The sequence below is a fragment of the Triturus cristatus genome, chromosome 11, assembly GCF_964204655.1.
Source record: "Triturus cristatus chromosome 11, aTriCri1.1, whole genome shotgun sequence".
Lineage (NCBI taxonomy): Eukaryota > Metazoa > Chordata > Amphibia > Caudata > Salamandridae > Triturus > Triturus cristatus.
The window spans coordinates 231903634-232047812 of record NC_140594.1 but is presented as its reverse complement, the minus strand read 5'-3'; positions in this window follow the sequence as shown (position 1 = coordinate 232047812).

The window sequence follows — 144179 nt, the reverse complement described above, 5'->3', positions numbered from 1 at the left end:
ACATATCAGTGACCTGATGAACATAGAAATTGATTCTGACATAGAGTGAGTTATTGCCTATGTAAGGGCAAAAGGACGGTCTGAGGTTCTGTAGCGATCCGAACCCGTGAAATCGGTATCGTAGTACTGACACGATTTTGGTATCAATGAACCGCAAATGATCCATTATATGCATAACAGTGTTTTCGCTACGCAACTAGCATGAATTCACTGAGAAATAGGGCATTCTGTTGTAAAGTCATGGCATCCATTTTAGTTACGGCATCCATTTTGTTTCTTGCCCTCACATAGTCAATGAACGGCCGATGACCCCGGCAGAGTCACCTTGTTAAGGACACGTAAGCCCGAGCCCCGAGAAAGGCTGACGCTACATGACTAGGCAGAATCAAGCTGCCTCCCCTGCCTGAGGCCAGTCCTGCTATACTGGTTCTCGTGTCCGTTGTCCCGACTGAAAGGCCGAAGACGGTAGCCATGCCCGTTTATGATCCATAAACACCTCTTATCCTACTTTTCAATCCTTTGCACCTGGCTCTGCTCCTCTCCTTCTGGGCTTTTACAATGGGGAGGTTACGATTTTTATGATGGGGAGGTTCGGACAAAGAATGGAAAACTGTCAAGAGAATCAGATCGAATACCGAAATCCTACGACTAATTATTGTTTGATGTCTATTTACTGTTTGTTTGGGATACCGGGTTGGGCATGAGAAATATTCGTGTAATGTAGCCTAAAGACATTTTGCGTGTATTTAAAGAACAACCCACTTAATGCAATTTGAACAGTCTCGTAGATTCTGCCTCTGTGTGGTTCCTATGACTTCTGTGTCCCTGCAGTAAATAAACCTTGGTCTTTGACGCCACCATCGAGAAGCCCGTGTCTCTGTTTATTTGTGCACCGAGACAGGAGGAACTCAGGGGTCTTTGGGTGTTGTTTCCCTGACACCTCTGGACTCTTAAAAGTCCAGAACCTCATCACCCCTGTCCTCGTCAAGTAGTTCGGGATTCAAATACACCGGTAATGATTTTTGATCAAGGTGAGGTCGAGATGGGCATCGCAGGGCTCTCTACTAACAAAGCACCGGGCCCAGATGGCAATGCCCTGGACCTGTACAAGTCCGACCCTTCCTTCTGGGCTCCGGTACTCTTGGCTGTGTTTAACGCAGCCTCAAGGAACGGTTGTCCCCAGTCCTGGGCCACTTCTATGATAGTTCCTGTTTTTAAAAAGGGTGACAGGAATAGCACTCATTGCTACAGACCTATCTCCCTTATTGACTCCGTGGTTAAGGTTATAGGTCATATTCTCCTGGAGAGTTTATCTATTTGGCTTGAGGAGCACAAGGTTTTGTCGGATATCCAGTTTGGATTCCGACCGGGGAGGTCAACGTTTGTCCAGTGCCTCAACCTTTCTATATTATTGAGTAAATACACAGTTGCCCGCCCCGGCACTGTTTACCTTGCCTTCATGGACTTGTCCTCCGCTTTTGATTGTGTCAACAGAGTCAAATTGTGGCAGTCCATGAGGGCAATGGGGGTGGGCAACAGTGTTGTTAACTTTCTAGAGGAACTGCATAAGTCCACCACGGCCAAAGTCAGGTTTTCTAAGGATCTTAGGGTTACCAGGGATCTGGAGATTAAGAGGGGAGTCCGGCAAGGCTGTATTTTGGCCCTTTTTTAATTTAATTTTTATATTAATGATTTGGACAGTGTACTTAGTACCACAGGGGTATACTTTCCATGTGTAGGGAGGCGCGGCATCCCTGTTTTACTTTATGCCGATGCTGCCGTTCTTTTATCCAGGACCGCATTAGGATTGCAATCTTTATTAAATGCACTCTCCAATTTTATGATGGACCGTGATTTGCCAGTAAACAATGCAAAATCTTATATAACGCAAGTGGGGCAGCGACCTACAAAAAGTTATCAATTTAGTTTTGGCCCTGCAAAAATCCCTCGCACGAATGTCTTCTCTTATTTAGGGGTACTATTGGACGACCAGCTAAATTGGTGGCCACTTATTTTGAAGAAAAAGGGGGACCTGTCCCGGGTAAACGCGGCAATTTTTAACTTTGCTTCTAAAGTAGGGAGGAAACCGATTGGAGCCATGTTAAAAGTTTATCAATCTAAAAGCGTGGCTGTAGCTAGCTATGGAAGCGAAATTTGGGGACATATCACTGTGAACCCCCTCCAGGTGATCGAGAACAAAATCCTAAAAATGTTGTTGTGTGTCCCGTGCGGTTTATCTAACCTAGCGGCCCATGAGGAGCTAGGAGTCCCCTTTCTAAGTGATACCCTGGCTCTACGCCCTCTTGTGTTTTGGATGAAGTGTTGGATGAATGAGGAGTTAACTCTAAACCATTTGATTTTACGGGAGTGCATGTCTCGTGACAAGGCAATGCGAATTCCCTGGTTAAATTATATCAAAAGAAGTTTGGAAGGGTTAGGGTGAACTGATTTATTTTTTAGACCTGAAACTATCATTAAGAAAGATGTGGAATCAATTAGTGTAGCTTTTCTAACCCTTAGGAAATTGGAAAGGGATGAACAGGAGCTGCAGAAACCAAGTGTTCGGAAGTTTTTAATGCTTAAAACAACCCCGTTAACGGAGCCCTACCTTATAGGGTCCTTATCCATACATGAGAGGTTTTTACTCACTAGGTTTCTGATGACTCTTTCTTCCCCTCCTGTTATCAAGGCCCAAGGGATGCAGTAGAGGACAAGTGCTTGCACCTTGTGGCTGTGACGGTCATTCTCCACAGAATTTGCTGCACTTTATGTTTATATGTAGGTTTTATGAAACTCCCCGAAGGAATTTTTTGGTTCCTATTTTAAAGAAGTTGAATTTTATTCAGGCTCGCCCTGCCCTTTTGTATTTGCAGTTGCTGAAAGATGACTGTCTATTTTTTATTGTGGGATATTTGAAATCTACTGTAAAAACTAGTGCCTGCTTGGACGCTTAGTTATTGCTTGGATTACTAGGTACTTGACAAATTGTGAAGTTTTAGTCCACATTATAAGGTCAAAGATGTAAAGGAAGAAATGTCCCACATGGCACATTGCACTTTATAATTGCATATTATGTTTCATATGTATTGAATACGGTCTTTTATCCTAACCTGTGTTTTTTATATACTTGGGCTTTATATATTAAATTGTGGGGGTTCTGCAACTGGACTGTTATTTTAACATAATTGTTTTTTATATCTTTGTATGTTTTAACTTTAATGGTTCTCTTATGAAACCGAATAAAGTTTATTTGATTTGATTTGATTTGAGTCCAGTTTGTAAATCCTACTTTCACAGCAGTTGCTGAATGTGGGAGTACTTTGTGTGGATAACATATTTCATCAGAAAACTGTGTAGCAAACAAATTTGCGCACAGCAAGGTTTTGAAGGTGAACATAGAGAACATTCTGATGCCTGATTCTAGGGCACACCTGTGGACTTCCACTTACTTGGGGAGTCGAAAATGTTAGGAGTCTTACATTGTTCATGGGAATATTGTGCAAACCATCAGTATATTTCTACTGGTCCTCTGTCATAGTCTGAACAACACCCAGCTTCCCATCCGTCATGAGCACATATGTTTTTTTGACTTTGCAACATATGCTGTGTTTTAATGATAACTCTGAGCATTGCCACTGGACCATCCTGATCATGGCACAGTGTTCAAAATTTGCCCTGTCATGGAACTTTTTTCTCTAAAGTATTCTGAGGTTTAGAATCCAGGGCAAAATATAGTGGGTAATGGGTCTGTGATTCTTTACAAAAGGAGGCTGCTATTCATGCAGTTATCCCACCTAACAGAGCTTGGTATGGCAGCAAGAATGATATGCTTGTAAGAATTTCATTCGTTACGTGAACAGCCTGAGTATTCACTGGAAAGGACTCCAGTACAAATCCTGCTGGTTGCCCTTCCTAATTTGGAACCAGTCAAACGATTGTGAAAGATGTTGCTCAATCATTGTTTCATTAAGGTTAAAACCATTATGCTGACAATTTCCATACAGGAATACAGCTGTTCAGTGAGATGTAGAATGTTGGCACTGTGATGAATGGGAGAATTTAAGGTCACCACAAGGGAATCCATCAGGAGCTTATTGTGAAGTGCAGTGCCTTGTTTTCCAATGAGCCTCCTAGCATTGATATTCTCTAAAAGACTGTCCTTTTCTAGCCACTTTAACTCTTCACTTGTTTCATCTTCCTCTCTTCCTTCTGAAGAAAACTGTAACACAATAGCCTCTTTTTCTGAGGAAAATGTAGAGAAAATGTATATCCTTTTGTCAGCAGAAGCTAGAAGTCTTCCACAGTTGGAGATCTGGCTTGTCTCTTCAGCCGACGATGTTAAGCTCTGACTATTCAGTCCAATCTCTCTTGAGGAACTGACTCCTCTGTTTTCTAACGTTAAATCTGGCTCTCTGACTGAATTAATTTCTCCCACCATTTCAGAGCAGGGCTGCAAGATTATTCAACCTGCTGTGGGCAAATTGATTAATCTCTCTGTCCTCTGGCTGTTTCCCCCAACAATGAAACCACGCCATGGTGGCGTGATTACAAACAAAAACTCTGGTGGCTTTATCCATATCTGAAAACTATTGGCTCACATCACTGCTGCCTCTTCTTTGTAAATTAGCAGAAACAAGCTCCTCCGTAGTACGCATTCAGGCTACCACCCAACTTATAGCACTGAGTCAGCCTTGCTGCCTAACACTGAGTCTGCGAGGCGGATCATGGACGAGGGTGATACTGTGGCCATTTTTATGCTTGACCTCAATGAAACATTTGACACTGCATCCCACAATATTCTTGTCAAGTGGCTCTGGATTAGTGGTATTGGTGGCAAAGCGCTGCATTGGCTGTCCCCATTTCTGCAGGGATGGACTTTCCAGGTTACGCAAAAGCTATTTCAGTTGACTATCCGCTCTCTGCAGTCAGAAGTACCACATGGCTCATCATTAAGCCCAACTCTTTTTGATGTCTATGTCAGCCCCTTGGCTGAGGTCATTGAACGCTATGGCTTTACTGCTATTTCTTATGCTGATGACACACAACTGGTTGTCTTCTTATCTCAGAACAGTGAGATCATGGCCTCTTCTCTTTGCACATATCTGTCACTTGGATGGACCTCAGTTGCCTGAAGCTGAATGACGCAAAGACGGAGGTCCTGGTATTGGGTGAGCATCTTAACATCTGGCCCAACGCTTGGTGACCCCACAGCCTTAATCTTTTACAACCTCTGAAGCCCAAGGTTAAGAGCCCAGGTGTATGGTTTGATGAGAAACTTTCCTTTGATACCCTGATTAATGCCCCTGCAGGAAAGTGTTACATGATATTAAGCTCTTTGAGGAAAACTATTTGCTCCTTCCGGAGTCTGCACATAAAACAGAAGTCTAAACTCTTTTCATATCCATATTAGACCACTGTAATATTCTATACCTGGTAGTTGCCCAAGCGCAAGTGAATAGTGTTTAATGGGTCCAGAATGTGGCAGCTCGCACACTGCTTGGACTTCCTAGATGAGACCCTAATAGCTCAGCATTAAAAAAATCGCACTGGCTGCCGTTGAAAAAAAGAATTACCTTTAAGGCTCTCTGTTATTGCTAAAAGGCTCTCTCCTGCTATGGTCCTGTTTATTCACAGTCTATTGTTACTTCCAAGGTTCCGGCTAGAAAGCTAACATCAAAAATCTGGAATTAAATACCTTTGGAACTTTGGTTAGGGCCCGGCAAAACGATTTTTCAGAAAAAAACTGAAAACCTGGATTTTTAGATCTGCCTAAGTTACCCCTCGTCAGTAAGCAATTATTTGCAATACAGCATCTTAGCGCTGGGACACATTGTAAGAAGTAGCCATGTGCTCTGCAAGTGGTATTATTATTATTATTAGTATTATTATTATTATACTTAAATTTGATATTTTTGTTAATATTCCAATTGTATGTAGAACAACCTAATATAGGATCTCCAACCCTAAAATGAAGGCATGTATTATGTCAATCTAATTTGTTTACAATGCATGAGATTTCTGTCATCCTAATTTACAGCAAAGATTGCAAGTGCCACTAATGCACACCCATGTTGAGGACACTTGACAGCACAATGTCATATTGCTATAATCATTTTGCATCCTGTCTATGTGGGCATCGGATATCTGTGTGTTGGAAATTGGGCTACTGTTTGAGGGGGGGTGATGCCCTGCTCAAGCAACAACCACAATCTCTGCCAAAGTCAAATTCAAGCAAATCCCAAATGAACCTGTGCTTAACCCCGCTGGAAGCTTGGTACAAAACAGTCAGGTTTAACCTAGATGCAAAGTATAAAGCATTTATGCAGCAGAGGCAACGTGTAAAGTATTTATGCAGCACTTCAAACAGCAATAAAATGAAAGCACAACAGCAGAATAATTCCACACAAATTTAGAAAAATATAGCAAAATTAAATAAATTATTTGACATGAAAATGATAAAAAATATAGTCAGTTGAATGGGATAATTCACATTTTAAAGACTTAAGTGAAAATAGCGCCAAAAATTACAAAGTGCCAACTGTGGTTATTTGGTCACGCTAGACAAGGACAAAGTCACAATTTCAGGCCGACTGCAATGTAGCACTGGCTGGTTACAGGGAACCAGTTAGGCCCGCTGAACAAAATATCTTAAATTCCAGTTGTGAAGCAATGCAGAGTCCTGCGTCAAGGTTGCTGGTGTAGCAGAGCGAGTAATGTCCTGGTGTGGAGATGCGTCTCTCAGTGGAGTTATTGGGGGAGCTACGATAGGCAATTCCATATCCTTGTGTGGAGATGTGTCATGCAGTAGCAGTTACAGGGAGCTATGATGGTTGATACGAGGTCCCTGCTTGTTGATGCATCATGCAGCAGCTGTTCCGATGAGCTGTGGGACTGAGATGTGAAATCCTGTGTCGGGAATGCATCGGGCAGCAGTTCCGATGTATAGTCTTGGGAAGCGATGCGTCGTGCTGAGTTGTTTCTGCCAGGACCACAGCTTTGGTTGGTAGGGCACATTCAAGCCCATGTCAAAGGGTCCAGGACTGGGATGACACCATGTGGGAAGGCATGACTCACAGCTGGCAGAGTCCAGGTGCTGGGTTCAAGAATGCTGGAGCCGGTTCTATACGGGAGGCTTTTATCAGGAGGCCAGCCAACTAGCCTTTGGAGTGACTCTTGTGGTCTTGGATTTAAGATGCACATACACACCTTCTCACTCCGGCAGTATGACACACAGCAGCACAGCAGGGCATCCCAGTGGCAGTCCTTCTTCCAGCAAAGCAGTACAGCAATCCTGCTTCTGAGTCTTCCACAGACCCAGATTTGTACTGACGAGTTGGGTCTGAGGGCCCATTATTTATACCTGGTGCCCACTTTGAAGTCGGAGATGGTCCTAGAGGTTTCCACCCCCTGAGGTCTCAGGCATCTCCTTCCTCCCTGCCCTGGCATCAGCTTGTTTGGGGACAAAAAGGACTACTGGCATACCTTTTGTGAGTGTTTTCAGGCAGGGCCTTTGTAATGTGCAAGTGTGATAGGTGAAAGCTCCTTCCATTCGTTAAGACATGATGGCCCATCCTTCCAACACCTATCTTCCCTTTGTCCCACTATCTGGTAGCAATCCAAAAAGACCAACTGCCAGCTACACTAACCATGTGACCCATGGACTCGCGGCAGGCACCAAATGGCTATGACAAGAAAAAGCCTTTCTAAAAGTGGCATTCTCAGAATTGTGACAAAAAAATCTTGCTTTATCATTAAAGAGCTCGCACTCAGCGCTGGCAGCCGCAGCAGCAGGACACGCTCCGCTCTTCGTTCCTGGACCTTCATTAAGGTAACGGGGTTCGACAGAAAACGAATTACCGGCGCTGAGTCTCATTGCTGACTTACACAGCTGTCCCTCAAGATACTAACTAATTAATTCAGCCTACCCATCTTTCCCATGCATTAACGGGCTGTCAACTACAGCGGACTATAGGCGCTCTTTCCTGTTGGTTAATCATACCGCAACTTTACACGAATTCAGCTTGCTCACCTGCTATATGTCCTGATGATGATCTCGAACAATTGAGATCGAAACTCCGTTGACCCCCTACAACATGAACTCCTCCCAATCTGTAAAAACATTTTGTGGAGTTTCTACTATTGTTGTCAATGCGATGTCTTTATTTTTAATTTCACCATCACTTTTCATACTTATTTTTACGTACTGTGTGAGCACCTGAATACTATTGTTTTGGAAATAAATATCTGTCATAAACTGACCTACATGTCCCTTTGTACATTGTTCATGGTTCCCTAGAGGAATTCACTTCCTATTCTCAAACATAGTGCCCCCCACAGGGTCACTTTTCATATGGACCTTTTGGCCACACCAGAACCATTGTTTTTCTAAAAGATTACCATTGAAGAGGGCTTTTAATTATAATTCTTTAGACACCACACTTGAACTGTCTATCTGATTTCAATTGGAAGTTGTAACTTTTTAAATGTAATAAGGAAACCCGATGTTATCCTATGGGAGAGATAGACATTGCAGTAGTGAAAAACAAATTTAAGAATTTTTCACTACCAGGACATGTAAAACTTAAAAGTACACACTTAACTTTTTTAATACATTGCACGCTACCCTAAGAGCTGCTTAGTGCCTACCCTAGAGGTGACGTATATGTATTAAAAAGGAAGGTTTACATCTTTCAAAGATTTATTTTGCCAGGCCAAAAGGACAGTTTCAACTGCATTCACAGGCTTCAATAGCAGGCCTCAGACATGTTTAAAAGGCTAATTAAGTGGATGGCACAATCAGTGGTGCAGGCCTGCTAGTAGCATTTAATTTACATGCCCTGGGAACATGTAGCTCCACTTTACTAGCGACTTGCAAGTAGATTAAATATGGCAATTGAGTGTAAGCCAATATTATCATGGTTGAAGGAGAGAACACAAGCACTTTAGCACTGGTTAGCATTGGTAGAGTGCAGAGTGCACAGAGTCTTAATTTCAGCTAAAACAGGAGGCTGGAAGGCAAAAGGTTAGGGGAAAACCACGCCATGGATGTCTTGTCTAACTGTGTTTCTAGGTTTGTAGAACTCTGGATTCCATTATTTCTTTTTGCTTGTGGTTTGTTCTAGCCTATGAAAAACTTTACTCAACTGAAAAATCAATGCAAATATAACCCCTCACTATGACGTCCTGATTACATACAGCTGCTCTCATGGGCCAAAGTTTAGGTTAGTGGTTGTTGCTGTACAAGTCCTGCTGCATGTTTGAAAGTCCACAAATACAAACCAAACATGGGAGTGTGAAGATATTTAAAGGAGGGTACATCATCCTAAAAGTTGTATGTCATAATATTCCATATGTACATATCATATGACATAATTATTAAACATTAATTATGATTTAGAAAAATATTATTACTTTGGGCTTTTTCATTATTAAAGTCATTATTTTTGGACAATGTTTAGGACACAATATGTATGCCAATACTGTTCTTGTGCTTTAACCCTCGAACATGTACACAATCATCAAAAAGGTAGCACTCTCTCTATTCAGCCGACTAGGCTCCTTCAGCTGTAACCAAATACAAACCAATAATAACAACATAGTGATATCATTAATTACATCATTATAACTTCACTAATAAGATCACATGTGACATTCAAGGGCATTGTGAACACTAACGAGATCAGGAATTGAATTAATCAAGAAACTCATAACTTTAACTCCACCTTAACTGTGTTTTTTTCAGACTATTTGCGATATTGTTATAAACTAATGTTGTTGTCATAAGCAAAGGTAACAGAACGAAGTTTCCATATTGATATAATGTACTGTAAATAGTATTCAGATTGATATTAACCCCTTCGGCGCTCATGACGGAACGGTTCCGTCATGAGCGTCGGTTGAGCTGTGCTCATGACGGAACCGTTCCGTCATGACCACGCCCGCGCAGGTAACGGTCAGCACAGCGGGGGAATCCGCCCCGCATGGAAGGGGTTAAGGAGGCTCAGTGCAATGTATTGCCTTTGGCCATGTCCTCCGCCAATTAATTATACTGCTAAAAGTGGTTGCGGAAAAGGCTTGGCCTACTGCCAGGCCCTGTAACCATCTTTTGAGCACACAGCTGTTGAGCATTCCATGAGCCCAGCCCAATGCACACAGCTTTTCACTGTGTACAACGTGTTGGGTCATACAGCCTTACTTGCAGCCAAGTCTTGCATCTAACACACACGTGCTTATCAAGTCTGCACACAAACCAGTATACAAAAAAGTGATAAATAGAATACTTAGATTAACCTCAGCTGGTAATCGAGCTACATCCCAGTCCATCGCTATTTTTCACACCACTCCACCTCTTTTTGGGCCCAGCCATATGCAAATTAGTGTTGATCTGGCTCCAGCAGGAACAGTCCAAACCCGAACTGTCAGGCCATGTCCTCCCTAAACCGGACTGCAAGCAACCCAAGACTTGCTTCACCATTATAAGGGCTCATCTGGAGGGTATAGCTTTCTTTCAGAGGCACAGTGTACACAGGACCCACATCTGGACATTCCCATCCTATATATAGGGAGTTGCACTGAAGAATACAAAAAAGTGATGGATGGAATGCTTGAATTATTCTCAGTCACTGGCAGTCAATCAGGCAGCATCCTAGTCCATATGGTATTTTATACACCATCCCACCTCAATTTTGGCCCAGCAATATGCAAATCTGGTTTGACCCTGCTCCAGTAGGAACAGTCCATCCTGAACTGCCAGGCCAGGTCCTCCCCAAAGCAGAGCGCAATTAACTCAAGTCCAGTGTCGCCCTTATTAGGTCTCATCAGTCGAGCATAGCTTGGTTCCAGCGGCAGAGTGTGCAGAGGGCCCACATCTGAGCATACCCCTCCCACCTAGGGTGTTAAAATGAAGTATATAAAAAAGTGATTCATGGAATGCTTGAATTAACCTCAGCCAGTGGTAATCACTTGGAAGGCACACCAGTACATCGTTATTTTACACACCATGCCACCACAGTTTGGACTGAACAGAATACAAAGAACCCAATCGTTATTTCACCCTTATTAGGGCTCATCGGTGAGGTATAGCTTTATTTCAGTGACACAGTGTGCATGGGATGCATGTCTGGACATACCTGCCACTCTTAGGGCTCCGTACTGAAGTATACAAAAAAGTGATGGATAGAATGCTTGAATTAATCTCAGTCACTGGTAAGCACTCAGGGCCGCATCCCAGTGCATTGTTATTTTGCACACCCTGCCACTTCAATTTAGACCCAGCTGTTTGGAAATCAGTCTTGAAGGACTCCAATAAGAACAGTCCAGCCTGAATTGCAGGCCAGGTCCTCTCATAACCGGAAAGCAGGCAACTCGAGACTGTATTCGCCCTTATTATGGCTAATAATTCAAGCATTCCTTTTATCAACGTGTTGTTGTTATCCAAACAGTACTGGCACAGCCATCAACCATGTACAAAGTCATGCTCTGTGCTTCATGTTTTTGTAGGATTAGCAAATCTGTATTAAAAAACGTAAAATAAATCAAAAAGTTGCAGCTCTCCTGCTGTGAATCCAGTCACAAACGAAACCCACATAAGCGGCTAATCACATCTGCAGATATTTAATCCTGCTGAAAATTGTGACTCTCTTATCCTTGGGCAAGAACTTCCTCACTGGGATACCCAACATCCTCAACGGGGCCTTGGGATGCTCTCTCCTGCCTCCTGTACCCTCCTGACACATTTTAAGGTTGAGCATTAGCAATGACCTGTTAGATCTTTCTGTGGGGCATTGGCAAATACACCTATTGTCATTGGCTGTTAGCTGCAGCATTCAGAAATGCTGGCTTCTTATTGGTCCATTTCTGTCAAAGTCCCTGTCTGGTGTGTTTAGTTCTCTTGCTGGCAATTTCACTCTGAGAACATTTTAGTTGGCCCTCACACAGTACAGCGTGTGATGGCCTCTCTTTGTTATTTTTTTGGTAATTTTTAATAGCACAAACTCGACCCAAAGGTACTGAAGCCTTAAAAAGTGCAGCAATTATGTTACAGATGAACACATTGTTTTTGGATAGGCGTGCTCTCTCTAGTGCTTCTTTTTTCGTTCGGTGGCTTTGTTGTTAAAAACCAGGTACCTCCCCCGACAGGCATCGATACATTTTTTATGTTTACCCGTTGCATCAGTACCTAAAGGCTCTAATGATTCACCTTCTAAGTCGTCTTTCCGAGTAAACAGCACGATCATGTACCGCTCCCCTCTTTCCTGAATAAATCTTGAATTATACCCACCGCCCTCTCTTCTACCTCTGTGAACCTACCCGCCTGAATGACCACAACTATGCGGGCTGACCGACACATCTCCGCAGGGGACCCTCATAAGCGGGCGGCCCCTTTAGTGCCACAGGATGGCACACTGGACAGCCTAGTGTCCGGGGACCCCTTCAGGGTCTCGTGCGTCACTTCCGGCCAAGGTGGGGGGAGGGGGGATGTATATATGTCTCCCGCGCCCACCTGGCGGCCTCTTTGTCCCTCACCCTGACGCCGTTTCGGACGTGTTCTCGGGATCCACGCTTAATTGCGGTGAGTGCTGTCCCTCCCTCCCCTGATACTGGGAGGCTGTGCACGGCCCATGCCGTGGTGAGAAACGTCATGGGTGGGGAGACAGCTCCCAGGGAGAAAAGGGTAGCGGTACCCCTCTGCTGGTAGTGGTCGGCGCTGGGACTGGGGAGTGGGAATTTAATTTATAATCCCCACCAGCAGGCCTCCTTCTGGGCCCGGACCCCGAAACCCGCCTTCACCTACGTCTCATGGGGGAGGGGCACGGGGGTTGGCCCAGCGAGTCTTCAACTCTGGCTGCGGGAGGCCCGGGTGTCGAGGATGTATGCCTAGTTGGGTTTCTGCCCGCGGGTGCCCGAGGGGAGGGAGCGTCGAGCGTCGCGAGGCTCCCCCCTCCGCTGCCTCTTATCATGAGCCGTTGCGAGGGCCTTCGCCTGCTGAGGCCGGCTGTCGCGGGGGTCCGTCATTACCGGGGGGGGTAAGAGTGAGGTAAAACGGTTACCTGGTCTGACCGGGCTTCTGTCAGGGTGGGGGACACCGGGTGCTGGCCCCCCACCTTCTGGCTCCTGATTCATGCCCCTTTTGGCCTGGCCATCCCCTCTAGGCGAGGGGTGGCTTCCCACGGCTAGCGCTGCCCGTTCCTGGTGCCCCTGGCCGAACTGGGAGTGCCGGGCTTCCTGGGAGAGGGTAGGGACAGGAGGTTAGTTTTGCGGTGTGCAGCAGGCGAGCTCGCACTGCCGCAGGAGCTTGACCAGGCACTGCGTGCGTTCTAGGAGCTGTGAGGGAGGGGGCAGCGCTCCCGTTATGGTTTCCCCCTGCGTGGGCATGTATCTCGGCCAGTGGGGGGGGCCGCATTAGGCAAAACGGGCTTAGTGGCTGGCCCATCCACCCAGAGCACGCACTGCCTGGCGTGACCTGTGAGCCTGCCGCGTGTCTTGAGTTAGGTACCACTGGGTACAGGCGGGCTGGCCGAGGCGCGGGTGGCTGCGGCCACACAATTAGCATATGCAGGGCGAGCCGGAATGCCCCAGTGAACCAGTGCCGAGGGACAGGGTCAGGCAGGCTGGTGGGCATCCTCGTGTAAACTGGGAGGGGGGGTTGGTCATCTCTCATTTGGACACAGCCTTCTCTGCCGGGCTGTCCCCGGCCCCACGTGGGCCCTGGGGGTTTCAGGATTGGAGGAAGGGGAGCCAGCGGAGTAATGAGCACCCCGCTTTCCCTTTGCCCATCTGGGTTGTGGGTTTAGAGGCGCTCCCCCCTCCATAGAGGAGGGTGGGCCAACCAGAGCCTACGGGGGCCTCTGCCCACATTGGCGTTAAGCCTTGGAACCTGGGATGCCGTATGGCACAGAGATTGTGCAGGCACCGTGAGGCTCCCACCCCGCCAGGCCACGAGCCAAATTTATTTTGTCTCGGGTCAAGCCCCACGTCTGGGTTTCACTATGTCTGTGGCACGCCAAGTATTGTTACTGGGTCCCAGGCTGGTTATCCTGTGGTTGGGGGCAGTGGGTGCCGCGCGGCGCCCCCTCCGGGGGTCGTAGCTGTCAGGAGCAGCCAAGGGTGCCAGTGCCCCGCATGGGGCACCAAGGTTCCCGGTGTTGGTGGTTGTGCCAGGGGGAGGGCAGAGTGCAGCACAGGCTCCCCTCCCTAGGGTGCATCTCACGGGGGCAGCGTGTTCCACCCAGGCGGCAAGCCCCGGCCGGCATAAGCCGCTAGACCAGGGCGGGCAGCCTGCTGACGGACCTGGAAATGGCGCCTCAGCCCATGGGGGGCTAGTTGTTGAGTCCTCCGTTATAAGCCGGGGGGGGTGCAGGAACCTCAAGGAGGACCCCCCAAAACAAGGTGCAATAGGTTTCAGGGTCCTGGCCCATGGCAGTAAGATGACCGTGTTAATAGTGTGTGCTGCATTGCCCGCTGCTCAATATTTGGCGGTGCTGGAGCCTGGTGGCACGGGTCGTGATGGGCGGGGGCTTGGGATCCTGAGCCCTTTGGCCTGGTGGTGCGTGTTTTGCGGGGATGCAGATCCGGCCAAGGGCCCGCGGCATGGGTCGCGGAGCGAGCATGGCATTGGGCGTCGTGCGGGTGCTCCCTCCACCCTACAATGTTATGGGGTTGCTCTCTCGGGCAATAGCAGCTCACGAGTTACAATATCGTGCTAATGTGACAAGTTGAGACAACAAATGGAAGAATGAGCCGATCTCACCGTACTCGGTGGCATTTAGGATAGATGGTTTAAATGGGTAACAGTTATCTCCCCAGGTAATCCCTCGCAGAGGCCAAGTCGCGGGTCGAGTGTGCACGCGTTGGCTGGCTTTTGTTCTGTTGTGTGTGGTATGGGCTTTGTCCCCTGGCGAGGCCTCGCAAGGGGTGGGATGTGGCGTTCCAAGCATTTTAGGGCAGCATCGGTGTTCAGAGCTATATGGGACCGGGGTTCAATCCTTACTCGGTCTTCAGGACAAGAACTTTGTTTAGCGCAAATTTTTTACCTATGCAGCCTGTTTAGCAGGCAGGGGTCGGCCTCTTTGCGGCTTCCACACTGTCCGCACATTGTGGAGGCAAAGGGGCCATTAGAGCTCCCCGTGTTACACGTCACTGTTCGGGAATGGTTGGATGCATGTTTTGCCCCTTGGGGAGGCCTCGTGCGTTTCGATTCACAGTGCATGCATGGTTGTACCAGTGCAACATACTCTATGGGGAACATAGAGCGGTAGAATTAGTTGTTCGGTTCCGTAGAGCAAGCGCCTTGTCAAATCTGCTGGGAATGGATTTATTAATGAGGTTGAGCCTCGAGGCATTTGTCCCTCCTGTTATCAGCACAGAGGGGAAGGTGCTGCATGCCAGACGTAAATTGGCTTCTCTTGTGATGGTGCCTGGGTGTGTTTTGTGACCAGGAATTGGTGGCGCCAGCCCGGTGCGTGCGGAACAGACCGGATTTGTGGAGTTGCACTTGGCAAGGGTGAGCTTTTCCGTGGGAGTTTTCTCCTTGAAACCATTATAATTAATTTGATGGAGGAATTTAAAGGTTTCTAGAAATGTGAGACAGCAAGGTATTTTAACTAATGCAGAGGTCTTTGATTAAGGCTACCAGTAATTGAGGTGACAGTTCTACAAGTTGCTGCTCACTGAAGGTTGCATTGCAATGAGGATGGATGCAGTTGGGTGGACAAAGAATAAATTCAATACACAGCATGCACGTTCTAGTTGTTCCACGGTTTGGCAGAGCACGAGAACCCCCCCTCCCCCAATAGTGGCTAGTTGTCCAAGGGATCCAGCGCAGTTTCGGTGGTGGCCTAGGTTTGTCCTGGTTTTGCGCCCTGGAAGGTACCCCTATGCCTGGAAGCGGCGGAGGCGCTCCCCCCCCATTTCATATTTTTTATCCTGCACATCGCTAAGGGGAGGGGTCCCGTGGGGGTCGCCTTGCGGGCCAGGCCTCAGTGTCGTGTTTCGATCCTCTCCCTAGCCCTAGCTTACCCTTGTTGGAGGGCAGGACAGCAGATACCTTCTTGCCCTTTGTTTTCCTGTGTGTTCAAATCCACGCTGCTGGTTGCAGGATACATCATTACAGTCACGTAGCTTGATCAAAGAATGGTCTCTTCTCGGCGAAGGTGACGCTGGTTTTACCATCAGTGGAAATATCTTGCCCTTTGGAGTCTGCCTGATGGCGTGGGGAGGAATCATCTGTCTGGTCGATGGCGAATGGAGCGTTTCAGTTAACGCTCAGTTCATCGTAATTTTAAGCCTAATGGGGCAGTTCATTAGTGGAACACACGCTTTTCGGGCCCGGCACTTTAATGCGGGCACCGGCACTTTATAATCCAACACATTTCAAAACAACTAATACCTGCCAGCCAAACAATTCTTAAAGCTTGGGGGGCTCAACCAGTCTGAATTGTCACACTTATCAGTGTGATGGTTAGTAGTTGGGAAAGGTCAGGCACTGGCAGAGGCAAAAGTGTGGCGTAATTTGCTGTGGCCTCATCACAAGGACAATGCCCCAGTCCTGTCTTCCATCGCCAGTACTGCATATTTTACATTATGCAACTAGCGACCATTAACAAAGCTAATAGTCATGACTTGCTGTAGGCATGTTACTTGTTATTTCATATATCCGAATGCAAGGAAGGAGACAGACACTGGCATGTCAGGCGGCTCGCTAGTCTAGGCACAAATGCTTAGAGTACGTGTGTTATGCCACGCCCTTATTTGCATTGGCCATGCCCCCAGTCCTAAAACACGGGCTTGTACATAAGACATACTTGACATCGCATGCTTGCAGAGCGGATACTGTTGACTGTGGGACTGTGGCCTCGAGCAGGCCTCCTCCGAAGTTGCACGTTTCCTCGAGCTGCAAGTGCTGGTTCGATCCTGGCGAGGATGCCATTCGCGATGCAGTGTAGGTGCCTTAACTATGCGGATGCATCTCGATTGCCTATCGTTTGTGGGGCTGAATGGGGGTGATGGCCACTCCCCTCCATCGTTCTACAGGTGGACTTAAATTAAATGTAACTATGGTTGCAACATGTTCAGTTACATGAACTCACTAAAAATGATTGGCTGAGTCAGCTGCCTATGGCCGGGCAGATTTAAACTGTTGGTATGGACAAATGGATCACAAACCCTATCACATTCCCTCTGTCAGGTTAGCAAGCTTCTGGGTGAAAGGATGAGTAACCACATGTAACAAGAGAGTGAGCTCCCAACGACATCCCGAGATCTCGCACAGCACAACAGCAATTTACGGGCAATACTCTACTGTACGGGCTCGGGCCTGTCCTTGATCACAGTCACAGGTTCAGAGCTCAGCAGGCACAGGCAGCCATTATCCTCCTGTGGACGATAAATGAGTACCAGTAAGTTGGGTTTCGATATACACCGGTAAGCTGGTTTTGGCTGAAAGTTTACGGCAAATGCTTTGTGGGTATGGGTCCATATTGGCCAGGCAAGATGCCAGTTAAAGGTTCCAATCCAAGGCAATAGAAGCCCATTGTGTGGGCCCGAAGCATTAGGACAAGGGGGGCTTTATTACGTAGTTCAGCGTGCATTTGGCACATTTGATAATAGAGCAGGACACCTATTGTTTACTTTAGGAAACAGGGATCTTATGACCACGTTTTGTCTTGTCCTTGCCGTCGTTTAGCAGCCCAAGGGGTGGGGGGAGTACAATTTTACACTTACCCCTGTATGTTTGCCAGGTGGCCCTTCAGGGTGAAGGTCGTTATTCCGTTTAGATGACGGTAGATTGTTGGAGGGGACCCCAGGCCCGGGGGTATCATACCACACCCCTATCACAAACTGATGGAAGGCAACCATTCCTTTAGGATCCCTCACTTAATTTGTACTCTGTCAAAATAGTGGACAAAGTTACACCCGAGATGCCAGGCAACAAAGCCATATGGGGGCCTTTGTGGTCTTAGTCAAGTAACCAGAAGCATCAAAGCCAGTAGTACTAGCTTATAGGTATATGTATTTTGTGGATACATCTGTACTATGGCCACCAGCTCAACTGTGCATCATTCGCCCTCAAGAGAGCAGGCATTCTTTGAAGCCCTCATCCATCGAAGGCATATATTTAATTTTATGACAATTCTTGAGTTGATAAAGTAGCACGGATAGGGGGCAGAGTAGTCTGACAGCGGTTGTGGCTTGACACACAAATCATAACAGGGCACACAGGAGAAGATGCACGATAGACACACAGTCACACAAACGAGAGGGACACCATGCATTTATGTGACACAATTCAACAACAGAATTGCCTGTGCAAATGCCTGGTTGATGCAGCAGAGTAGGTGCACTCTGTATACAAGGGCATGCTACCAGTTGCTCATGTGAGACAAAAACACCCGCCCTATAGCCGGGGAGCCAGGCATTTGTGGAAGTTGCCATCTAACTAGTGGATTGCTGTGTAATAAGCTGGGGGGAACAGGGTGTTTTTTGGCTACAATGATTCAAGAATGATTGTTTTGGTGTTCCCACTGCTCAAGAAGGGGCAGGTATTCGATCATGCTGTTCCCTCTCTTACACGTCAGGTACACGAGGACACCCGTGCATAATGTCACATATCCCATGGCAGGCTAGTCACCAAGGGGGGGAATGGCCATTGGCATGCACTGCCAGGACAGGGATAGCTACTCACACTAACTGGAGCCTCTAGGGAGGATAAATGTTGGAAACACAGACTGGGGTGTCCTGGGTCCAAAACCCCTCACCAAACCTACGGGGGGCATCAGGCGGCTTGAGGGACGGGCAACGGCATTAAAGGGCTGTAGTTCGTGACACGGCATTTGCAGGGATGCAGAAGGGTCCCAGAGGATCCACCACAGGGACTGCAGCGAAACATGTGACACAGAATCTTGTAGTCCGACACCATTACTGGTGAAGTATCAAGGGTCACAGGTGGATAGCAGGGACCGGGCATCTGTGACCGGTTGAAGGTTCAGCAAGCAGGGTGGGCTGCATAAGTTGTCACTCCACGAAAGGGTGCCGTGTCAAATAACTGGCAACATACACACATTCCCTCATACTTGTTTCAACACTATTACTATGTTCGCCAGGGATCAATCGAAAAGAACGGTGAAATTGTCTGGTCAATGTGGAGCAGTAATGCACCCTAGAAGAAGACCACGAAGAGCACAAGGTGCTAATTAGCAACCAGTTGGGGACAGGTGATCTTTAGTGGTCTGAAATCACCCCCGGCTCCGGTGGCATGGACCTTGGTCGTGGGAGGTGATGGAGTCTGCGCGCAGGAGGGTCATCTGCGCTATGCGTAAATTCACTGAGCAGAGGTTTGTTTTGGCTTTATTAGACATGGGGGCTACATGCCAAATGCACAGGGTGTTTCGAGGACGATGGGGTACATCTGTCCAGAATAGGCATGGACCTGTTCTTGCTGGATCTGGGAGAGGTAACGACCTGCTGGCCCTCGGCAAAAGGACATTGCTTCAAAACATGAAAGCCACAATTTGCAAATTAAGCAGCCAGTTAGGGACATGTGAACTGTGGTGGTCAGAACCGATCAGGGGAAGCAATGGAGGCTGCGCGCAGGAGAGTCAATTGCGCGATGCGTAAATTCACTGAACAAATGGGGTTTGGATTCATAAGACATGGGTTGCTTCATGCTAAATCCACAGGGTGCTTCGAGGATGATGAGATACTTCTCTCCAGAATGGGCATGGACTTGTTCCTCCTGGATCTAGGGGATGCCCTGGAAATAGTGGGATGTAAGTAGGAGCGCCGGCCTTGGTGGGGGGCCCTGGCTACGACGGTCGCCACACCCAGGGAGTTATATGGTGGACCAATGGTTCACCAGAAGTGGGAGGGGCTATCCCCTCACCACAACCGCTAAGCACCGATTGGCTAAGGCAACGATGCAAGTTGGCCCATCAGGTGGTAGGTCGCGAGGGGCGGCTTGCCTTTGGATCGCCTGTAAGATAACCCACCATGTTGGCATAGTTGTAATGCTGCTAAACCTGCAGCAATTTTTCCCACCAGAAAGTGTCTTTTCTACTTATTTCGCTACATGTATGTTGCTGCGGGAGGGTTGGTGAGTGTGGCCGATATTGGCACTATGGCGTGCAGCCCCGGGATGCAGAGCACTGCGCACTGGAGAATCTCTTCGATAATAGATTTATTACAGCTGGTGTGTGGAAGAAGCTGGCGTGTCCAGAACCGAGATGCATCTCCCGTGCAAGTCAGACGTTGTTTTTGTTTTGTCATTTTAAATAGAGCGAACTCGAACCAAAAGTATTGGAGCACTTTAAAAGAGCATCAATTACGTTACAGAAGGACACACTGATTTTGGATAGGTTCACAATCAGCTCCCTCCACTGTTCCTCTTTTTCTCCTCCGGTGGCTTGGTTGTTAAAAGCCAGGTACCTCCCCCGAGAGGCATCAATTAACTTTATACGTTTACCCGTTGCCTCACTATCTAAAGGCCCTAGTGATTCACCTTCTAATTTGTCTTTCGGGTAAACAGCACGATCATGTACAGCTCCGCACCTTTCCAGAATAAATCTTGAATTGTTCCCACCGCCCTCTCTCCTACCTCCGTAAACCCCCCCCCCCGCCTAAATGACCACAACTACGGCGCGCGGCCCCGGTATGCAGCGCACTGCGCACCGGAGAATCTCTTCAATAATAACTTTTCTCCACTTAACTCTAACCTACACAACTACACTCTACTCTACTCCACTACACAACACTAAACTCCACAATACTAAACTCTATAATACTATACCCCATTAAAATATGCTCCACTGACACTCTAATCCGTCATAGACACTACACTGTACAGCACTATACTCCACTATCTGCCATTCTACGACAGTAGTTTACTCTACTCCACTATACAACCCTGTACGCAACTCCCTCTATACACTACATAGCACTCTAATCCACTAGATTATATAACACTATACTCCACTACACTATATAACAACCTATTCCACTCTGTGCCACTCTACTCTACAACACGATACACAACACCCTCTGCACGACTCCACTGTATTCTACACCAATACACAACACTCTGTACCACTCCACTCTATGACACTATACTCAAATCTCAAACTATACTCCATTGTATGATACTCTGCTCCATCCCTAACATTTCACAACACTTTAAGACACTTCATAACACTACTTTTCACTCTGATCCACGCCAATAAACTCCACTATATGGCGAGACCTATTGGCATTGCCAATGCTTGTTTTTCAATGCGTTATTGCCTGAAATCTTATACCGGCTGCTGCAATTCAATCAGATGATCTGATTAGGCAGATTGGTGGATCCTCTTAGGAGCCATGAATCCCACAATGGATGGAGGGTAAAAATGGCCCCTTATCCAATCAGATCTGTTTTTATTTTTATTTGGGTCTGGACTCTTGAATATCCTATTAACCAACAGTCAATATATCACTGTAATTTAGTTCTTCCAAGTCCACCTAACACGTTTCTCAAAAGCCACTGAAAGGATTCATACTAAACCAAAACTTCTCCATTCTAAGTTAAAGTCTAGTTTTGTTGTTGTTGTGGAGAGCAAAAAATTCATATTTGTCCTAAGATAGAAAACCCTTCACTTTTGACTCCACTTACCCTCACCCCTACACAAATCTTCACGAAAGTGGCTTTAACCTTAGTCAAATGCGCCAATTGTTAGCCAAGTTATTAGCAAACCAATTAAGGCCTATTTAGTGGACGCTGCAATGTAACCCTTTGTACTCCAGAGTCGATGTTGGTATCTTTTATGTATTAAACCATGACACACCCGGCATGTCCTGATCATGACATCACACATGACATTTCGTATGACATCTCCCTGGTCCAGAAACATCCTGGATCAGGGAGGATCAGTGGCAGTGATCCTCCTTGATTTAAGCGCGGCTTTCGACACGGTCAGCCATGACATATTGCTGGACCGCATGGCAAACATCGGCATAAAGGACAATGCTTTATCTTGGTTTGAATCCTTTTTACAGGACAGATCCTTTCGGGTATTTGATGGAACATCTTCCTCTACCAGTAGACCATTAAAATGTGGAGTCCCGCAGGGCTCCTCACTGAGCCCGGCACTCTTCAACATATATATGAGGCCACTGGCTGAAGTTGTTCGTCAGTATGGAATTAAGATCATTTCATATGCTGACGACACTCAGCTAGTGGTCTCACTGGCACAGGAAGCTAACCAGACCTCGAAAGGAGGGCTGAGGAAATGCCTAGAGGAAGTCAAGGACTGGATGTCCTCCTCCTCATTAAAAATGAATGGAGACAAGACAGAGCTTATGCTCCTGGGCCCTGCCAACCCTAACTCCCTCAGCACTCTATGGCCACCCTGCCTGGGTACCCCTCCGGCCCCAAAGGACAGCATCAAGAGCCTTGGGGTGTGGCTAGACAGATCTCTGTCCTTCGGCACCCAATCCACCAAACTGGCAGCCACCTGCTTCGGCCTCCTCAGAGTGTTAAGAAAGGTACTCCATCTTCTACCAATGGAGGCAAAACAAGTAGCCATTCAGGGCCTTATCCAGTCACGACTGGATTATAACAACGCCCTTTACCTCGCCGCCCCAGAGTACACGATACGGAGACTACAGACGGTGCAGAACTGTGCCGCGCGCACTTTGCTTCAGATCCCTCGACGTCAATCAGTCAAAAATGGACTGAAAAAACTGCATTGGCTACCCATTTCCCAAAGAACACAATTCAAAGCCTTATGCATTGCGCACCAGGCGTTCTGGAAAACGGGCCCTCTCATCACTCGCAACCTAGTGTCACACTACCTTCCCACTAGGAATCTGCGATCCAACCAGACCTTCACGGCCACAATCCCCAAAATAAAAAAATCCAGAACTGGCGGTAGGACTTTCACCTACAACGCCTCTAAGCTATGGAACACCCTACCCCTCCACCTAAGGAAAAATCCCAATCTTACCTCATTCAGGAAACAGCTAAAAACATTCCTCTTCAATGCTGCTCAATAACGCCCTGGCTACCTCCTCTTGTTCTGTTGGCTTCTTAGCGCTTGGACGCCCCCGGGCAGCAATCGCGCTCTATAAATCAACATACAAATACAAATACAAATACAAATCTCATCCATACTCTAAGCCTGCTGAACAATGCCAAAGACTGCCAGCAGCTACGAGTGTAGGGCATATGGTGCCAGCAGTAGGAATACTGTGTACACAAGTCACACACTAATAGGCACATGCATCAAGCTAAGAAATAGCGAGTCCTTAATTGCGATTTTTAAGGAATCGCAAATAAGGATTTGGTATCTCCTATGCATGACGCCGATTCCGAAAAATTACCGACTCGCTAAAAATCCCAAAAATCGCTAATCACTGAAAACTCACAAATTGCGATCTCGCAAATAGCAAGATCGCTATTAGCGAAATCGCTAATTGCGAGTTCGCATTTTTACTGAGTCGCATTGGGAGCAGCCTGCTGACCTCACAACCAGGAAGTAACTCTTCCCATGTTGCAGTCTGTGCCCATAGGAAGCCAAAGCAGGAAGCAGAGTGCCTGTGGAGAGCTGTGGAGAGCTGTGGAAAGGAAGACTTGGCATCCAGACTACTGCAAACACAGGAAATGGCCAGCACACATCAGCAGAGGAGGGGGCAGGTGCCAGAAAAAGAAAGATAAAATTCAGTGAGAGGGAACTCAAGTACCTCATTGAAGAGGTTGTAAAGAGCCATGAGAAGCTCTTTGGGAAGCTCTCCCTAAAAGTCCCAGAGGCTGAGAAAAGACGCATCTGGAACAGGCTCAAATCAAAAGTCAATGCTGTGGGTGTGACACACCGCAGCATTGAAAAGTTAAAGAAACGCTGGTATGATCTGCGGAGCCGTGCCAAGGAGCGAATTGCCCAGAGGCTGAGGGAGGCAAAGAGCACTGGAGGAGGACCCTCGACAGTCCCAGACAACACAGCCCTGGAGGACCTGGTGGAGGGCACAATCCTGCCAGAAGCTGCAGTGGGAGTGACGCAGATGGATGCATCCGGCACAACCTGCAGTACACAAGGTAAGAGGCACTATAATATACCCCTCAATGTAAATTAAAATAGCGCCCATACAGTAATAAGAAGGCAAGCAGCTGTAATCAACCCCAGGCCACAGTCCATATACAGCTACTAATGCATCATGGGATTCGTAGTCCCCTGAACCAATAAGTGAGTCACATTACAGTTTGTGTGACCATTGTGCCAAATATGCTTTACAGACAGTGATTACAGAGAGTGAGAACGTAAGAGCAGACTAAATCACCATGTTGCTAAACATTAGCCCAAACAAATATTAATCCTGCACTGTTGTACACCACAGGTGCTGAGTAAGGAGACAGTGATGAGAGCGAATGCAGGGAGAGCACACAGTCCACTGCAGAGACTGCCGTTGCCAGACCAGTCACACCTCCCAGCACATCCCAGGCACCCACACGACGCAGGGCTACAGTCCCTCCCCTTCAGCCAATGGAGTGCATTCCGGAACCTGAAAGGGCAACTGCACAAAGCCAGCCTAGTGTCAGGTCCACCACCACGCAGACACCGGTCCAGATGACGCGAAGACGCAGGGCAAGGTGCCACACATCAGCACAGGAGGCATCGACTCCAAATGTCTGGGGAGGTGTCGAGATGCAGATGACGAGGGTGCAGCGCCATCAGGCACCACACATGGGAGCCATCAGCCTGCAAATGGCCAAATTAAACAAGAACTTCTCCACCATGGCAGATCGCATGAGTGAACTCACTCAAGCAGTTGTGGAGGGCAACAGGCACACCAACACCACATTGCACGAGCTTGTGCGTGTGATGCAGGAGGGACAGATCACCCAGCGAAGGAGGCATCGACAATTCATGGTGCGCCTGGCTGGATATACACGATCCAACAATAAGTTGTGCAACGCCACTGCACTGCTGTCACGGAGGTCGGTGGCAATGCAGATTGACATGGGGCATTGTTGTGGGGATGTGGCCAGGGCCCTTGGCCAAGTTACCACAGCTGTCGAACAGCTCCAGGCTGGTGCAGGTGGCCTCAGCAATGCCACTGGAGATGAGGGGAGTGAGGGGGCATCCAGCGTGAGCTGCATGTCTGCGCCAGTCAGCACCGGCAGGAAGTGTAGTACACGCCGTTCTACACCTACAATTGCACCAATGGGTGGGGATGCCGATGCAGGAGAAAGACGCCTCAGTGTGCGTGGGAGGAAGCGCTGAGCACACACATCCCTCAGGACAATTAGCCATGGTGGCGTACCCATAGTCAGGACATACAGAGGGACTGCTAATGAAGTCCCAATCCTTATTTACAATGGTGCCTTGGTACGTGCCGTGAATGTAACCTTAGGCTACGTGTATGTTTAGACACACAACAGTCCATGTTCACGTGCAAATAAAAACTTTGCATGTAAAGATTGATAGTTTCTGTCTCATGATTACGTACCTTTGAAGTGATGTTGGGTGATGTGGGCATGTATCAACTGCCCCTCCGCTGAGCTTGCAGGATGCGGGTGTGGTGGGTGTACAGGGGGCTGGTTGTCGGCAGTGCCGTAGGCATCTATGGGTATGCGTCTCGTGGGAGCTACGTTGGGCTACATTGCACATGCTGCCACTATCCTACAGCAGGTAACCGGCTGGTCCGGCATCGCACCACCAGGTCTGTGCAGGACGTGGAGGCGACTCTTGAGCTATCCAAATGTCCGTTCAATCACATAACCTGTCCTGGTGTGTGCTGCGTTGTACCGCTGCTCCTGTTGGGAGCCTGGGTTCAACTATGGAGTCATGATATAGTTCCTCACGGCGTATGCACTGTCACCTACAGGGTAGTGTGGAATGTGTATGTGTCAGGTATGCATTGCCATTACAGAATGATTTAGTGTGCATTAGCATATTGTCTGACCTAGCAGGTGCCCCTCGCCATATCCACCCCTGAGCAGGCGTGTGTGTATGCCAATGTATCGGAAGATGTATGAATCATGGATGCTCCCAGGATATTGCGCGACGATGTCGGTCATGATGTCATTCACATTGCACATTGGTTGGACGTTGATGGAGTGATGACATTTCCGGTTACGGAAGATCTACTCATTGACTGATGGTGGACATATGGCTCGTGGGTGCAATCTATGCATTCATATCACATTAGGGAACAGTGCCGTTCAATATGAATGGAGTTTGGGTGGGTTCAATTCCATTTGGGTTTTGGGGAGGCTGATGTGGTTGTGGGTCTGAGTCATCATGGCAGCCAGGAAGGTTCTCTAGACACGTGAGTGGGAGCCTTGTGATACCCCTCCTGCTAATGCCACTACCCCCTGGACACCTCCTGATGCAAGTAGGTGCAGGCAACATTACACCTGGACATGGGGAGGGATGGCATGGGTCCTACGTGTCTTGCGCTGCATTGGTGTTTCGAATTCAGCTATGAGGTTTAGTTACATGGCAGCGTTGATCCTGTACTAATCATATATGTCCTCATCAGTTTGTCACAACTGAGTGATGCGCAGGCAGAATGCCCTTTCCTGGAATCTCCTTCTGCCCTGGCCTGCTGCATGGATCCTTATCCTCCTCACAAACAAGTAGTGTGCCGCCTTTGTGTGCGTCCTCTATGGACTCACTGGTCAGTTGCAATACCCCTCACCAGGTTATCAGTTGTACTTAAATAAAAATGTCAAAAATATTTTTTACCACCTGCTTAGGATTCTCCTTAATCTGCACTTGCTAAAATGCGATTTTTGGGAAAATCGCTATTAGCGATTTTTGATGCATCCATTAGTGATTTATTACTGCGATTCGTTATTTGCTCCCGCATTTCAACTTTTCGCTAATAAGGATTGCAATTTCTGGATTCCCGGGATTTGCGAGTCGGTATTTTGGCGATTATTGGTTATTTGGTTGATGCATAGGGAAACGCAAAAATGCGCTCGCAAATTGCTAATCGCTAATTTTGCAAGCACATTTTGGCTTGATGCATGTGCCTATTTATATATACACAGATTTTGCACAGTGTTTTCAGTGAGCGCCAAAGCCTCAGTATTATCTGTGGACAGAAGGAGACAAAAGTCAAACCCTTCATTCTGGGCCCGCTGCTCATGCCCAAAGGCCATGGTCACCTACTTTGGCAGTTACACACAGTATAGATAAAGTCTACATTTTGTGCCTAGACCTGAGTGCACGGCCAAAGACTCTCTCTACACAGTGGATTGTTTAGATCAGTTATCTCCAATCAGTCGACTGCGAGCTACCAGTAGCTCCCACACACCTTCAAAGTAGCTGGCAACCTTGAGTTCCCTATTAAATAAGCACAGGGACACATTTACCTTTTAAAATTAAGGGAAGGTTATGTTTACATTATGTTATTATCATCAAGCTGCAGATAGCAGAGTCTGATAACAAGCAGTGCTCAGTCAGATTTATGGACGAGGCTAGGTCACAGAGGTGAAGAACTAAAGTATTTAACTCTTAAGTAAAATTCAGAAGAAAATGATGGGGCATATTTATAAGGAAATCACAGAGTGCAGAACTGCGTCAAATTTTGCAGTGCCATGCTCCCCCATTTCCAAAATGAAGGGATACGCCGTATTTACCACAATACCGTGTACCCCTGTATTTTGCCTAGCAGTGATGCTACAAACAGCTGCCTAGCTCCAACACAGACACCCTTGCACCATGGTGCATGGCTGCCTGCCTTGCAGGGAATCATTGTTTATGTGCAGGAAGGGGTGCAGAATGCAGTACACATAGAAAAAGAAAAAACAAGTAGAAATAAAATTACCCTGTAACGCCATTCTAACGCCTGCTAGTGCATATAGTTTTTTGTGCTGCCTCCTCAGATTTATACTGCCTTGTAAATCTTCGTCAGCGTCAAAAAGCAATGGATGTTGCGGTGGAATACCATAGCAACACCCATTGCATGCCCCTTGCACACAGATACCTGCGTGAAAAGGTACTGTATTTACAAAGCAGCATTAAGCCACAAAAAAGGGTGCTTAATGTCATGTTATAGACATGGTGCAGGACATTGCACCCTCAGAGCATAAAAAAAAGTGACGTTCCAGTGGCGCAATCCCCTTTTAAAAGTGCCCCGATGTTTCTGAACTGAACTGCTACATATCTGCAAACGGATGCATTGAGTCCAATGTGTCAGTTTGTAGAGCCCTGCATTACATTATACCTGCACCAGGTATAAGTTATGCAGGGTAGGTGTTCCCACGCAAAAAGGCGATGTAGAAGTTGCATAGTCAAATTTTCAACATTTAACTGCATCCCTCTACAACTTGACTGCGTCAAAATCCTTACGCCTGCTCAGACCAGGAGTAAGGATTGATGCAAGGCTTTTGCAATGGGACTTGTCTATGTGTTCTGATGCATTGCTGGAGTTGCGTCAGTTTTACAACAAATTCCAGCAAAGCGTCACTTTTGTGCCAACAGATGCATTTGAATTTCTGACACATCTGTGAAATCCTTGCGCCATGGAGCTCAGTATTGTAAATACAGCGCATCCATGGGTTGCAAGGACATTTGATGCAGACACAAGGAAATTGATGAATCAATGCCTATGCATCAGTTTCTTGTAAATAAGGCCCTTTATGTTTTACGAAGCATGTTTATTCCATTAAAATTCCTCCCATTTAAACAAATGTACTTTTCTATCATAACTATGGCACCATGTCTACAGGTTACTGGGAGCAAGATGATTTGTGTTTGTAAATGTGACACTTGGAAATGGGAGCCACTTTAAATGTGGTGCTTTATGGAATTCATATAACGAAAGTTAACTCTTCAGTTTAATTTTCTTGATAAAGTGCCATATTTATAAGTGAAAAATACAGTCATTATTATAAGTTGGCGAAATTTAAATTGCAAAAAAGTGTTCCATACACTGAACATTATTGCAGATTTTTCTTCTGCAGTTGCAATTTCTTCCATTTGTGTTATTCCTGTAACAGTGTCATATATGATGAAAGGTATGTCCTGTGCCACAAGTACATGCGACACAGTCTCTCAGTCAGCTGTACACATATATCCTATTCATAGCCTTCAGTAGCTCACGATGATCTTTACTGATCAGCAGTAGCTCTCACTACAGAAAAGGTAGGAGACCCCTGGTGTCAATGCAACAGTGTGTGCAAGCCCTGCATATCGAACCGGTTGTAAAAGATAGAATGTCATGTACAGCTGGCTTGGGCAGCACAGTGTCTCATTGCAGGGTGCAGGGTGCAAAGCATGCCCGGTGGCCTCTGTTGACACAGGAGCTATTGCACAAACACCCAGTGCTCAGACCCCACAGCCATGGGTCAAATATGCTGTGGGTTGTGTACAATCTTGATCTTGATTGGATGCAGGGTTGGTGAAAGTCCAGGCTCTGCATTTATAGTCGCCTTCCCATGTCCAAAGACCATGTACAGCTGGTTTGGGTAGCATGGGGGCTGAGTACATGCTGAAGGAAATGAACACACCCAGCACTCATTCCCCACTGTTATTGACCATGGGCGATGTACAGTGCATTCTGTAGACACACGAGTTGGAGGCTCCGCAGCCAGCTTTGCAAGGGTGAAGGGGATTTACAGTGATATCAGTGTGTATGGTGGGTGAGCCATGACTCAGCCTCATGTAGTGCCACCATTGCTGTCATGTGTGGGCATATGGTAAGTGCATAGTAGGAACCTGAGACAATACATGTCTCACAATAGCAAGCACATGTTAATGTGGGTATGTGGGTGTGTGAGTGTAAAGAAAATGCTTATTTACCTCATTATCTGTATTTTAGTCCAGATGTCACCAACGATATTTCTGCCTCAGTCATCTTCAATTAGGGCAATGCCTTTCCAGGAAATAATTTAGTCCCATAAATAACCCATTTACTAAGAATTGCATTATTGCTTCTAAGATATGCAATAAACATTGATAGAATAGGCTGTTGATAGTTTATTAAGATTCAGAGACTAGACACATATTAAATACTCTTTCTGTTAGGTATCATGTAATTTTTCAGGCTTGGTGTATGTTAATAGACACTGATTGAACATGCTGCCGCTCTCAATATGTTATTTAAGTCACAATGATGAACCCCAGAGTAGAATGCACCTGGGATTGATGAATATCTTTGAAAATGGTTGTCTTTGGGTGAGTAAGTCATGTTTATAATGAGAGCTGCTTTACCATTCAATTTTACTGTGTGCCTTTAATTAGAAAGATAGTCACCTCTAAACATGTATACCTCCATCAGAATTTCGACACTATGGCCCTGATTATGAGTAGGAGTGTTAATTATCACACCAGATAAATAACAATACCATCGGGTACGTTAATTAACGGGTCCAATAAATAGCACCTATTATGAGTTAATGGGGAACAACATGCAGATTTTGGTGTCTAACCCACAAAAATCTACATGATACGGTAAATGCATGGGGCATGTTTATATAGGAGTTTCGAAGCAAAAAAAACGGAATACCGGAGTAAGAACCTAACTATGGGAAAGAAGTAGGGCTTCCACTCATATGATGTAGGAAAGCCTCCTATCTGGAAAGAGTTTTTCTTTCTAGAGTCCCCTCACCCACCAGGGTTTCCCCTTGGTGGCATGCTTCATCATAGGGATTCTCTCAATCCGCTGCGGATTGAGGCATGCTGCAACTTGCGAAATTACGTAGCAGCACTTTTATGGAAAAATGTGTAGTGCAGTGATGTGGAGTGGAAAAGAAAAATGGTTAAAAATACCTGACTAGTGAGCCAATACTTTATCCCTGCTCCTAGTTGGTATGTTTAAAAACAGGGGTGAATACTGAGGAAAACAACATAACAGTGATGAGTCAGGTGTCCCTAGCATTGGTCGACATGTTTCGAGCCTCTCCTAAAGCTCTTCCTCAGGACCACACTGGGGCCAGCCCTGTGCGTACCACTCCTAAGTGACCTATAAATCAGGTAACTAGAGAAAATAAAGTGAAAAATGCCACACCTATTGTGTGTGCACTATTAGTTAAATGCATATGATTACACAATGGTAAGTAGTATCTGTGGGAAATAAAACAGAACAAAGTTAGAGCAACACTGGCCTACCAGGTGATCTGGCAGGCAATATAAATACAGGCAGCGTTCTATCCATAAAAATGCTCCTCTTTGGTGTGTGTAGCTTATCAACTACCTTGTGTTTCTGTCGGGCTTTGCAGGAGAAAAACATCCAACATGTGTCTCCAGTGGAGAAGGTGAGTAAGTGTTATATTACAATGAACAGAAGTGACATAAACACCACGTGACACACAACACCTATTACGAACATATATGTACATATAAGGTCACATACTTTTTATAAGGCTAAATTGAGCCTTATGGTCTAGAGAGGTTGAGGGGCTCGTAGTCACACTCTGCAATAGTAAAAAAGGCTTTTTGTTAGTGACCCTGCAAAAAAACGGGGGAAACCAGGGTTTGCCCAATGTCTCCAGACGGCTCAAAATCCATCAATCAGAGTCCGGAGGACAAACAGCTGTAAGTATGCAGGTCAATTGACTTACTTCATCAGAGCACACCTCACCGGTTATCACCTATTGGCTCCCCTGAAGACCGCATACTAACGTGTCTCTCTCCGGAAGCTTTCTGATATACTTCCATATCTGCCTAGTCATTGGTGTATTGACTAGACCGTCTACCCTCCAAAATGGCCGACGGAAAAAGGCCCTGTCCTCGGCCATATGTAGAGTATGCCTCCGCGCCTTGTCATAGCTAATGAGGCTCATTGTAGTCCGGCATAGATACTTTAAAGTTAAATTACGGAACCAAAAAAACAAATTTCGTTGCGCGCGCTACATCGCAAATTGCGATGCAGCGCAAGCAACGAAATTAGTTTTATTTATTTAATTGTTTACTTACCTCCGTTCATCCATATTCTGGTGTTTACTACCCCCCACCCTGCCCCACCCCATCGCCCCACAGAACTCCCTCCACGGGCTGCTACTGCAGTTCTGCACCATGCCTGTGTGTGTGTCCAATAATGCCAGTATAAATTGCTATATAGAGTCTGCATAGGTACTCTATTTATTTTATGTGCATTAACGAACTGTAAGCTAGATCAAATATGTATAGCCTCATATCATGTCTGTAACCAACATGCTGAGAAGGGAAATACGTTCTGCAGAGTAAGCTTTATAAATAAATAAGCCTACACAACTCCAACTGAAAATGTTTTATAATATTCTATATATGTATAAAATGTATAGCGGACAAAAGGAAATGCTGAAAGAGATAAAACATGTCCTGGATCACTAGCACCAATTAGTGTGTTGACTAAATGAGCAGTAAGGAATGTCAACGTGTGGAGCAAGGCAAAGTAAATGATTTGGTATATTATGCAATTAAAGGGAATTGTCTAACACACTGTCACGTTATTATGCTAATATTATATACATTTAACACACATTGATTTTAAAAGTTTATTTAGTGTTGTACACAAAGTGAATATTCGTCTCAAGATTGAACTATACAGTCAGTAGATCATTTTCCAAATTTGATTTCCCACAATGAATAATTTTATCTTGCATGAAAGCAGGAGCCTCTTAAATCGAATTAGTTTATGTAAAACATATACAGTGTAGCACTCAACAAAAAGCAAATAGGAGAGCCTCCAAGGTACACTTATTGTGATTCAAAAAGTATGTTTCTTTTATGCGCTCTGGCCCAGCTTTGTAGTCAATTTGTTTCAGTTTTAGGATTACTCTGTGTTCACTCTTCAGGGTTTATGGAAACATGTTTTTTAGTAAAGAAGAGCACCGCAGAACAGTAATATAAATTGCATTTTTACTAGGTAAATATCTTGCTTGATGGCAATTTAAGATGCAGGACATCAGACTTTAAAAAAGAGATGACAAATATTTGATAGCCTTTAAAACACACAATTACGGCAAACATTAAATCAGCCTCCTACCTTTTTGAATTACATTTAAACCTGCCGGGCTTTGGGTCATGCAAAGTTTCTTTTGACTGTCCTTCAGTAGGTATAATTTAGTTAGATTTTAGAGATAAAGTCCATACTGTGTTAATGCCTAAACACAGCAAGAAAAATGGCCACTTATCTTTTGCAAAAGAGTGGAAGATGTCCACTGTGCTTTGTGAATTACTTAGTACGAAGCTTTGGCTTGTTTGAGCTAGAAACAACTTTTGTTACTGAAATCTTCAAATTATACATGAGATACTGAATAAAGTAGCAAACTTGATAAATCCATAATGATGGGTGTATCACTGCCAGCACAGAACAGCAGAATTCAAGCTCCTTGTTATTCATGTTTTTATGAAATGAAATAAACAAAGCTCTTAACTATTTGCCACCTGGTCTCTGCCATTCTAGTCTTTCTTGTTTGTGTGTGGGTTAGTATTTTGGTCTGTTTTCTATTTCTGTATACTATCTAACATTCAATAATTCTAACATGCCAAAATAGCCCTAAATAATGTTTGTCCTCAAGGCAACACAAATTCTCAAGGTGCCAATAAGAACTCTATTTGTTATAGACATTATTCTTACTGGCTGTGTGAATTTGTGTGACAGTGCTATTTAATAGCTTAGTGTGTAATGTGTTCTGGTGAGGCTGCTGTTTGGAAATAAAGCTCCTGCTGTGACACCTGACAATGTAAGGCGCTTTTTGTAGTAATCTGCTTTCATTAAGTAATGCTCCTGCCCTGCCTTTGTTCCCTGCCTGATGCTCTTACAGTATGATGTCATTTGGAATGTGAGGATGTTTGTACTGATGGGAGCAGTTGGAGAAGATGGTCTGAGTAGCCAGGAGGCTGCCCCTGGGGGGACTTATATTAAGACTTACATTGGAACTTACTAAAATGTAACTTGGAGAATAATCTACAACTACAAGAGCTGTCTACGAGACTTCATTGATTGTTCCATGCAGGAAAACATATTTGATATGATAACTAGGTCATACCTAAGTCTGCCTTGTGTAAGCACACAGTGCTGGGTGCTTAACATAGAGCAGTGGGACATTCAAAATTTAAAAAAAGTTTTGTCTCTACATTAACAGCAGCAAATAGCTCGTTGTCATTATTTGTAAAGCTAAATTGTCCATTGCACGAAAAACCAATTTCTTGTAACTACACCTGGAAAAAAAAACCTATAAATTTAGTTCAAAGTTTTTTTATGCTTGTTAATATCAGGGTGATATTATATTTTTGATAAATTGAGGGGAAAATCTATTTTTTAAAACGGTACTTTATGCTCCCATGAGCAAACTGTTTCAGTACCCTTTGACAGTAGATCTGCTCCCGAAACTGGAGTACAAATCCCATACTGGCGTCGAAAGACCAGCCTCCTAGAGGACAATGGCGAAGGAAGATTGATGTTGTGGCAAAAGTGACCACTTAGAAGAAATTAGCCATCTGGGAGGGGGAAAAAAACTGATGGCAATACAAAGAACACCCTAAATTCTTATTGACAATGGTATTTAACGTGACCGGTAAGTCTCGCAAGATCAGAGTGATTAGACAATTTTTTTTATGCATTGCAGACATTGGATGTTTGCAATAAAGTGCAGAATACATGAAATGTATGAAATAATTGGAGAAATAAGTGCATTTCTTCAACTTTGCCAAGCATAATTTTTTGGTGCAAAGCCCAGTTTGGCAAGTTTAGTAGACAGAGCTTTGCATCAAAAACCTTGGGTGCTTGCAGTGGAACGCCCAAGTGCCATCCATGTAATGCTCCTTGACGCAAACAGGTGCAAAGCATTATTTGCACTAAAAGGGAGGCACTCTTCTAGCCCCAAAATGTTTTGCACTGGAAAGTAAATACCATGTCTCACTTAGCATCTCTTTGCTTGATTTTGCAGTGCTTCAAAGTCTGGATAAACCTGACCTTTAGTGTGTGGACTTCCAAACTCTCATCATTCTTTGGCAAAATCTTGTTACCACCAATTAGCATGGGGAGATGGCTCCCGTCTGTGCAGAACACTTTGGACAGTCAGTGTTTAATGTGACACATACAATTGTGCTTTAATTACTTTATCCTTCTCACATATTCACTATCCATTCTCTATCCTTCACCTTCCACATTTTCACAGCCTTCACTGTGAATTGTTTTCTTAACAGTACTTTTGATCACATTTTATCATACTTCCACTACATTTTGCAGCACTGTAAATAACAGAGGTTACTATAACCTCATGTTTAGGCCTAAAAAGAAGGAAACAATGATTCAGCCTTCTTGGAATTTGAGCTTCGGATCTGCAAGTGATTGCAGCAAATGCTCAACTCAATGATTCATTATGCCAGCTTGTTATTAGTTCTTTAAGCCCAGTCGCCACTGGCACAGGTTAGGGCATTGGGGCGGGGTGGGGGAGAAGTGGACAGACGACAGGATAGGTAAAATTAAATTAAAAAATGAATAAAACCACTTACCTTGCACTCCCCGCATTGCCGTACCGGCAATGCGGCGAGCACAAGGTAAGTAGTTTTATTTCTTTTTTTATTTAATTTTACTTATCCTGTCGTCTGTCCACTTCCACCCCCCTGCCCCACTGCCCCATCGCTCTTACCTGTGCCAGCCACACCTGCTTAAGCCACTGGTCTTTTTGATAGTTACCCAAGCATGTTAGCACTCAGCTATACTAGGATCATACACAATCGTACACGCAAACTGAGCTGCTGAGAATAATTACTATGATAATTAGGTTTCCAACAATATCATACATCAGAAATATATGTATAATGAATTCTACCTGATACCAATCTAAGGACTGAGTCCTTAAATACAGTAATTTGCCCTTATGTGCATGTCATTATGCTGCCACAAATCGAGGTGCTGTGGGTGGATACTCATTTGTCTTAGTTGACGTGATTGACATTAAGTGTGAATCTACCCAGCCCCATTGCTGAAAAATTACCTTGAAAAATGACTCACCTTTTTTCCTCCTAATGAGTGAAATTAAAAGCAAAATTGTAAGGCATTGATATTATCTGGAAAATCTGTGAAAGAAAACACGAATGTCTGAAATAACTTAAAAAGATTAAACATGTTTAAAACTACGATGCATGGGGGATTAAATAAAAACTGATGGGCTCCCAGATTTGAGTACTGTACTATTAGACAAAAATGTCAGTTTGTGCTTATCATTTTTAATGTTCCATTTAAGATAATTAATTTTGCATTAATAGTCATGGATGTAATAACAGTGTTTTTTAAATGTCTGGCTTTTTCTTCAGGGCCTAAAGTTGCAGTGTCCTTCAAGCACTGTAAGAGTGAGAATGCTAGGACTAGGACACCAGGTACTTTGGCTGTGACAGAAGCATCCCCATACCTAGCACATAGGACTCTTCTTGTAGACTTGGATAAGCAATCAAGTGCTAGCTCAAAGGAGATGGTGTGGGGAGTCTAGGGACATTTTCACAGCTGTGATAAAGATGTAAATGTCCATGCAGTATAGCGTGTACATAGCACTATAATGATAACTGAAGAAAATATGAATATACTTCCAGTACAAATGGTGATTCAAACTATTGAAAGTACACAACACAATACTCAATACTAATGAGCAGTGACTACTACTCAATATAGTCTGCAATCAAGAAGCAGATTGCAAAAGGGAAAAGAGAGGGGGCTCCAGGTCTGAATGGAATACCACCGGCACTATTCAAACACAAACCGGCCGAAAATTGATGTGGCCTTCGCTATGTCCTATCCTGAAGGTAGCACAGGCTAAGCTACTCCCCACGATAACCTGTGGTAGCGAAGCATTGCGGGGGAGAGACGCTAAACAACTGGACAGCACCCTGCTTATGGCATATAGAACTGCTGGAAGACAAGGCTCTGTTTTCGGCTAGATCCTATGCCTGGATGACCCTGAATTTTTATAAAACACCTGCACCTCAAAAATATTTCAATCTGGGTTACCCTATATCTCTCAAAATAAAGATTTTAAAGCCTCGTCTGGGCTTTCTTCCGTGCGCCAAGAACCTTCCACCATGGCAGAGGGTATTATCACAAAGCACTTGTAGTCTGTGTGATACAGGCCCAGGAGACATTTTCCATCTAATTTGTACATGCACAGTGCTGCAGCAGAGAGGATACAGCTGCTAAAGACCCCCCTCAAGCAGATAGGAACCCGCACTAGGAGGCAAGCGGTGCTCGCATGCTTTGAACCGGGGGCCATACAACTGAATTGCAGAGTGGTCAAATTCCTCACACTGGCTGGACAAAAAATGAATAATACCACAAGAGTGCACCAGCAACTTTAGCACTAGGCGGCTAAAGAAGAACTCGACTCACCAACTAGATGCTGTCTTTTTAAATTTAATTGCTATAACTCAAAAAAGAGCCCCCTATGATGGGATATATGTGTACTTTTTGCAGTTCGCTATGTAGCTTCCTGGCTCTATTGGCATATACAATGGTGTACACTGTAGGCTACATTAACTATTATCATTGCAGCCACGTAGCACTGTATTGCACATGTTTAGGACTCTTGATTTTACTGTTATATATCAATGGCACATATTGAATGTTTGTACTAGTCATTTTTTTTACTAGCTATGTAATCACTGCACAGCATTTTTATCATGTGTACCATTGGTCTTACTGGTGAATAACAATGACTTTTATAACAATGACAATGACAATATAAAAATGACTTTTATGAGTTTTATAGCATTGCAATGGTTTTTAGTAACTATGCAAAATAAAAAAAAACTTGAACTTGAAACTACTCAAAGTAGTAAGGGTCGTGGAGAACGAGTGAAGTAACGGAACTTAAGGGGGGCCCCTGCAAAGTGCATGGAGAGGCCCCTTCAGGACTTATTCAGGAGCACTCAGGCCAGTGTACTCACTGATGGGGCACCCTGGAGCTCAGCGCCCCCCGCCCCACTGCAGGGGCTGCGGGGGCCTTTGTTACACCACTGTGGAGAACAGAACATCCATGTTACAAATGCACCCCACCGTAAAATGCAGTTATGGAACTTTTAGTAAGTTAAATAATGTTTACGAACAACTTCGATCTTTGTCTGACCACAATCTCTAATACTGTAAAATCTAGTGTCACAATTCTCTGACCAACTTTTCTTTGTATTGAGCCTATCACATTTGCTCCTCGTGCCCATTATGTTTGGGAATGTGGGCAATGCTGAAAAAGTACAGAAGGCAAATAACCAAACTGTGTCTCATAACCTTCAAAAGAAGAGACACCATTTTTGAGTTCAGAAAGTATGTCTACTGGCCCAACAAAGGAAAGACTGACTCCAGAGATTAGGGATTAGTGATATCTTGCTGCATAGCTTTGCTTCAGGCTTCCTGTCATTGCCTCCAAACTGAAGGGGCAGCAACGATGATAACTGGAGGTAATTGTTTCACTCTTGGAATAATTTATGCCAACAAGCACATAGGACTTTTCCTGGGTCATAGAAGCCTCTTTTGATACCGCTAGTTAGCAGGAAAACTGATTACTGACCACTGCAACAACAGCAGGGTCAGGAATGAATGAAAACAACAAAAAGCAACAAAAGGTGGCGAAGGGAAGAAATGTGCTAGTCAGGTAGAGTCACCACTCGGTTTACCTACACTTATAACAGTAGATTTATTTGGCAATTTTCCTCTGGTTTCTGACGAGGAGCAGAGAGGCCTTCAAGGTTGTGAGTCTGTGTCTCTATATTCCTTGACTTCCACGTGGGCCAGTAGCTAGCACCAGTGGTCCAGCAGAACTCAAGCAGGGACCGGTACTAGGAAGATTGTTTCCAGTCCAGGGAGGACCTGGCTTGGCAGTTCGGCCTGGACTGTTCCCACGAGGCACAGGGTCAAGACTGATTTGCATATGGCTGGTTTCAAACTGGAACGGCATGGTGAGCAAAAAAAACCGATGGATTTAGGCCCAGATCTCTGTACTGGGGTGAATGTATGACATTGTTCTGCATTCTGCCCATCAACTGTTGTTTTTGCATTTGTCACCCCAAGTGGGGAGGGTATGCCCACACGTGGGTCCCGTGCTCTCCATGCCACTGGAATCAAGCTATCCTGGCTGAAGAGGGGTGAAACCCAGAAACTGGTCCTAGGATGCTTGTTTCCAGCCCAGGGAGGACCTGTCTTGGCAGTTCGGGCTGGACTGTTCCCATGAGGCACAGTGTCAAGACTGATTTGCATATGGCTGGGTTCAAACTGGAATGGCATGGTGAGCAAAAAAAGGATGGATTTAGGCCCAGATCTCTGTACTGGGGTAAATGTATGACATTGTTCTGCATTCTGTCCATCAACTGTTGTTTTTGCATTTGCCACCCCGAGTAGGAAGGGTATGCCCCGACGTGGGTCCGTGCTCTCCATGCCACTGGAATCAAGCTATCCTGGCTGAAGAGGGGTGAAACCCCGAAACCGGTCCTAGGATTCTTGTTTCCAGTCCAGGGAGGACCTGGCTTGGCAGTTCGGGCTGGACTGTTCCCATGAGGCACAGGGTCAAGACTGATTTGCATATGGCTGGGTTCAAGCTGGAACGGTATGGTGAGCAAAAAAAGCGATGGATTTAGGCCCAGATCTCTGTACTGGGGAGAATGTATGACATTGTTTTGCATTCTGTCCATCAACTGTTGTTTTTATATTTTAAAAACAGACAAATGCTAACACAGAGAGTGGAGGAAATTTAGCTCTTTCAAATAAGCCAGAGCATCGCCACATCTTCTAATACCATTCTTCCTATTATAGGAATTTAAAACCTCTCAGTGTAAACTACAGAAAAGGGTAAAATGGAAGAATTCTGGGGGGACGATTTGGCACATGGGCAAATCAACACTTTGCCTGGGTCAATTGACCAACGGTGAAACCCAATTGCCATCTCATGAAGCTGAGTCTGACTCTGTCCTATGTACTGTCAACGCATGCTAAGAATGGCTTATTTAAAAGGGGGTTTGAAGCTTCACATAATCCCTAACAGTGATATTTGAGATCTTGGATTCCTCTCTATGCCGGTGTTTCAAGGCTTTAGACATGGCAGAGGGGTTAAAGAGAAGTTCTGACCTCTCCAAATTATTCATGTCTCTCTTGATGTACTGAAACCAGGGAATTTTCAAGCGTTTATTGCATGAAAGATAGCAGAGAATAACCTCACTGCACACCACAGGGCTAGAGGGGCCAATTTAATATTTTCCTTCACATACTCAACCCCAAGCTCTTGATGTGCTATAAAGGTTGAGCAAGCCAAGGGAACTCCCAGGGGATGACTATACTCCCTGTTCTCTTCCGGCTGGAGAGAAATAGTGTTCAGGTAGCCCCAAAGGCCAGCCCCAAATGTAAGGATGGGGAGGTATTTACTCCTAAAAACCTCCAATAGAGGGTCTCTTGGTTTTCTTCCAATGCGTGAAGCTAACTTATCGATATACCCAGCTGCAATGGCAAATCTGTGGCAAACATTGAGCTTGCAGGGTCCCCAGTTCCCCCGGCATCAAAAACTATGCCTAGATATGAAAAATCCTGAGTGGAATCCAGGATGGCCCTAGATATATATCCTCATCTTGTGATTCTTAGGGCCACAAACCATAGTTAAAGTTTTAGGGCGGTTGGTGACAAGACCCAATGACCCCATAAAGCTGACAAGGATAGGTAGGCTAAAGGTTTTTCCAAGTGACAGAGCATCTTCTGCTTAGAGTAATGCAGGGATCTTCCCCTTGCCAATTAGAGGGATATCTGCAGTACTTGCAAAGAGGGCTGAGCCCAGGCCATTTATATACAAAAGCAATAAAATTGGAGCCAGCACGCAGCCCTGGCACATCCCTATCCTTAGTTTAAAGCTATCACTGCGCTCGTTCAAAGGACCAAACCTTACAGATGTTGAGAGGTTATAGTGAGGGCCCACAAGAAATCAAATAAACCAGCATTCACTCCTAGGTCAGAAAGGGTTCTACACAATCTAGCTCTTACCATGCTGTCAAAGGTGCAAGAGAGGTCCATAAAGTCAAGACAGACGGAGCCATGCTTAGCGATGATGTACTTACCTATAAGCTAAATGCAAGGGAAGGCATTACTACACCATACACAACCCCTCACGAAATCCATATGGCACGGCCGACAGCGTGCCCGACTCCCTGTCCCATAACAAAAGCTACTCCAGTATAACATTCACAGCAATCTTTACTACAGAGTCCAATAGGAAAAATAAACGCTAGCAGCATGGAGATTGAGGATCACTTTTCTTGAAAACAAGAACGATGATGGCAGTGTGAAATTATTCTGGGAAGCCTGTTTTAGTGAAGGTGTTAAAACGATTACATAGTAGAGGGGCCCAAAGCTCCGGTAAAGATTTGAACAAATCCATAGGGACGCTGTCCGGTCCTGCGGCCTTGTTGGATGGGGACTTCATGATGTCCTCCCAGGTCTCTTCTAAGGTCAAATTCATAGGTAAAGGAAACACTGCTTCTACTTCAGTACACTCCAAGGACATGCCAGGGCCAAAGAAAGTGGATGACCCAGACCCCAGGGCTAATAGCTGTGATTGCAGAACTGTTGTTAACCCCCTTAGTACCAATATCATTTACCACCTTCCAAAATGCCCTAGGGACTTTCTGACTGCAGGCCAAAATCATCCTCCAGGAAACCAATTGAATCTTTTATGTCTGTCATTTGGGGCATCCTTATACTCAGCTCTCCACTGTTGGACTTTACAGCCATCCCTTGGAGTATCCTTCAGTGCCTTATGTAGGTCTATCAAGGCCTACAGGATGGATCAAACCATTTTGCCTCATGGTTGACAGGTCTAATTGGTTTCATAAGTAGCTTCCTAACTGTACACCCCAATAGGAGAAATTGATTACCAAATGAAGAAAGACAATTACACAACATGTTCGGATGGTTAACACACAGGTTTATAAACTGCAAACAATGTTGCCAGTGTCCACTCGTACTTGTAGGGTTAAACCAAGTTCATACCGGTAAAAACACTCCAAAGTGCATCCACATCTGGTGCCTAGTCCGAAGGCGACCAATGCTTCATAGTATACAAGTCTGTAGCAGGAACACCTTCCCACTGGTGGGAGCACGGTTTGTTCAGTCGGTTCACTAATTTGCACACATATCTGGACATCTTCACCCTGCTGTTGAAATGTTTGATGATACATGATGACCCGTAGGACTGTTTAGAGTTTAGACTCTTGTTTCTTTTGCTTTTTAGAAACTTCAATGATGACCCCTGATGAAGGGTTGTGTTATTGACCCGAAATGCATTGGGTTGCTGATCGTATTATAGAACACATGATCATGGATTGGATATGATTTAATCGTTTATGAATGAATAATCGATAATAAACCTCTTTGAAATTTGAATAAGAGTCTAATCAAAGTTGATCAATTGGATTGCAACTTTAGTGAATTTGTTGATAACAATTGATTTTGTTATTGGTTTACTGCTCCCACCAGTGGGAAGGTGTTCCTCCTACAGACTTGTATACTAAAACACAGGTTTGACATGAGGGCCTTCATATCAGCATTCCTCCAAACCAGTGGAAGCTATTGGACTTCACAGCTAAGGATGACGAAGACAGAACTTTAACGCCACTTTCACCCTTATGAATACCTAATCCCACCCATAGGGGGGTGTGATCACTAAATTACATTTCCTCTGTTCTACCCCTTGTTGTCCAACCCATTAGCACTCTAGATATGAAAATATAATCAATAATTGATACATATTACCCCTAACAAAGGTGGCATTGTGGAATAGAGAGGATTCAACACTTCACAAGCATTAATGAGGTCAAGCGTATTGATAAATTAGCTCATTTAACATCAAGTTCGAAAACAAAATATAGCAACATATAGATATTAGGGCTAGAGTCAGACTCGAAACACCGATTATAAAAATGAATAAAAACAATGTTCATGCCATTAGGACAAGTAGATAAAAAAGCTTAGGCTGAGGGACTATCGGTACATATCAATCTGGTTTTGCACCCTAGGGTTACTCTAAAGTACACCGTAGTCCTTGCCTTGCCCTTCCAGAGGAGGAAGGGATCGCCAGGACCATATAGATGACAAACCCATTCAGGCTAATAGCTTTCGTAGCCCAGGTCTCCTAAAGAAAGATAATATCATAGTTTGGAATAAAAGTGACCCAATTTTCATTGCTGGCTTTACATAGTAAGGCGGCAATATTTGAGAAGAGTAATTTCACCTGATGAGTAGTGTCAATGATACTCACTGACTTCCCCATTATGAAATATCTACCACAATCTTCAGAAAGGGATAGGGCAGGCATAATTTACAGAGGCCACACTAGAACTGGACCAACCAACATGCTGGCCTGTACCTCAACAGGTTTCCTGGGAAGCACATACATTGTTTGCCTGTCCGGCACTGAGTCAATCAATGTTGACAGATCCCCCAGGGGTGCAAAACTTTTCTGAGCATAAATATTATAAAGTTGTTGCCGAGCTAAATGAATGTAAGAGGAGCCCTCCCGGTTTAGTAGGTGATTGGCAAACTACGCGAGCGTAGCATAGTCCTACGCCCAGGGTTACCAGTAACCCAGTTTCTTACAGAAGGGGAATGCAACACTTTGTTCTACCAAAAAATACTCCCCACCACTAACTCAGAGATGAGATTATGAGTTAAATTAGAACAGACCTAGAGTCTTCAGATGTTAAGACCCCTAAATGAAGATTGGAATTGGACACCACTATTCAGTGGGGAAGGAAGCAACTCCTTTTGTTTTATATTCCCTCACACACCCTAGTGGTGTCATGCTTCATCATCGGGACACCTCGACCCCTATAAGTCGAGGTGGGCTCAACCATATCTCAGGGAGCTCTTATGAAGATGTTTTTTGGCCAGGGGGATAAAGATTAAAAGCCACAGCAGTTCCCAGTATCCCTTTTATTCTTGGAACTGTCAGTGGTGAAAATAAAATACAATGTTAGGGTCAAGATGGGATATTATGGTCCTAAGACCCTAAAGCCAACATGATTCAGTCCTGCTAGGCCCCATAAAGGGTGCTGGACTTTCTTCAGGGCGGAAAAAATGCCCCCTGGATTAGGTACAGGCAGAAGAATTCCCTGCATTAATCGGGATGAGGGCGACTAACACTCCTCATCTATTCTCATAGACTAATTGGTCTTGTATTTCACTCCCTCTAGGTAGAGAAACAAGGAGACAAAAAAAGAGAAAAGGGGAGGGAAAAAGAAAGAGACACCACATATAGTTACATATGGAGTTCCAGGTAAGTTCATGTCTGCAGGCGTGCTTTTCAACTCAATTAAGGTGAAAACACCAGGCAGTTCCGGGTGGTGGGTGAAAAAACACTCTGATTTCGTACTTATTTGTGTGTTACCCGGTTTCTTGTGGCGGCTGTATGTCGCATCCTAACTCCTTTTATTCCTAGGTGTAGGTCTATAGATAACGTACTAACACCCGTGTAATCCTCTTGTGAACAAACACTATAAAATGTGCAAAAATCGCCGTGGTTGTTTAAAAACATCTATATATATCTCTGTACATGTAACATAATCGCGTAATGACATGCTCACCATTCGCGCTCTTACATACGTATATGCTGTCTCTCTCTCTCATACATGCATTCTTACCCCATTTTTTCAGGGGTATCGACTCCAAGTGGAGGACTACCGTTATTGGGGTAGCCCTGTAGTCAAACACTTCGTGATTGTAAGCGTAAGTATCAAAGCCCCAATGAGATGTAAGTATCCCCGTTAGTCATGAGGGGATGGTCATCAAGTGAGCGTACATATAGAAAGACACACAAAAACATAAACAAAAGACAGAGTCTATTTAGAGTCATGTTTGGCGCTGGATCCCGCGAGGGGACCAGCTCTCTTCTCATACCTTAGCGTTGTGGTCATTCAGCAGCATTTACTCACGCCATCAAGGGTCCTGCCCCTCGTAACAACCTATTCGGTGGTGGTTCCACTGCTTGGAGTGCTGTTCAAGTTCTTTTGGACGCTTTTAATAACCACTTCGCTACTAACTGTTGCCCCGCATACTTCTGTATCCTGTCTCCGAATCCGTCGATTCTCCTGGAGACTCATGGGAATTGTAGTAATGGGCTCGGTGCGTGTCTGTTGATATTTTCTTAAAGAGTTTTTTTCAAACGAAACTTTATCACTATACTGATGTGTGTTTTCGATTCTTAATATCAATACATACTACACCTAAGTGTATCAGAGGCGGTATGGGTGGCAAAATAGCCGGTGCAATTACCGGTTATAACTACAGATGATCAGTATAAATCCATATGCCTGGGCTGTCTGACGAGAGTGTGTAATCTCGATATGTCTCGAGCTACTCGCATTTGAGAGTTTGGTTGAAAGTTCGGAAATATGTCTCATGGGATACCCGTAGGGGGCCGCCACCTGGTTTTGCAATGGTCCAATCAAGAGGCTAGTTGTTAGATCAATATTATAACATTTTAATATATCTCTAATACATAACCACCCACGGCATTCAACCTTTTTTGCGTCGGTCGAGGCGTAAAAGATACTGGTCTTAAAATAAAGATAGATAAACAGGTGATCTAGCTAATGGTTGCTACAGGACAGACTCCTACTCAGTCACTAGTATCCGTTACTTTTAGGTTACAAGTCAGGGTATGACTATGTCTATGAGGTTTGAATGTGGGGTTCTGTTTCGGTTGTACTATTTATTCTGAGTATTACCTCTGAGTAAGTTGGTTCCACGGTATTGAGTCGTTTAATCCAATAATGTGGGTTTTGAGTCTGTACACCCATCGTTGTTCACGTTCTAATAGGGTTTTAGACATATCGCCGTCCCCATTTACTTTCTCAATGATTGTCCACCACAAATCTGAATCTGTGTGTTTCTGTTCTATGTAATGTGTAGTCAATTTGGTAGATGTGATAGCCCTTCTGATCGTGCTCCTATGCTCACATATACGCACTTTAATTTTTCTTCCTGTCATTCCCACATACATGAGTTGGCAGGGACATTTTATCAGATAGATGACATTATCTGTATTACAATTCGTGTGTGATCGCTGTTCCCACGGGTATGACATTCCCAGATCTATTTCTCTAGTCTGTTCTGTAAATGGGCAAACCACGCAAGTCCCGCATGGGTAATGTCCAGTGACCATTGGTAGATTCCATAGTGTTGTCTGTATCCTGGATTGTGTCTTTGGTTTCTTCAAATCTGTGTGAACGAGAGAATCCCTCAGACTTTTGTTCCGTTTAAAAGAGAACATTGGCTTCTCATATTTCAGTTGAGTGGACGTGAGAACTGTCCACTTCTTGTTGATAATTTTTTTGATCTCGTTGGATGATCTGTTATAAGTGGTAACACATATGAGAGCATCTGGTTCTTCCTTCGGGTATGTCTCAAGTAGGGCCGCTCTAGGTGTATTACGAGACCGTTTCTTCGCATTTTCAACAATCTTTCTGGGGTACGATCTTTCATATAGTTTCTTTGCCAGATTATCTGCTTCTGCTTTGTATTCATCCAAATCGGCACAATTTCTGCGTATACGCAAAAATTGGCCTATTGGGAGATTTTCTCTGAGCGATCGGGGATGTGCGCTATTGAAGAGGAGTAAACTGTTTTTGTCAGTGGGTTTGGAGAATAAAGAACTGGTGATTCCCCCATTTTTTGCACTTAACTTCACATCAAGGAAAGATATCTGATTTTGGTTCAATGTCATAGTAAATTTCAAATGTGGGTTGAGTTGGTTGATCCACGTGTGGAAATTGGTCAGTGTATCTGTATTTCCTTCCCAGATTACCAAGATATCATCTATATTTCACCACCACCCTTTGATATTCTTGGTGTATGGGTTGGTGGTCCATATATGTTCCTCCTCCTGATGCCCTACATAGAGACATGCTATGCTGGGAGCAAATGTGCTCCCCATAGATGTACCGTGTGTTTGCAGGTATAGTTGATCCTCGAATCTGAAAAAGTTTTCTTTCAATGCCAGACTCATGAGTGTGATAACCCAGCTTATTGGTGCATCCCAGGTCCATTCTCCTTGCTGTAGATATGTTTCAATCACTCTGATGCTCTCATCTTGTGGAATGCTGGTGTATAATGCTTCAACAGCCACACTTACCAACATGTTGTGTGTTGGATCGTATGTGACATCCCGAAGGACGTTTAATAGATGTTTTGTGTCTTGGATGTAGGATTTTATTTGGGTCACCAGAGGACGGAGAAACCAATCCGTGTATTTTGATAGTGGTTCCAAAATGGAACCTATCCCTGACACAATGGGCCTCCCTGGTGGTGGTATTCTTCCTTTATGGATTTTGGGTATTGTGTAGAATATGGGTGTTCTAGGGTCATCACAGTTCAGGAAATCCTGCTCCTTCTTGTTTATCCACTTTTGTTTCAGTGCCTCTGTTGTAAGAGTGTTTATGGTTTTCTTGAGTCGAGCTGTAGGATCTCTGTGGATAGGTTTGTAAAATTTGGTATCTGCTAACAGGTTGGTACAGGCTGATCTATATGCTGAAATGCTCTGTATCACTGTTGCTCCACCCTTGTCAGCTGGTTTAATAACCACATCGGGTCTTGTACTCAGTTGTTTTAGAGCTATTCGTTCCCTCTTGCTCATGTTGTCGAAACCTCCACCCTGCGTGGGTAGATTTTCAATCTCATTTGATACTGCATCTTCAAAAGCTAATACTTCCGGGGGCATCATTGAGGATGGAGGGAAGAAACTGGACTTCGTCCGTAACGATGTATACCTATGGTCTTCAATAGGTCGATCAGATGCCGCAAAAAATGTTTTTAATCTTATCTTCCGAAAGAATTCACTTAATTCGCATCTTATCTTGAATTTATCAAGATTCGTGGTGGGTACAAAACCCAGGCCTTTATTCAAGACTTCGGTTTCCTCTGTCGTTAAAGTGATATCGGTAAGATTCACTATTAATCCCGTGATGTGCTTGTCCCTGCCACTGGTCCCTTCGTCATGCTCCGTGTGTTCATGGACGAGCTGTTGTCTTCCCATTGTTTCTTCTTTGCTCCATTGTTTCGTCTGCCACGTTTCCCTCTCCTCCTGCCCTGTCCTAAAAAACGGCTCTGGTTGAAGTTGGGCTGGAAGTAAGGTCCCATCTGAAAGTGCTGTGGTCCCTGGAATGGCGGTGGTCCTTGAAAAGGCATTGGACCGTAGGTACCTGGCCATGGGTACATCGGTGGGGGTTGGAAACCTTGTTTGTATCTTCCCCTTCTTGGTCTTCTCGCTCTGCCTCTCCAACTTCTATTAGAATCGTCACTGGACCAACCTTCTTGATCATTATCTGGATTGCTAGAATCCCCCTGATATGAAGAGCCCGAATCCGAAACATCTTGGTTCTTGTAATCCTCTTTTAAATATGGTTAAACTTTTTCATGGGAAAATTTTTTCAAATCTTTTTGTAACTTGTTTACCTTGCTTTGTATTAGGAACTCCTTGTGTTCACTAATTTCTTTATTTACTTCCTCCAGCTTCTTTTTATACAGACTGATCTTAATCTCTGTTATCAATGCATCTTCGCTTGTTTTGATTTTCACCAGAATTGCTTCTGACAGGCGTTTGACGGTGTTGATAATCAGTATCAACCAATCGCGGGTGCATCGCCACGGGATTAATGACCACTCTTTTTTGAATTGTTGGTCTTCCAAAAAGATTCTGGGGGCATTAGTTACTATAAGTCCCCTGGGTGCCGCATTACCTCGAAGATCTTCCGTTAGGATAGCCCCATGAAGGAGAATCCGCATCTGGGATCGTTTTAGTTCTTTCAATTCGTCCCAGTTCTGGGCTTGATTTAGGCTCTGATTTATGTTAGTGTCTGCTAGCAAGGATGGTCCAGCGAGAATGGCCGATGCCATTTCATCTGTGTATTCAAGTCCCAACGCTTCGCACGAGGTGAGAGTCCCTAAGGAATTCATTTCTTTATACAATGATCGTGACGATTGAAAGGGACAGAGAAGATATTAATATTGGTCTCTTTCTATTGGCGATTTAAAAGTGTATAGTGTTTATCAAAAGGACAACTGGTGGGCGTCGTACAATTATAAAAAAAAAATTTCAAATTATAATTTAGGAAAACCTATTTTAGTTTGTTTTATATATGTACATATATATATACACACATATATATGGTAGGAGAGTCCAAGAAATTTTCTGCTAACCTTACCACTGTGTTCTTTATGTGCCCTTTGGTGCACTTTGAGGCGAGCCCCGCAGCTATGCGCTGCTAATCACGTTAAATACTGATGTAAGCAGGAAGGGGTTCCAAACTTACAGGGGGGGGGCTGAGAGGAAAAAGAGGGGGAGGAGTACACCCTCCCAGGTTATACACTGTTCTACCAAAAAATACTCCCCACCACTAACTCAGAGATGAGATTATGAGTTAAATTAGAACAGACCTAGAGTCTTCAGATGTTACGACCCCTAAATGAAGATTGGAATTGGGCACCACTATTCAGTGGGGAAGGAGGCAACTCCTTTTGTTTTATATTCCCTCACACACCCTAGTGGTGTCATGCTTCATCATCGGGACACCTCGACCCCTATAAGTCGAGGTGGGCTCAACCATATCTCAGGGAGCTCTTATGAAGATGTTTTTTGGCCAGGGGGATAAAGATTAAAAGCCACAGCCGTTCCCAGTATCCCTTTTATTCTTGGAACTGTCAGTGGTGAAAATAAAATACAATGTTAGGGTCAAGATGGGATATTATGGTCCTAAGAAGCTGGAGGAAGTAAATAAAGAAATTAGTGAACACAAGGAGTTCCTAATGCAAAGCAAGGTAAACAAGTTACAAAAAGATTTGAAAAAATGTTCCCATGAAAAAGTTTATCCATATTTAAAAGAGGATTACAAGAACCAAGATGTTTCGGATTCGGGCTCTTCATATCAGGGGGATTCTAGCAATCCAGATACTGATCAAGAAGGTTGGTCCAGTGACGATTCTAATAGAAGTTGGAGAGGCAGAGCGAGAAGACCAAGAAGGGGAAGATACAACCAAGGTTTCCAACCCCCACCGATGTACCCATGGCCAGGTACCTACGGTCCAATCCCTTTTCAAGGACCACCGCCATTCCAGGGACCACAGCACTTTCAGATGGGACCTTACTTCCAGCCCAACTTCAACCAGAGCCGTTTTTTAGGACAGGGCGGGAGGAGAGGGAAAAGTGGCAGAAGAAACAATGGAGCAAAGCAGGTACATTGGGAAGACAACAGCTCGTCCATGAACACACGGAGCATGACGAAGAGACCAGTGGCAGGGACAAGCACATCCCGGGATTAATAGTGAATCTTACCGATATCCCTTTAACGACAGAGGAAACCGAAGTCTTGAATAAAGGCCTGGGTTTTGTACCCACCACGAATCTTGATAAATTCAAGATAAGATGCGAATTAAGTGAATTCTTTCGGAAGATAAGATTAAAAACATTTTTTGCGGCATCTGATCGACCTATTGAAGACCATAGGTATACATCGTTACGGACGAAGTCCAGTTTCTTCCCTCCATCCTCAATGATGCCCCCGGAAGTATTAGCTTTTGAAGATGCAGTATCAAATGAGATTGAAAATCTACCCACGCAGGGTGGAGGTTTCGACAACATGAGCAAGAGGGAACGAATAGCTCTAAAACAACTGAGTACAAGACCCGATGTGGTTATTAAACCAGCTGACAAGGGTGGAGCAACAGTGATACAGAGCATTTCAGCATATAGATCAGCCTGTACCAACCTGTTAGCAGATACCAAATTTTACAAACCTATCCACAGAGATCCTACAGCTCGACTCAAGAAAACCATAAACACTCTTACAACAGAGGCACTGAAACAAAAGTGGATAAACAAGAAGGAGCAGGATTTCCTGAACTGTGATGACCCTAGAACACCCATATTCTACACAATACCCAAAATCCATAAAGGAAGAATACCACCACCAGGGAGGCCCATTGTGTCAGGGATAGGTTCCCTTTTGGAACCACTATCTAAATACACGGATTGGTTTCTCCGTCCTCTGGTGACCCAAATAAAATCCTACATCCAAGACACAAAACATCTATTAAACGTCCTTCGGGATGTCACATACGATCCAACACAGAACATGTTGGTAAGTGTGGATGTTGAAGCATTATACACCAGCATTCCACAAGATGAGAGCATCAGAGTGATTGAAACATATCTACAGCAAGGAGAATGGACCTGGGATGCACCAATAAGCTGGGTTATCACACTCATGAGTCTGGCATTGAAAGAAAACGTTTTCAGATTCGAGGATCAACTATACCTGCAAACACACGGTACATCTATGGGGAGCACATTTGCTCCCAGCATAGCATGTCTCTATATAGGGCATCTGGAGGAGGAACATATATGGACAACCAACCCATACACCAAGAATATCAAAGGGTGGTGGCGATATATAGATGATATCTTGGTAATCTGGGAAGGAAATACAGATACACTGACCAATTTCCACACGTGGATCAACCAACTCAACCCACATTTGAAATTTACTATGACATCGAACCGAAATCAGATATCTTTCCTTGATTTGAAGTTAAGTGCAAAAAATGGGGGAATCACCAGTTCTTTATTCTCCAAACCCACTGACAAAAACAGTTTACTCCTCTTCAATAGCGCACATCCCCGATCGCTCAGAGAAAATCTCCCAATAGGCCAATTTTTGCGTATACGCAGAAATTGTGCTGATTTGGATGAATACAAAGCAGAAGCAGATAATCTGGCAAAGAAACTATATGAAAGATCGTACCCCAGAAAGATTGTTGAAAATGCGAAGAAACGGTCTCGTAATACACCTAGAGCGGCCCTACTTGAGACATACCCGAAGGAAGAACCAGATGCTCTCATATGTGTTACCACTTATAACAGATCATCCAACGAGATCAAAAAAATTATCAACAAGAAGTGGACAGTTCTCACGTCCAATCAACTGAAATATGAGAAGCCAATGTTCTCTTTTAAACGGAACAAAAGTCTGAGGGATTCTCTTGTGCACACAGATTTGAAGAAACCAAAGACACAATCCAGGATACAGACCACACTATGGAATCTACCAATGGTCACTGGACATTACCCATGCAGGACTTGCGTGGTTTGCCCATTTACAGAACAGACTAGAGAAATAGATCTGGGAATGTCATACCCATGGGAACAGCGATCACACACAAATTGTAATACAGATAATGTCATCTATCTGATAAAATGTCCCTGCCAACTCATGTATGTGGGAATGACAGGAAGAAAAATTAAAGTGCGTATATGTGAGCATAGGAGCACGATCCGAAGGGCTATCACATCTACCAAATTGACTGCACATTACATAGAACAGAAACACACAGATTCAGATTTGTGGTGGACAATCATTGAGAAAGTAAATGGGGACGGCAATATGTCTAAAACCCTATTAGAACGTGAACAACGATGGGTGTACAGACTCAAAACCCACATTATTGGATTAAACGACTCAATACCGTGGAACCAACTTACTCAGAGGTATTACTCAGAATAAATAGTACAACCGAAACAGAACCCCACATTCAAACCTCATAGACATAGTCATACCCTGACTTGTAACCTAAAAGTAACGGATACTAGTGACTGAGTAGGAGTCTATCCTGTAGCAACCATTAGCTAGATCACCTGTTTATCTATCTTTATTTTAAGACCAGTATCTTTTACGCCTCGACCGACGCAAAAAAGGTTGAATGCCGTGGGTGGTTATGTATTAGAGATATATTAAAATGTTATAATATTGATCTAACAACTAGCCTCTTGATTAGACCATTGCAAAACCAGGTGGCGGCCCCCTACGGGTATCCCATGAGACATATTTCAAAACTTTCAACCAAACTCTCAAATGCGAGTAGCTCGAGACATATCGAGATTACACACTCTCGTCAGACAGCCCAGGCATATGGATTTATACTGATCATCTGTAGTTATAACCGGTAATTGCACCGGCTATTTTGCCACCCATACCGCCTCTGATACACTTAGGTGTAGTATGTATTGATATTAAGAATCGAAAACACACATCAGTATAGTGATAAAGTTTCGTTTGAAAAAAACTCTTTAAGAAAATATCAACAGACACGCACCGAGCCCATTACTACAATTCGCATGAGTCTCCAGGAGAATCGACGGATTCGGAGACAGGATACGGAAGTAGGCGGGCAACAGTTAGTAGCGAAGTGGTTATTAAAAGCGTCCAAAAGAACTTGAACAGCACTCCAAGCAGTGGAACCACCACCGAATAGGTTGTTACGAGGGGCAGGACCCTTGATGGCATGAGTAAATGCTGCTGAATGACCACAACGCTAAGGTATGAGAAGAGAGATGGTCCCCTCGCGGGATCCAGCGCCAAACATGACTCTAAATAGACTCTGTCTTTTGTTTATGTTTTTGTGTGTCTTTCTATATGTACGCTCACTTGATGACCATCCCCTCATGACTAACGGGGATACTTACATCTCATTGGGGCTTTGATACTTACACTTACAATCACGAAGTGTTTGACTACAGGGCTACCCCAATAACGGTAGTCCTCCACTTGGAGTCGATACCCCTCAAAAAACGGGGTAAGAATGCATGTATGAGAGAGAGAGACAGCATATACGTATGTAAGAGCGCGAATGGTGAGCATGTCATTACGCGATTATGTTACATGTACAGAGATATATATAGATGTTTTTAAACAACCACGGCGATTTTTGCACATTTTATAGTGTTTGTTCACAAGAGGATTACACGGGTGTTAGTACGTTATCTATAGACCTACACCTAGGAATAAAAGGAGTTAGGATGCGGCATACAGCCGCCACAAGAAACCGGGTAACACACAAATAAGTACGTGTGAGAAAATCAGAGTGTTTTTTCACCCACCACCCGGAACTGCCTGGTGTTTTCACCTTAATTGAGTTGAAAAGCACGCCTACAGCCATGAATTTACCTGGAACTCCATATGTAACTATATGTGGTGTCTCTTTCTTTTTCCCTCCCCTTTTCTCTTTTTTTGTCTCCTTGTTTCTCTACCTAGAGGGAGTGAAATACAAGACCAATTAGTCTATGAGAATAGATGAGGAGTGTTAGTCGCCCTCATCCCGATTAGTGCAGGGAATTCTTCTGCCTATACCTAATCCAGGGGGCATTTTTTCCGCCCTGAAGAAAGTCCAGCACCCTTTATGGGGCCTAGCAGGACTGAAACATGTTGGCTTTAGGGTCTTAGGACCATAATATCCCATCTTGACCCTAACATTGTATTTTATTTTCACCACTGACAGTTTCAAGAATAAAAGGGATGCTGGGAACTGCTGTGGCTTTTAATCTTTATCCCCCTGGCCAAAAAACATCTTCATAAGAGCTCCCTGAGATATGGTTGAGCCCACCTCGACTTATAGGGGTCGAGGTGTCCCGATGATGAAGCATGACACCACTAGGGTGTGTGAGGGAATATAAAACAAAAGGAGTTGCCTCCTTCCCCACTGAATAGTGGTGTCCAATTCCAATCTTCATTTAGGGGTCGTAACATCTGAAGACTCTAGGTCTGTTCTAATTTAACTCATAATCTCATCTCTGAGTTAGTGGTGGGGAGTATTTTTTGGTAGAACACTGTATAACCTGGTAGGGTGTACTCCTCCCCCTCTTTTTCCTCTCAGCCCCCCCCCCCTGTAAGTTTGGAACCCCTTCCTGCTTACATCAGTATTTAGAATGCAACACTTTGTCAGACGAGAGAGAGATAGGGAGGGAGAGAGAGAGAAAGAGAGGAGACTGTATGGACTTTGAGCGCCCGTGTTCCATGGTTCAAATTAATTTTCCATGTCAACTACTGCTGAGGATGTGCGAAAGAAAATGCAAAGCTGCAGAAGAATTTTTCATTCATCAACAGTCTCAACCACGTGATGAGTGAGGGTGTTGCCATGGAAAGTCACAGGATTTTTATGAAACCCCTTAAAAGGTTTTTTCCAATTCGGACATTCTGCCATTGTTATGTGTATTGTTCTAATAGGTTAATAGGCTGCACCGGCCATCAAAGCCCTGTTTCTTAGCTGTTGGCTCAAAAGCCGAATGCTGTGGAGACATTTCTTGGCCAGTTTAACAAGCTGTGTGCGCTATAAGATTATGATAATACACTGAGTTTGCAAAGCTATCAAATTTCTTGGTATGCTGGCATTTCCTAGGGCTGTTTGCCTGCATTCTAAGTTGGGTGAGAAATTCTTGGTGGTATGTAGTGACAAACTTAAGACGTTTTTCATTTAACATGCATTTTTCTGGCATCTTATCTCTGACAACTTTGGCAGCAGTAGATAATGAATAATGATCAAGTAGAAGCCAGTATGATTGGTGCTACGACTTAAGCAGTAAGGCAGAATTGCAGGGCCTGTCCACATCTACAATAACATACTCGTCTCTATCTGCCAGGAGGGATCAGTAGGGTAATCACTTGTCACTCACAGATGGGGATTCTGCAGAACATGTGTTCAAGTCCTGCCAAGGTCAAACTCAGCTTCTCAGCTGTTTGAGCCGCAGACTTAAGACCAAGAAATAAGTTGGATAACAGCACAGCTATAATTTACAGCACTTGGAGACAAAATTCTTATATAGCAATTGTTTTAGAGATGTTAGTTCTGTTTCACTTTTAATGATGTGATTTCTGTAGTTTATTGTTAATCATTATGTACCATTGTAGACATTGCGCACACGTTAGATTTAAAGGGCCACATGTACGATGGAAACATTTTACGCAATTCTAATTGTGACTTTTTGCAACTTGCAATTAGGAACTAGCAAAATGCAAAGTACAACAGTGTCTTAGACACTGGCAGCAATTTCCAATGGGGTCGCAATTGACCTGCCTCATCCATATTTATGAGGAAGGTCGCAATTTGCGGCCCATTGGGAAGGCCTGTAGTCACAGGGATGGTGGCCTGCTGGGGCCAGCAGACCACCAAATCTGTGATTGCTTTTTAAATAATTTAATGCAGGTCATTTTCCTTAAAGGAAAAAAGGATGCATTTAGAAAATAAAGCTGGAAAGCTACCTTTTCATTTTTTGAAAGTAGGCAGTGGTCCATGACAATGTTGGCATCCACATTCACAAAAGGGCAAGGGTCCTTTGGGACCCCTTCCTGTTTGCGAATGGGTTACCACCTCCTTCACAGAGCCAGTAAAATATGAATGTTTTGCGACCGCTTGCCAGCATACATGTCCCTGCAACTCGCTATAATGAAGGGACACCCTTGAAATGCCCAATCCTAATACCGACTCGCAAACCCTATTTTGCAAGTCAGTAATAGGTTACCGACTCACAGAATAGGGTTAGTACATGTGAAAAGACTCTTTAGCGGTCGCAAATGTCCTTATTCTCCATTTAAGACCTCTAAAACAGGTCGTACATGTGGCCCAATATATCTTCTTTTTCAGAAATGCCATATTGCGCAGAATAAAATGATTCTCGTGATATCAGTTACACAAAGACTCGTTCTTTTTTAGTGCTATCTGCCATGGTGTGGTCACTTCCATGCACTTGTCGTCGAAGGATTTGCTATTACCCAGTTTACTGGGAATCCCTTTATACTAATGTGAATACAAATTACACAAATTACGCAGATTTTTCAGTAACAGGTGCATTACCCCCTGTAATATGGAGAACATGTTATGGTAATATCATCATAATAACAGTTCTTTAAAAAGCAGACATTGTGAACTAAATTAAGAAGAAGAAGTTTTTATCTCTAAACATTTATCAGAGGATGCAGGTTCCTGCACACCTTGAATGTTGGCCTTGTCTTCTCATTTCTTTGCATCTGGCTGGCATCGTCTTAGTAGAACTATCAGGTGCAATTCGGTTTACTTTAGCATCTGTAGTGTGCAAGATACACACAAAATAAATTATGATGTGATTTGTGGGTTCGCATGTGTGGTTGTAGTGTTGTCTGGATAAACATGAGTGAAGGGCTTAGTGCTACTTCCGAGCACTGGTGATGTTTACGGTGCCAGGAAAGAAGTAAGAGTCCATCTGTAAAAAGGAGGGCTCAGTCCCACATTTTCCAATGGACACTTCCATGTCATAAAAGTTCAGTTGTAAGCACTGCTGAACAGTTCTCTTTACAGACATCTTATGAAACGTAAATGTCTGGGCTCTGCTCTCAGGCTTGTGTTTAGAACTCTGTACAGCTTTGAGCTCAAGTCTAACACCTATTGCTTTTGTCAAGGTTTATTATTATTTCCAACTGCAATAGCCTCTGTTCAGGCAGCTAATGCTTGGGTTGGATGCTTTTCAATGCTCTGTATAGTGCAGCGCTGTCTTGGTTAATGTTTTTACCAGGAAGAACATTTTCCTACCTTTTTTCATTGACAACAACCATGAACTGTGTTCACCCATGCTTGTGAATTTAAAAAGACATCACAAGATGAACATTGTTGATATCATCATTGTAGATAACTTGAAGTGAACAAAAGACTGCGCCGTTTAGAAATACTTGTTTTGAGAACATCCTGAAGGCTGAGACCAGATAAAAACAGTAAAACAAACGCAGGATGCAGACAATGAGACTGCTTGCAAGGTTACAGCGTACTTTAACCACGTGACAAGACAAACGTGGCAGAAGTTTGGTCTGGCCATGAACGTATTACATACTAGTATCAAGGTAAACATTATTTCATTTGAATTATTAAGTAAAAACCCGTGTGCTTTGTAGCTCTTACAGACAGAAGATGCAGTTAGACAGAAATATATTTGCTTGGTAAAAAATTACCAATTGAATTTACGGGCTTATGTAACATATTATTTCTGATTTTGCAAGCCCCTTGTGCCCCTTGTGCCGCCAGTGTGTCCCTTTTTGTGACGCACTGGAGGCGCATTTTGCTGCCCCATATTTACAAGGACACGAAAAGCCACCCTGCGTAGCTTTTCTTGTCCTTGTAAATACAGCCCCTTTACATGCAGCACTTTGCATGAAAAGGGGCTTCCATGAGTGTTGCTGTGGGTGTTCCCAGGAAACACCTATGGAACCTGGCACATTTCCAGATTTACGAGAACAAGGCGCAATGAGGAGAAATGTATTAATTTCTCCTAGTTTTGTTTCTACCTTCTATGCGTGTTGCATTCTGCAGCACACGGAGTACGGGGAAATCACAACTTACGAACGGAGAACAGGGGAAACGGGAACATCAGCCCTGTGATGCAGGCATCCTTGCACCATGGTGCAAGTGTGCCTGCATCAGTGCATGGCAGCTAATTGTGCACCAGCACAGGGGAGAGCAATGGGATCCATTATATCCTTGTAGATATGATAGATATCTATCTATCTATCTATCTATCTATCTATCTATCTATCTATCTATCTATCTATCTATCTATCTATCTATCTATCTATCTATCTATCTATCTATCTATCTATCTATCTATCTATCTATCTATCTATCTATCTATCTATCTATCTATCTATCTATCTATCTATCTATCTATCTATCTCTCTATCTGATCTATATCTCCATCCATCTATCTTAGATAGATAGATGCACGCACACATACATATATATATATGAAAAGAACTTCACCTTCAATCTCCCACATCAACCGGAAGGACGACCACGGACCCAGTAGGTAATGTGCAAGTGTTTTTTATTCCTTTACAACACCCTGCACCGCCATGATATATATATATATATATATATATATATATATATGTACATATAAAAGACATATTTACATGTATATATATATATATTTTTGTTTTCCAAGTTACACAGATGTGGAGTAAATCAGTGCTTCCCTCTGTGCACTTACCTTTCGATATATCACACCTCAATATTTTGTCCACATTAGTGTGCCAGGATATTCTTGTATTCGATATTCAAGAGAACAGTCAATCAATCAATCAGGTGGCTTGTAAAGTGCGATTACTCTCCTGTAAGGGTTTCAAGATGCGGGGGCTGCCGATCCATCAAAGGTGCTGTGGTTCAGTCGAACAGCCAGGACTTGTTGAGGTCCTTCCTGAATTGAGGCAATGACGGTGATTGCTTGAGGTGGAGAGGGAGGGTGTTCTAAGTCTTTTCTGCAAGGTAGGAGTAGTATCTTCCTCTGGACGTGGCCTTGAGGACACATGGGATGGTGGCCAGGACCAGTTGGGGCGAAGCGGAGGTCTCTTGTGTGCTTGGAATGTGAGGCGGAGGTTAAGATACACAGGTCCCATGACATGTAGTGCTTTGTAGCCGTGTGTGAGGAGCTTGAAGGTGATTCTTTTGTTGACTAGCAGCCAGTGGAGGTCTTTCAGGTTGTCGGTGATGTAGCTGCGGCGGGGGATGTTGAGGATAAGTCTGGCTGATGCATTCTGAATGTTCTGCAGTTTCTTGAGAGGTTTCTTGGTGATGCTGGCCTAGAGTGCATTGCAGTAGTCGATTCTGCTGCCATGCGGCCATGTCTGAACTGGGGTGGCGGAGTGAGCTAAATAATGATGATGGATTAAACCTAGATCAGTTGATTGGGGGTGAGTGCTTACAATGTTCAACACTCCATCCATCATCCCCTTTGGTTTTGTTTTTATTAAATAAAGCAAAAATTTTTTTAAATGCAGACAGTTTTCCTGAAAGTTAAACGGGTTGCATTTTTTAAAAAAATGAAAAGTTCTCTTTTCATTTTCTAAGAGCAGGCAGTGGTCCCTGGGACCACTGCCTGCTCTGAAAAAACGTTTTTGCTGCCATTCACAAAGGGGAAGGAAGTCCCTTGGGGACCCCTTCCCATTTGCAAATGGGTTACCACCTACTTGAAGTAGGTGGTAAAATGTGAATGTTTTGCAACCGCATTCACGGTCACAAAACATTCATACATATCATTAGGATTCGCTAATTGGAAGGGACACCCTAAACACGTCCCTTCCAATTCACAAACCCCTTTTGAGATTATGGGCCTCATGTAGGTAGCCAAATACCGGTCGGTAACGGCCGATTTTCGGTAATTATACCGTTACCGACCGGTATTTTGGCCATTGGTATGTAGGGGGACATATTTTGCTTTCGGAATTTACCGAATCGGTAAAATTACCGATTCGGTAATAATACCGAATCGGTAATGTTACCGAATCGGTAACTTTTCCGAATCGGTAATTTTACCGATTCGGTAAATTCCGAAAGCAAAATCGAGATGTAGGGGGAGTGTGTGTGTGTGTTTATGAGTCGGTATTTACCACCAACTTATAGTTGGTGGTAAATAATGAATGTATGTGTAAATGCATTTTTACGTGCGTAGCAGTGTGCAATGTGGCATACATACATGCCCTTAGGGCATGTATGTGTGCCACATGTGCACACATGGCCGAATCAGGGGTGCAACAGGGTGTCAATGTGACACCCTGCCACCCTTGTATGTGTTCCCCCCATTACCGAATCGGTATTTACCGATTCGGTAATGAGGCATACCTTCCCATCAATGGGAAGGTATGCCTCATTACCGAATCGGTAAATACCGATTCGGTAATTACCGACTAGTAACGATTCGGTAACAAATACCGACTCATTACCTACATACCAGTTACCACTTCTAAAATACCGATTCGGTATCGTTCGGTATTTTAGAAGTGGTAACTGGTATGCTACCTACATGAGGCCCTAAATAACAAGTTACAGAATCGCAACATAGTGTTTGATACACTTGAGAAGTATTTTTTGCATTCCCAAAAGGGCAGAGTCTGAGAATCGCCCCGTTGCGAACACACAAATGCTTGATATATGTGGCCCATGGTGCATTCCTGTCTTTCTCCTTTGCGGTGGCACACAAATGGCAGCCATGATGCAAGGGTGTTGTGCAGGAAGGAACACCTTTCTGTACAAAAACAATCATTAATGGCGTTTTGCTACTTCTATGCAGCACACATATAAAGAGCAAAAAACAAGAAGAGATAAAAGTATTTCTCCTAGTTGCGCCAATCCTATGTCTATTCTGAGGAGGTGTAGGACTCTGACACATTCCCAGGTTTACAACACTTTGGGAATCTGGGAATGTGTCAGGTTCCATGGATGTTGTGTGGGAACACCCACCGCAACACCAATGGAACGTACCGTTCATGCAGTGTAATATTTGAAAGGGGCCAATATTTACAAGGCCAGGAAAAGTCCTGCAGGGTGACTTTACACTGCCTTGTAAATATGGGCAGGCACACTGTAATGCTGGTGCATCTCAAAAAGTTACGCACTGGCAGGAGATAGGCTTGTACATGAGGACCTTGGTATGAAACCCATTACTCTGTAAAGAAGCATCAAGAGAGTGAGCAAACACAGAGCAGGGCAACCCAGCTGAGGCCAGGCCACTGTGACTGACAACCCCACACTCCACATCAAGAATGACAGCACCTCCAAACTCAAGCAAGAATGCTGTCACACCTCTAAGAAGGCACACTTGACTGCAGAGAGACGGTAGTGCCCAACTGAATGAAACACATTCCAACAACCAATAAGGCATGAAACCATGTAAAGTGCAAGCATTTGCACAGCGGTAAAGTAAGATTTGCGAGTTACATCAAATGAGGAAGTAGCAGCATAGGTTAATACATGTATTATAGAACTCTAAACCCACTGGAGCACTGGGTTTATGTAAGCAATAAGAGATAAATTCATGAATTATTTGTTTGCAAAAATTGAATTGCCCGAGGGTGCCTGTCATGAAGTGCCAGATTCTACTCAGTACTTAGTGCCTTATTACGAGTTTGGTGGTCCAATGGACCGTCAAACTCAAGGTGGCTGTCTGCGAACCGCCAGGCTGGTGGTCCAACTGCCTCGTAGGGCCTGTGGCGGTTGGGCCACCACGGGATCGCTACTTCCACCAGAGATCCACGTTCCCTGGGGGTGGTTCAGTGGTCTGAGGCTCCTAATATGCTGACACTGCCGCAGCGGTTTGACCGCCATGAAAAGTGTGGTAGTGAGGAGCCCCCTTTTGCCTTTGCACCATGGTGGGCATGCAGGGAGGCACATTGGGTGTCTCCCACTCTGCATGCACCCCCATGTTCCTGCACATAATGAAATGCACAATATTGTGCATTTCAGTGCCTACAGGAACATGCTTTGACTTTCCCATTGCGGTGCCTATTTTAAAGGCACCGCTGTGGGAATGCCAAAGAACCGTCTGCCAGCGACTTAAAAAGTTGCAATCTGGTGGGTGGTCTGTTTTGGCTTTGGCGGTGTGGTAGCAGGAGGCAGCTTGGCAGCTCCACCCTCACACAGGGTCAGACTGGGAAACGAAACCAGCCCTGGCAAACTGCTTAGCCGGCCCCCAGGAGGGAGGAGAGGGAGGTGCGGCCGAACTGTTAGTTAGTGCCAGTTTTGGCCGATTTTGTTACAGGGGGCCGATATTGCCGGCCCCCGGTAACAAAAACAGCCCCCGAGAGGCCCAAAATCGGCCCCCACACTGGCGGCCCAACGAGGAATTGCCCAGTGCTCGCTACGGCCAGTCTGGCCCTGCTCTCACACCTCTACAGTCATAATAAGGCCCTTAGTAAGGACTGGGACAAGAAAGCGGTCGAAAAGGTAATGCAGAATTGCAACTTGCTAAATATTCTCATTCCATTCTTTCTCTCAAAATCCCTCTTTCTTAAATGACTTCGTTTTTATTTGTGCTTTCACTTTACTTCAAATCTGTACTGTGGTCTTAATTAGGGTGCACTGCTCATTTTATTTGCAAAGCATTCCTCCGGGTTCGGACTAGCCATTCCATCATTCCGGCATTCCCCCCTTGGGCTGCCAGGTATAGGGCTGTTTTCAGTAATGTCAAGAATATCGAGTACAAAATATGATGGAGTTAAAATATCGTGGACTAAACATCGAGTAAGCAAAATATCCTGAAGGTAACTGTGCATAGGTAAGTATAGATTGTTTTTTTCAAATAACACCTACGTACCTTGAAGATATGTATATCGTCAAGATATATATATATATGTGAATTTAGGCATATATTTTACTTATACTTATCTATCTATACTTAGGCTCATGATATTTTAGTTCTCGATATTTAGGTTTCAATATTTTCCCCAATGATATTTGTAGTCAGTATTCTTTTGGAACACCCTGGTTTCCAACCAGAATGGACTATCATGACTCAACCGGGCTCTGATGACCACATTCTAGTTGCAGCCTACTCTAGTGTGAGGTTGGTTTGAACGCTTGTGCCAGGGCTGATTCTGTCTTTCTCTCTGTCCCGGTGTTTCATTCTGTTTTCTGAGAAAATATATAACACTAGTAACCCTGCATACTGCCTTGTGTTTGTGTTCTTGTTGCAATAAACGTTAACCCTATTTAATTTCAAACATCTACGTATAAAACTAAACGTATCCCTATCACTCTCTGATATAAGTTAAAGTTATGAGAGATATGCAGATTTTGCTCTCATAGAGCTGCCTTCTAACACCATTATGGTGGAATATGAGCCTAGGGTAGATGTGATGGAGCAGAGCCAAACATCATGTCACATGTCAATTTCTAGGGATTGACTCCCATGATGCGTCGTGCATCATGTGCATTTTTAAGTTCCAAATATATTAACACGTTTGGATATTCCACCTTAATATCGAATCCAGAATATCATGAACAAAAATATCGACAAAGTAACTGCATCAATTTTTATGTATGGTTTACTTTACTGAACTGCACGTGTATGTATAATAACTTGAACACTTGAGCACATCTCCTTCTGTCTGATGTACCCCACCACATCCAATTTAAGCATCAATTATGAATAATTGTTTAGAAGAAATCTGACACACAAACCTGCCTGTTCAATGGACTTTCTAGAAATCTATACATAATTTATAATCACTTTATCCACTTTAGATTTTTTCCCCTGTTCCCTGATATAATTTAAAACACAAAGCAAGCTCCAACCCCTCTGCAAATCTGCTTCTTTTTTTTTTCTTACAAATGCAAGAAGTGAAACGCAAGGGTGAATTTGTAGTGTCAAAATGAGCAACATAGCTTGTTTAACCCTGCCTATTTACCCAAGGAGTGTGTTCATAATAGCAAACGCATACGCAATTTATTTCTGTATTTACTCAAAGGATTACAGCCTGCGGATTGAAATGGAAACAATGTCAATTCCCTTTTTCAACAACTCTGCATGTACTCTCTGTGCCTGTTGCTGAGAAGTCGGTCAGCTTTGACTTGTTTCAACACATGGAAAGAAACCACAAGAGGTCATAGCCCACAGTAACATAGATCAGACACTTTTCACTGCATGATTTCCAATTGCTTTCTGAAAACAAATGATGGGCGATGGCTGAAATTGGTGCCTACTCTATCGAAATCTGCATGTCATTGTATTTCCCAGCCACTCTTCCCTGGTTAAAGTTTGGCAAATGTACCTGCTGAAATCCACTAAGGAGGAAAAGGCGGGGGATGTGGGGACAAATGTATGACCATCAGGGTTTGGGACTGGCAAATTGTGATTTTTGGCAACTTGCGAGTGGGAGTCACAAAACCTGACACACAACAGTGTCTGAGACACTGTTTGCGATGATTCCCAAATGGGTCACAAGGGATCTGGTTCATTAATATTCATGAGGTAGGTCAAAATTTGCGACCCATTAGGAATTTCCGACACTCACAGGGATGGCTGCATGCTGGGGTCAGTAGATCACTATGTCTGTCACAGTTTTTTTGTTTTTTTTAATGCAGCCAATTTTCCTTAAATGAAAACGAGATGCTTTTTAAAAACAAAAATGAAAAGTTTTCCTTTTCTTTTTTCCAAGTGGATGGGACCACTGCCTGGTCTGAAAAAATGTTGCCGTCCCCATTCCTCAATGTGATTGGTGGTAAACTGCGTATGTTTTGCGAGTGCATTAATGTTAGCAAAGCATTCCTACTTACCAGTGCAACACGCTATTAGACAACTTGCAAACCCTATTTTGCCAGATCTATTGCCCCAATTAAGTCATATGTCAGTTCATATAACTGGCGCCCTTTGACAAACCCTTTCTGATCGGGATGTAGGATTTTAGGTGCAACAAGAGCTAGTCTATTTGCCAGAATTGAAGCAAATAGTTTATAATCTGCGTTCAAAATGGAAATAGGCCTATATGAACTACATGCCGTTGGTGATTTCCCCGGTTTTAAAATTACAGTGATGGACGCACTGTCCCAAGACTTAGGGGGAGACCCGCCAGCCAGTAAGATGTTATTAAATAGTAGAACCAGGAAAGAGACAAGTTCCCGCTCGAGCACTTTATATAATTCAGCCAGGAGGCCGTCTGTACCAGACGCCTTCCCCTTTTTGGCATTGTATAAGGCCTTGATGACTTCCTCCTCCGAGATTTCACCATCTAATGTTTCGCTCTGCTCAGCAGAAAGTGCTGGAAGGGTGATCTTGCTAAGCCAGTCTTTGATGGTATTTAAACTAATATTCTTGTCTTCACAATAAATATTTTGAAAAAAATCTCTAAAGGCAGATCTAATATCATCGTCCCGGGAGAGTGGGGAACCATTGACTCTAATCACCTCGATGTTATTCCGTACTTGGTCAGTTTTGGTTTTCCAGGCCAATAGTTTCCCCGCTCCTTCTCCATATTGAAAGTGTGCAAGTTTGCTGGCCTCCCACCTTTCTTGAACCCGCTGATTTAGAATCGAAGCTAGATGGCCCCTTGAGGAAAGTAAACTCTCAGACAAAGAAGAGCGGACCGCTGCTGTGTTATAATTATCCTCTTGATCTAATTGGGTCTGAATCTTAGCAATATTTGCTTCGGCTGACATAACGGCCTCCCTATATTCCTTCCTCCTGAAAGCCATTTTATTTGTAATAAGCCCTCTCAGAAATGCTTTCAGAGAGTCCCATACAATTCCGATGTCTGCAGAGTCAACATTTACCCTTAAAAAGAGGCTCACCTCAGACTTAAGAAAAAGAACGTCTTCTGAGTGGGAGAGTAAGGAACGATCAAAGGACCAACTCCTCGCCGGCGCCCTCAATAGTGATATAAGATCCAAAGCTATAGCCGAGTGGTCAGACAAGTGAATTGGAAGGTATTTAATATCTTTAACAAGATCTACTAAGGAATGGCTAATTAGTATAAAGTCAATTCTAGATTGATGGTTGTATTTGTGATTTCTGTAGGAGACACCCTGTTGTTCCCCTGCCCTTAACCTCCAAATATCTGCATTTCCAAACTGCTTCATAGCATTTAACAAAACGGACCTTGATTTAGATGAAGTTAGGGATCGACTATTGCAAGATTTATCCAGTGAGGGATTTAGGACAATATTAAAATCACCAGCAAAAACTACAGGTTCTGGAAAGGTCAAGAGGTGAGATAGAATTACCTCTAATGAAGACGGGTCGTCCTGATTGGGACCGTAATACCCCACCAGAGTTATCTGGGTACCCAAGATGGAGAGCGCAGCGATTACCCACCTACCTGCAGGATCGACTTTGAACTCTAGTACCCTAGCTCTGAGATACTTTTTGAAAATAATCGATACTCCTCTACAAGTCAAAGACTGTGAAGTAGAAATCGCAAAGTCGATCCACTTATTGCTTTTGACTACTGCGTCCATTTCATCCTGAGTCAAGTGCGTCTCCTGCAATAAAATGACCTGTGCCTCTGAGTCTCTAAGATATTGTAATATTTTCCTAGCCCTGGATTTAGTACGCAGACCATTCACATTCCATGATAATATCTTTAAATTAGCCAAAGCCATGATGTTAGATAACTGACCCTAAGAATACAAAACCTTGAGTAGGTGCCCTCATTTGTCTGACCTAACTTTATAGAAGACAACAACATATCTAAGATTTTCATATTCAAAGCAAAATATAATAGAACACTAAGATGGCACAAGAGGAATTTTTTAATCGTTTTACCCCGTGACCCTCCCAACCCCCCCACCCTCACCCCCCCCACACCCCCTGGAGAACCCGTGGTGTATCTAACCGGATCAAATCCAGCAGATGGCACCCCCAACTCAAGCTCCCATGCTTCACACCAACCCCTGAACCGAGTTACGCTCAAAAGAAAGAGTTCAGAGTAACTATTTAAATAAGCGGAAGGTAGTTAGGAAAGTACACAAAGAAATTTCTTGTCCACCCTCTTTTTTTTTTTTTCTTGTTTGTTGTTTGTTGGGTTTTTTTTTTTTTTTTTTTTCCTTTTCTTTCCTTCCTTCCTTTTTTTCCATTTTTTTTTTTTTTCCTTTTATTTTCCCCTGTATAGTTTTCCTACCACCTCACTCCCCTTTTCCCTTATCATTTCCCTTCCCCTTCACAAATAACAGCAATCAAGTGAGTGAACCTAACCTTCAAAAATCAAATCCTTCCTTAACTCTAACTTAACCTGTTGTCTTATTGCCTAATTCTAAGAGGAGCTCATCAGCAGCTTGCACTGTACTTATGTTAGACATTTTGTTGTTAAACATCACCCTCAAGACGGCAGGGAAAACCAACTGGGCGGTGGCTCCCAACTCTCTGAATGCTTCAAGCCGCCTTCCAAACTCCCACTGTTTTTCTAACGTGGCCCTGGATAAATCAGACCTAATAAGAAAAGTAAATCCCTTTCCAGGAAGAGATTTTTGCTTCAAGGCTAAATTAAGAATCCGCTCTTTAAGGGCATAGGTGTGGAAGTTGACGAGGATTTTCCGAGGCTTAGATCTTTGCTGGTTGCTCCTAAATGGGTCCCTATGGACCCTTTGAATGTCAATGGCCAGTTCTTCTGAAGACTGATCTAGACCCAACGACTCCTTCAATAGCTGCACCACATAAGTTTTAACATCAGAACCTTCGGAGCCCTCTGGTACATTAAGAATACGGATATTAGATCTTCTGGCATTATTCTCTAACACCTCCATCCTGTCTAATAGGGTCTGGTCGACCTTCCGCAACTTGACAATCTCCTCCTCAGCCTTATCAAGGTGCGTAGACAACGCAGTGACTGTTTCTTCTAACTCTCCAGTCCTGGAAGTTAAGCCGTCGATCTTTTTGTCAAGGGACTCACAGTGGTTGCGGATGTCCATCTGATTAGCGGAGGATTCTTCAAAACCCTTTTTGATATCTTGAGAGAGGGAAGAAAACATTGCTAGTAGGGAGGCAGCGGAAACTGTGCCCTCGGTCTCATGATAAGAAGCGGAGGCTTGTTGCTGTACCAAGTGCGGGGGAACATCAAACCCTGCTCTAATTGTGTCAACAGAATCCAGTTGGGCTCCGCCCCCCTGGCATTCACGTATTAACGGAGCAGGCAAGCCTCCAGGCAATGGATCACCCCTAGGTATAACTAACTCCCCCGTAGATGAGAGGTTCACAGAAGTGGGCAGTGCCCCTGAGTCGCCTCCTAAGGGGGGACAAGGGGCAGAACAAGGGGCAGGACAAGGAGCAGAACAGGGGGCAGAAGTACAATCCAGAACTGAGGTCGGAGGATCCATGACATCCGGAATGATGGAAACAGGCATTCTCACCTCCCCTGAATCCGTTACTGACAGAGAGGCAGACATGTCTTGAGCGTCTTGTAAGCAGAGTACCTGTGGTATTGCTTTGAAGTAGGAACGCAGGGACGGAGTTATTTTATTACCCAACTCTGCGCACAAATCCCTTTTAAGTTTCACCTTACGTCTGGTTCCGTTTGCACTTATGCCCTTTGATTTTACTTCTGCAGACAAATAAGAAGAAGCTTTCTTACCTTTAAGAAGGCCTCCCACCGGCCTAACCTGGGTTACCTCAGGTGGAGTATGAAGAGTGGACTCCTTCTCCAGACCTCTGCCTCTTCTGCGAGCCCCTCTACCTTTGCTTTTAGTTTTGGGGGACCTTGAATGCGGCTGCAAACACTCCTCTTCAGACTTCTCCGAAGACTCCTCTACGCAGATTCCCGTTTGTCTTGTGCCCATAGGACACTGAACTGCCTCTTTACCCTCCACTGCTCCTCGTAAATCAAGCTCAAGATTTACAGCTTGGGATTTGACTAGCGCGCTACATACAGTAAGCGCTAGACAGCGTGCCTTCCTCCCCCGTCGCAACTCCAGGGCGGCAACAGACCAAAGCCAGAAACCGGCCGGTGCTCCGCGATGTATTTCTTCGTCTTCGTCTTCGTCTTTCAGACTTAATTTAGGGCCAATAGAGCGTACAGCTTCCCAGCCGCCTCCGCCGCTGAAGCTGCCTGATTCGCCGTCCAGAGCTCCCGTCATAGGGAGGAAGAACAAACAAACAGCCGCGTCAAGATCAACAATTGCCGGGTATGTCAAAAGAATAGTCGCTGCTTTCCCTTCGGTTTATTCTTTAAAATCCAAGAGCCTGGACTGAAAAGAGATCCTTTCAAAAGTACGGGGAAAATCACAATACGCAAAAGTTACTCATTTTACTTAAGGTACAGGGATTAGGTGACGAACAGCGGGAGCTTGGTCACGGAGCTCTGCAGCGAGTCAGCCGACTGCCGCCATGTTCTCCAAAAAAAGTGCCTGGCAGTGTTGGAGCCGTCCCCCTTGGCGGTCCTTACCCTGGACGCTGCCAAGGCTTTCGACAGAGTGAATTGGTTGTATCTGTCGGAGGCCCTGGCGAAGTTTGGTGTGGGACCAGTGTTTTGTCGGACAATTGCCCTTTTATATCAGAACCCAAGTGCTTGTGTATTGGTGAACGGAGGTTTATCTGATCCCTTTAACATCTCGAGAGGTACAAGGCAGGGTTGCCCTCTCTCTCCGCTCCTATTTGATCTGTATGTTGAACCCTTTGCCCAAAGCCTGAGGGATAATGTTAACATCAAGGAGTTTGCGTGTAGGGGCTGGGAGAGAAAAGTGGCCCTGTACGCGGATGACATCATTATCTATACTTCCGATGCCCATATGGCTCTTCCAGAAATATTCAAGCTAGCCTCTGCATTTGGAGAAGTATCTGGATATGAGATCAATGCCACAAAAACTGAGATGATGACTTGGAGTATGGACCAGAGTCCGAGTATAGCCGGTATTCAGCCAGGAAAGAAGTTAAGATACCTGGGCCTTGATATTGTTGAGGATTTAGACCAGATTGTCAAGACCAACTTTTCAAAGATAGTTAAGGACTGTCATAAGTTACTTCAGTCCTGGTCTTGTCTCCCTCTGTCGTTACTGGGGCGGTCTAATCTGGTCAAGATGTCGGTTCTGCCAAAGCTCTCCTTTTTATTTAGTACTATTCCCCTGTACTTTGATCCAATCCCTATTAAAACATTCCAGGCCGAGATTAATACATTTATTTGGAATAAACATCTTCCAAGAATCTCGTGGAAAAAGATAAGGAGGCGTAGGGAAAAGGGGGGCTTGGCTGCTCCGGACATCCAGTTGTATGCATGGGCGTTCCAGCTTTCCCATGCCAGAATGCTGTTAAAAAAGCCATTAGAGTCTGGTGTGGGAACTTTATACGCGACCCTGCTAGATGGAGAGGGGGTTAGTCAGTCTGGATTCCTTTTGAAATTTGGGGATCCGAAGTACTTCAAAAAGATTAAGCTGAAGATCCTACTGGGGATGGCAAGGACTTGGGCCCAGGTTCTAAAAGCCACTAAAATAGGGTATTATGGCAGTAGGACTCCCTTATGGGATCTCCCCGATCCCCCGACCTGGTTGTGCGATCTGCTTGCATTACCCATCAGGGAGGCAGGGTTGGAGTGTTGGGAAGACCTATTTGTCGAGGGTGAATTGCTTTCTTGGGACTGCCTGAGTGGGAAGATTGGTTCTGGCCTATCTAGGCTAAAATATCTGCAGATGTCCAGTTGGTATAGATCTTATATAGCACAGCCCTCTCAGAGAAGTAAGCCCCCATTAGGTGGCTATAGTACTTTCATAAATTTGTTGATCGACAAACCCCCTGCCAGGAAAGAGATCTCTTTATGGTACAATTTGATTTTGGAGGAGTTAGACGGGGAATTTCAGCTACCTGATGAGCTTTGGGGGTCAGATATAAGCAATACCAACCTGCAAGAGTTATGGGGAAAATCATGTAGAATGATGTGGGATGTCGTGAAGCCGGCATGGTTGCGTAGGAACCACCTTTATACTATCCACAGAGCGTACTACTCTCCCCTTCGCCTGTCCAAATTTACTCAGGGGAACATGGTGAAGTGTGCTAGATGTGGTCTCTTGGCTGCCTCGGACATCCACATGTTTTACGAGTGTCCATCTTTGTCGCAGTTCTGGGAAGCTATTTGTAGGATTCTGTCAACCTCTGTCGATTTCAACATAGTATTGGATTCTCAGTTAGTGATCTTTGGAATCCTAGAGGGGGTTTCCAATAAGGCGAAAAAGTTAGTCTTCTATGCAATATTGCTTGCTAGAAGGGAGATATGTAAGAAGTGGAAGGACTGTTCACCTCCCTCTGTTATTGAATGGTTTGCTTCTGCTCTGCAAGTCTCCAAGCTCGACTTGGTCAGAATAGGGAATCCTGAGAAAAGATCTTTTTGGCGCCTCCTGAGATGGGATCATTGAGAGTCTGGGTTTTTTTTTTTTTTTTTTTTTTTTTTTTTCCCCAGGTCCAATGATTAAGCCATCTATCCTATGTCTGGGTATGAGTAATGCCTGGATACTCCTGTTCAGTATTCTGGTGGATTTTCAAAATCCTCTGTAAGGTTATGCTATGTTGATCGTTGGTATGTCAAGCTATACTGCTATGGGACGAGGTTCTCGCTCACCATTTGGTCCCCTCCAGTTGCCGACTGAGGTAGCATTTTGTTTGCTAACCTATCGATCACGCACATAGAACCTTGGTGGCGCATGAGGACAAAAATAAAAAAATAAAAAAAATAAACCCTATTTTGCGAGTCGGTAACCTATTACTGACTCGCAAAATAAGGTTTGCGAGTCGCTATTAGGAAGGGGAGTTCCAAGGGCATCCCTTCCTAATAGCGAGTCGCATATGATAGGGTTGGTAGCATTTTACCAGAGAGCAGTTTGCGACTGTAAAATGCATCGTATATCTAGCCCTTGGTGCTTATCGCACAAATTGTAATTGAGGCTTGTACCATAACAGAAGTTAGCAAATGTATTGCAATGAATCAAGCCAACTATAATTGGGGCCTAAGTGTTGACCAAGGCAATTGCTCTGGATATTGATAAGAATCAAGAGGGAGGGGGTAGTTGCCAGGTAGTGGGACAGCTTCTGTGGAAGAAGTGGGTGGAACATGAACTCCAAAGGAAGTTCAGGTTGATCCAGCATTTACTCTCTGGAGGAATTTAAGCAGCTTTGTCACCCTCTGCTCGAAGCAGATGTATACTCAGGAGTGGATCTCAAGAGTGGACCTCTAGAGGTTCAACACCACCCTCAGGTATGGGGAAACCGATATGAGTGATACCAACATTGCTGATATGAGACTGAAGAATAATTAGTAAAATAGAAAAAATGCCCTCATAGCACATTCTGAGTACACAGTGTGTGTTGGTGATTTATGGCCAGTCCCCCCCGCAAATCTCCCCATGTGAGTTACTTGATCCAGAATGCGTTGCTGCTGATAATCTGTATCCCTGGCAGACACTTCGGATAAATACTGACAAATCCCTCTGAGGAGTGGTTGTAAGCAGGCACAAGTGTAAGTTCGTGTAATTAGTCTGAGGAAACCCCAAAGAACTGCTTCATTGGATCAGGGGTTGAAATGATTCAAACTAAGTGGGCTCAGAAGAGGGGGTCCAATGCAGGGAGGAACAAGAATCAAACAAAATCTTCTTAAAGAGCAAGGGAAAATAAGGCAGGAACTGGAACAAGGCCAGTAAAAAAATCTACATACCTAAAAAGTCAGGGCAGGACAGCAGGCGTGGTGAACAGGATCAGTCCTAGCCGGTTGTCTCTTGGTCTCTCATACAGAGTACGTTGCTGGAAAGTTGCCCTTCTGTGGTGTGCCTTTCTACACACCTTTCTCTGATTAGTAATTGGTTTAAGGTATGCTGACAACCCCTCAATGGCCATATTCTCCTTCTTGCTTTTCTCCATTGCTGCTGTCTCCACAAGTCACCTCTTCCCCTATAACGAGATCCTGTGGATGAGAGTTTTTGTGGTACCTGTAATGGGGTCAGGGAGTTAGATGACTGTAGTAGGAGCACAAGGGTGCTAAGGCCTAACAATCATGTTCACCTGCATGCGCCTAACAGAGCAGCAAGGTGGAAAGAAAAATAGAACTGAACTAACGTATAGAGTTGGAACAGGGCCAACTGCCACAGTTGTGGTTATTTTTTGCTTTTGGGTATTTTCCAATTAATTTTACAAAACCTACCAGGTTAAACTAGGAAAGCAGGATGGGTTTCTTAACACTTGAATCACAAGTTCCAGAAAAGTTTGCATGTTGTTGCTGGCACATAAACTGTACATACTTTATATGTGCTTACTTCAGAGACTTTCTTGCTGTTGATGCTGGTAGGGTGATATGTGCAACTGAACTTTGCAACTAACAGAATCCGCACAGCTATCCTTGGTGAAATATTGCTTCTGTGGAGTTACCTGTAAGTAATATGATTTGATGGACATTACTTTAAATCATGTGTATTTCTCAAAATACCAGTTAGATGCATTTTTTAGCACAAATACAGGGTTCTTGGGGTGTAGGGTTAATAATGTGCAATTTCTAGATGTAGGTCTAAAAGTATCTTGGCAGGGACCGAATAAGCCCAGTGTGTGCAGCAACCATTTGGTATAAACATACCTCTCACATCCAAAATCCCACCTATCTATTGAAGAAAGCAACAATCTGAGCACAGTCAGAGAAATTTTAATGCATGGGCAAAGTGGGCTCTGGCCCAGGGCCTCAGCCTTTCAGTGCCTCCCCTGATAGAGCTAGCTCTGTTCTGCAGAGAGTCGTGCCCTGATGACCTTTATTAATTGGTTGATGTGTGAGTTTATTACAATTTGTAGAGGAATTGTATGTTTCATGCAACATCCATAGAAAAGAAGTTTCTTTTAGATCAAAACAGGACCTTACCTATGAGAAATGGGAGTGTGTCACAGAGATTATTTGCAGGAATATTAGTAAACTGCTGCAGTGCTACAATATTGAAAACACACATCACTATCCATAAATATTAAATAAAAACACATTTACAATTTGGACGAGTGAGCCTGTTTACTGTCTCTGACTTGGCCAAAGAGGGCATGAAAGTGGATCATACATTTGGGGGCCCATGTTCTGGACAGGGGTGTAAATGATAGGAGGCTGCAGCGTAGCGTGATTCAAAATAAAGTTTTATTCATAAAATAAGTAGGCAGGCAAATGACCCCATCCAGCATCCAAGACCTGCAACTGCCAACTGACAAGTTGCTTACATTCTTCTTTCAGGGTCCATTCTACATTCTCAACAGCGTAACGTACCAACACAGAAATACATTCTTTGGAAGAACACTACAAGGGGCCCCCAAAATATGTTCGCCCCAGGGCCCCTAAAATGCTTAAGATGTCCCTTAGCACAGGGAGTTACTGATAAAGTTAGAGGGATGCTGAGGTAAAGCCCCCCATTTCTATCACCATCACCTACTTGAGATCTCCTGCTCCTCTCAGGATATGAGATCTGTGTACAAACTATATTCTCAATATTCCTCAGATCAGGTTGCCAGGGTGGTCCAAGAAAAGAGGCTCAAAATTGAAAAAAAGAAAAAAAAGTTTATGGGGCAGAGCTCAGCCACCTACCATAGACACCTGGGAAAACGATCTCGATTGGTGTATGTATAGGGAGAAAACGGTATACTTAGCCAGGGGTTGCCCCAAAAAGTGGTCCCGTGTTTGGGGCCCTTGGAATACCTATCGGGGTGAAATATATTTGCCGCCTCGTTGTATTGAATATGATGATTCACTTTCCCCATAACATTCCCTTCCTATGTAACGCTGTATCAAACTTTCTTCTCTGTCATTGCAGTGCTCAGATGCTTTGATTCCTCTGTAATGCTTTTTCCAAACCGATGTATGTTAAATAAAAAGATTTATAAAGAAAAGAATTTGAAAAAAAGCATTAATGGTAGTCGGAAACTGTTTACTGATAACACTCATGCCTTACAAAGTCTCAGAGCAGGTGACAAACTAAAAACATAGGAGGTCTCTCTCTCTCTGGCCAGGCAATGAGCTTCAGCTGTTGAAGATGCAAAAACCCCAGCTGTATAACGCTAAAATATCACACATTTATGTGTATGTATATTTCTTTCTTGAAAAAAGTGTAACCTCTATAATTCACAGAAAAGGGCAATGACAGATTAGCGACTGACAAAGTTTGCTGTAAATTTAAATGACATATTACGGCAGCTCTGCAAAACATATACCGTCACAAATTTCAGCAAATTAAGGGGCATATCATCAAGCCCCAGAGATAAAATTATCGCCGCTTTAGCGTCTGTTTTGGGACGGAAAGTGGCGATAATTTTATTGCCTAATCAGCAAGGTCACACTATCGCGTGAATTCTTGCATTATCGCCCTTTCCCACAACGCCCCTCTTTGCATCTCGAATGAGATGTAAAGTGGGCGTTCCTCCCCTGACATAACTGGAGAAATGTCGTTAAGCGACATTTCTCCAATTATCAATGGGCACGCTAACCTGCAGAGCGACAAGCAAAGTAGCGATAACCTCTGTTATCGCAAATTTCCTTACACCTGCTTCAAGACTGACTTAGCTATGATACCCTATGTAAGGTGGATATCATGGCTAAGTATGCCTTGCCCTATCAGCAAGCTTTTGCCAAACCTTGTGCGATTATCGCTGTATTTCCAGCGATAATCGCACAATTGGCAGCTTGCGCTCTGAATTTTATCGCTTTGGAGATAAGCGTTGCTGATAGCACGCTATCTCCGCGATAAAATTCAGAGTTGGCCGGCGGTAATTATCCTCGCGCTAAGAGCGCTGAGCGATAATTATCGCATGGCCTTGATGATATGCCCCCAAGTAATGTGGAATTCAGTGTCATGTGACTTTTTCCTTTAAAATAAAAATGTACTATAAATGACTGGATTAGTAACTGGTGGGCAGGACAATGGATGACTGCCCCCAAAGTTAAGTAATCCAACAAGTATAAAACAAGCTGCAATGTAGAATCCTGCAGTTAGCCCTAGTAGCAGTGTCTCAAAGCAACAGGCTTTTCATAAAACAAGTGTGTACAGTATTTTTGTAGAAGTAAATAACATTGAAGCAACTAAATAAAGCTGTTCAAATTCATACAACATGATGTAAATTAGTAAAGAGCTCAGTTATTTTTAAAAAAGCATGCATAGAAAACAATGGGATAGGCCAAAGCCATCTCATTGCTGGGATTACTGTGTCAACTTTTCCCACTCTCGTTTCTGTGTTCTGCCTGAGTCATATTTTGGGGCTCACTACAAAAAACTTTAAGTGGGACAAAGCAGGAAATATTGCCTGCCATGGTCACACCTTTTCAGCTAGCCTTGGTACCTTGTTTGTGTCCTCTTGAGGTCATAAAATGTTTAAGTTTAAACTGCTCGAAAAGTTGACAAAGCTCCCCCAGGAAGCACCACATTCTCTCATAATTTCAGGACCTCTTCTCTGGGATATAGACTAGCAATTACCACCAGGGGCACAACCAAAGTGCAGTGCCACAAGCTTGATGGTATTTATTTCAAGAGGTCCTCCTGTATATGATTTCCCACTAACTAAAGAATACCAGCATCAAAGACCCTTTGATAATCACTTAAGAGCATGAGTACAAGGAAAAGGATTTCTGGCCTCAGTCCTCTCCCGGGCAGACTGCATACAGAAAGCAGTCTTCTACCTGCCTTTTCCAAGTTCAGTGGTGTTGTGATATCCAAGTGACTGACTCCCTCAGATATAATGATAATCCAACAGTAGTTGATGAAGGGCCCTGACCCTATTCATGAGACTTTCTCAACCTTTTAGCAGTTCCTCCGCACGCATATACCAAAACCTTCCCAGAAATCCATATTTTAGGGGTTTTCAAAAATATTAGAAAACACTGCTGGACATCACCCAGTCACCCATGAGCTTTTCTATGATAGCCTTAGAGCCCGCATTGGCGACCTCAACTGGCCATTAAAGGCCCGCTCCGGTGTTTCGGCTCGGGCCTTTAATGAGGGAGCAGGCCTTTAATGGCCGGTAGAGCCAGCTATGAAGGGTTCTAAGGCTATTAGAACATTCCGTCTCAGAGAGCAGAATGTTTTAATAGGTTAAACAAAGGCCGCACAGAGCCCGTGGGGGGTTCGAATCCCCTCGGTGTCCGTGAGGCCTTTGCTCTTGGCTTCTACCGACCAGTAGAAGCCCGGAGCACTTGTTTTCAATGGAGCTTCCAGCATTCCATGTTCTAATAAAACAAATTACCCATGTCTCCTCAGCCATGTCAAATCTAGTCAAACTGGCACCCCATTAGGTAAGTGGAGCCAGCTTGCCTGAGAAAAGGGCAGCATGCAGGAACACACAATATCACTGCTTCCCCATAAACAAGAAACTTCTGACCCTGATCAAGGTAAAAAAGCATGTCAAAACCCTTTTCTTCAAGAGGCACTTTAGTTAAAGTGAAGTTCATCACATTGCCTTGGCTGACGGGAATGGCCTAGCTGCATTTTTCTAGTACTGTTGCAGATATGAGATGCCTATTCCTTTTGTTTTTTCAGTTTCTAATAGTTTTATTTTAATCATTTTTGTTATCCAAAAATGATCCTACTATTGTGAAGCATTCTAATGCCCATATACCAAGTCTGTGCTACAGTAATTCCAAAATACTTAAATAAGGTACCACGAAGATCTGGGGAAAATCACTAAAAAGGGTCCACTCTCAGTTTGAGCACTGTTCAAAATTAACATCTGAGGCAAAATCCTCAACTTCTTAGGAATCTTGAAGAAATTCCAATAAATAATCTACCAGAGATACTGATTTGTCCTCTGAGATAGTTGTGCTGAATAAAGAAATTGACCATAGGTGTCTCACAAGCCATCTGCTGAGACTGCCGCTCCTAAAAAGAAGTTGTAAGAAAATGCAAGGGGTACACAATATACCAAACAGAAACTAGGAGGAAAATGTTGTAGTACAAAAAGGTGTTCATTGATAATTAATACTGAATTAATGAATGAGTAAATCAACCATACTTGGACTGAAGCCAATATATAATTGCAGCCTAGCCATTAAGTAATGTATTAAATACAGAATGTTAGGCTGCAGTTTGGACTTATGCAGGTTCTCTGACCGGTGGGCAAAGATTGATACTGCTTACCACATAGGAAAGAACAGGGATTTAGTGTTGCTTAAGAAGTAACAAATACCCTAGAAATCTTTTGTTGGTGTGCCTCCCTTCCAAATCTGTCCACTAGACGGTTAATGTCCTGTTCTCATCGTCTACTAATCCGCTGGTGATACTAGAAGTGTAGAATTGACGACCATTTACAGCTTCTTTCCTCTATATAGACCCTTTTTTTTCTTGTGTTCTTGTCCTAACTTTGTATTTCTCATGCACCTTTTTAGGATATCACTGGGTAGCCTAGCACCTTAAAACAAGCAGCATTTTCTAATACCGTTGACTGCCTCTCCCCTCCCAAGATCCAGACATGGCATTAAGAGTTTCTATTTTTTATGGCCAGACACCTGCTACCTGTTTATCCTTTGGATTTCCCAATGCAGGATGCCATGAGGCACTAGTTAAGTTTGCCTCAGATCACTCATAGGAGTCCTTTAGATCCTTCTGGAATAATGTTTAAGGGTATTTTCTATTTAGATTTAATGCCAAAATCTCCTATTTTAAATGGACGTAATACCTGATTCTGCTTTTTTTTCTTTAAATCGACTTATTGACCTGTCAGGATGTCTACCTTGTTATGAAAATATGTGGTCCATTAATATATAGTGCACTATTTTATTCTTTGGCGTAGCACTTGTTACTGCCACTTGGGCATTTTGGTGAACATACTGGGGTGGGGGGGGGAGGGGGGATAGTAGATACCAGAATACCGTACAGCAGAGAGCCATCGGCTGCAAACAACTATCTATTGGGTGAAGCAACCAGAATCAGTATTAGAGTAGATGAGCAGTGACACAAACCACAGATCATTAAAAGACTTTTCACCTTCAGAACCTTGCATTATTTTCTGAGATGTTGTTCATGAACAAGGAGGACAACAGAGGAGTTCAATAGAAAGGTGCACTGCACACAAGTGTTGTTGATTTTGAGTTATGCCGAGAGAATAGATTCATTTTTTGGCAGCCAGTCTAGGGCATCTGGTCCGCTGATGTGACTTATGCAGTTTGAGGCAGTCGAGTTGCTGTGCCTTTAGGGCTATGTGATCTGAATTTATTCATCGGCACTGGAATTATTCAGCAATGGAGGATCAACTTATGCATTGTATGCAGCATAACCCTACCTTCAGATCAAATGTCATCCATTCGCCACCTTTCTCATCCAAACTGTACTTCACAAAAGCATGAGTCCCTCAGGGTTCATGGTAGTCTGTTTCGCATAGATTTTATGTTCGGTAGGGCAGACCAAATTGCAATGTACCAGGAGGTAACCCATCTCTCAAGGGGTATCTCGGACCATTTCCCAGTGGTGTCTTGTTATGGAGGTACATCTCACATTAAAAGACAATTGCCAACACTTAACCCCTGGTACTTTAAGACACCAGTCATAAAAGAGGGCCTGATTGAAGCAACTACTAATTATTTTAAAGAAAACGATTGGTCAATTGAATTCAGCCCAACATTAATTAGGGGACACAGGATTTCCGCCATAGCCGGACACAAAAAAGAAAAGCATTAACGATTACTAGAAATAGAAGAGGAGATTAGTAAAATAGAAACAGAACTAACATTATTAGATTCCCCAGATGCCAAACACAGACTGATGGTTAAACAAAAAGAATATAGAGATATCGCAGAGGAAGCATCCAAAATGCACTATCAAGCAACCCAACACCGATTATACGAGATATGTACATTTTTAGGGAAAAGGCTAACAGATGGGTGTTTGAGATTATATCAGATGGCGGAACACCGTGTAGAGAAAGACAAGACGTAGAAGAGACCTTTGCAGCATATTTTAGTCAACCATAAACACCAGCGGGGACGTCCACACAGACTGAGGCTCAAGAACTGCTGGCCACTCTCAAGTTACCCACCTTAGATGAAGCAGAGAGGGACAGATTGGAGGCAGATTTAACTGAGCTTGAGGTGGTACAGGCAATAGGGAAGGCATTGAGTCCAAGTGGATTACAAATAGAATTATATAAAATTAACTGCATCAACAATAGCTCTGTATTTAGTGTGAAGATGTACGCGGAAAGCATTAAGCGTGGCTCCCTGCCTGAGAGTCAGCGACTTGCCAATATCATTGTGATACACAAAACTGGGAAAACACCAGAAAAATGTAGTTCATACCGGCCCACTTCCTCATTAAATGCAGCAGTGAAGATTCTCGCCAAACTCCTGGCAACGCGTTTGACCCCCTGCTGCAGAAGCTGATCTACGCCGATCAGCTTGGATAGACTTAGCTTTGGTGAGAAATATGTGTCATGGATAAGACTTCTCTACACAGAGCCCCTAGCACAGGTCACAATAAATGGTGGTAGATCCAAGGACTTTGCACTGCAAAGGGGGACACGACAGGTATGCCCACTCTCTCCGCTAATATTTTCACTGGTGTTATAACCATTAGCGACATGGGTCAGGGGGGATCCACTGCTTCAGGGACTTAATTAGACAGAAGAGTGGGAGGATCGCATCTCATTGTAGGCTGATGATATACTACTTCACTTGGCCAACCCATTTTCCTCCATACACAGAGTTCTACATATCTTTACCCTCTTTCAAAAATATTCAGGTTACACTATTAACTGGGATAAGTTGCTCATATACGTCCTATGTGGCCTGGACACCAAGCTCCCTAGGCTCTGTGTTGCACAAGGGTTTTCCTACTTAGGAATTTATGTCACAACTGACCCAGCTGTCTTTTATGGGTGTAACTTAGCCCCCCCGCTACGTCGGTTACAGGATGATGTGGCACATTGGAGGACACTCCCACTCACGTTGCTTGGCAAAGTCGCCCTATATAAAATGATGGCGCTCCCCCGATTTGTATATGTGTTAAAGAACGCTCCCTATCTGGTTCCACCAAAGTATTTTCAAGAGATTGATGCGACTCAACTTGCAGTTAAAACCGATGAGTGCACTGGCCGAACACAGATCCAGCATATAGGATGGATGGATACAATATGCCATCCGGCAATTGATTAACAGCAATTTACAGGGTGTGAGGCAATGCGCCACTACACACGCCAACATCTACAACAACCACACTATGGCACACAGCAATAGCTGCATTGGGGTGGAAAAAAAAGATGCTAAAGAAACAATTGATGGACGGAATGCTGGACAATGCAAACATTCACCCCCAGTCACAAGGATCTGGGTTTAATCCATCATTCTTTTGCTCACCACACCACCCAAGTTTGGACACAGCCATATGCAAATCAGTCTTGACCCTGTTCCTTGTGGGAACAGTCCAGCCCGAACTGCCAACCCAGGTCCTCCCTGGACCGGAAACAAGCATACTGGGACCGGTTTCTGGGCATCACCCTTCATCAGCCAGGTTAGCTTGAATCCAGTGGTGTAGTGAGCACGGGTTCCACATCTGGAAAAAAAAGATAACATTGGCTATTCCGCTATTGGAGTTGGTGCAACTGTTACTTTTGGCTAAACAACCTGGGTTTGATAAATGAGCCCTTATTGGGCTCTTCACGGTTGGGGACCTATGGGCTAAAGGAGACGTAATTCCCTTTGGTAATCTCCAAAGGGAGTGTGAACTTGATAAAGGGGAAACTTTTCGATATGTACAAGTGCATAGTGCTCTTCAAAAAGCAATCCCTAGGGGTACTGAGCTCAGGACCGCCTCCCCACTGGAGGATAAACTGTTAGATGACTACTTAGACAAACAAGCAATATCACTATCTTATAAGAAAATATTAAATAACATGACAGATCACCTGAGGAAAATACGGGATAGATGGGCTGAAGAGATCGAAGATATGAATGATGAAGAATGGTAAGAAGCACTAGCGCACCCCGGGGAAGTGGCAGTGCGTTCTCGATTCCGATTAATACAATTGAAAGTCTTGCATAGAACATACTATACGAGTACGACACTAGCCAAAATAGGCCTCTCTGATTCTTCACTCTGCCCTAAGAACTCTGGGCAAGTGGGAACTTTTATGCACCAGTGGTGGGATTGCCAGATTATTCATCAGCACTGGGATAAATTAACGGGGAGGATTTTGACACTATGTGGTAAACAAGTAACGGTTTCTCCCCGATGGTGTCTCCTTAATGTTTGGGACAGTAATGACTTTACATCCAAGGAAAGAACCTGGATCGCCCTGGTTTTTATGGTGGCCAAATGCAATATTGCACAAACATGGAAGAGGGTGGCCGGACCTAGACTTAGTGAGTGGGGAAATTACATGGACTGGTGCATGCAGGCTGAAAGAGTGATTTACGAGGGAATTGGGTGTCCACAAAAATGGAACAAGATCTGGGGGACTTGGAATAAAAGCAGAGGAATGTTATGCATGCCGTTTGAGGATTTGCCCATACATGAGAAACAATGAATGTAGTGAATTACTACACACTCTAACGATAAATTTGTACATATTGTAATCGATGCGTACCCTGCACTGTGAAATAATTATATTTTGTTAAAATGTCCTGCAAAAATGGATCTTTAACCAATAGTTGTTTTGCTTCCATCTCGCAATAAAAAGAATTATAAAAAAAAAAAAAGCAGGAGTCCCTCAAGGCTCTATCACCTCACCCATGCTTTTCGACATCTACATGAAGTCAATTCCGGCAATGATCAATTAATTTCAGCTCACATTCTATAACTATGCAGATTACTCACAAATACTCTTTAAACTGGAAAGCCCCAAAGACAGCTGCCTCAGAGACGTCAATCAGTGGATGACATGGAGCCATCTCAAATTGAATGCTTCCAAAACTGAAATACTCACATGTGGTGATTGGAAAAATTATTACCCACTCATCGCCTGGCCAGACAATCTGGGATCACTTCCTAAAGCATCTAAGGAAGTAAGAAACCTTGGAATCACAATGGACTCCAAGTTATCAATGAATGTCCAAGTGGACAAATTAGCAAAGATCAAGCTTCATTACAATGAAAACAATGCAGCACATCTTCTCCCACCTGATATTTCCACAGAGGGTCCAGGCTACTATCTCTTTTGTACTGTCTAAACTGGATTACGGCAATGGCCTCTACCCTGGATCTTCTTTATCAACTATGAAAAGACTACAATGGATTTAGCACTCTGCTGCCAGACTGCGTCTACATCTAAAGCCACAAGCCCACATCTCCCCTGCCTTCAAGGCCCTACACATTGATTGCTGGTTGCCAGAAAAGTGATATTCAATCTGCTTTGTATCACCCACAAAGCAATACATGGGGCAGGGCCGCTTTTCATTAGGAATAAAATCACCAAATACATTTAACAAAGGAACCTCCGATCCAGATTAGCACCTCTCCTCAAAATCGCACCATGTAAGTAAAAAACCCATAGCACAGCTCTGTTCAAGCAACCAGGGCCGGACTGACTACCGGGCGTTTTGGAATGCTGCTGAGCTGGGGGCTGATTTCACTGCGGTGGGGGCTGATTTCGTTCATGGAGACCTGCGTGTACTTCGAAATAATTAAAGCAAAACGAATTTCATTCAGTACACGCAGGTCCCCATCAACGAAATCAGCCCCCAGCTCAGCAGCATTCCAAAACGCCCGGTAGTCAGTCCGGCCCTGCAAGCAACAAAACTATGGAACTCACGAGCCCAAAACATAAGATCTGCCATTAACTATCTTATCGCCAGAAGACCACTCAAGAGTTGGCTCTTCCCTACATAACCGCCATACCCTTAAACAAATGTACAACATATCCCTATGTACATAAGCATTTAAGTTAATTATCTGTATGTATCTAGATATGTTTATTTTTTTGTATAAATATTTATGATAATTATGTTTATACATATATAGATATTCTTTAGGTCTACTTAGCAAATATACATATTACCTATGGTTATATTATTCTATGCTGAACATGTATATAGGTCACTGCATAGTTTTTCTATAAGTTATTTGATTAGATGCTTATGGCTCGCCATTTATTTATCCAGCTATCACACTATGCCAAATGTTATCGTAACTATTAATCTACAATTGCTTCACTATTGAATTATTGAAGAGATAAAGAAAAAACCCACAAATAAATTAGCCTAAAGTACAGCAACACTTAAAAATCTGAGTTTACTAAATACAACTTAATTCTTGATATATTACCTTCCTTATGTATGTATACCTACCATTTACTTATATATCTACATATTTATTAGTTTACTCCTACTGTAAAATAAAACACATGTCAGTCTCTCCAATGCACTACCCTATGTTTCACCTTATACCTCTTTCAATATATCCTTTATCTCCACTCTCTGTCTAATCCCAAACCTCATTCTTCTACTGTGATCTCCAAAATAATCCTTTCTAGACTCTTCCCTCCTCTATCCCTCCTTGCATCATCCCAAACCAAATTTTACTACTAAGATTCACCCAAATAACCCTTTTTACGTTCTTCTCTCATGTATCCCTCCTTAGACTCATCCAACACCTCATTTTACAACTATGATCTCCCTAATCCATTTCTAGAGACTCTTGCCTCCTCCATCTCTCCTTCACTCATCCAAAACCTCCCCCTATTACTATGATCTCCTAATAAACACTTCCCAGACTCTTCCCTCTTCTATGCCTCTATTCTCTTTTTCAATCCAAGTAACAGACTCATATGTTAACCGCTCAAATTCATTCATATTTCCCTATAGTAATTCACAAAACGAATCCTTTTTGGGCTCCGGAGTAGCATGCTACTCGCCGAAAAGCACTCCACCGCCGTGTATGGGGTAGTAAGCACTATATGAATACAATTACTATATAAGTAATTTGATGTTTCGATAATTAACCTTCCTATGTGCTTTTGCTAGTAATATCCCAACAAGACAGCTGCTCCAATAGACCCTTTGCAGTCCAGGAAGACCATTATGAAAGCTGTTCACACCTATGCCATGTGAGCTCCAAACATCTTCCTGCAGAAAAGGGGAGCCTGGCAGAACCATTTTATAGGGCTACAATGGCTCTGGCAGAAATGAACAACTTTTCAAAAATCATCTTTCTGGCATTTAAACTAAAAATATAAGTTCACCAATTAATTCGATTTTTATGGGAAACAGAAGTTTGTGCCCAATGAGGGATTAAGGGGTTAATTTGGACTTTAGCTAACTGTGGGCACTCTGTTGCAATGGCAGAGGACATTACCCCATTACCCAGTGGAACCTCCACCCTCCAAATCTAGAGCTGTCCCCCAGCCTGAAGACTATGCTTAACATTGACACGAACCACTGTCATGGTGGTTTCTGTCAAGACTGTAAAAGTGGGATTTTGCTTTTGAAAAATATAAAAAACAATTACCCCCATGCCACGGGAGAAAACCATTTACTAAATCATCACCAACAAGCACCTCAAAAATAAAAATAATCGACCCTAAATTGGGCTCGCAGTTGGATGGCAGGCATTCAATGGCCCATACTCCATTTGGCTATTGGAGGACCGTGTTAGCAATGGAGCCGAAGTTGGCTCTGTCATCGACATACTTAAGGTCTCTCCACCTCTAAATCGGGCTGTGGACTAAGAGCTTGGCAGAGAAGGCATTTTATTACCGTTACAACAGAGTACCCTCTGCACCAAATTCTAAATCAGCCCCTAAATGTTTTGAGCCAATTCTTCCCCCCTAAAACGTTTACCGGCAAACAGGACTCAATCCAAATTTGCATACAGTTATAATCTTTCTGTCGGTATATACATGGTTGTACCAATCCCTCCATCTATCACATGCCTTTGTATCCACCCTTCCCTCCTCTACTCTTGGTTTCACCCTGTTTTGACCGTTTAGAATGTTGACTGATTCTTTCCAGTTTAGGAGAGTTTAAAGATGGAATCAAGGGGCATTTCAACAACAACCGGCGATAATTATCGCTAAGCGCACTTAGCGCTAGGATAATTATCGCCGGCTAGCGTGGATTTTTATCGCTGAGATAGCGTGCTATTAGCAACGCTTATCTCAAAAGCGGTAAAAATCCTAGCGCTAAGTGCCTAACGTGAGATTGTCGCTGGAAACACAGCGATAATCTCACGTTAGCTTGTTGATAGGGACTCACAAACTTAGCCACGATATCCACCTTCCATAGGATATCATGGCTAAGTCAGTCCTGAAGCAGGCGTAAGGAAAGTAGCGATAACAGGGGTTATCGCTAATTTTCCTGACGCTATGCTTCATAGCGTGGGGCTTGATGATAGGAGAAATGACGCTTAGCGACATTTCTCCTGTCATGTCAGGTCAGGAACGCCCAATTTGCATCTCATTAGAGATGCAAAGTGGGCGTTAGGAATCCTCACGCTAAAGCAAGGTTTCACGCGTTAGCATGACCTTGCTAATTAGGCGATAAAATTATCTCCGCTTTTCGGACGAAAACGGCCGCTAAAGCGGCGATAATTTATTATCGCCTCCTTGTAAATATGCCCCCAAGTCTGTCTAAACGTTACTGCATACCGTTGAGATTTGTCACATACTTTGGAACAGAAGAAAAAACACACAAATATTGCATTATTGTAATTCAAGAGGTGCACAAATCCGAATAGTGAAGTTATTATGCACCCACTAAGTACCACACCCATGGTATGGCAAATTGCAGGTTGTACAACAACTGCTTCTGTTTTTGCATGGTTTTTTTCACACTATTCACCACACATCTGAGTGGGGGAACATATCCTAGTGTAATGTCCTGTCTGATTATTGATCGGACCGAACAGAAACTTGGAAGAAGCTTATTACGTAGCAGCCTCTTGTTTTTTATTATTATTATTTTTTTATACATAACAAAATACTGCAATTGGCCAGTGACAGGTCATTTTCCATGTGGAAACTGGAATTTGTCCTCAAACTACACACACCACCTCCATAGACATAGGCACCAATAGACCATGGGTTCAAACTAAGTTTACTAACTGCAACAGTGACAATTTGATTTATTTACTAACTTGCCCATGTCAATTCAAATACGTAGGGATGACAACTCGCAAGGTCAGGATTCGTATGTTAGAACACAAAAGTTCATTCAGATGTAGGAAATCCGTAGCAAGACTAACAAGACACTTTATTGATAACAACCATCAGGCAAACGATTTCAAATGGACTGTACTTGAAAAACCCGTAATACCAACTCACATCAGTGATATCGCTAAATATTTGTTCACCAAAGAGCAAAAATGGGTTTTCAGACTCCAGAGCGATGTTGGGGGTCTCAATGATGACATCCCGTGGACTAGCCTGTAAGATCTCCCTCTTTCTCATTGGTATTATATCCATCTCCACTATGTGGAGATTCATATTATATCAAGAGGTACACATAAATCATCCTGAACAGCAGAGCTACAGAGTTGAATCAAATCCTGTCAGGACTTTTCCATCTGACACCTTGTAGAGGAGAAATACACATTATCGGATGAACTGCATAAATAGCTCGAGTAGTGGCATGACGGTCGAGCGTTGTTGTATGCAAGCCCCCCTTTTTTTTTATATCTGCAGGTATTCTGCTGCGTTCACCCCTTATGTTGATGTGTGTTGGTGCATAGAGAAAGACATGCTCAACATCACGAGGCCCAAGAGGTGCCCTATTTCCTTTCTTGCTTTCTATAAGAGACATATTAGATATCAACTAGCACATATTTTTATAACTTGGTGCGAGTGGGGTTATGTTTAGCCTTCATTGGCTAGTATTGTCGAAATAACGTGATGCCCCCTTTTTCAATTTGCCCCTCAGTTTCGATATTTTAGATCGAGAGGTGGCGGCTGGAAGAGAATTTATTTTTACATAGTGTATTTTGGCAAAATACATTGCTAATTTCGATCTACAGAGAACATTAGCCATAGCGAACTACATGTCTGTGACGTCACTTTGTAGTTCTGGTGACGTGATCTTTAAGAGACTGGCGTCCTGTGTGAAGGCGGAACAGGTGTGTTTGCGAGGGTGCTTTTTTGTATTTAAACGTTTTTGGAGCCCGTCGGACTCACCTCCATCCCTGACTCAGATGCCGACTCGAGGCAACGACGGAGAGGTGAGGATACTCCGGTTCCATTCGTTTATGCTTATGTTATGGAGCTTAGACTATCTACTAGGGGTGGGCGGAATTTGCGAAATCCACTTTCGCAAATTATCACGAAAATGTTAAAAATTATCGCAAACACGCGGAAATATCGCGAAGATGCGGAAGTTTTTTTCCCCGCATGTTCGCGAGATTTTCTGCATGGTTGCGGCTTGCCAACTTACCCATGCGGTTGCTCGCGGGCGCGGCCATCTTGTTTTCAGTTGTCTCGCGGTGCATGATCGCGAGAAGAAAGACGTGATCGCGCGACGCATGTTGTCACTGCGGGCGCGAACTGTCGCGAGACAGCGCAAATGGCTAAAAACAATACAACATCTCATGGAGAACGCGACCAGATCAAGAAAACTTGTCGGCGAACGCAGGGATTCAGGTAAGGCGATCACGCGCGCGCGAGAATGTATTATTTTACAGCGCGAGCAAGAACCAAATTATCGCAAAGCTGCGGAATGCGGAAATTTTGACATTTTCGCGCTTTCCGCGGAACGCGAAAATGTCAAATTATCGCAATTTCCGCGAACGGAACGAAATTTTAGCCCAGGCCTACTATCTACCCGGCATGCTATTGTTGCTTGGAGCGTATCTTAGTGGCATGCATGTACCGATGGAGTACATAATACGATGGAGATCGTATTATTGTTAAGAGCCCCTTTTCTTTTCTATGGTTCTTATGTCTACGGACACTGTCTCATTGTAATCTTGTTCGAGTTCTAATCAAACCGCTGTCCATTCTGATTAGATACAGCATGTGCATGCTATCCTCGATTTTTGGAGGTCAGAGGGTTTAAATAGTCAGTTCGCTGTTAGATTTACAACTCACTAACAGAGCGCATTTAACAAACATGATTTTTATCATAATCAGTTAATGATGATTGCATCAAGACTGGGGGAGGTTTCTCACACTTACATGCATGTTTGTGAAGATTAAGAATATACATACGAGGTGTAGAGGTGCCACTGCTTTGTTTAGCGAGCACCTTATAGAAGTTGAACAGTCTCCTTATGCCACTAATTTGAGGTTGATCACTGGAAGAGACTCTTTTCTTCTTCATAGAGCGGGGCCTCTTAATCCTGAGAAAGGTTCCAGGTGAGGTGAGGTCCATCCCTCGATCAAAATGAGTAAGCATTAACATACAAAGGGTGTGCTGATTTAGGGTGATAAAGTTACTTGCCCTATCTTTTGGAGTACTTTTTTGGATAATACTGTTTAGAGATTAAGACATTTTCTTTATGTGTTTTTTTGACAGATGCCTACTGCATCCTTTGAGGCGGAGGATCATACTAAGGCTGTATTAAGTCCAACCTAACAATAGTGATATAAGCACACTTTATTTATCATTTTTCTTTGATACACTAATGAAGTAGCACATAGTTGACAACTGGGGTCCTGAAAAAAGCCTTGGGGAGAAACGGTTCCCGCATGGCTGAAACATGTCGACCTTTTCATACAGCAGTTATTTGTTGAACACTGCTTGTTGCACTGTTGTTTTTATTTAGAGTGTGAGGTTTTTTCTTTACATTAAATGAGTAGCTTTCTCTCATAACTCTATTTTAATACACCACATGATTCTTTTCAAAGCACTGCACTAATCTCTCACTTGATCTACAACTAGACATATATGATCTCCTTTCTCCGATCCTTTGATGCTCCTTCATTGACCTGATTGAGTGAGCTCATTCCTTATAAGATAATCTCTATGATCAAGAGATACATCTTGCTTTGGATTGGATGACCAGATGATAGGATTGATCACTTAGACAATTGATGGGTATCCAAGCTCTGCTCTAGGGTCCTTTCTCTTGTTTGTCTTTTTTCTCCTCATGATACTCCTCTTCTGCACTCCTGTTTCTTGTCATTTTTTGACATATGCAGATATACACATTATTATATATACCTGGTTGTTGCAAGACCCCCAGTTCCATTAGTTTTTGATATTATAGTGTAGTGAGTTCTCTCTGAATACGTACAGGCATTGTTAAGTTAGCATAACCACGTTAGATGTTAGAAAGCCATCTTTTTGCTTTTGCACACGGCACTGCGTTTACATGTTATTTCTTAAAACAAACTGCTGACTCGAGACTTGCTTCACACAAGCGCGATCTGTTGTTACTATCCCAAGCTCTGCGCAGCGACCTTGGTCTGTACATGGTGTGACAAACAGTCTGGGTTATTACACAATGCATGTTTTTCACTCTAGGTTGATCGGCCCACTATTTAGCCATAACACACGCGCAGCTGCAAATGCCTGAAAATTAGTGCTTTTAATATCACAGACATCATGTTTATTATTCAGACCGAAGACGAGCCTTCCTGCGAGAAGACTCCTGATGCTCCTGTGATGTGATTTCACTAAGCTGATCTTTGAGGTATGGGGTCCCCTATTCAAGCCTAAGAGACCTTCTATTAGCATAATAATAATATTAGCTTCTTAGTAAAGGGAAGGTGGTAGTATCCACTGTCATTATAAAATGATCACCCCTTTTATATTCTATGGTATTGTAACTATGTTGCTGGTTTTGATATTAATCATTTGTCTGCTTGTATTAGCCAAAGTACTGCATCTTAGGACACGTGGTCTATAAAAATAAATCCCTTTTATTTACAACGTGTCTCTGTTGATTATTGTTGTGGACTGATGTGAGAATAATATACGAACAGGTATTTCCGATTCCCACCATTCCTGAGTATGTACTGAGTCGCTTGTTCTGGGTTGTCTACACATTGGGACCGCCGAGCTAAATCTCGGATAACGAATGGGACACTTATGCTAGCCGGATACTGGGTTCTGGGTTCTGAGGTGAGTTTCTGGTACACCACAATTCACTGAGGTCCTGGGGTTCTTCGCATAGTTCTGTGTATCAGCAGAATCCCTGCAACATGGCGCACCTAACGTTTGGTCTATGAGTTGAAACGCCTTAGTAGTGCTTACATTTAGTCCACAGCACCCTCATTCTTGTTTCCGGAAAACAAGTCTGACGGATTTTAAACCTACCTAGTTCTATTGATATAGGTTCCTTCAAGCTTGATTATTAAAAAGGTTATTGAACCCTTGTGCTGCTGAATACTTGAAGTGTAGCTTGTCCTTATGGCAATTAATATTGCGGCGCATAGCCGTGCGGCCCTGAAACGTCACTTGACGCAGTATGGGGTGCCGGACGCGGGCATGGACGTCATCTTTGTGGTGGGAGCCGATGCGGCTCACCCCTTTGAGTTGTTCTACTCTTGGGTGACGATTCCGGCAGTCAGTGGTAATGATAATACATTTCATTCTTACACTGCCACTGCCGTGCCTGCCGCCTATGCGCCTTATAGGACACAGGAGATACCAATATCTGCTTGGCAACATCAGATTTGGTTTAATGGCGCCCTCCCCCATGTGGTTATACCGCCGAGAATGGGCCCTTTATCAATTGCGGGGGCCACTTGGCCGGTACTAGCCGGATTTACGCCTCATCCCCGTTACCTCATGGTGACGGTGGATGAATTGCGTGTACTACACACTGCCCTTATAACAGTATATAGGGCGTTAGTGCAGTATGTGTCGCGCACTGTACAGGCGGGGGCGCCTGTTAGTGCGGGACAACCTAGTGATCGTCACGCGGTGGTCATTAGTCCTGTTATGGTCAATTCTGTTGTGGGCAAGCGCCCCCTCACAAGGGATGATTATCCTTTTTGGCTTGCTGAAAAATTTGACCAAATAGAGGCGGTTTATCCGCATACAACTCCTGTGGAAAAACACAGGATCCTCACCATTAGTTTGCCTAAAGACTTAGTTCCCCATATAGATGACTGTGTATCCTGGGGTAAGATTTTTGCTGCGACGTACGCGCAATGCTTCGGCACTCCGTCTATGTTACAGCTGCCCTCCATCATTAAACAGGTTCAAGAGGACCATGGAGCGGAGTCTGCGATAGAATTGGGGATGCGGCTCCTCGGAGATTTTGGCCTGGTGGCTACCATGATAATGGGAAACCTTAAGGGTGATGCGTTGCACTTTCAGGTTCGTAATGAACTGAAGAAAGTTGCTGAAGAGGACAAGCCGCAGGAATTTGCTAAAATAATCGCAGAAGCATATCGTGATTTGGGTCGTAGCTCTTTAGGAGTTAAGCCTGTGATCAAGAATCCCGATTCTAAGCAGCAGGGTAAGGCAGGAACTTCTGGTAAGGATGAACGACCCTTTTTTCCAAAACAAAAGTGGCCGTTTAAACAACAGGGCAAGCAGCAGCAGAAACAGGGCTCTCGGCCTGCCTCTCCCGTACAGTCAAGTAGTGAACGCACTTATGATCTGCGAGATCGTGCTACTATTAAGTCTCCTGATAGATTTCAGGTTTCTGAACCGCGTTCTCCTCGTTCTTCACAGGAAACATCGGCTACACAGTCTGGTGGCGGAGGCGGTGGCAAAGGTCGGGGTGCTCCACAACAGCGTGACCAACCCCGACAGACTGAGGGTAAAGGCAAGCAGGACGAGTTTGCTCGACAAAGACCCCCGTTTCAGAAGAAGAAAGTGGCGGCTCTGACGGCAAAATATGCCTCAGATAGTGCGGACACAGCTTCAGAACCGGACATGGGCGCTGACGCTACTAGACAGCGCGGCGGAAATTACCATAGTCCGTCAAGCTCTGCGTCCATTTCTGGCGGCGACAGCAACTGATGTATTGGTTACTGTTGAAACAGCTGATACCAGAGTGGCTCCCCCTGATAGACTTTTTGAAATAGTCTTATTAATAGAGGGTGACATACAACGTACTATAAAAGGGATTTTTTGGGATAATCTGACCACCACCTATGATATCCTCCTAGCGGAGGCAGATTGGCCCCCGGCCTTCATTTTGGAAGCTCCTAGAGGGGAGGAGAAAATCCTCCCGTCCTTTGCGCACACGGTGCCTAAGGACCAAGCTGAAATGTACGCTGGTGAGTGGGCGCTGGCGCTTGCGCCAGCGGTGTATCGTACTCAGGTGGGTTGGGACCGGTTGTCCCCCTGCCATGAGATTCCATTGCGGTCTATGCCCCAGCCACAGCCCCAATATCCCATGCGTCGTGAAGCTAGACCCCACGTCGCGGCGATCCTTGAACAATTGGAATATCAGGGTGTAATTGAAACATGTGTGTCCCCTATGAATAACCCTTTATTCACTGTGACGAAGCCTGACGGCTCGTACCGTTTAGTTTTGGATTACCGGCACCTAAACTCCCATTGCCGGACCTGCGCGGTACAAAATACACATAGCTCGGCTCTAGTCGACAGTCTCGTGCGTAAGAGGTTTAAAACGACACTTGACATTTCCAATGGCTTCTTTAGCCATAACCTGTCCACACTGAGTAGCCAGTGGACAGCGTTTACTTCGGGCGGTAAACAAAAACAGTTTACGAGATTAGCCATGGGCTACAAAAATAGCCCTGGCGTCTTTTCCGCTCGAGTGGTTTCTCTCTTAGAAAGAATAGACCCCGAGGCATACTCCTATGTTGACGATATCTACCTCACGGATGACGAGCTGTTGCCGCATCTGTCTCGAGTCGACAATATTGTAGTGAGTTTTGCTGACTATGGCTACAAATTCAATTTTGCGAAGTCTCACATCGCGGAATATACGGTGTTGTTTTTGGGCTACGAGCTCAATAATGAAGGAAAGGGGTTAGCTCCCCACTTTCTGGAGAAGTGCGCATGCTTGAGTGCGCCAACGACACTAAAGAAATTACAATCTCTACTGGGCTTTCTGAATTTCGGCCGTACGTACATTCCTGATTATGTCCAGCGTATCAAGCCGCTTTACGCCTTGGTACAACCCACATTTTCGAAGTCTAGCGTGCAGCTGGAACATTCTAAAATTTTACAGTCTTTACAGGCTGACCTTCTTGCTTCACAATATTTGCTGACACGTGATAACCGCACTAACCTGGTAATAAGAATAGTGCCAGGCGCCGTGGGTTTCACGTATTTGACGTTTAATGAGGGCGATACAGTCCCCATTGCGTACAAATCCCACTTGTACACCTCTGCTGAATTACGTTTTTCCGCGGTCGAAAAAGTTCTGACTGCTGTACAGATGGCGATCCTTAAAGAACGCGCACTGTCACATGGGAAACAGATTCTGGTTGTAACACCCTATCCCGCCTTAGAAGCGGTGACAAAGGCAAGTGTACCAAATTCTAAAGCTTTGCATCCTCGGTGGATACAATGGGCCACAACACTGACGTCGCCAGACGTCACCTACATCTTTGATGCCTCATTACAGACTCAAGAGTTCTTGCAGTATGAATTCGTTCATCCGGCTCCTCTGTCTTTGCGCCCGCTCGAAGAATACCATTGTGTCATATACACTGACGGGTCTGCGCAGCCCGCAATTGGATCAAAGCACGCCTACTCAGCGGCTTGCGCAATTGTCGTAGGTACTTTCGTAAATGGTGAATTCCAATCTGATGCAGTGCATACGCAGTCATTGGGCGATTGTACCGCGCAATTGGCGGAGCTTCGGGCTCTAGTGCTTGCACTGGAGTTTGCCGATCCCCGAGTCACTACTCTAATTGTGAGTGATTCTTTCTACTGTGTCCAGTCCTATAATGACAATTTACACTTCTGGTCTCAGAATGATTATCGAGACACAAAAGGTGGCACAATTAAGCATAAAACGCTTTGGGTTCGAGTGGCGGACTTTAAAGAACGTCTCCCACTCGTGAATGTAATTCACACTCTTGGTCACCAGCGACTTGGTGTCCATGCTGTCGGCAACAGCTTGGCTGACGAGGCAGCGAAAACAGCAGTGGCTACATACTTAGTGGCAGCAGTAACCAGATCAAAGAGTAAGATTGATGATGACATCTTGGCAGCTATTGCTGCTACAGAGAAGGGAGGAGATTACCCGAAGGGTTTTCCTTCTCGTTACATTTACCATTTAAGTCCTGATAATGTCCCATTAGTGAGGATTAACGACGTTGGTGACAGAATTATTCCCAACGCGGACTGCAGACCCGCACTGATTCTGGCTGCTCATGAGGGGTTGGCGTCAGCCCACGCCGGAGTGTCAGCCACTATATCTCTGCTACAACAACGTTACTGGTGGTTCGGTTTATATAAACAAGCGCGCGCTTATGTTCTCGATTGTGACATTTGCCAACAGATTAAACCTTCTACTGTTGCGCGCCCATCACAAACACAGTTGTACATATCCAATAAACCATTTGGTTGTGTTTATTTGGATCACTGCGGTCCTTTTTCTTCTGATACTGCGTACAAGTACATCTTGGTTGCAGTGGATTCGTGCACACGTTTTCTGTGGGTATGGCCACAAAGGAGTGCTGACTCGCGGACTGTCATCAGAGATTTGCGTGTCTTTGTGGGAACTTTTGCGTGTGGTACCTTCCATTCTGATCAGGGCCCTGCGTTCGCCTCTAAGGCTTACAAGGAGGCTATGAGAAATTTGGGGGTCCTAGTCAAATTTTCGTCCCCCTACCGACCTGAGGGTAATAGTGTGGTGGAGCGAATGAACCGTGACTTAAAGCAATCATTGACAGCCCGTGTTTTAGGCACAGGCCGGAACTGGCTAGCCCATTTGTATAACGTCCAACGTGCACTTAATAATCTTCCTAGAAGGTCTCTGGGTGGGCGGACCCCGTACATGATGCTCTTCGGAATCAGAATGTTTGTACCAGACCTTGATGGTCTAGACATGGCGGCGTCGACCGCACCCTTTGACGTAGATGATCACTGTGCTGTTTTACAGACTCTACAAGAAGCCAGAGACACTCTATCGAAGGAACACTTGCCCTCCACATCTGAAGTTGAAGTTCAGGTTCCGGTAGTCGGCTGGCTACCCCGAGTTGGAGATCTGGTCCGTGAGAAGGTGGAGAACAAGAAGGAGTTCGGCCCCTCTTATCGTGCACCAGTTCCAGTGCTTGGAGTGCAGGGTACAAGAACAGTCATTTTACCTCCACTTCCTGGTCGCAAAGAAAACAGGTACATCTCTATTGACAATGTCAAACTTCAGCGAGTGGCCGATACTTCTTAGCATGACTCCAGCAGTTTCATGCCAGACGATGCAAAGAAATTCAATGTTGACTCTTGCTTCTAACACCTTGCCTGATGTTGCCATCGAGATGCGATCGGTTACTGATCCCTTGTTGATACCATCGGCTGGTGGTTTGCCCGAAGAGACTGAGTATGCTTATCCTACACGTGGTCCCTCGCCTGTTTTACAATCTACGGCACTTGGCCAGTCCCGTTTCTCCTTTGACACTAACTCATTGCCCTCAAGCCCCCCATCGAACATTGCTGTTTTTTTCAGCTGGTTTAAGAGACATTTTTTGATTGCCCCTTGGACATACATTTGGCTGTTGCTTTTCAGTATTTTTTTGTTTATGTCCATTGGATTCGTGATAGTTTTTTTCCGTCTTGTGGATGGCCACTATCTGAGTGAGAGATCGACAATTAGACTTATCAATGGAACTTTGGCCCCCCACTCCTCGTCCCACATCATGAAGAGGGACCAGACTTTTGTGAATATTACTGCCTGGCCCGTCTTGGATGGAATCGCATGGGATGCTGTTAAATTCCAAATTCATGGGCCTACAGAGGTCATTAATGTACCTAATGTATTTCGTGTTTCTATGGGTGATGTGGTTAGGCAGAACATACGTTCTGATGATTGGGATGTACACGCCATTGAATCACTGTTTTCTGATTTGAAATATTATGCCGCTTATGATGCTGAAGATTTATACGAAAATGCGGCTAATTATGCGGAACAGTATTGTTTTCAACATTATGGCAATCATTTCCTGCATAAAGCAAATACATTTAGAAATTTTGTAAATTTTACCCAATGGGAACACTGTCCTACTCCCGAATTCGGAAGTTCACGAACACTAGTTAACAAGTATTCATATTTTACCGATTTCAGTGTTTCCAACCCGGCAGCGTTTTATTTTAAGGTGCTGCCTGAGTCTGCCGCAAAGGTTAGACTGACACACACGAAGCTACTTTATTCTAAGTCCTTTATGGACGAGTTGTCAATCAAAGGTTATGATGTATGGAAGGCTACTATTGATCTAAAGTCGGTTTGGGGTTCCAAGCCGTGGCAGGTACAGGGTACAGAGGCTTTACATCGTGCCTGTCTTATACCAAATCATATTTTATTTTTAAATTCATCCATCTTCCAAACCACCTGTTTTGGATTGGCTACTTCCAAACAATTAAAGTCACCTTCTGTGCCAGATCTGGGCGCTTATCCCAATTGGGATAACCACACAGTTCTGTCCCGCGCTGCTTTGCAATCCTTAGTTTCAAATACATCTTTTAATATTTCGAAAGTTAATAGTGAGGGTTGGTTAATTTGGCAAAGCAGTTCAGATATCTGTCAACGACGTTTTCTGGGACTCAAACCGGGATATACTCAAGAACGCGTAGACCCTCGGTTTGAGTCGTCACATACTGTAACTACATACTCTGTGGGCAAGTTATGTCAATCTTGGCTGCAACATTCCACTTTGGCGTCTGTCAAAGTTCATTTATCTCAATTACATGACAAAATAGATTTGAATGATTTTGTTAAGGGTCCTGTGGGTGGCAGAACCAAGAGGTGGGCGTATGCTATTTACAACGAAGTCTGGAAGTTGTCACAGATTGAGGCGGCTTCCAGATTGCGAGCTATTGACCAAGCAAACATGGAGAAGGTTTTGGCCGTTATAGATAATAGCATTAGCACTCTCTCTTCTAGGATTTATACATTAGATAATATTGTTTCATCAGTTGTTGATATTGTGCATGATGATATGTCTGTGTTATATCATGGTCAAAACCAGTTGCGTTCTGTTATGCAGTTTGCATGGACATTGCAGACTTTAAAGGCAGGGAGAGTCCCTTGGGACTATCTTAACACTACATCGTTATTCCTTCCCTTTAACCTTACTGACAAGCAGCGATTTATGTCCATGAAGGATGCTACATTTTCATTGTTACATATTGAAAAATTGGAACCATTGCCTTTTTCTGTAGCGGAGATCAATTCAGCTACGTGGTTAATCCACGGATTGATAACTCTCCCGTTTGCACTTTTTAAGTTTACGTCTTGTATGAAACATTATGCTTTGGGTAGATATGAACCGCTGGGCACCGCTTTCATACATGAGGTTTGGTCCCTCCCCTTTACGTATAGATGTACTAGGGACGGGACTGAGGTTTATTTGAAGGGCGAGGAATGTACCACGTCACCTGACCATTCCTTGGTATGTAGGCACATTCAATTACACGGCGCATGCAATGTACAAGCACCGAATTTAGCATGCGTCCTACGGGGTGTCCCAGTGCCTGTGATTACGCCTTCTTTCACACTGCTTGCTAACGGTAGTTATTTGATTTTGAATAGTGAAGCTTGCTGTGGGATGTTAGTGGGAATCCCGTATATTGTAACTGTCTCGCAGAAAGTGGTCTGCTGCAATAATGTTCTCTTTCCACCCCCGCATGGGCGGCTGGATGCTTCCATCTGGCCTTCGATTCCAACCTTGAAAGCAGAGTTCAACAAGTTGAGCAGAATAAGAGCCTTATTGTCCCAAAAGGAGGTGTCTTTGACTTCCTCTCGTGAAACATTCGACCTTCACGTTGCTAATACGCGCACAGAGGTACAGGCGCTTCTGAATACTGACCTCCCCCTGCATTTCGGCTCTTTGATCCAAACTATTTTCAATGCCTCGTCCACGACCGGCCTGGCTCATTTTTTTAAACTTGTGGGCTCGGGTCTCGTGACCTCTTTCCAAACTATTTTTGGTGTGGTTCCGGGCTTTTTTCATTCACTTTTCTCGAGCATCTTTGGGGGTGTTCCGCTGCTTCTGGCACTAGTGGCGGGTGTGCTGCTTTTCCTTTTCATACTACGGAATGGCTGCTCCTTCTGTGCCACACGTGCACCTGTCCCGCCTGCATCTTCTTCGGGATAGGATGCTTGACTTTTATGGAACTCTGCCATTGGCGACGTTAAGCCTGGCATATGGATTATCTTTCCGGTATTGCTACTTCACCTGCGTGCAGCCTGTGCTTCACTGCCTGGATTGTCCCTTTGAATGGCCTTTGGATTTGTGCTTGACCAGCCTGGTGTCTCCGGTGCCGGATTTCGATCGACTAATGAGGCCCTTAGTGTCTCACGAGTTGACCTGTTCTGGTGTCCGGATAATGGCTTGCGGAGCGGCACATGGGATCCTGGGTAATTGGGACATCTCTACAGCTGCCTACAACTTCTTGGCTATGAGCTATTTGGAGGAACATTCCGGATGCCCTCTGGTCGTGCTGGAAGCTCCGCTGTTTGACGAACACGTGTGTTCCTTCTCGTTGATGGATTGGATGGCTGAGACTTTCGCTGGCCCTGCAAATGATTTTTTGTTGGAAGCGGTTGCCACATATGCTGCCTATACATTCATGGATTGACTGAACTATCGTCCTTGGCGCCTGTCGCTCCTGGACAGCACCCTGCCGCGGCATATACACTTTTTTTGCTTTCTCCCTGATGGTTGTTTTGAGTTTTTTTTTTAATTGGTTATATTTTTTTTCCCAGACACCACAGTTTCCCCTTTTTGCTTTTCAATTTTTTTCGTTTCAGACTTTAATTCATTCTGAACCTTTGGATTGGTTACGCCTTGTTCTGCTCTGACGAAACTGAACTCTGCGTTCTCTCTTTTCTTGCCTACTAAATAGTGCTTCGATCAAGGGGGCGTGTAGTGAGTTCTCTCTGAATACGTACAGGCATTGTTAAGTTAGCATAACCACGTTAGATGTTAGAAAGCCATCTTTTTGCTTTTGCACACGGCACTGCGTTTACATGTTATTTCTTAAAACAAACTGCTGACTCGAGACTTGCTTCACACAAGCGCGATCTGTTGTTACTATCCCAAGCTCTGCGCAGCGACCTTGGTCTGTACATGGTGTGACAAACAGTCTGGGTTATTACACAATGCATGTTTTTCACTCTAGGTTGATCGGCCCACTATTTAGCCATAACACACGCGCAGCTGCAAATGCCTGAAAATTAGTGCTTTTAATATCACAGACATCATGTTTATTATTCAGACCGAAGACGAGCCTTCCTGCGAGAAGACTCCTGATGCTCCTGTGATGTGATTTCACTAAGCTGATCTTTGAGGTATGGGGTCCCCTATTCAAGCCTAAGAGACCTTCTATTAGCATAATAATAATATTAGCTTCTTAGTAAAGGGAAGGTGGTAGTATCCACTGTCATTATAAAATGATCACCCCTTTTATATTCTATGGTATTGTAACTATGTTGCTGGTTTTGATATTAATCATTTGTCTGCTTGTATTAGCCAAAGTACTGCATCTTAGGACACGTGGTCTATAAAAATAAATCCCTTTTATTTACAACGTGTCTCTGTTGATTATTGTTGTGGACTGATGTGAGAATAATATACGAACAGGTATTTCCGATTCCCACCATTCCTGAGTATGTACTGAGTCGCTTGTTCTGGGTTGTCTACACATTGGGACCGCCGAGCTAAATCTCGGATAACGAATGGGACACTTATGCTAGCCGGATACTGGGTTCTGGGTTCTGAGGTGAGTTTCTGGTACACCACAATTCACTGAGGTCCTGGGGTTCTTCGCATAGTTCTGTGTATCAGCAGAATCCCTGCAACAATAGGATTAGGGGAACAGAACTGTGGCAGGTCATTAAACTTTTTCCCTTAGACCCTATTACATACTTGTTGTTTTGATTATTTAGTAAATATGGATCCCTAAATAACAGAATAGGCGGTGCTCCCAGGGTAGTGTCTGCCCTGACATTATAACCTTGTGTTGGGGTTATGATGACATTGTTAGGGGCTATACACAGGATTTAGCATAATTTACATTAACTTCTGACACATTACCAAATTGATCCATGACACCTGCCTGGGGAGAAAGGTCACCACAGATGTCACTGTGAGACTATGTGGGTTGTACCCTGAAGGAGAATGCCACAGACCACAGCCGCTCCGCCCCTAACTGCTAATGGCTCTATTGCAAGAGCGAAAAGTAGGGGCAATAGAGGGCAAGCCGGTCGGGTCTCACTGGCTATGGCATACGAGGCTGATATATGCATTCCTGTTTTGACTCTTGCAATGGGTAATGTGTATAGAAGTTTAAACTCAAGCAATGTAGGAGGTGCCCAGATGCTTGCTCAAGGTCAAGTGCAAGACAAGTAGCATGTGGGCAAGCCCTGTCAGCTGCCTCCCTCAACTAATATAACCATCAAAGGTTAAGGGTAGTGCTTCTTAGGGGGACAAACTCATTTTTATCTATGCGGATGAAGCCTGGTAGGTATGGAAGAAGATTGTCTGCTAAAAAGTTGCTGCAAATTTTATAGTTGGTCTTAAGTAAGGAAAATGTGTGGTATGAGATCATATCAGACTGATTTCTATCGGACTTAAGTAATGTGACCACTGCTTTTCTGGTAGTGGCCAGTTCTGCCCTTCCTCCAACTGACACACTCTGTCATCCAACATTCCAAAACCAGCTCTCACACCAACATTCCACTCCATAGACGCACAGGCTGAGCAGCAGGTATAACAGCATTGTATGCTCTTTACTGTGTTATAAATCGCAAGAAGTTTAGGTACCAGTGTTGCTTTATAAGTGGCATAGTACTCTATTGGGAGCCCATCTAACCCTAGCTTTTTCCAGGGAGTGTCTTGATAGCCTGTCTAATTTCTTGTTCCACTACAGGTGGCCCAGGTTCGCCCCACCGGGCTGCATTTATTCCAGGAAGAGGCAAATCCGAGAGGTATGCATAATTGCCATGTCATCTCAGAAGGGGGTGTGTGAGTAGAGCCTCATAATGTAATCTGTAAGGGCTGCATTAAATCCCTTCTGTGTTTGGACTAGAGCCTATTCAATAGGTCGTAGGAAGAGGCTAGGGGCATGGGACTGTGGCAGTTTAACTATCCATTCCAGTTGCCTACCTGCTTTGTCTCCTTCTGCATGTTGTAGTGTAGTGTAATGTGAGAGAGTTAATTTGTGAAGATGGTCTGAACGCTTGGCATGGTTGATCCGCTCTTGTGCTAATTGCTTAGTGTGTGTGGGATTTGTCACTAGCGCATTCTCCGTGTGTCTCCATGTTCGTTCAAATATTTTCAGACTTTGTTCCAGACATCTACGGATCCACAGTGACTAAAATACATGTTCCACGTGTTCCCAATCTGAGTGCTGAGTAGGTTGTCCCCTTTTACTTTGAAAGTAGTTTTGTAGAGCATGAAAAAGGTCTTCTTTGGCCACCGGATCCCCCAGATATTTCGGCTGTAGTTTCCAGCGCAGATCAATGTGGGTACTGACCCCCACTGAAGGGTTATCTCAAGTGAGTTGTTATATAATTTGGTCTTTGTTAGACTTGGCATCTTTGGCGTGGTTTCCCCTGACTTCTTGCCTCTACCACCTGTATTTTTGATGTTGTTCTGGATTTTGTTTTTGATGGCTTAGATGCTTTGGACACTTTGCCACTGCTGATCAGTGTCAAAGTGCAAGTGCTCCCTGTATTAATTACTATTGTGACTGGTTATCTATTATTGGCATATTTGATTTACTGATAAGCCCCTGGTAAAGTGCACTGAATTTGCCAGTGCCTGCAAACCAAATGCTTCTAGTGGGCCTCTAGCACTGATTGTGCCACCCACATCAGTAGCCCTGAGAAGGTATCTCAGACCAGCCACTGCAATGTCTGCATGCAGTTTTAAAGTGCCATGTCGACCTGGCATGTGCACCCACTTGCCAGGCCCTACCCTTTCCTTTTCTTACATATAAGACACCCCTCAGGTAGTCCCACGGTACTCCCATGGGCAAGGTGCAGTGTATATGAAAGGTAGGACATGTACTGGTGTGCGTGAGACATATCCTGATAGTGAAACACTGCCAATTTTGTTTTTCACTATTAAAAGGGTCATTATAATTAAATTCAATAAAAGCAATGATCGCAGAACACTCCAGGTGATTGGTGTTCTTGTATTTATTGTAGATCACTCTGCCCAGCCGACACGTGTTTCGTCAGGGTCAAAACCCAAGACTTCTTCAGGGCTTAATGGCGTTTGAACTATTTCACATTGAGTCACTCTGCCGGTTATAATTCCGTCCCGGCTCAGGGATAAAATGTGAATTACAGATGAACTCGGTAAGTGGATTTATCAATAATTCCAATGTGCTACAACAGTGAGAATCTTTAAGTAAGTCGTACACAACGGGGTTGATAAGCCGAGTTTGGCCCAAGGTAGCGCAAATAATCTCCTACGAATAACGTGTTGCAGCAATCTCATGGTTGGAAGTGGTTTACAGACCGCGAGTCATGGAACGGAGCAACACACGGGATTGCGCAAACACGTTATCAACCCCGTTGTGTATTGAATTTAATTATAATGAGCACTGTATCAGATGTGTATGGATGTATAACATGGCAGCACTAGTTTCTCTGCTTTGTGTGTGCACAGGCCCATATAGTATAAACCTAGTGGCATTTGTGTCTTTCTGAAGGGTTTAGGGTTTTCCCTTTGCCTGTAGCACCACACTAAATTTTGAAATCTGTAAACCTTGCAAGGAAAAGGAGGCGCAATCGCATACTGCACAAACATAAACCCGTTTGCTTGTAATCACTATTAAAAGGCTATCTGTCCCATAGGATAGCATGGAAGATACTCTGTAACATTTTAAAATTATAACTTCCCATTGGTACAAGATGGAGCAATGGAGTTTAGGCTCTCTGAACTCTCAATTTGATAACACATCTTTTAATGAAGTTGGTTTTTAAATTGTGCGTTTGAAAATGCCATTTTGACAAAGTAGACATTTTCTTGTTTAATCATTCTGTGCGCCTCTGCCTGTTTGTGGATTGACTGTCTGGTTTTGGAGTGACAGGGGCTGGGGATGTGCATTCACTGTAGACAGCCACTGGGGGCGTCGAGATGTGCCTGGCCCTTCTCTTGGATGACTCACAGCTGAGCTGAATAGACCTTGGCTGAATTTGGAGTAGTGGGAGGAGTTTCCCTTGCACCTGAATAGGGTCTGTCATCCTTGCATAATGCTGTCTCCACCCCCTGTGATCATACTGCACCAGTGAGGATAGAAGTGGTTTGGACTGGGCTCAGAGACCCTAGCACAATGAAGAACAAAGAGAAAATGAGGTATAAGTACTGGACCTTAAACCCCAGAACTCTAAATGACTTCTGGACTCAAGAAGTACCTCTGCCAAGAAGAAGAGCGGAAGAGCTGTGAGAAACTGTACTGCCCATTTGCTGTGTGCTGTGTGGGGTTGGCTAAGGCTTGCAGTTGCTGCTTCTGTAAAGGAAAGGACAAAGGCTGGAACTTTGCTGAGAAACCTGCTGGAAGAAGAATCTCCAAGGTCTTGTTTGTTCTGGCCTCCTGTTCTGAAGTTTCAGGGACACAAAGACTTCACAACAGCTACCCTGAGCTCTACTGCTGAGACTTCTGACCTGCCAGAAGATGCCTGTTCCAGTTTTGTGCCTCTGGAGGTTGCTTCTGCTGTTGGGAGCTGGAAGAAACCTACAAGAAGCAAGAAAAACAATCTCCGTTGACAGCCATCAGTAATGCCGCAGTCACGCTGCAACCTGCACCAAGTCCAGGGGCACCACTAGTGAAGTGCACGATTCACCGCCCTGCCTACACTGCAGCTCCAACGCCCTTCAACGCCTGCAGTTATCGGTATTCCTGATGCCAGTGCTCACACCGACCCCATCACCGCCAGCACCTGCATCGAGTTATAGCGGCGCTGATAACTGATGAGAGTGACTCCACAAACTCGCCAACTTCGCAATGCCTCACCGTAACCGACGCCTCACCACCGACGCGACCGACTTATCCTGTCCTGGATTCAACACATTGTCTCCTCCCCCGTTGTAGCCAGGAAGCCGGCCTCGACCTCAGCACCGAAGCCTCACCTTCATGACGCCATGCATACTCATAGGCATCGTTTTCCGAAGTACTGTTTGTTTGGGACCCATGTGACTCAGTGCTTGACGCAACGCACCTCATGGTGGGTGCCATACTGTGGATTTATTGCTGTCACAACATCGTAATAGCCCCAGGTGGAGTTATTTGTTTTCTACAAACTTTATTTTTTAACTAACTGTTCTAAAGTAATATTTTACTACCTGTATGTTGGATTTTGATCGTTTTGGTCTTGTTGAGTTTAGGTAAAGATGATTTATTTTTCTAAACTGGTGTGGTGTCCATTTGTGGTGTTATCATTGTGTTACTGTGTGTTCTGAGTACAAATACTTTACACATTTCCTTTGGGATAAGCCTGTCTGCTCATGCAAAGCTACCAAGGAGGTGAGCAGGGGTTATCTAGAGTGTGTATCCCCTTACCCTGACTAGAAGCAAGGGTGCCTACTTGGACAAAGGAGCATACCTCTGCCAATTAGAGACCCCCTGTCTAACAGTCTTACATAGGAATGTAGCACCTTCAAGGGTGGCGCAAAGGGGTACTGTTCACATGACCCAGTCAAGATGAATGTGCAAGTTATGTGGCACAGAATAAAAAGAGTTCTCTCGAAGTCCGGTGCTGAGAGTTCTCCATCCAGTCTGTGACCCATTGTTGGAGAGCCTTCATATTGCAAGTGGTGAGATCACTTAGTGGTGGGGTTGGGAATGATCCAGCAATATATTTTAAACATTTTTGAAATCCTTGCCTATAACTCAGGGTAGATCCGCCGCTGTGATATTACATTTGAAAGTGTGTACAAAAAATTTGCTGATGCACATATGGGAATATATACTGCCCAAGGGTATTAAATCTCTATCCAGGTTGCCCTTTACTAGTGTGTAATGGACTTCCCTATCTAATTTTATGTCTATTGGGTTAAAAGGCATGCCAGATTTCACCCAGATCGCTGTACTCTTCGCATGTGCCAAACAAGTTTTGTGAAATAACTGCTCATGCAATTTCTTCTGGAGTTTGCTGCACTCTGAGCTGTTAGGTGTGTCTCTTGTTGATGCATGGCCAGCATCTGGAGGGCAGGGCCCCAGAGTATTGCTGCTGTGAAGGGGTGGTACCCGTAATGACCACTGAGCACAGCCACACTGGAGGGCCAACGAAAAACAGCTCTGAACAATTCTGAACCTGCAAGCAGTGGCTCGGACCAGGCCTGTAGAGCGCTGCCCGTAGAAAGCATGGGACCACCGTGTCTGGGAAAGGCACAGCACCTATGATCACCGCAAGTCGCAGACTACTCTTCTCCTACGGAGCTGGGCACCGGAGATGTCTCATGTCAGAAGCTGAGCCTAACCCCCAATGTGACCCGAGTCCAGCCACACCCACCGTGTGGAGCAGTGGGGCATCTCAAGGGTGGCTGAGCCCAAGTAGGTATCGATCCACAGGTTACCTGGCAGTGTGGTTCAACTCCCACGGGGTGGTCGAGAGGGAGGAGGAGCCACCAAACAGGAGGCCTCCTACACTGTGAGGTGTGGCCATAGTAAGTATATTGTGCTTGGATTGGTAAGGCGGGCACTCGGGCAATGCCTGAGGGGCTGGTGTCCATCCCAGCTGTGGGCTGCTTTTTGAGCAGTCTTTGGGGTGTTGTGGTGATTTCTGCATTGTTCAGATGCCACCAGCGGCTCAGTGGGTGCCTGAGTGGCCTTTCTGGAGGCAGATGGGCAGAGGTGTCACTCCCTTTCATCAAAGGGCAGAGGTGTCACTCCCTTTCTTTCGCTGGGGCCGACCCATTAACATATGCATATTGAGGGGGGGAAAATGGGGGGGCAGGGGACCGGAGCAAAAGTGGCCTCACTTGTATTCAGATGTGTTTACCAGTGCAAGCTAATCTGTGCATTCCCCTCCTTTTTTTTTTTTATAAAACTTCGCCGAAGCAGTGTTTTGCAAAGGCAATATGCAAATGTGGGCCACTTTTTTAATCTTAATCCAACCCTGTGTTTCATCAGCAGGGCATGTTTTTGCAGTCCTCACCACTGCTCACTGGCCTGGTTCAATGCAGTGACATTCCAGTGCTCTGGTAGGTATGGCTTACCGGGCAGATGTAATGGGTTAAATGGGTGCAGCACAGGTGCACTCTCAGTGTGCATCCGCCATGTTCAGCGATTAGCCATGCCAACATACACATCTTGAGACATGCCCCTTGATGGCACATCATCATTTGTTTACTTTTTATGAACCATTACATACAGCAAAATACCTTTTAAACAACATTCCCATCATGTCATATTGAGTTTCAAAGCTGTAATCACCTATTCCTGACACCATTACAAATCTTTTATGCTGGCAACTGTTTCTATATAAATTATACATTGCGATGTAAATCATCAAGTCACCTGGCGTAATAAACAAAAACATAAATTAAAAACTTCGAGCTGAGCAAGTCTGCTTACTTTGTTTACGATAACCAAGGGAGGAATTCTGCACAAGCCATTTCAGAAGGCAGGCTATATCTGAAATATTAATGCCACAAGGTTTTCTTTTTAGAACTCCCAAGAAAAAAAGTCAGCTTCTAATGCCTACCATTTCCTCATGCTGTAACAGCCCAACAGAGAAGCGATGTGAAATATAGGGAGAGCAAAGAGCAACAGATTTGCAATTACCCATATTAAACAACATATTTCATGCTGGAGGATTAAGATGGAAAAAACTGAAATTGCTAGCCACAAATCAATTTCTATTGTAGCACATACACTCTATGCATGCATTACTGTCTGTAGGAAGTTGGCTCTCAATATAGTGCACCAAAATGAGGTACCCTGTCCAGAGAGTCCAGGCTAAACCCAAAGGAATTACAGAGGCACAAATGACAACCCAAATGCTCTCTTTTTTGGCAGTGTGGGCGAGCAGTTAGACATATCAGAGGGCAGTGCTAAGCAATTATTAGACACACAAAGGCCATAAGCGAGACCATACTCATTAAGAAACCTGACACAAATGTATAAAAATAAAGCACACTTTTATGTGAATTTGGATACCAAGATGATTAGTGCTTTTCAAGTTATGACTTTTTACAGTTTTCAAAAATGGATACTGTGCAATTTCTGAATCTGTAATGTAATTCTATGGAGGAAAGCCATGTATTATTTGGGCACTTAGCAGCTACTTATGGGACTGTTCTTCAGGACTTAAGGTGATTATCGGGCAAGGTCCAAGGCCACGCCAACAGGTTACCTCAAGAGGCGGGGGGGGGGGGGGGGGGGGGCGTCCGGGTGCAGAAGTGTGTCATGGCATCGGGTGTCCCTTTCACTTCAATGGGAGAACTGTCTGGTTACAAAGAGGCTGCAAGTAGGGACTGGTGGACCAGTCTGTGGTATCCCACAGGTGAACTCGACCCTTGAGTTCCTTGGGCACACAGGGACACCCTTGGTCCACTTCTCCTCGGGATTTGGGGCTCGGGTGCAGTGGTGTCTTTTGCCATTGAGTCTCGTGCTTGAGTCACTTGTATTTAGAGGGTGCCTGCAGAAAGAGGCTGCAGGCGGCAACTGGAAATCCACTCTGGCCAAAACCAAGAATGAGCTTAGCTCTGTGGGTCTAGGGACCCAGATGGCACAGTCACCTCCTTTGGACTGAGGCTCTGGATTGTGGGTGCTTTGAGGCATTGGGTATCGGCAGTCGCAGAGTAACTTCTTTGTCTTTGATTCCTACAGAGGGAGGCAAACAGGACAGCTGGGCCTACCTACCATTTGATACAGTTGTGGTTTTATTCTGTATTTTTTTCTTAGGTCGCTCCGTGATACTGTGGGTACTTTACTCGCAGCGCTGATATGTAGTAGGTAGATTACACACCCACCACTATGTGTAGATAGTTCAACCACTAGGTCCTGATGAATTGCCACGGATCCTCCTGACCAATTGGCATGAACCATGTTGGCCCATAGAGTTGAGAGTAGTTAAACTAAACCATAACTTCAGATAGCCGACACTCTTTCCCCGTTTGTTATCAGGTGGATAGCCAGTGTGAATAAAAGTGTCTTTGGACTACCCAACCTGTTTTAATCACTTCTCACCACATCTACACTTCCTAGGCCCCTTACCCCCACTGCACCAAACGGCAAAGAACAAAAGATCTCTGCCAAAGAGCCCTTCTATGGGTGCCCGTCTGGTATTGCAGCGCCGACCCGACGAGGAGCAGGCCCATATGATGAAGCATGAAACCTAGCTGGCTGGGTGTGTGAGGGCCCTAGTTCTGACAGGAGGGATTCCCCTCCTCTTGATTTATCCAGAATAAGCACACACTTTGTGACTTCCTGACATATCTCCCTCCCTTGTCCGACCACCAGAGGAACTGCATACCCTCTTTTCTTACTGGGTTGTGTTGGGAAACAGCCATTCCCTTAATCCTACATTGCCGGTGATTAGGCCTAGGCGCAAGCGTAAGTGGAAATCTTGTACCACAACCCAGCCTCCTTCCCAGGTTAACGCATCTGTTCAACCTAACATTAACCCAATTTGTGACGAGGCGGGCCTTTCCTCTAGTGGCGACTTGTTAAGTGAGATCGCAACACTATTAAATAAAAAGTTGGACCCAATCCTGGCAAGGCTTTCCCTCAAGAGGACAGGGTCTTAGAGATTCTATCCCATACAAACAAGGGGAGGGGGGAGCAGCTTTAGGACTAGGGTACTTTGAACTGTCACTTGAAGCTTATGAATCCAGCTGCTCCATGATAGTCCTTGTTCCAATAAATGTTCCTGCTGTCGTGGGCCCTTCCTTGATTGTCCCTGGGCCAGGGAGAATCAAGACAGAGGTTCTGGGAGCAGATGCTCTTCCCTGCACTGTGAACAATAAGGGGGAAAGTTTGCGTACCCTGGGCCCCAGGAACTCTGGAGTTGTGCTTAATCTGCCACCAGATGTTGACGGCTGTTGCACAGGACCGAGAGAGCATTGACTATGACTTTGGAGAGCTGACCAGGAGGCAGCACATCGCTTTGGTTAATTGAAACCTTGTTCAGACTTGGTATGTTGTTCACCTGTAAGAGATTGTACCACCTCGGCCTGAGGTGGTCTGAGAGGCGAAACAAACTCGGGTTGTAGTAGATGCAACCCTTTAAAGACCCTAATGTTACTGTTCCATAACCCTTGTCCTGAGGAGGCCTAGAAGAATCCTAAGGCGGAAACGCGTCCGCGTCGACAATTTTTGTCCCTATTAAACTTATAAGGAGTTGTTTAATAATTATGTTTTTGACACAGTAGAGCTAAATGAAAAGAGGTGCTTTTGCCTAAAGTATTCATTTGGACTACCTCTGAGTGTAACACCCAGAATTAATGGGTGAACATTAGTTCAAATATATTTGGGGTACTAGCAACGTAAAGTTCAGTTTATTGTTGTCTGAGTATATATAATTTTTGGTGTATTCATTCTTGTATATTCATTTTGTTACATGTAATTGTGTATGTCTTTATATTGTCATTTAGTTATGTTCATAGATCGGTCCCACTGTATATGTATGTCTTAAATTATTAGATTATATTTTTTGAAGGACTTAAAGACTGAGAATAGGGTAATTGCATGTTCCCTATGTTAAAATAAAAGTCAGTTATTTATTCTTCCGTACCTCTCTATTTGTACATAATCTGCCACCAGAAGCAACCCCTTATGCCATCATATTTGAAAGAAACACGTTAGTTAGATTCCTTACCATTGAATATCCCCAGGCGTCAGGCTGGATCCAGAAAGATTTTCATCAGCAATACCCTTGCGCGTCACTAGGCGTCGTCTGCGGTTATGCGTCCGTCGCCGGCGTCGTGATCGCCGGGATGACGTCATCGGAGTACTTAGACGCCGCCCTCGTGCGCTGACATGAGTTCTTTTTTACGCCCCAGTAAGCGCAGATCCGGGAAGAGCATACCCTTTAGTCACTTTTTGACTAAACTTTTTGAACTTTTTTTGGTTCCATCTTTTGAGTCGACTTCGACTCCTGGTGCCGGTAGGGATGCCCGGGTTCAAGCCGTGCGATGCCTGTCACCGCCTGATGTCAGTCACGGACCACCACCGCCGGTGTCTCTACTGCCTTGGGGCCGACCATGATGCTGAGTCGTGCCTCGACTGCCGGGCCTTGACCTCGAAGGCTAGGCGGGAGCGGATCCGCAAGCTACTCGAGATCCGGCAGCCGCTCGTCGGGGTCGAAGTCCTCGCATTCCGGTAAGTCGAGGCGTAGTAAGAAGTCGAAGAGGCGACACCGCTCTTCTGACTCCCCTCGCCGGTCGCGCGACTCGGCTGAGGGTTCGGCTGGCCCCACCCGCGCAGCTCTGTCAGAGCCGCAGGAGTCGTATCCGGCCCCATACCCTCCAGTCCCTGGGCATAATGCGACTCCGAGCGATATCCGAGACATCCTCGTGGCCATGAGGAGTCTTGCTCCACCGTCAAGGCCTGCTAGCACGCCTTCGGGCCCCGCAGGTCCGACTGGGAGGCCTAGCGAGCCAGCGGCTCCGGCCCCGGCACCATCGTCGACTTCGGTCATGACGCTGCAGGCCCCCGTGGGATCCAAGCCTGGATCCCGGTCGATGCCGGTTGACCTTACAACCCCTTCGCCGGCGCCGATCCCTTCGGTGCCGCCCCCGGCGCCGTCTTCGGACGACGTCGTCACCAGGTTCAGTCCTGGTCTGGCATCGGAGCGGCGCCGCCTCTGGCGCCGATGGATGAGCAATTCATCTACCGCCCGGCTCCGACCTTTCAGCCTTTCAGCCTGTCTATCAGGAGTCGAATGACGGGGACGACTGGGAGGGGTCTGAGGACCCTCTGGCACAGCAGTGCCAGTTGAGAATGGACTGGGCAGAAGAGCTGGGGGATGCCAGTGGTCTCGACACCTCCCCTGACACTGGCTTCATCTCTCCTCCCTCCATGGCTACGGAGGAGGGTGCTACCTATTCTGTGGTGCTGCGCAGGGCTGCCGAAGCCCTTCATCTGGAGCTCCCTGCAGTGGCCGTGAGGACTAACCTTCTCACTGAAGTGCTTCAACCGCCGGTAAGCTCCTCGGAGCCTCTACTGCAGTTCAATGAAGCACTGACTGATGTTCTGATGGGCACCTGGTCTAAGCCCTCCACAGTCACTCCTGTGGACCTGAACGTGGCCCGGCGCCACTGCCCCGCACCGGGTGACTCCTGCTTTCTGTCGGTGCACCCCACCCCTGAGAGCCTGGTTATCCAGGCCTCTACCTCCCAGACCGCCTTCCCGTCCGCTCCTCCGGATCGGGAATCCAAAAGGTTGGAACAGTTTGGGAAGAAGCTGTTTTCCTCCCTTAGTTTGGGGTTGCGGTCTATCAACACCACGTGCCTTTTGGACCGTTACACCCACTCCTTGTGGGATACGGTGGTGGACGTGCTGCCCCAGTGTCCGGAGAAGGCCCGGACACGGCTCGCCCAGGCTCTTGCTGAGGGGTGGGATGCAGCACGGTACTCGATACGATGTGGGCTTGACACCACGGACTCGCTAGGTAGGGCAATTGCGACCACGGTGGCGATTCGTCGCCACGCCTGGCTGAGTTCCACGAATCACGAATTTCTCCGGGGATGTCCAGAGCACCCTCATGGACATGCCCTTCGATGGCCGTCGCCTTTTTGGCGACAAAGCGGATAGTGCGCTGGAGCGCTTTAAGGACTCCAGGGCTACGGCCAAGTCCTTGGGCCTCTCAGCCCCACGCAAGCAAACTTCCACTTTTCGCCCCTTTCGTGGCCAAGGAAGGGGCACCCCCACACGTCCCTCTAGCCACAGGCCGCAGAACCAGCCTCAACACGGACGTGGATTTCGCCGAGGCGGAGCAGGGGGACAGAGAGCCGATCAGCCCATATCTGCCTCAGCAGCATCTGCCTCAAAGCCTTCCTAGTCCGAGCTTTCAGGCCCATTTCACGCCAGTGGGACGCAGAGTTCGCCATCACCTGCTCCACTGGCGTACCATCACATCGGACAGCTGGGTGCTGCAAATCGTCCGAAGGGGCTACTCCCTCCCCTTCGAGGCAACCCCTCCTGCCATGCCACCGCAGTACCACCGCATGTCGGGGGATCACTTGCAACTTCTGCAGGAGGAAGTTACGGCTCTCTTGGCAAAGGGGGCCATCGAGCGCGTTCCTGGCCCAGAAGTAGGTCAGGGTTGTTATTCCCACTACTTTCTGGTTCCCAAGAAGGGCAAAGGGGGGCTACGCCCTATCTTGGACCTCAGGAGCATCAACGTCTTCCTCCGGAAGAAGTTCAAGATGCTCACCTTAGCCCAGGTTCTGGCTGCCCAAGACCCTGGAGACAGGATGGTAGTGTTGGACTTGCAGGACGCATATTTCCACATCCCCGTCCTGCCGGCCCACCGGCGTTACCTGCGGTTCACGGTAGGCCACGAGCACTTTCAGTTTACCGTGCTCCCCTTCGGCCTCACCAGTGCCCCTTGGGTGTTCACGAAAGTGATGGCGGTGATCACAGCTCATCTGCGTAGGTTAGGGGTTCCAGTCTTCCCCTATCTCAACGACTGGTTGTTGAAGGCGGGCTCGCCCCAGGCAGTCGTCTCCCACCTCCAGACTACGGCCGACCTCCTGCATTTGCTGGGGTTCTCCATCAACGTGCCGAAGTCGCATCTGAGTCCCTCCCAGAAGCTCCTTTTTATCGGAGCGGTTCTGGACTCAGCGCAGTTTTGGGTCTATCCTCCGGAACAGCATGCTCGGGATATTCAGGCTCTGATTCCGATCTTTTAGCCTTTATCCCGAGTTTCAGTCCAGTTGGTACTGCGGCTGCTGGGTCTGATGGCCTCCTGCATCCTGCTGGTATATCACGTCAGGTGGCGGATGCGGACTCTGCAGTGGGACCTGAAATTCCAGTGGGCTCAACATCGGGGCAACCTGTCCGACCACGTCCTGATCTCGGAGGGCACTGCAAGGCAGTTGCAGTGGTGGCTCACGGACCGCGATTGGGTCAGTGGCAGATCCCACTCCCTACCCCAACCGGAGCACGTAGTGGTGACGGATGCATCCCTCCTGGGATGGGGGGGCCACATGGGAGAGGCGGAGATCAGAGGCCTCTGGTCTCCGTTGGAGTCCCGGCTCCATATCAACCTATTGGAGCTGCGGGTGATCCGGCTTGCACTGAAGGCATTCCTTCCCTCTGTTCGGGGAAGTGTAGTGCAGGTGTTCACGGACAACACCACCGCCATGTGGTATTGCAACAAACAGGGCGGAGTGGGGTCGTGGACCCTTTGTCAGGAGGCTCTGCGCCTCTAGACATGGCTGGAACATCAGGACATCACCCTGGTGGTTCAACACCCGGCGGGCTCTCTGAACGCCAGGGTGGACGAACTCAGCCGCCGGTGCATGATAGATCATGAATGGCGTCTGAACTCGGACGTGGCGCAAGGCCTCTTTCGGCAGTGGGGAGAGCCTTGGTTAGATCTATTCGCCACCGAAGAGAACACGCAATGTCATCAGTTCTGCGCATTGGAATTTCCAAGGCGGCACTCGCTCGGAGACGCTTTTTGTCGCGAGCAGAGTTGCGGTCTGTTGTACGCCTTTCCGCCTATACCACTTCTGCCCAGATTGCTGAAGAAGATCAGGCGCGACCGGGCCCAAGTCATCCTTGTGGCTCTGGATTGGGCACGAAGATACTGGTATCCCGAGCTACTCAATCTATCAATCGATCCCCCGATTCGACTGCCTCTTCAGGAGGACCTTTTGTCGCAGCAGCAGGGGACAGTCCTCCACCCGAACCTGTCGAGCCTCCACCTCCATGCGTGGAGATTGAGCGGTGACATTTGATGCCATTTGACTTGCCTCCTGAAGTCTGTGATGTCATTCTGGCAGCCAGGCGTCCCTCCACTAAAATGGTATACGCCTGCAGGTGGAACAAATTTGTGGCATGGTGCACAGCAAAGGCTGTGGATCCCCTTTCTGCCCCTCTTTCAGAAGTTCTCCTCTTTCTCCTTTCCCTGGCCCAGCAGGACTCTGCTCTGGGCACCCTCAAGGGATATCTTTCAGCTGTTTCTGCTTTCTTATGGTTTCCTGATCAGCCTTCTCTTTTCAAGTCCCCTGTTGTTGCTCGATTCTTTAAAGGCATTACTCATATGTTTCTTCCTGTCCCTTTCATAATGCCTCAGTGGGACTTGAACCTTGTGTTAATCTATCTGATGTGCGCTACTTTTGAGCCACTTCATAATTGTCCTCTCCGTCTTCTGACTCTTAAGACTGCTTTCCTGGTTGCCATCACCTCTGCCAGACGGGTGAGTGAGCTCCAGGCTCTTTCTTCTAAGCCTCCTTTCCTCTCTGTCCATCCGGACAAGGTTGTTCTCAGGACTCGTCCTTCCTTCATCCCGAAGGTGGTAACTGCCTTTCACATCGGCATTCCTCGAAAGAGGAAGAGAGGCTCCATCGTCTGGACCCAAAACGAGCGCTGTCCTTCTATCTGGACCGCACAAAACAGTTCCGGGTGGACGACCAACTCTTTGTTGGCTACGTGGGCGCTAAGAAGGGGCGGGCAGTGCACAAGCGTACCATCTCTCGGTGGGTAGTTTTGTGCATTAAGGCCTGTTATTCCTTGGCTAAGAAGGAACCTCCTGTGGGGCTGAGGGCCCATTCCACTTGGACCACAGCGGCTACTACTGCCCTGGGATGGGGAGTCCCTCTGCAGGACATTTATCAGGCAGCTACGTGGGCCTCGCTGCACACATTTGCTAAGCATTACAGCCTGGACAGCCAAGTCCGGAGAGACGGCTTCTTTGGCCGTTCCGTTCTCCAGGACTTCCTGGTGTGGTCTTGGTTCGCAGACCCACCACTGGGGTTGGTATTGCTGGGGTATCTATTCTAAGGTAAGGAATATAACTAACGTGTTTCTTTCAGATGAACAAGTTACTTACCTTCGGTAACAATATATCTGTAAGAAACATTAGTTAGTTAGATTCCTTACCGCCCCACCCATCCTCCCCGTTCAGCGAACTGATATCTAGGGTTAAGGACATCCCTTTCAGGGCCCTATATTTATTGCACCAGTGTCGGCCTCTTGCATGGCTCTGCGTTCCTGGCGCGGAAAGCTATGTACAAGAACTGATGTCAGCGCGCGAGGGCGGCTTCTAAGTACTCCGATGACGTCATCCCGGCGATCATGACGCCGATGATGGACGCGAAGCCGCAGACGACGCCTAGCGACGCGCAAGGGTATTGCTGACGAAAATCTTTCCGGATCCAGCCTGACGCCTGGGGATATTCTAAGGCAAGGAATATAACTAACTAATGTTTCTTACAGATATATCGTTACCGAAGGTAAGTAACTTGTTCATTAGGCAACATCCCCTGTGATTTAATTCACCCATTGAATAATTTCATGAGCTTAAAAACAAAGTGGTGCAGTGGTTTTGCTTGCACTCCTCTTGTAGTGGGGGCTTGTGGATTCTATCATTATGGCACGTGTGAGCTGGGTAGGACTGGATATGTAATTATTGGCAGGTGATTGCGTGATGGTTAATTTTAACAATTCCCGGTACGTGGCAAAACTCCTTTCAGTCCTTCTCTCTCCTACGTTATGTGACCCGCCTGGCATAGAGGCCCTCCCTCATGGTTTTTTCTATAGACCGGGAAGAGTGGCCCATCTTCCACCATCTCAGGGCTCTATGAGGGGGGTTTCTCCACCTAGAGATTGTCTGGCTTCCAGGCCTCCTTTTCCTTGGTCCGCCTCTAACAGATTTCTCCCTCTGAGTGGTTTTGAGTCATGTGACTGACTAGGCTCCAGTGAACCTTGCAGGCTGCCTATGCCCCCCCACTCCTGTGGTAGCTTCTCCTCTATCTCCTAAAGGATGGACCCTCTTGTCTTGAAAGATTGTGGGTCTTTCTGCCAAGTTGACTGATTCTAGGTGGTTGCAATTTATAAATCTTATCAAATAATTTGCCTCCAAGAAACAAGTGAAATAAAAATTCGTTTATTCTTGGAGGGCTTTACCTCCTATTTTTTTTAACCAGAAGTGTTCTCTGTGGCTGAGAGGACCGGAGGGGCTTCATTATTTTTATTGCAGTGGTATTAAGTGGCCATATTTGTGATCTTTGCTAGCAGGTGCAGACTATAAAGGGGTTGCATTTGTCAGTGCTGGGCTCCTTCCCGACAGTTCTTTGTAACTTCTATATTGCTAAAGGAGGTAAAGATAAGGGCTGCTGTCTCTCACTTTGATCGGGCTTTGAAGTCCCTACATGAGAAGAGTTCAGGGAGAGATCAAATTGTGCTTGCGAGGTATTTCGATTGTCGTCCGTGCGACTCACCTCAGGGATCTGATGTTTTCAATTTCAGATGTTTGCTTAAGGAGGGGTTACAATTTGTACACTCGACAGAGGGTCGGTAGCTCACTGAGATTTTGGAATCCTATAATTTGGCTTTTGCTTTGGAGAAATTGGTGAGCTTCCCCAACCTTTAAAGGGAGGGTTGGAGGTCGTTCATTGCCTTTGTGTTTGTTTCAGGCTTGTTATGCTTGCTGATTTCCCACTTTAGCATTATCCAGAGTCCTTTTAGCAACCATAATCCCTTATCCCCAGCTCTGGATGTCCCCATCGCCCCTCTGTCACAGTAGAGGGGGGGGCGAGGCTTTCTATGGCTGACCAGGAGAGAAATCTGAAGTGATCTGAAGTGATCCCAGGTGGACCCTCAGTCCCTCAAAGCCTCTCTTTTTGGAAGCTGTGCACGTGAGACCAAAACTTGTCTTAACATAGAGGAGGGGTGGGGTTTGGCAGCATTTGATGGCATTGCTTCAGGAATTCTCAAAATAATGTCCACATCTGCCACTGGTAGATCAGACTCTCAAAATCCCAAATGGTTTGATAGGGAGGGCCCGAGAATAGTGCGTCAGCTGAAGGCTGCTTTAAAGCAAACACCAAGAGACAGGTGTTTGAATACAGATTGCAGGCAGGCTTAGTGGAAGGTCCAATCTGAATGTAAGTCTATCCTGTGGGCATTAGCTTGGGAGGAGCAATGTCAGGCGTGCGAGAAAGGGGATAGTTCCCATTTTTGGAAAGTGGTTAATAGGCCCTGTTTCGCTGATGGCTCTGGTCCAGTAATATGCCATCAGATCTCTGCACAGCAGTGGGTTGAACACTTTGAAGGTATCTATAACCAGGGGGAGTGTAGGGGTTACATAATCCCGGCTGTAGAGGCTATAATTTTTTACTTTAGAAAAAGTTACACAAGAAATCACGAGTCGAGTGATAATGCATCGGGGCCAGATAGTATCCCACCAGATTTATTTAAGGCTGACATGGTGGTCTTGGGTCTACTCCTGACTCAGGTGTTGAATGCGGCTGCCCAGGAGGGGGTGTTGCCCTCTTGGTCTACAGCCATGATTATCCTGGTTTTTAAGAATGGCGACAAGGACAATCCACAATGCTACCGTCCAATATCTTTAATAGATGTGGTGGTAAAGGTCTTGGGGAGGGTAATTCTAAATAGGTTGTGGGGCTGAGGGCCCATTCCACTTGGACCACAGTGATATCCAATATGGTTTTAGGTTGGGTGGTCCACTTCTGGTCAGTGCCTGAACCTTCACCTAATTATTAATTAGTATACGGATGTCCGATCTGAATCTTTGCATTTAGCATTCATGGACTTAACGTCCGCATTCGATAGGGTTAACTGGGGTAACTTTGGGCCCTGCTTAGCGAGATGGGGACTGATCCTAGTATTGTGTCCCTCTTAGCCAATTTCCATTCAAAGATATCTGCCTTGGTGCATTTTTCCCAGGGAGTTGCTTGTACTCGTTCATTTTCTCCTAGCAGTGGTGGCCGCCAAGAATTCATACTTGCCCTTTTCATGGTTACGTTATATGTGAATGGGCTAGAGTCCGCTTTATTATCAGTCCCATAAGACTGCCCGAGGGTTGGAGTTAGATGCTTCCCAGTTTTATTATACGTGGGTGACGCGGTTCTTATGGCTCTCATCGCTCTGGGGTGGTATCTACTTTTGGCCAATTTTCTTCATTTATGGGGAACTTAGACTTGTCAGTCAAGTTTTCAAAGTCTTATGTGATGTCAGTGGGGCCAAAATCTACAAGCAGTAAGAATTTTAAGGTTGCTAACTTTGCTTTGGATAAACTCATGTTCTTCCCTTACCTGGGAGTTTTATTTGATGCCAAAAATAGTTTGAAGCCGTAAATTGAGGCTAAAAGATCTGAGTTTATCAGAATCAAAGGGGCAGTTCCCAGCTTTGCATGTAGGCTAGGTTTGCAGGTGCCAAGGCATCCCCTAAATATTTACCAGTCTAAATGCATATTTCAACTCCGGTTCGGTAGTGAGGCCTGGGGTTATGTAAACCTGGATAAGATTCAAGCTGCAGAGAATACATTTTTACGTCATATAGCACATATTTTAGATTCTGCCTCAGCATTCTCGGTGCAGGCGGAGTTAGGCCTTTGCTAAGTGTCGGACTTGGTTTCTCTAAACCCTCTATTGTGCTGGATCAAGATATGTATCAGGGAGGAATTAAGATTAAATCGGTGGATTCTTGAGGACTGCCAGACCCTTGATCTGGCACACAAAATACAGTGGATAGCCTATGTGAAGGCAGCATTTGCCTCCTTAGGCAGGTCTGACATTTTTAATGATCCTATGATTCAGTAGGGTTTTTACAAAATAAAAATCTGCTCAATTTGAACCCTCAGTAACATTTATTAACAGTGTGCGGTGAAAACTAATGTGGAAAAGAGCCTAACATGAGGGAAAATGCTATTGCGCGAGCGCGTTCTAAAACACTGGAGTAGGCCGCAAATGCTTCTTCACAAATGAAAATAAAAGGACTAATGCTGCTTTTGTGCACTTTATTAACGTTTGCTAGGAAAATAATATTAACACGGGTTGCGCATGGATAAATTCAGCACTGGGTGGGTGCGTAATGGAAAGCATTATAAGTGATTAATAATTCCTGTGTTTGTTTTCCATAGAAGCATGGTTTTCTGCTTTGCAGGAAACGTTTGGGTTAATGAAATGAAAATAGATTCTGAAAATAATGTTGAGCGAGATGGGGAAGGTGGAAGACAAGTGTCCTTTACAAGTCCTGTGTGCCTGGCAAGAGTTTGCATGAAGAAACATTTTTTCATCGACTGAAGGAACCTTTCCTCTGAATGCGGAACAAATTGACAAATGTGATACAGAATTTGCTACATGACCGGAATGAAGGAAATAAATACTATGACGGTGGCTTGAATTTGTATTTCTTAGAGTGGAAGTAGATAAATTGAATAAATGAATAATAAGACATCGAGTGAAACGGACATGACGAGGATGGTGTGACAGTACACCCTCTTCCTTAACCGAACATATGCAGAGAAATATTTTGTACTGACACAAATGTGGGTTGGATATTTGGGTTTTAGGGTATACTTGAGGTTCCCGGTGGGAGGGGTTAGGTTAGTCGGTGGCTTGTTTTCCTATCTGCAAGAGGAGAAGCCTTGTTTACTCTCTCCTATTTCTGGAGCTGGCTGATCCTATTTGCTGATTCCTGACTTAGTCTTTGTCTCTTCAAATCTTCTTGAGGGGCCTTACTGTTCTCATGGCCAGAGAGTAGTGTTCCTATTTCAATTGGGTTAGTATAGACAGAAAAACTGAATTTGCATAATCAGTTGCAAATGTAATTTGTCTCTGAACCTATTGTCTCTTCGCCTTTCCACTTCTTTATGCACTGTCAGATTGAGATGTATTTTTGTCATTATTTCTCTGATATTGTCACTCTGTGGTGATCTATGATGCGTGCTGTATTTTGGTATTTGATTAGCATTTTTTTTCACATTATTTAGATAAATCATTATAAATACATAAATGAGTCTGTCTTTATTAGAGGTGTTCATTCTAGTTTTATGAGTATTTTTAGAACTAAGAATTAGTTTGCCAAACCCTGTCAACTATATAAACATTGCATTGCTATAATTGGCATATTAGAAATGAAGATACAATTTGGTCTTTGTAAAGTTTGGTAATTTGTTTAGTAATTCACTAACCCAGCATGAAGGGACTTGTTGGGTAATGAAATTGGGCCTTGCCTGTAAAAAATGATTATTCCCAGATCGCTGGATCAGTTCACCTCACTGTCCATGTAGGGCTGGAGGTGTCAAAAGGCTGTGCATGGATCGATCCTGTATGAGGAGAGAGCAGCAGGAGCTTCAGAAACCATCAGTGCGGGGTCACCTGCTGCTGAAACCAGTTCAGGATATTGAGCCCTATCTAGCCAAGGTCTGCCGGCAGCAAGATAGGTTTTTACTGACCAGGTTCATGTTTAATTCACTTCACCATCTTTTGGCATCCCCATGTGGTTGGGCTTGGCCTGATGCCAGCTTGCCCTGTGGTTGCGACAGTAAATCTCCGCAGGACACTCTGCATTTTGTAATGTTTCGCTCCTATTTTGCTTGGCCCAGTAAGCGGTTTTAAATTCCCTTGGTGAAGTCTTTGCATTTTATCCAAGTAAGGCCAGCCATGATTTACCTCCAGATGCTATCTAACAAATGTGTTATTTTTACAATTTTATCATTTTTGCGAGCTGCTCTGGCAATTGAGGAGATTGAAACTTGATTAATTGATGTATTATTTTGGCTGAGTGGGTTATTTATGGTTTATTGATTATGCAATTATGTAAACATTTTAGTGAGGATTTTATAATGATATTGTCTGTATTCTTTTATGGCTGTTTTATCAACCGAATAGATTCTATGATGGTTGATGAATGGCTGTGGATGTTTGTTGTCTGTTGCAGGCTTATGGCAGCGTCTGCACCTAGAAAAAAAGTAATTTCCTTCATCTCGTGCTTCTAACCTTGAGCTCAGTACTCTGCCCCGGCCAACTGCTCTGGCTTAGTTGCCCCTTTATACATCATGAGCTTACACTGCGATATAGACTTCCCTGCAACGTTTAGTAGAGAAGAGCCATATCTGACTGAATGTTTTTTAAAGTTGCCTCAGCTTAGAGATCCCAGGAGAACGCTACATACTTGCTGTACTGACAGCAACTTTGTTATAGCTAACACTATTCCAAGAAGGTCACACGTGTTTATGCTACCAGCTATTTATTTGCTCCGGTACGTCACAAATATTGCCTTTTATACATTGTTCCTCAGCAATGCACACACTCACTTACATATCTACGTACACACACACACACACACACATACACAATACCATTCAAGTATTCTCATTTCCTTACTGCATCCATAAACGTTCCATATACACTATACAGCTGGTCCATCAAAGAAGAAGGGGTTTGAGTGGCGTAGGTACAGAGGGAGGAAGAGTAAAGCTGCCCTCCCACAAATGTAAGGGCCAAACACATTTAGGATTTCCTTGATTCCTCAACTTTAAACGCCAAGCTATACTTTGCGGTCTGCAGACCAGCATCTCAAAAGGCTATGGGACTTGTACCCAGACCCATCCCCCCTCCCTCCATTATTTGTATGGTTGCCCCCTCTCCCCTGCCCACTCACCGCTGTTCGTGTGGAAGCCCCCAAACTTCTCACCTACTCTCCATTGACTCTGTGCTTACCCTGGCCCCTCCCAACCACCCTTTGTGTTCTCTGTCTGCTTGTCACCAGCCCCTTACCCACCTTCTTTTGTCCTTGTGGTTGCCAACATCATTTCCGCTAACTATTCATTGTCCATGTGCATGCCCTAGTCCCTCCCTCCCTTCCACCCTCCCTCCATGTTGCCTCAGGAGCACAAGCTAAAGAAAGCTCTTTGACCCAGCCTCCACAAATGTGCTTTACTTAAAACAAAAATTAGCACCAGCCACGTCATAGTGCTTTTTTTTGTCTTCTTTTTATTTCTAGTCATGCTGGACACCTGTTGTGCCCAACAGACTCAGCGGGCACTGCATACAGAGTCCTCCTAACAAACAAAATTGACCCAGTCAAACTTCATCAGGCCTTTGCATCCCCATTGTGACTGAGGATATATACCACTCCCATCCTATCAAGACTGGTGATCGAAAGACCCAAAATTATATGTGCTCATCAAGTCCTTGTGATATGTCCTGAGGAGATCCTAAAGAAAGGGCCGAAGCGCGCCGACCATTGCACTATGAGGAATCGCCTAATCTGTGACGTTATGACATATGTGGATTAATTCATTCACTGAGAATTGAGTCTACATTCCCTACATTTGGTCTAAATGGGTCAAGTGGTGGCCGACACCAATCAGGAGTGGCAGGGCGAGGGCAGGGGCAAATGTAAAAATAAAATCTATATATCTTACCTTATTGTCGCCGTGTCCCTCCTCTGCGTCAGGACTCCGCTGAACAGGAACCAAGAAGCGCCCAGGCTCCCCTGACCAATCACAACGCTGCAATGCAGCGTTGCGATTTGTCTGAGCACTGTGGTTTGGCGGGGGACTTAGGGCCTGGACACGTTCTCCATGGAGGCTGTAAAGCAGCCTGTATGGAGAGCATGCGAAGTGCGCATAACTGTTTGGCCGGCCCCAGAGTGGCTGCCAAACAGTCATTGCGCACTTGGAGTGGGCAAACCACTCCTCCCCTGCTGTGCTCTGGGAGCAGAGCAGCCCCGCCCACCTGCAAAGCAGCATGGAAACATAAAACGATAATAACTTCGTTACTATCGTTTTATGTTTCCTTTATTTACACTACTTAAAAGCAGTAGGGCGACGCGCCTTCGTTTTAGCGAAGGAGCCGCCACTAAATTTGGAGTTATGGAACTACCATAGGGTGGCCTCATTCTTTGGAATGATTCACGAGACACGTCACCCTCGAAGTATTTATTAAGGACTGAGAGCGAATTCATATTATTTGGAGGTTTAATAAATGTGTTTGCATGTTTGTATTTTTCGATTATTATGTATTATGGTGTGATAACTGAAAAAAAAGGAAATTAAGTTGCCCTTAAAAATAATTGAATCTTCCAATAGTGAGCTATGCTTTGATTGTTAAGCCAAATTACGGTATACTTTATTCAACTCTACAGAGAACTCCTTTTTCCACTATATGGTAGAACAACATGGCTACAAAATATTAACTTTGCTTTCACAGGCGAGACCTTTTGGCTTTGCCATCGCATGTTTTCAATAACATAGGGAATCAAACTGTTAAACTCTTTGACCAGATGTCACAATTGTGATGTAAGACGTGGTGACTGACGAAGTTCCCAGACTCACCCACACACGTAACAATTGACACGAATAACACAGCTGGTTTTCTCTCATTAATTATATACAGCGTGTTCCAGGTTAACCACATCTTAAGCTGTTGTGAACTGCCTGGCAGCCGATGATAATGAAATGAACACAACGGGGATTTACAAGATGAATCAGTGGTTAGCATGCAATTAGACCTTTTGAACTATTGTTATTTACATCACCTCTGGAGCTTTCAAGCAACTCGGTGTTGGAAATCAACCCTGCTGGAGGCTGCATCAGGGCTCTGTAGAGGCGAAATATCACAAGAATCTGCAGAGTCCTTGCTCCAATTAAAGCAGCTTTTGCCATTTTTGTCGAGTCACCAAAAGATACATTTCTCCTGAGGCCAGAGGGAGTCATTTGAAAATCTGATAGTGTGATATTAGGAAAAGTGTTTATTATTACTTCAGACCGATCTCCAAGGATAATTCTCGAAATGTTGATTTTTAGTTTAGAAGGTGCAAGTCAGTTCTTGGCATCTAATTCATTATGGATGATGCTTTCAGAATTTGAACATTGCGACTGGAGTCGGGTATAGTCTGAAATGATGCCTGCGGTGGAGGATTCAATTAGGTCTCAAGGAAGGCTAATTATGCAGCATATTCTATTGCGTTATTGTCAGACTATTTTAATATGTTATGACACTACAGAATATAGAAAGATTCCTTCAGAAAGAGTATTCATCAACAAGCAATGATTGTTGGGTTCATCTCAGGTAGGTAGTCAACGAACACAAATGTTTTGGTTGAGGCGTTAGACTATTTCAAATAGAAAGTGATCCAGGCACACATAGTCTTTATAGATGCCGAGGAGGAGTGGTGGCTGGAAGAGGGAGTGCTGCGGGGTGGTGAGGCGGGGGAGGGACAGGGCGGGGGGTAGTGGGGTCGGACATACGACGGCCAGGAGTAAAGTAAGTAAATAAATCAATAAAACTATTTACCTTGCGCTCGCTGCATCGCCATCGTATGCCCCACCCTACCCCTCCCCCACCCCGCCACTTCGCCTCACAGCATTCCCTCTGCGTGCCGCCACGGCCTAGAAGGCTTTCACTTGGTCAACTTGAGCAGCCTGTTTTTTATCCTTGAAACGTGGGTTCTCTACTGCTTTTGAAAATGTATGAGGGCGCTACAGCACGGGCAATCATAAACTCAGACGAAGCAGGTACTAGCCAAATACAGCGGGGCACAAGACAGGGGTGCCCGCTCTCACCCATTTATTTATTTATTGTGTGGTTACTTAAAACCATTACAGTATACAACATTAAAAACTTGTAGCAAAAGGGAACTGCAAGTCATTATTAAAAATCAAAGTTAAAAAAGAAGCTCATAATATTTAAAACCAAGCCGTCAGAGTGATATGTGAGTAGGCGTATAAAAAAAAAACATCTGGACAGTGTCAGAACTGGAAGGTCCCCATGATAAAATCAACTGTTCCGGGGTGGAGCGGATCACTGGGAGGGTGGCTGTGGTATTGTGGAGCACCCGGGCTGTTCGTCAATCTCTGTTTGTGCCGACTTGTCTTTCAAAAGTGTGCGAGTATGGTGTACAAATTTGCCAAAGTTGGCCATGGTTCTTCACAATGTTTAAGATGTAGAGATGACAGACGGCCTCCTTTACTCTGCGGGTGCCCAGTTGAAGAAGAATAGGTCTAAGGTGGATTCTGCGGGCTTCCCTCAAGGCTGGGCAGCATAGCAAAATGTGTGCCAGGGACTCCCTTTTATAATTACAGTGGCAAAACTTTCTGATGTCTGACCGTGCTTTCCAAGATGGATAAAGTTCTTTTAAAGGGAGTGGATGTAAACTTTCTGCTAAAATCCAATGTAATGCTTGTCTCCCCATGGCCAGCATAACTTATGAGTGTGCAAAATTTGAGGGAGACATAGGGTTTCATGAAAGTCTCTGGCTGCCAAGGATTCCATGTCCAAAATGCAGGAGCAGGAGCGTCATTGCATTTTTATTGTTGTTCTAATGGTTGCGTAGTTGATTACGTTAGGATCCCAGTTCTCGGTTGCTAATTGAAAAAGGTATTTGGGATTGGTAAGACTAGCAGACCAGGGACTGATCAGTTTTAAAAAGATAGAATTGATGGGAGCCTTCATAGAATTCACAGGCGCCATGGTTGTCAAGTGAAAGTATTTTGTCAAAGCAGCCAGCTCTTCCAATTTTTGTTGGTTAAGGTCGAATTCAAGGCAGATCAACGTGTTTCTTGTACAAGCTGGTAAGTGAAATATCTTTCTATACGCTGTGCAATGTACTTTTTCAAAGTCCTGTGTGAACTTTCCCGGAAATGCATGTTGCTCTTAATTTAGTGATGGTAGTAATTTGCCCCTCAATACCCTTTGAATTGCCATAGCTGTTAGGCTATCTAAGGTGGCATATAATTTGCAGAGAGTGTGTGTGACCATATGCCCTTTCTGCTGCAGTTTTTGTAGGTGGACCCTTGGGCGACCGGTCTCGCTGAGCCAGGCCACAAGATAGTTATAACTTTGTACACGATCCAGAATGATGGGGCCCAGCCGCCACTCAGTAAGTTTTTTCTTCAGGCCCGCTCTCACCCATCCTGTTTACACTTTTTATTGATCCTCTGGCAATTGCCATCAAAAATGAGAAGTATGCAGAACCACCTATGGGTGGGATGGAAAAAATTAAGCTGTACGCAGATAATGTTGTTCTGTTTTGAAAACCAGATATGGACAATGTTTGACATTTTCCAGCAATTTTTGTCTGTGTATGGGTATGAAATCAACAGACTTAAAACTGAGATTCTTCTATGCAATTGTGAGATTGACACCCTACCACAGAAGTTTCACCTACTAGTGAATACAAGTCCCAAGAGGTAACTGGGCACTTATAGCACAGAGGAGGTGGATGATCTAGTTGCACCTAATTATTTACCTTTTATTAAGATAATAAAGGCTCTTTTTTCAAGGTGGACAGGACTACCAAACTCTACAACGGGGCTGGTTTTGCTAGTTCCCATTTCCGTACTGCCTTTATTTAATTTTTGTATTCACTGATCTACCTTGTGCTTTGCTTATAAAGTTTTTCGATGAAATTGAACGGCGATTCTCTACTGTTATTTGGGATACCAAAACACCACACATTGCCCTTAGCACTTTATATAGGTCAATAGCAGAAGGTGGTCTTGCATTGCTAAATTTAAAGGATTATTATTTTGCATATGCTAATACTTCTTTTGGATTTTTGCTCTCTCCAGGTCCGGGTAAATTAATTGACAATGCCTTTTTGGATTTGATTGCAGAGGAATATAACATTATGGACTTCCTGCGCTTTACAAAAGTATCTAACAAGTTAATTAAAAACATATACAATTGCTTTTTAAGCGCAAGGATCAATTCTTTCAATATTTTAATATACCCCCTATAAACAGCTCCACTCGCCTTACTGATATCTCTGTAGGAACACAGATCTTGGTTAACAGGGGTAGCACTCATAAATGGGAATCTAACAGTTATCAAAAGCTTGGGGCTTTTCTTAGAGGAGAGGTCGGGAAAGAGTGGTCAGACATAGTACATGGTATCCGGCATGGGAAGATGCCCCTTCGTTGGACCCTAATCCATATCCGATACTTTTTCCAAAAGCTAGACCTGATTAAAATAAAGTCAGTTCAGGACTCGTCAAAGAACTATTAGAATCAGATCATCATAGGTCCGTTAGACACTTAGGTATAAAAAGCATTTATATAGCGCAATAGCTACCCTGAGGCATTCTGACTGCAGACGAAACGCGGACAAATAGAGAAAGCCCAATAGTAAAACGCAGATGTTAAAGAGCAGTGTTTTTAGAAGTTTACGAAAGGGCAGCAGATCAGGTTCCGCCCATATGCGTGGGGAGAGAGAGTACCATAACTTGGCGGAATTATAGGAAAAGGAGCGCCCACCGCTATTAGCTCTCTTTATTCTTATGAGTAGGGCGAGGGAAGAGGACGCCGAGCTGAGTTTTCTGCTAGGTTGATAAGGAATTATCATAGATCGGCTGATTGCTGGGCCATTCCTCCAGAAGGTCTTATGAGCAATACACATGGCTTTGAATTGGATTCTCTCCCTAACAGGCAGCCAGTGAAGGCTCCTCAGAGCCGGTTTTGCAGATGGCCGGTGCGGGGTCTGGAGGATCAGGCGAGCTGTGCAGTTTTGAATGATCTGGAGCTTGTGTGTAGTGGATTGCGGGGCTCCTAAATAAAGGGCGTTCCCATAGTCCAAGGTGGACAGAATGAGAGCCTGGACCATGATTCTTTTTGCCTGAAATGGGAGAAGGGGGAGTATTTTGCGTAGCATCCTCAGCAGGCCATAGCAAGTGGCCGATAATTTTGCCGCCTGGTGGTTGAAGCTAAGGGAGCAGTCCAGCCAGATGGCGAGGCTTTTAATCTGGTCTTTAGGAACTGGTGTAGGGCCAAGGCATTTAGGCCAAAGTAGCTCAAGATTAAAAGAGGGAGAGTTACAGAGGAGCATAAGCTTGGTCTTATCCCCACTGAGTTTTAGGCAAGAGAGTTACATCCATTTGGCTACTTCCTCTAGGCAACTTCCTCGGTTGCTGGGTGACTTCTCTGGGTGATTTAATGCTACCATGAGCTGATTGTCATCAGCATAGGTGATCATTTTTAAGCCAAATGGATGGGCAATCTCTGCCAAAGGACTCATATAGACATTGAACAGCGTGGGGCTCAGGGAGGAGCCCTGAGGCACACCACAGCTGAGGGGCATACATTTTGATACAACATCTCCTTCAAAAACCTGGAAAGATCGTTCTCCTAGAAAAGACTGTATCCAGGTGATGACACTGCCTGTCACTGCCAGACTCCTGAGTCTAAGGATCAGCATGACCTGGTTGACAGTATCAAATGTAGCACTGAGGTCAAGGAGAATGATCGCTGCTGTACCCCCTTGATCCAAAATGATAGAATCTAGGGTTACCTGGTCCAAAGGGGGGAGGAGCTCCATTACAACTTGAGTTTCATACGCTGGTATGGTAGTGGGAGCCAGGATTTGTTGATTCTCCGTGGACGGGAAAGCCGATATATGTTTTGTATTTTCTGGTGCAAAAACTCTGCCAGGTTGTTGCAGCGAGTATGGGCATCGTCCATTATAGGTTGTTTCTGGGGCAGTTTTGAAAGGGTTTTAGCGATCCGGAAGATTTCCTTAGAGGATTTAGAGGCTGCATTAATTTTTTCCTCGTAGAAGGTTGCTTGGGCAGCTTTGATTTCGCCTTTATAGGTTCTTATTGCCTCCCTATATTTAGATTTGCTAGATTCTGTGTAGTTCTGTCTCCACTTCCTCTCTAACCTTTTGTAGCGTTGTTTGAGTTCCCTTAGATTCGGGGAGAACCATGGGGAGATCTTCGGCCTACATTTTTTATGGGTTGGTCTCCTGGGGAGTACGTCATCTAAGGAGCTCTGAATCCAGGGGTTACATTTCTCATTGGCCGAGATGGGATTTGGGTCACTGGCTGGCCTGTTGGTTTCAAGAACTGAGACCCATTGTTCTGTAGGAAGCTTAGACCAGTTGCGTTCCAAGCAGGGAGCTGTGTTGGAGGAGAAGGTACGGCCAGGGATTTTTCAGGACAGGGGTATCAGGAAGTGATCAAACCAGGGAAGCAGGGACGGTGCTCCTACTGTGAGTTCATTACAGTTGCTGAAGACGGGATCAAGTAGATGGCCTTTAGTGTACTATTTGTTTTAGCTGAAGTGCGGAGAGGTTCACAATCAGCTCTTTTGCGGTATGATCGGATGGGTTGTCTAGGTGTATATTAAGATCCCCTAATACTGTGAAGTTGGACGGCATGCAGGCTAAGTTGGCAATAGTTACCGGGAGGGTGTTGAGGAATTCTCCCTTGGCCCTGGATGGGCGATATATTAGTAGCCCAGAAAAGGTGATAGTGGGGAAAAAAATCTATGGAGAAAGCTAGACTCTTGCTGTCTGGTAAATGGTCTGAGGAGATGCGACAATTGAACTGGTCTTTAAAAACAATTGCTATGCCCTCCCCCCTGCCATTCTTACAGTCCGTCCGTTGTATAAGGTAGCCGTGAGGGAGGGTTTGAGTAAGTACTGGGTCTGACTCATTATTGAGCCAGGTTTCTGTCAGGAAGAGGGCATCGGGGTTTAGTTCCTCCAGTAGCATGGCGATTTCAGTGGCATGTTTAGGGAATGATCTACAGTTCAGCAAGGACATCTTTGGTATAGAAAGTTTTTCAGGGGGGGTTGGGGCCTTGATGGGCAGACAAAGATTAAAACCACAGTGTGGACAATTAAAATGCCCTTTGGCGACGTTTAGGGACTGTCCTTCCTCTTAGATTGGCCGTCCTCGCGTGCGGAGTTTCCTGCGATGCCGTGCGCCTGCCGGACCCTGGCACGCTGGACCACGAACCCGTCAGGCCCGCCCCTGCGTAGCCAGGCCACACTGATCACCTGCCGACACCGGCGTGTGTCAAGGAGGGTCCACCAAGTCCCGACACAAGCTCCAAGCCCGAGGGCTGTGACCTTGGCTGCCTCCTCAGTCCATCACGGCTTCCACGACACAGGCCTGCTTTACTCCTTTCTCGTTGACGTACTCTACTGCCTCCTTCGGACTACTCTTCGGCCCAGTTGGTCACATGTGCAAAAATGTGTCCAGATTCATGAATGGCAGTGACCCCAATTCGGAGCCTGCGGCCACAGCACCATACCCACCCCGATCAGTGAGGCATAGTTCCATATGGGCTATTTGCGACACGTGGTGCCACTAACCCAGTTCACTTCCAGCCTGTGACACGTGGTGCCACTAACCCTGTTCAACGTCAGCCAGCAACATGTGGATGAGGGACCAGGACTACCCTGTGGACCAGTAGGTCCCACATCCAGTATCTTGGCGCAAATCATGAATGGCAGAATCCACACCAGTGGTCGCACGGAGAGGAGTAAGAGGAAGATGCGGCTCAGTGCGGACGAAAGCTGGGTCACAGTCACCGAGGTGAGCGAACACGTGGTGCCACTGAACCTAAACTATGCAGGTCGGTGGGGCCATCCAACCTATGCCGGCAACACTTGGTGAATGGCCCATGCTGACCGCTGCCTCCAGCCTACACTGCGGTCCAGTAGGTCACAGACTCTTCATTTTGCATTGGTTGAGTTCATATCAGCGTATCAGCATCATCGCAGACTGCATTCCCTCTCAGCCCGGGTGCCACTAAGTCTGTTCCCCGGCAATAATGGACACTCTCTGGTCTAACTTTGGTGGCGTCTGAGTCTGTGGACCAGGGGGCAGTTTTAATCCTCATGTAGGTGATACCGAATTGGTGGTGGCAATGAGGCTGTCGCATTCCACTCCTCCATTTGCTGCTTCCGGATAAAATCAAACCTTTCGGCGTCATGACCTGGAGGACACCTTTCACTGTCCCCTGAAACCCTCCGCAAAATACACCTTGGACATTGATGGTGATTCGCTCAGGTCGCATGGCCCTTCTGACTGCACCGCAAGTCACCGTCTCGTGGCTGGGTGCCTGTGCCGGCCGCTGTGCATCCAGGGCCACTAACTCTGTACTAGTCAGGTCCGGGACAACCTTCTTCTGAGAAATTGGATGGCCCCTGAAGTGTTGGCCTTGGGGTCATCAACGCCATTTCTCTGTGGCACTGTGCTGTATGCAGCCTCCGGGCCCAAGAGCATCCCAGCAGGGCTCACACACCAAATCAAGTCCTGACCGGCCTGGACGTGGCATCACCGTAGGAGGCACACGCCGCCACCGAAAGGGCCAACTCCAATAGCCATCTGCCACAGTCGACATGGTGGTCCTGACAGATTTATGGAGTTGCTCAGACCTGTCGTGGATGCCATCATAGGCCTGATACCCTGCTCAGCACTCCAGGTGCCAGTGACTCAGTGCACCGCAAGCCATTGTGCGTTACTGATTGACATTTGTGCTGTGGAGATGTTGCGCAGCAATGTCACCTCATGCAATGGGAAGAGCTGGGACTATGATGAGAAAGATGTGTCAAGTGTGCAGACGGGAGATGGCACAGACAATGGGAGGGCAGGAGGAAACATCCCCAAGGCAGAAATGCAGACTGGAGGTGGTAGTCGAGCCACACACTCGGAACTATTACTGGGTATTGCGCTGTGGAACGCGCATGCAACTGTCACCTCAGACAGTGTGGGAGACCTGGAACGTTGATGAGGAAGTTGATGCAGGTATATCACACCCCACTGCATCTGCATCAGGACTAACACAAAGGGACACAATCCTAACATTTCCTTCACATGAGCGCGCTCATCTCTAGTGCCCCTACCTCAGTGCACTGCAACTCATGGAATCTCCTGACTGAATTTCGGTTGACCTCTGTCCTTCCTCCGGCTTCCTCCATGTTGCTGTACAGTTGACTCTGTTATGCATGTGTTTGCTGTTTCTGTTGCACTGGTGTCCAATGTTCAAGTTGTTGCCAGCACCAAGCATTCCGTGCGGGCTGGCTTACACGTACCCCGCACACATCCAGCACAGGCATCACTGTACATGTGGCCCTGCCAAAAAAGAGGCCGGGCGCATGTGACCATAGCCAGTTCAACATGATATCGGCGTGTGTCCCTGTGGTCTATTTGTATGCATGAGGGCCCTGGACCCTACGACATTACATTGTACTGTGTACATCGGATGCAGACGTGTCATCACAGGCAGCAGGTTGTAGCTTGGACATGTAGCTTTGTCGTCACCCACTCAATTCATAAGGGGAGTGCCCAGGGCCGTCGTACACAGAGCCAACATGGGTGTGTGACTGCTATTTGAGCGCCCCTGCCCGTGGTTCTTTACTGTGAATGTGCATCTGCATGGGTCTCTATGGCAGTGTGGGTCTCCTTAGTGGGGTGTTGGTGGCCCCTGAAGGGTGTTAGACACCTACGTATGTGTCCTGGTTCACAGTCCATGGTTTCGGCCCCCACCCACGCCTGTTGGGCCACCTCCTTTTGGCGTGCAGACACATGGCATTGGGGTGCGATGTGTGGGTGGGTGAAGTGTCGTGAGCCAGCTGTGCTTGCAGGTGCTTCCTGCTGTGTGGTCTGTTACAGGCTCGGTGTTCTCCTCTGAGTAGCTTGGCTGTCTGGCTCCTGGTGGGGGGTTGCATGGAATATCCATGTGCTGTTGTAGGGCGTTGGTGTCGACAGTGTGGTGGTCCTTTTGGGCATCACTGATGTGTTCTATTCTGTGCTCTGCTGAATGTGTTGTGTGCCCCTCTGCGATGTGAAGGGGAGGTGCGTATTGACTTTGTGTTGAAATATATGTTGGCGCATTGTGCAGGTTTGTGTGCAGACTGTATAGCAATGTACATTGTGACTGGGGGTGCAGGATTCTTCTGCGGGACAGTGTACATTTGGTCTACATGACGGATGTGAGGTCGTACGCGTACATTTTCATTTCACAGTTTTCGGCACAGTCAGATTTAGTAGGCATGTGCAGAGCTTGTTGTGTCCTCTGTTCTGCAGTGTTGGCTATGCGCGTTGTTCCTCGTTGTCATCAATGTGGGTGTGCTGTTCGTGCTATGTGTGTGTGCTGCCGTGTGCCAAGGGGATCTGGGCCATGGACCTGGGTGATTGTGGGTGTGCAGTGTGGTACACCTCGTTGTGCACGTAAGCCATTGTGCCCACTCCCCCGTCTCCCCAGTCCCTGTTCGTTGCACTCCCTGTTGATGTTGTGTCACGTCCTCTCGAGCTGTGTCCGTACTCCCTTCTCCTTGCACCGTCTTCACAATGATGACTGTGGCCTGGGTTTCCTTCAGCTCCTCCCCTGGCGCTGGACTGCAACCTCCTGTCGCCGTTGCTGCCTTCCTGTTGGCAGCGGGTTTTTTCGCCTGGTTTAGGTAGTCACGTAATGCCAGTGCCTATTGCCCTCCTGGATTGGCCTCCTCGGCACTCCGACTGCAATCCAGGTGGTCTGCGTGTGGGTCAGTTACTTGTAGTGTTCTGTCACGTACGTGATGCTGGTCATGTTTCCCTGCGGTCTGCACCCTGTCTTCCACTCCCTCTTCTCCTTGGCCTTCCCCGGCCCCGTTGTTCCTTGCTGGTAGTCTGTGGGGGTTGTGGGGTTCAGGTTGGCTCCTGCTCTGTGTCAGGGTGCATCCATGTTGCCACGTACTTTGGATTGTTTTGGGTGTATTTTTCCTGTAGCTTTTATAGTGCATTGTTCCGCCAGAACTGTGGGACTTGCAGGCCTGTGGCTGATTTGTGCTACTTTTTGTACCGCGGTTGGCCTCTTCGCATGTTTTTTTTGCGTTCGCGTATCACATCTATGCGGCATGGCGTTGATTTTGATGCAGACATTTGGTTTGTTCTCTGGCAAATATCGCATGCTACCGCCTTGTTGTGAATCCCAGGTTGTCACGGGGTTATTTTCCCGCAATGGGCTGTAATATTGAAAGTTGTGTTACGCTACTCTTGCGGTAGTTATCACACGTTTTTGTGAATATACCCCATTGTGTTTTAAGTACACCTAGAAATTCACCCTCCTCTCTCTTTCCACTGACACTTAAGACCTGCTTACATAGAAGTGTTTTAACAAGATATCCCAGCGTGATTGTTGGGAAATCTGAAGCTCACACTTCCCCCCAATCCTACTGACCAAGCTACCCCCCTGATCACTTTAGCACCTTTTAACTACCTGAACACAGTAATCAACTGCTCAAGTGATTGTTCCCCCTGTGCTGTGTTTTTAAAAACTTTTGATTAGTTTGATCTATATATTCTTTTCAAAACCTGCATATTATGCAGTAATTGCTGGGATATAGGGATAAAGAGGCAAGTCCATACGTTCCTGTAAAAAGCCACCGTAACAAATCAGGTTATTCCAGTGGCCCTGTTTATTTGACGGTCATGGTGAGGGGCTAAACAATCTGATATTTCAACATACTATTAGAAAACATAGGGACCAACTGAGGATGAAATTTATGGATGTGGAGGAATTGTTAATATAGCAGCTTTACAAATCACAAAAAATGATGCTTCCTGTGCCTCTGTCCAGGAAGCCACCATTCCTCTAGATGACCCCCTTGAATTCTCTCTGGACACAGCACTCCTTGAGATATTTAACCCTTAGAAGTACCAAACTCGCGCTATGAAATCTGGGCCAAGGTACAAACCGTATAACTGTAGCCAAGTCTCTCAGTACCACCAGTCGAAGTTAATGTGTGTGGCAATATTGACACTCTTTTCCTTCTTAATTGAATAATGGTATAATCCAGATTTCCCCTCCTTCACTCATAATCTCCATTCAGATGTGTGGGGGAAGTACAATCTTCAAAATGTAGAGCAGCTATTTGTTATGTTATGTTACAGTGATTAATTAAGCGCACGAATTCCAAAAGGTGTTGGCGCTAGCAGCCCTGAGTAAATTAATCTTACCCTATTTCAAAATTAGTTTTAAGCTCCTTCCTGAAGGCCGTTAGTGTAGGCAAGACCCTGATATTGATCGGAAGGCTATTCCAAAGTTTAATGGATCCTGCTATAAAGCTTCTGCCAACCCAACTGGCTTTTCGGATCCAAAGATCCTCTTCTGAATGAAGGGATCTATTGGGGAGTACCACTTCAAAGACTGCCGCAAAAACTGTCGGCCTGTGTTGTGCAATGCCTTATAGGTGATGCATAAGGCCTTGAATTTGATGCAACTTCTTACCGGATTTGAGGGTCATCAATTTCAATCTTTTTCTGATTTGATTGAATAATACTTCATACATACAACAGGTATTTTTAAAAACATCTCAATGAAACTAATATTTTCCCGATAAAATCAATGATGATCTATTGCTGGCCGAAATACCATGTAGCGATCTCATATATAATAATCACAAAAAAGAGGGAAAAGCAAATTTTACAAACTGCCAACCTGTGATCAATCCAACAATTTAGCTACGTTAGCATTGAAATGGTCCCATAATTTATCCATTCAGGTGGACATGCCCCTTATTTTAGAATAAATTTGACTTAACAACCCAATTATGAATGTTTCTAGACTAAAAGTGCATCTATTTAAAGTCACACAAGATTTCAATTATACTCCCAATCAGCTTTTTAAATGGGGATGCCGTCAGAACTCTTAAAGCTTTCCATGTGGGGAACCCACGGCTGACATCACCCATATGCTTGTTTGCTTCTTTTCTTACTGGAAACAAGTGTTTGATGAAACCTTAAGAGTTATACAGATGCCTATAATACCAGCCCACAACTAATTATATTTGCTGGTCTGAGGTAGTCCCCAAAGTTTGCCGGCATTGTGTTTTTGTATGATGATCACTGCTAGGTTATGCATTGCGTGAATTCTGCTGGATCCTAACATCAGTTATCCATTAGCTGGTGGAATCATGTTTTCCTGGTTCGAGCTGTTGCAGGGATTCTGTACATATACAGAACTACGCGCAGGAAACCAGGACCTCGGTGTATTGTGATGTATCAACAACCCACCTTAGTGCTCGGAACCCCTATCTGACTAGCTATAGTGTCTCATTTGTTCTCCGTACTACAGCGAAGCTACCAATGATTAGACATCCTAGAAAAAGTGACTCAGACTCTCTCAGTAATCGCGGGAGCAAGAACACTCTTTCGCCAACTCACTCATACTAGTCCACAACATAAGTAATCAGAGACACACTATAGTTTAAAATGTTTATTTTAACTAACGTGCTCTATAATGCAATACACAAGCCAATATTAGCAGCAAAATGCATAAACTCAATGTAGTGAGCATTGTTACAATTCCATAAAATATGAACAAAGAGATCATTTTATAAAGCTAGTGGGAGAAAGGCCTAATGTGCTTTGCCACCCTCCCCGTGCTTGGCACTAGTTTATAATAATTATAGAAGACCTCTGGGCTTTGTCAGGGGGACCCCTTACCTCCAGGTTTAGATGCAAAGGTTTACATCTCCGGACAAACACAGCTCTTCTTCTCTGAAAGGTTTTCTTTGAGTGTCTTAACATGCCTACAATGCAATATTAAAAGCACCGTATTTTCGGTGGTGCACCTGTGTCAGTATTATATCTAACATGCGTGGGACTCACCAACAGCAGATTAACAGAGCACATTGTTTTTTTTACCTTGAACACGCTGTGCAGACAGAGCCTCAGAGTACAGCAAGAGAAGTGAAAGGTAGACAGTTCTCATGTGAGCGAGCAGAGGCAGAGGAGACGTGCAAAACAAATTCATGTGGAAACTTGTGTAAAAGCGGCAACATGGCAGCCAAGCTTATACTACCCTATGCTAACTTAGCAATGTACGCAATTAATCCATAACCTCACTACAGAGTGATATCTTCTTGCAGGAAATCTAGCAAGAAGAAAGAATGCTGGTAAAAAAATAACTAGGAGTCTGTTCTGTTCTCCAAGGGTCAAAGCTGTCTACTGGAAATGAGAACCCCCAATAACTAGGCATAAACTAGTGCAACAGAGCCTAGCCTAGCCAGAGAATGCAGCCTCCCTTTGATAGAAATTAATAACACGGATTGCGAGATGGGCGAGTGTCCGTGTACTCTGGTGGCTGGAAACTTCAAGACACTAACTTTGCCAGTCAGCTACCTGCTTCTTGCAAGCACAACTTAATCTGACCCGAATGCTTGTAGGAACTACCCCTAGCCACGCCTCCTTGTAGCATGCATTTCCAGCACCCCAGTCACCACATGGAAACCCCTTCAGAAGCTCCCTGACCAATGGGAGTGCACTGCACAGAGGGTGGATCTGTTCAGGACGCCTCTATAAACTGGTAAGTTATTCCTGAAAACAACATGCTCTCATTAATCCAAAGGAGGCTTCTGAGACGATTCCTGATCTTCTCTTTCCTATAATCTGGAAAAGGCACTGTCTTATCTGAACAGAACCAAACTCTGATGTACTCTACAGACTAGTTGCAGTTAGGTAAGATTTCTTCCAATTGATTTTATGAGACCAACAATCTGCAATGCTGCAATGACCTTGTTTATTGTCTTCACAGAATGAGGCATTGCTACTGAGTGGATCATCCAGTTGTTCAGGTATGGATATATATATATATATATATATATGCCCTTGCTTTGTGACAGGCGCACCAGAGGAGCCATCAACATTGTAAATACCTTGGTTGCCAACTTGTGCCTGGCCCAGGACCCTGAACTGAAATTCTGCTTCTCCAAAGCAAATCTCTGATATCTCTGATGGTTCTAATGCCTCGGGATATGTAGCTAAACATTGTGCAGATCCAAGGGAGTCAAGAACTTGACCACATTTTGATTCTCTATAATCTAGAACAGGTCAGTAACCTCTTGAAATGTATGTTACCAGAAACAAAATAGAATATATTCTTTCCCTCTGTTCCTCTTTTGGAAAACGTGATAGATCCTTCCTTCATCAATTCATCAATAAATTGATTCTTTGTTTCAGGGCTCTGGCTTTGTTCCTGTCTCTGAAAATAGGAATAGAAATGTGTGGAAATGATTAGAATGGTTTAGTAGGCTGTGATGTAACAGAATCTTAGCCATGTCAGAATTCTATGTTTAACCAGTAATGCCTGTGAAGCTGAAGGTGGCTGTGTATTTATCTGCTCCATTAAACCTACTTCAATACTGCTTAAAAGGAGTGGATTACTACAAATTTGGCGACGAGCGATCTTGTGCAGGGGACAAGAAGCCAATCCTTCACCCCTGGAACGACACTAATTGGAAATTAGTGCTATTGGAAGATTTCTTCATTTGATTTTCGTGGATGAACTGTAAGTCTCCAGGTTTATACTTATTGTTGACTACGAGTCAGGAGGAGGAGAGACTTGTGGAGACTTGTGAAACTTGTGGAGTACATACATATTTTAAAAAATATGTTTGTTGGTTCAACTGTGCTGCAAGGACTGTTTGGGAGCACTTAATGATTCCCAGCGTGCTAGCGTGCCAGCGCCAGTGTAGCTTCATTTGCCAGTGGGTGGAGATTTCAATCTCATGGATTTATATGTATTATACATCCTGCGCGGCATTATCTAACTGCAGTGTTTCCATTCAAAAGTCAGCTCGAGCGGACGCGCAATCTTACCTGCTCGAGGACGGGTGCCTTCGCTGGTGTCTTCTGTGACGCATTTTCCATCGCAGCTTCCTTTTGGATTTTGGGCGCACAAGCGTGCCTTGAGCCATCCTGCCTGTGCGTAAGCAGCGTGCCGCCATCTTTTGCTTGGCATGTTACAAAATACACAGAGCTTCGGGTGTTTGTAAATCACAAGTATTGCCAACCACGTTATCCGATACAACGCGTGTGAAATTGACTCAAAGTAAAGCGGAATATATTAGAGTGCAATGAAATTGGCGCGTGTGTATTGAAGTGAAGTTAAAGCCAGCAAATTAAGCTAAGCAGTAAAAAAAAAAAAAAGGAGTGAAATAAGAAGATATTAGCCTGCTTGACATCGACATTTGGAATTGAATTTACACTACAGAACAATACATGTTAATTATTTTAATCAATTATTTTAGTTGGTTATTTTAATTATTTGTGTTAATTAATTATTTTGGTTTGTTGTGTTAATTTTTATTCTAGGTTATTCCAAATTTGTTCATCTGAATAACAAAATGTCTGATGACTCCATGTCAGCACCTCCAAAATTTTTACCTATTCCAGGTGAACCTGCTATACCGTGGAAAAGATGGAAGAACATTTTTTTTACGTATTTATTGGCAATTGGGGGTGATAAATATGGTCCGGTGAGGAGACAGGCAATTCTCTTGCATCATCTGGGTGTCGAAGGTAGGAGAATTTACGATGATTTACCAGAGATATCCTTGGGCATGAAAGATCGTCAACCCGTAAACATTTATGAGATGTCTCTTCAGATGTTGGAAAAACATTTCACTCCAAAAATAAATGTCGTTTTTGAAAGACACAAGTTTTTTTGCAGAATACAAAAAACTGATGAAAGTATCGTGTCGTATGTCGCATCTTTGCGGGGGTTAGCTATAACATGTGAATTCCAAGCTCTTTGTGATTCATTAATAAGAGATCAGATAGTCAGATGCACAAATAACAAGTCTGTAAAACAAAAATTGTTATCAAAGAACCCTACTTTGGAAGAGGCCATCGAAATTGCAAGGAGTATGGAAGATACTGATCACTGGATGCGAGAAATTGATAAAGGGAAAAATACTACTGTGAGTACAATGATAAATAGTGAAAAAGAAGTTTCTGCAGAAGTAAATGATGCAAAGAAAGAATTCAAAAAAACGACAAGTAAAACATATGGAAGTGCTACATCTAAAATAGGTGAAAGAAGGCCTATAATTTGTTATAGGTGTGGATGTCCTGGACATGTAAGTTCCAGCTTTGCATGTGGAGCTAGGAATGCTACATGCAGAGTATGTGGAAAAAGGGGTCACTTAGCAAAGGCGTGCAGATCAAAAGGAGGTGTGCAGGGAGTAAGTGTGAAGGAAATAGCGAATGAAGAAGAAGAAAATGAGCTATTTCTCACTATTGATGGGATAGAAATAAATAAACATCTTGAAATAGAAGAGATAGACAAGGCTGTTTCAGAGCATATTTTGCATATTGATAATAACCCTATGAAACTGAAGAAGGAGAGTACTGAGAAGATTGAAAAACCGCATTGTGAAATTACGTTAGGAAAGGGAACTGTAAGATTATTAGCTGATTCTAGTAGTCTGTTCACTTTGGTGTCAAAGGAAGCATTTCAAGAAAAGTTAGATGGAAAGATGAATCAACTTCAACCTTCTGATGTTAAGGCTGTAGGCTATGGAGGTTCAAGGATCAATATTTTGGGAATGCTGTGGATGAGTATCATCTTTAAGAAAAACGGAGTTTATGGAAGGGTGTATGTCACTAATGAAGGATCCAATTTATTGGGATGGAGACATCAAAAAGACTTGAAAATTAAATTGGATCCAAATGCTGTCGAGCCTGTAATGGCTATTGAATCTAACACAGAAAATGTATCTTCTGAAGTTCAAACAAGTAATGAATGGGGAGAGATGTTAATGAAGAGGTATTCACATGTATTTTCCAATGAATTAGGCATGTTAAAAGGGTTCATGCATCGAATTATCTTGAAGAGCAATGCGAAACCAATTGTCCATAAAGTAAGGACAATACCTCACATGATGAGAGAACCTCTTCAAAAAGAATTAGAGAAACTGTTAGATGCTAAGGTGATCGAACCAATTGAATCGTCGGAATGGTTGTCTCCAATAGTCGTTGCACCGAAGGATAGTGACAAAATTCGGCTATGCATTGACTTGAGGGATCTGAACAGGAACATTTGGGTTGATCGACAGCCATTACCAAATATTGGGGAGATGCTGAGTATGATGGGTGGGGGACATGTTTTTAGTGTGTTAGACATGTCTTCGGCATATCATCAGGTAAACCTGCATCCAGAATCTCGTCCATTAACTTCATTTGTTACACCTTTAGGGGCATTCCGGTATTGTAGGATGCCATTTGGGCTGGCATCGGCCTCTGCTGTTTTTCAGCGGGTAATGCAGAACATATTCAAAGGTATGGAGAGGGTACTTTGTTTCCAAGACGATATTATGATTGTTGGAAGATCTTTTCGTGAACATGATGAAATCATGGAAGAAGTTTTGGAAAGAATTTCCAAATGTGGCCTGACGATAAAGAGAGAAAAGTGTCAAATGAGGTTAGGAGTAGTGAATTATCTTGGTCACCAGATTTCTGCTGAGGGAATAAAACCTAAAAGTAGCATAGTAAAGGCGGTGAAGGAAGCTCCATGTCCCATTAATAAGGAAGAGTTGAAGTCTTTTCTGGGGCTTGCTGAGTATTGCTCAAAGTTTATTCCAAAGTTCACGGATTTGGTGGAACCTATGAGACTTTTGTTGAAGAAGGGTGTCAGGTATGAATGGAATTTGGAGTGTGAGAAGGCATTTAGTGATGTAAAAGCTAGTTTGTTGAGTGCACCGTCATTGGGGCATTTTGATCCTAAGAAGAAATCGATTTTGATCAGTGATGCAAGCAATGTTGGAATTGGAGCTGTTTTGTTGCAGGTGTCGGATGGGAATGAAAGCATAATTGGATTTGCTTCTCGTAGGTTGCAAGGTGCGGAGAAATCTTACTCGACAATAGAAAAAGAGGCGCTTGCATGTTGTTGGGGCATAGCGCATTTTAGATTTTATTTATGGGGGATACCCTTTGTTGTCAAAACGGACCACAAGCCTTTGGTTTACATATTTAAGGGTGGTCGAGGTTTGGAAGGTAGTGTAACTCCTCGAATATCGAGATGGTTGTTATCTGTTTTAGAATACAATTTTGTTGTAGAGTATGTTCGCGGGAACAAAAATGTTATAGCCGATTGTCTGTCCAGAATGCCAGTGGAAGGGGATTCGTGTATGGAAGTTTTGGATGATTTAGTTTTGGATGTGGCAGCTGAATTTGCTGTTAGTAGAGATGAGTGGAAAGAAGCAATGGAGTCGGATTGTGAGTACAAACAATTGAAGGAATTCATTATCAATTGTTGGAAGAATTCTGAGGTGACAGCTGTACATAAGAAATATTTATCAGTAAAGGATGAACTTAGCTTACAAGGTGATAAAATACTGAGAAGGAATAAGATTATTCCTCCGATTCAATTGAGAACAAGATTATTGAGAATTGTGCACGAAGGACATTTGGGTAGGAGTTTGACTAAGCGGAGGTTAAGAGAGTCTTTTTGGTGGCCAGAAATGGATAAGGATGTGGAGGAGTTGGTGAAAGAATGTTATGCTTGTAGCAACAGTGATAAGACGCGAATTGTGAGAAAAGCTCCTTTGAAATGTGTTGAGTTACCGGAAAAACCATGGGAGAAGTTGGCGTTGGATGTTTTAGGCCCGATTGAAAAATTAGGGAGTGGTAATCGTTATTTGGTAGTGTTGGTAGATTACCATAGCAAATGGTTTACGTGCAAATCAATGGGTGAAGTTACCACTACTAATGTGATCAAATTTTTGAAAGAAGTATTTTTGGAGGAGGGGGTGCCTAAAACATTGGTAACAGATAACGGTGTGCAATTGGTATCTTCAGAGATGAGTAGTTTTTTGAGTAGTCTTGGGATATCTCACAATAGGGTTGCCTTATTCCATCCACAAGCTAATGGACTTGTGGAGAGGGTGAATCGCATTGTGATGGGTAGTATTCAGCTTTCTTTAGCTAATGGTCTGTCGTGGAGGGATGAGTTGAGAAGAATGATGTGGGGTCATAGGATTACTCCTCATTCGGTGACAGGCATTTCTCCTTTTATAGCTTTGAAAGGAAGGGAACCGGGCACCAAAGAGTCTCCAATGTGGTTGAGAGAGAAAAGTCAAGTTTGGGTGGATAGAGAGGAAATGAAATCAAGAGCACAAGAATGTCAGTTTCGTAGAAAGTTGGAGTTTGATCACAGGAAAGCTGTCAAGGAGATTGTGTTCCAGGAAGGTGATTGGGTTGTGATAAGAAGGTTCGGATTTGTGAAAAAAGGAGAAAGCAAATTCTCTCAACCACATAAAGTGGTATCTGTGAATGGTACTGTGGCTTTATTGGATGATGGTAAGAGGTGGAGTGTTGGCGATCTGTGCAAAGTATCACATCTATAAGAACGAGGAAATGTTCTGATGTATTACAAGATGTAAGTTAAACTATTGTGTAGATGTTTATTGTAATTTAAATGTTTAATTTCATTTGTGAATATTTTCAAATGTTTTCTTTTATTATAAGGAGGGAGATATGTGGAAATGATTAGAATGGTTTAGTAGGCTGTGATGTAACAGAATCTTAGCCATGTCAGAATTCTATGTTTAACCAGTAATGCCTGTTAAGCTGAAGGTGGCTGTGTATTTATCTGCTCCATTAAACCTACTTCAATACTGCTTAAAAGGAGTGGATTACTACAAAATGCTCCCTCTGTTTTTAGGGAGCGAGACAAAGTCCATAAGATAGCACTCTGGAACTCTAGCACTTGAGATGCCTGCCTCCCAAGCTGTCAAGAAGACTTGTATACATCTTCCCACTGGAATCATGTTATTCCAGTGGCCCTGTGAATTTGACATT